General features: G+C 33.4%; 3 protein-coding genes across 3 annotated transcripts in view; 2 read left to right on the top strand and 1 right to left on the bottom strand.

Annotated features, from left to right (window-relative positions):
* Positions 1 to 6,118: 6,118 nt before the first annotated feature.
* LOC143054946 (KRAB-A domain-containing protein 2-like) lies at positions 6,119 to 10,739 on the top strand. Its single transcript, XM_076228044.1, has 4 exons — positions 6,119 to 7,371; positions 9,386 to 9,454; positions 9,821 to 9,934; positions 10,395 to 10,739. Exons 1-4 carry the CDS (start codon positions 6,919 to 6,921, stop codon positions 10,722 to 10,724), a joined length of 966 nt encoding a protein of 321 aa, XP_076084159.1. The 5' UTR covers positions 6,119 to 6,918; the 3' UTR covers positions 10,725 to 10,739.
* A 41,463-nt stretch (positions 10,740 to 52,202) lies between these two features.
* Positions 52,203 to 109,430, bottom strand: LOC143053773 (caspase-6-like). Its single transcript, XM_076226553.1, has 12 exons — positions 109,413 to 109,430; positions 108,674 to 108,697; positions 105,793 to 105,876; positions 103,126 to 103,224; positions 102,468 to 102,566; positions 101,744 to 101,848; positions 87,168 to 87,239; positions 68,908 to 69,001; positions 62,948 to 63,141; positions 61,079 to 61,163; positions 57,011 to 57,301; positions 52,203 to 52,426 (listed from the first exon to the last, which is right to left on the bottom strand). The coding sequence occupies exons 1-12, from the start codon at positions 109,428 to 109,430 to the stop codon at positions 52,203 to 52,205; spliced, it is 1,389 nt and encodes a 462-aa protein (XP_076082668.1).
* Positions 109,431 to 135,346: 25,916 nt separating this feature from the next.
* Positions 135,347 to 144,179, top strand: part of LOC143053772 (uncharacterized) — a 12,942-nt gene continuing 4,109 nt past the window's right edge. Inside the window, exons 1-6 of the mRNA XM_076226552.1 lie at positions 135,347 to 135,793; positions 136,747 to 136,829; positions 140,544 to 140,660; positions 141,209 to 141,265; positions 142,441 to 142,856; positions 143,996 to 144,179. The exon at positions 143,996 to 144,179 is cut by the window's right edge and continues 123 nt beyond it. Coding sequence (XP_076082667.1) covers positions 142,752 to 142,856; positions 143,996 to 144,179 — 289 coding nt within the window. The 5' untranslated portion in view covers positions 135,347 to 135,793; positions 136,747 to 136,829; positions 140,544 to 140,660; positions 141,209 to 141,265; positions 142,441 to 142,751. The remainder of the gene's footprint in view (positions 135,794 to 136,746; positions 136,830 to 140,543; positions 140,661 to 141,208; positions 141,266 to 142,440; positions 142,857 to 143,995) is intronic.

Raw genomic sequence — 144,179 nt, 5'->3', positions numbered from 1 at the left:
TATGGAAGTTATAATATTTATACTAGCAAACAACCTTATGGCATTACTATATCATAGTCCTAAACATACATGAAATATTTGCAACTGGATGTTAAGCAACAAACAATCAATAATTCATCGATGTATCAAGTCAAACCTTACAAGGTAGCATAGAAACTGACAAAAACAAATATGATAGTCAATGAACTATGGAAGTTATACTATTTATACTAGCAAACAACCTTATGTCATTAATATATCATAGTCATAAACATACATGAAATACTTGCCACTGGATGTTAAGCAACCAACAATCAATAATTCATCGATGTATCATGTCAAACCATAGAAGGTAGCATGGAAACTAACCACAACTAATATGATTGTCAATGAACTATGGAGGTTATACTATTATACTAGCAAACAACCTTATGTCATTAATATATATACCATAGTCCTAAACATAGTGAACTATTTGCCACTGAATGTTAACCAACCAACAATTAATAATTCATATCTATATCATGTCAAAACTTACAAGGTAGCATGGAAACTGACTAAAACAAATAGGACTATGGAAGTTAATAAAAAATACTATCATACTAGCAAACAACCTTTTGTCATTACTATATCATAGTCCTAAACATACATGAAATATCGGTAACAGGACGTTTAGCAACTAATATCGATAATAATAAGTATGTCAAGCCGTTTAAGGTTACATAGAAACTAATAACAAATAAATGTGGTTGTCAATGAACAACGAAAGTGATACTATTATACTAGCAACAGATCGTTGGCGTTTCAATGGGCAGAGTTGCCTCCCTGGAAATATCTGATATTGCTATATTTGACCATAATTATAGACATAAAACAGAGAGATATGCTACAAAAATAATATTAAATTCCACTTAAGAATGAGAATCGATAGATTTAATAAATTTAATGAAGAAGGTGAACAAAGTGAACAACTATTTGAAATAGTACATTGTTTTAATTCCCTCTGAAGGTACGAGAATTCTTAGAAACAATAGCAACATGTACTAATAAGAAAAAAGTAAAAATACGGTTTGAAGTATACATGTCTTGCACATGTCACCCTAAAGAAACAGTTAGACAAAGGTAGCATAGATAGTAACTTGAAAGAAACAGAGATAAGAAAACAAATGATAGAAATAATTTTGAATATCTTAACACGGTATTAACAAAATTTTGGTATATTATTCGGAAAGATCCGATTGCCAAACAAATAAATAAAAATAAATAAAAAAAATATCTAAATCCAACCCGGTTAGTGGTTTAAAAAAAATAATAATAAGAATATTGGCAACGTTATAATTAATCATTAAGCCGAAGACATTGATTCACAATACCCCACCACGGGAGGCTTAAGTATACAATCATTATGTATGTGAAACAGATGTAAAAAGACGTGATGCCGTTTTATTTCAAGAAATCACGTACAAGGGAAAACCGAATGGTTCCTGTTATATTCATGCATAGAACCGACATGGTATCTACACAAACCTCTTCAATTGTTAAACATGGAGACATTTGTATATTATCAAATAGGTGTTAAAACATATGACGACAGTCTACTGTGAATTCCACAGTCACTGGTATTAAAGAGATAATAGTAACTGCAATTACGATTATCCCAATATGGCGACGGCAGATATAGGTAAAATCTTTACAGTCATTTTACTCAAATGTAGCATGTTTTTGTCACTAGTTACTCAGCTGCAAGGTTTTTCTATACCATTACATCATATTTGAATCGTAACGGTGCACTGGAATTGTCTTAGCGCTTTGAAAATTGCCGTTGAAAAATTCGGGATGATAATCGTAACTCGGAAAAAAAGATAATCGTAATTATGGTATTAAAAAATGCGAAGATAATCGTAACTGGATAGTGTTTTATTGATATTGACACTAAAAACGTATATCTGATAGCACATGATGAAAATGTGGTGATGAATTAATCACGTTTCAACATCTTTTGACATATCTTTTTGTGCATATATTATTAATGGTTCTAATGAAAACAGCTACATTTACTATTATATCATAAAATTGGAAGGGTGAACAAGCTTTAAGAAATTTGGATATGGGAAAAACATGAACTATGTTAAAATACAGAAAACTCCCAAAAACTAGGAATGTCACAAACTATGGGAATGAGCGATGAGGCAATTTTATAGGAAGTTATGATATATGGCAATACTTGTCAGGGGAAACACATGTGTCACCCTACATAAGATTTGGGATTAATAAAATTGAGAATGGAAATGGGGAATGTATCACAGAGACAACAACCCGACCATACAAAAAACAACAACAGAAGGTCACCAATAGGTCTTCAGTGTCGCGAGAAATTCTCGCACCCGGAGGCGTCCTTCAGCTGGCCCTAAGACTGTTAAAGAACATTGATTTAATATCCTGAATAAAAACATAGTAAATATAATAATTATTGTTTTAAATCATTTAATGCAGATGGCTATGTGTGCTATTTCTTCCCCTGGGAAGCGACTGCTGGTTCAATTCTAGTTCATACCCGTTATGCCATAATGAAGTAGGAAAGACGTTTACCGGTAGTATTCGCCAGTTTGACGAAAAATCAAGAACAATAGTTATCAAAAGTACCAGGATTATAACAGTTTTGCACTTTGGGGATATGGGATATTGCTAAGCCCCCTCCATTTTCTCCCCCCCCCCAAAAAAAAAACCCCATCTTAAACGCGCACACAACATTGAAACTTTGAAAACAATTAGAATATCTACTTACCACAATACCTGACCCGACAGCTGCTTCATTGTGAATATATATTGAACAGGTACATAGATAGAGGGAGATGCGGTGTGAGTACTAATGAGACAACTCTCCATCCAAATAACAATTTCAAAAAAGTAAACCATTATAGGTTAATGTAGGACCTTCAACATGTATACATTAAAAGGTAATACATAGTGTTGTCTGTTATAAGGGAATTTTTCAATAAAAGTGTGAATTTCAGACCTAAAAAAAATAAAAATCAACTTGTCGAAATTTTTATTTCTAGAGTTATTTTGAATACCTCTATTGTAGACCTGTTTGTAAATAAAAACAAAAAGTTCAATCTTAAATACTCTTTAAAATGACATCATTTCCATAATGTATGTACTGTTTCGCAGGGGACATTTGTCCACTACAAAACTGCTTTTAAACGCACATCTTATTGCCTTTTAATGTCTCCTATAGACATCCTAGTTTGTTTTACTTTATAAACTAGAAAGATCTCATTTTTTTCTGAATGTGAGAACCATTTTTTATCGATAAATATTAGACAGTACTTCACATATAAACGTACAACTTATGTTACGTAGTGGACATTTTCATGAGTGTTGAGTGGACAAAACCGTTTGGATCGTAGTGGACAAAAACTTTCGTAGTTGACATATATACTATGTTGATAACATACTGAAAATTACATGAAACTAACCTTTGCTATTTGTTTTGCACGAATAGAATTGAAAAATATATAAAATCTCCAATACTTGTTTCGTAGGTGACCGTTTTGTAGTGGACATATTTACATGTTTTTTTTCCCACAATCTCCATATTGCAATAGTAACAAGAATGATTATATTCATCAAAACACGTATTTTAAAGCTGTACACTGATTTTGTTTCATGATTTTAGAACCAGATACTGAAGGAGATTTAAACCGTTTCGAAGTGGACATTAACAAAAATACGGTATCACCCTGGTCTATTTGATGTGCTCTTTTTTGTCAACAATTAAAGTGCCGTTATTAAAACATCATTTCTTTTGTAAGACCCTTATGTGTATATCTCTTGCAAACATTGAGCATGAATGTTGAATAGGGCGTCTAGGGAAATGCCCGGAATACATAGCTTATTAGTCCCTCTAAAAATATTATGTTTCTTCGCTTAAAAAATGTTAAATCTAATTCCATGTACTGACTGCACAAAAAAATACTTGTAAAGATCAAAAACATTTTTTTTAAAGTGACTGGGACAAGAAATCACGGTTTTGTAAATAAACGCCAATAAATCGAGAGATATATAAGTAAATTTGTCTTAAATATTAACCTGTAAGTTTCTTCATTTTTTGTCCGTTAATGTCATCAATTAAGGTGGTATGGGTGTCTTTCGCTATCTTGGATTGTAAAAAACAGAGAATCTTAGGTCCATATTTTCTATCAAGTTAGCAAAATTTGATGCAGGAATGCAGATATTTAATGTGAATTTTTATTTAAAAGAACAAATTTATAAGAATATAACTTAGAAATATTAATATTTTTTACAAGTGTAGATTATTTTTGGTTGTTTTTGAATATTTTCAAATTGGCAATTTAAGGGGAGGTCACTCTAAAACAGTGCATTTTCTGAAAGACTACATGAAATTTTCCCATTTTGTCTTTTAGACGGAAAAAACGTACGGTGACCCTATCTTTTCTTTTGATATTCTCAAAGCATTGTCTGAAAGCAATCTTTTCCTAATTTATTTTACAGTTCTATCCTTTTGTTTAGTTTCTATTCACAAAATGTAGTTTTTTCCTGTATAATCCATACAAAATTTGTCATTTTGTCACAACCTGTAGCTTGAGAAAATGCGCGGTGACCTATCATTTTTATTATATTTTTGAACATGTATCAATAGATACTACATATTGACAAAGTATATGAACAAATTCTATCATTTTTATTTTAGACTCCCATACCACCTTAACTGTACATTTGCATTTTAATACACACGATACCATTGAAATGCTGTAAGACACATTTAATTTTTCAGTTACTATTATCCGATAAAGAAATTACGATTATCAAACAAGAAAAATTCCATAGAGTTACGATTATCATCCCGAATTTTTCAACGGCAATTTTCAAAGCGCTTAGACAATTCCAGTGCACCGTTACCATTCAAATGTGATGTAATGGTATAGAAAAACCTTGCAGCTGAGTAACTAGTGACAAAAACATGCTACATTTAAGTAAATTGACTGTAAAGATTTTACCTATATCTGTCGTCGCCATATTGGGATAATCGTAATTGCAGTTACTATTATCTCTTTAATACCAGTGACAGTATAGCACTGATAACTACTATCTCTATTAGATCTCGTGTAGATTTATGATTAGATTAGATTACGAGAATAAAGATTTTTTTACATAAATAAGGCCGTTAGTTTTCTCGTTTGAATTGTTTTACATTGTCTTATCGGGGCCTATTATAGCTGACTATGCGGTATGGGCTTTGCTCATTGTTGAAGGCCGTACGGTGACCTATAGTTGTTAATGTCTGTGTCATTTTGGTCTTTTGTGGATAGTTGTCTCATTGGCAATCATACCAAATCTTCTTTTTTATACAATAAGTCCTTTCATTATGTTATGAATAATTAACAAAAGGTGCTGATCTACTTGGTCAGTTTCTGTAGTCTGTAAAAAGACTAGCTACAACCAAGAAAGTTATATTAGATAATATAACCTCCTTGCAACAAAGTAGACCTATATGCACGTGTAGTAAATTTGAAAAAAACTCTTATGAAACAGACACACATCTTTCTATGATACTAGATACGAAATAAATATATAAAGGTCGACCTCTGATGAGGGTTTACCTGGGATTATTCCCGAAAGAACCCGAAATATTGCATAAATTCTAAAGAATTAAGCAATAAAAAGTACGTAGTGTCAGGTCAGAAATATTGATACCATACCATGAATAAGTGGGTTTATGGTCAATTTATAAAACTGTCAGTGTAGCGATAAGTGAACACAACAGGCGTCCAGTTTATCTGGTTCACAGCTTTGTAGCGAACCGTCATTTTTATGGCGGTTGACAGAGTCTCTGTTTTCCTCCGTCAATGTGGCAGAATTCGCTGCATAGAATCTTAATTTTAACTATGATAGTTTAGGTTTTTGGATTATACAGACTACACTTGTGTATCCCACGGTGTTTTATAAATTTAAAGCACCCGTGTATCCCACGGTGCATCTTTACATTTGAATATATCTATCTATCTATCTGCAAGGTTGCCATATTATCTTCGGATAACCAACCATTTATCTATCTACATATACATCTATCTATCTATCTATATATACATCTATCTATCTATCTATCTATATATATATGTAACACTCCCAAACGTGTCCTTCCCCCCAAACGTGTCCGATTCCCACAAACGTGTCCGATCCCCCAAACGTGTCCGTAATTATTAAACGTTGCCCAAACGTGTCCGATTTCATAACCCCCAAATGTGTCCGATAATTGTTATTCGCCCAAACGTGTCTACTGTTTTAAAAACGCCAAAACGTCTCGCGTCTTTTAGCGCTAAAGTGTTTTTAATGACGTCAATAACGTTGACGGCAATTTCAAAATGGGGGACACAATTGAAGATGTCGGGTTTCGTTTAGACTCTAAAAAAAGATCAAAACCGTTATCGAAAGACATTAATGCAGAAGTATTTTGGACACAACTACCGGAAATTAAAACAGTGACTGAATTGAAAGAAGAAAATCCAAAATGGGGACCTAGGAAAATTTCTGAAATGGTTAAAGGTGTAACAGAACGAATGATGAAAAAATATATTCAATTGTATTTTTTTGACAAAGAAACCAAACAGGTTTATAGAAGAAGTGAATGTCTAAATGTTGGGCATAGAAGATGCGTAACCAAATCAGAGCTGATACAGATTATCAAGAAAAATCACGAAAAATCACGAAACAGATCACAGAAAAAATGATACCATATATGAGACGATAAGACATGCTGTTTTCCTTGTAGGAAGAGAGACTATAAAAATTTTATTCAAAAATGAAATTACCTGCACTAGCTGTAATGCAGCTGTTGAACTGCCTAAAACCACAAGGACTAGAAGGCCAATTCCAGCCACTTATCCAAATAGTAGATGGCAGATCGACTTGAAAAAAATGCCTTGTTACAAAGGATTTAATTACGTATGCAATATTCTAGACTACTATTCTAGGTTTGCGTTTGGATGTGCCACAAAAACCAAAACGGCAAAGGAAATTGCTGACGTTGTACTTAAATATATTTACTTGTATGGTGCACCGCGTATTTTACAATCAGATAATGGCAAAGAATTTACCAATAAGGATCTAGAAGGAGTAGTTGAGGAATTTAAGTCAAAACAAATACATGGCAGGCCGTACCATCCACAGAGTCAAGGGAGAGTTGAAAGATTTAACCGGACAATGACCACATTTTTTCGTGTAAAAATGAGCACTTTAAAAGATTGGGTTGAAGAACTTCCACATTTTTATTATACCTACAACAACAGAGTTAACTCAGTTACAAAGCCGCTAACTCCTTATCAAATGTACTTCAAAAGACCAAATTTTGCAACACCGGTGGAAGAACAGGTTTGTATAATTATGAAACTTTATGTTAATGTTTTCTTTTTTTTATTAAAACTTTAAAACAACTTTTATAAAAAAATATTTACATTTAAACACAATTTACATGTTTTAGTCCGAGTTTAAATAAATTATATATTGTAATAATGTAATACACTTTTTATTTCGTATTTAGTTTTAAACTTTTCTATATCTTAAAGAAACAAAAAAATATTTTATATATCTTACACTTTACTTTTTAAAGGTGCAATTTATTTATTTTATGGTAAACTATTCCTATAAAATCCATCGCTAGATAACAATTGATTGTTGGTTGCTCAACGTCCAGTGACAAATATTACATGCATGTCTAGGACGGAGGTTGGTAAACTATAACAGTTTCCGTCATCATAGAATGATAAACTATGATCATATATCCATATATCCATAACATAAATGAAAATAGTTATAAAGCTTAAGTATTATAATAAACTTGTGTATATTTCAGATACCATACCAAAATTCAACTGAAGAAGAAAGATTGTTTTTAAGAAACGCTCATCTTGATGTTGACGGCGAAGAAGAAAATGAGTGTGAAAGTAGTACAGAAAATAATGATCAAGAGAAAATTGTGGATACGGCAACTGACGGGTATGATGAACAGCTATCATTAGAAGGTATTCAACTTAATCCACTATTGCAATTAAATCTACTTGCTTAAATACTTTAAACTTCAAATGATGGGATAAAACAAAATTAAAAACTAAATTATCTTAAAATGTATTGATTTCCCTTTTAGTTGTCTTCGTAAAATAAATTTTCATCTGATGTGCACGTCTTTGCAAATTTGTGTTGGTACTACATTTAATAGCCGTAAAGTGAATCATTACTGGAAGCTGCTTAAAGGTAGCAAAGCATAATTATTTATATGCATACAAGTTCTTCTTGCGAAAAGGGGAACGAAACTAGTGTAAAGCGTTTAGACGGCGATTCTGTGATTTACTTTACTAAAGTATATAAATTGTTCTAACCAATACTGAACTAACTTAACCCTTATCTACGTTTACTTAACCCTTGTCTTTATTTAATTCTTATTTAAAAATACATCCTCACAAATTTTACGCGTAACACTTTAAAAAAAACTTCTTAAGTTAACACATACACAATAACTTCTTTTATCTTATCTATGTCAAAACTGTTAGAAAAAAAAACCCTACCAAACACAAACCGTATTATAAATTGCTGGAATCTTTAAAGGAAAAACATATTTATAAATGCCAACGATAATTAGTAAATTATAGAGTAAACTACTAGTATTATTGTCTGTAAAAGTAACATATAATTTTTAAATTTTAGAAACTTTACAACTACTAGAAGACATCGCATCGCCTACCAAGGATATAACTGAAGATCAAACCAATGAAGTTAACACGCAGCAAGACTGCATAATGAAAGATAAAACACCTGAAAAGAATGGTATGTATTTCCCCGAGTTTATAAACAGTAACATTTTTTTTTATAACCTAACTAATAATAATGTTGTTGTTTTTTTTTGCATTTTTACTTTATTTTTAATGATCTAATTATATCTTAACATGTATAAAGCATTTCAATATTTGAACATGTTTTGGCGTAGTATTATTAAAAATGAACACTGTTTTTGATCTATATCAGTATAAACTTCATGTATAATTTTAAATCACGCAAGAAGGAATAAAAAAAAACACAAAAATATACTGCGGTTGTACGCTTGCTTTTAGTTTTTAACTATTAAAAAGCTGATGCAGTATGCATATCAATGAAACACCTCTCCACAAGAGACCAAAATGACACAGACATTAACAACTATAGGTCATCGTACGGCCTTCAGCAATAAGCAAAGTCCATACCGCATAGTCAGCTATAAAAAGCCCCTTAATGACTCAAACGAGAAAACTAACGGCCTTATTCATAGAACCAAATTATAAAACTAATTTGTATAGGTATAATCAGTGCATAATGTTGATTTTAAACTAATAGGTTAATTACTGATATTTTTTAGGAAATAAATTTGACAAGTGAAAACGTGCAGAGCTGCCAAGTATTATTGATAGAAGAAAAAGAAAACGAGGTACATATACAAACTTACAGTTACCAATTTTTATTTTATGTTTAAAACATTTACTAGTTATTGTACCATTTATTATTTTAGACTAGACAGTAGACACCTTTTTCTTGTTATATAAATACATATCCAATAATTAAGGTGTAAATAAATTCGTACAGTTTGGAATGAAATGTTATTTACACGACCAAAATGCAAATTTCGGTCATGCTACTGAAAGGGTCTTTAAACAATTTTGATAATTTTTTTTATGTTTTGCAAGGTTAACTGCCCTTCATTTAGAATTTTATTTATAAAACAAATAGTTTATAAGATTTATTATAATATAGATTAATTTTGTATATTTAAAATATGTGTAATCTGTTTTTTAAGGTGGTACAAAATAACACAGCTTCCCCTTACTATAGTGAAATGTATAGAACAAGATTTGGAAGACCCCCATCTTTAATAAGCTCAGAAAGTCCAAGCAAAAGAATTCATTTACAGGTATTTTTTTACAAAAAATATTAACGATACATGTACTTAAAAAAAAAACACAACAGAAAATTGTTCAGTTGGTTTCAAATTACTCGTGTTGATATAAAAAAGAAGATGTGGTATGATTGCCAATGACACAACTATCCATAAAAGACCAAAATGACACAAACATTAACAATTAAATAGGTCACCGTACGGCTTTTAACAATGAGCAAAGCCCATACCGCATAGTCAGCTATAAAAGCTGACGATAAGACAATGTAAAACAATTCAAATTAAGTTTTAATGTAAGCTCGATTGTCTGCATTACTTCAAAAATAGTTTATAAAGAATAAGTTTTGTTTCAAGTAAAGTTTGCAAACACTTATTTATGATTCATTAAACAAACACTTTTTTGGTGTATATTTTTATTTTCTTAATTAATGCTAATGTTTTGTTTTATAACATGTATTTAATTTATTCTTAACAGGAAATCAACGGAAACCAGTCCACATTTATCAACGCTGGTATCACTCAGTACTTTGATAGTGAACAAATGTATCCTGTAGAATTGTTCAGTAAAAACTCTCTAGACGATATAACGAGCTACATTTACTACAATGAAGGTGATATCGTTGATTATAGAACTAGTCCTGCTATGAACAAAGGGACTGCGGTTTTCATTAGCGGTTTTTGGAGAAGAGGCTTAGTGATCAAAATAGACAAATGTCCTAGACGAGGCACGCTTTACACTGTAAAAGATGATATTAAAGACTTCTGTTTTCAGATAAATAGACACCAAATAAGAATCGCACAATAAAAATATATTTTACTAGCAATGGTTTCACAAATTCTTTTTTATTATCTTTTTTATTTACTTTTGATTGCGTATTGTCCAGTTGCAAGTATTTCATGCATATTTAGAGCAAACAAACAAGTTGTCATGTTTTTAAATTTGCTTTTTAAATCAACCCCAGACTGTGAATTGCGTATTGTGCAGTTGCAAGTATTTCATGCATATTCAGAGAGAACATACAAGTTTCAATGTTTTTACAGTTGTACTGGATAAATTACCGTTAAACTGTTGATTGCGTATTGTGCAGTTGCAAGTATTTCATGCATATTCAGAGAGAACATACAAGTTTCAATGTTTTTACAGTTGTACTGGATAAATTACCGTTAAACTGTTGATTGCGTATTGTTCAGTTGCAAGTATTTCATGCATATTCAGAGAGAACATACAAGTTTTAATGTTTTTACAGTTGTACTGGATAAATTACCGTTAAACTGTTGATTGCGTATTGTTCAGTTGCAAGTATTTCATGTATATTCACAGAGAACATACCAGTTTCAATGTTTTAACAGTTGTACTGGATAAATTACCGTTAAACTGTTGATTGCGTATTGTCCAGTTGCCAGTATTTCATGCATATTTAGAAAGAACATACCAGTTTTAATGTTTTAACATTTGTACGGAATAAATTAATTTTAGATTGTTGATTCCGTATTGTCCGATTGTCAGTATTTCATGCATTTTTAGATAATTAAAGAGAAAAGTTGCATGGCGCATAGACAAAGGGACATTTTTAACCAGGTATCTGTACAGTTTAACTAAACATAGATATAGGAAGATGTGGTGTGAGTGCCAATGAGACAACTCTCCATCCAAATAACAATTTAAAAATTAAACCATTATAGGTTAAAGTACGGCCTTCAACACGGAGCCTTGGCTCACACCGAACAACAAGCTATAAAGGGCCCCAAAATTACTTACAATTTTTAAGAATGAAACATAGCCGAAATTACGCTCATACTTTTACCCAGTTTATACTAGTGGCTTAAAAAAGAACAAAATACTTTATCTATATTTTTCAGTAATGAAATGGTAAAATTAGTATACGTTAATGAGATAGCAATAACCAAATAATGGACACGTTTAGGGAATTGGACACGTTTTAGCGGTATTTGAAAAATTGGACACGTTTGGGAGTCTACAAAAATGACATGCTTTGGCGCCCTTTAGCATCTAAACAAACAAGTTTTGTTGTTCAGTGACGTCATGTGGACACGTTTGGGGGAATCGGACACGTTTGGGGGGAAGGACACGTTTCTGAGTGTTACATATATATTTTATGAATCTATATTATGAATAAAAGCTGTGGCCAGATATCGCATATCCATATATGCATTGTGTTTTAATGGCACCATCTGAGATAATTAACTGTTTGTTTACATTTGTAATATCACCTGTTTTGTCATCCTCATTGGGGAATGTTGATTGAGTTTCAGTTTTCTGTTTCGCCTTCTTTTTATTTGGTTTCTTTTCGTCTAGATCGTATGTATCACTATTGTCACTTGTGTTACTTACGTTGCTTCTTTACTTTCTCTTGTTGGTAGTTGATGATATACAGTGTAGTAAAGCTTAATTAAGGAGCCCCTAAAGTGTCATGTAAATATAAATATTTTCGTTTGCCGGAGATTTAATCTGGTGCGCACTATTGAAAAAAATCGTGCACACGACTTGCAAAAATGTTCGCATGACTTTGATCTTGTGCGAATGACTTTCAGACTAGCGCGCTCGACTTTCGAAATGATGCGCACAACTTTCAAAATCGTACTCAAGACTTTCACAATAGTGCGCAAACTCGTGCTAGCACTAGTTTGAAAACCGTGCACACCAGTTTTTGAAAGTTGTGCGCACCAGTTTTCAAATGTCGTGTTTCACAAGATTAAAAGTCGTGCGCACGAGATTTAAAGTCGTGCGCACGATTTTGCAAGCTAGTGCGCACCAGATTAAATCTCCGGCAAACGAAAATATTTCTTTTCACTTGGCACTTCAGGGGATCCTTTCCGTGCATAATGACATAGAGTTTTTCCCAAGAAATACAAAAAAAAGTAAAAATAAATTCAAGGGTATACACAATGAAGCAACACTTTAAAAACGTCATGTGTCCGAATCGCATCTCTGAACATACCCACATAAGGAACGCCAAAAGGCAAAAACCTGAAAGCTGAATGCACATTTACCGAACCACGATCAAATGGAACATAATAGCACAAAGACAAATAAAGGTATACACTGTTAAGTAGATAAAATGCTTAGTCAGCACCTAGAATCTATAACTCAAGACCATCCTGTATTTTTTGTTAAGAAGACACTGCATATTATTTTATTAGGTCTTGGTACTAACGGAAACTTGAAGATCTAACAATGTTCGGCTAAATTTGAGACAAACACTATATATATTAAGATGTAAGCCCTGTATAACCAGTTGCTGTCCGATGGAGAATGCGGTCTGTCATTAAGTTGTCACATGTTAAGACGTGTATAATGAAATTAAAATTTGATGTGACGGCATGGTAAATCTTTATGATTGTGGCCTGTTATCTATTTCTTGCATGAAGATATATTTCTCGTATCACACTACACGGAGTGTGATACTAAATGGTGATACGGGAACTGCGTTAATTTGATTGGCTTAGTCCAGCATCAAGAGACGAATTTACGACATTTCCATTGGCTATTAACGACTTTCTATTTCACGTCGATGTACATTGCGTCCATGGCAGCGGACATATGTGATTTCTTCAATAATATACAGAACACTCACACTTTCCACCTAAAAATCCTCTTATTGTCAAATTTTATTAAATTCTGAAACGTACAAAAAGTCTTCAAATGTCTGATATTAGATTTGATTGCGAAACAGGACATATGATGCCATATTTTTTAATTTAACACAGTGAGAGTGTTTACCATGCTAGAAATAGGCTTAACAACTCTAGATAATTCGATATCGCTTGATATATACTCTCGTTATTTTATAATGATAAACTCGCCGAGGCTCGTTTATTATTATATTGAAATTAAATAACTCGAGTTGATATTAAGCGATATCGCAATTCTCTATGGTTATGAAACCTATGATTAGCATCCTTTACGATAGACAAAATAGCTGATCTAAAAGGTACATCATCTACTTGCCACTTTACATCATTTACTGTGTTACCTAGATAAAGCCGACGAGTAAAAGCATTACATCATTTACTTTCATGTTACAATCCTAGATAAACCTATAATTAGCATCCATTACGATAGACAAAATAGCTGATCTAAAAGGTACACCATCTACTTACCACTTTACATCATTTACTAGCATGTTACAATCCTAGATAAACCTATAATTAGCATCCTTTACGATAGACAAAATAGCTGATCTAAAAGGTACACCATCTACTTGCCACTTTACATCATTTACTATCATGTTACAATCCTAGATAAACCTATAATTAGCATCCATTACGATAGACAAAATAGCTGATCTAAAAGGTACACCATCTACTTACCACTTTACATCATTTACTATCATGTTACAATCCTAGATAAACCTATAATTAGCATCCTTTACGATAGACAAAATAGCTGATCTAAAAGGTACATCATCTACTTGCCACTTTACATCATTTACTGTGTTACCTAGATAAAGCCGACGAGTAAAAGCATTACATCATTTTCTTTCATGTTATGTTAAAAATAAAAAACAATCCTAGATAAACCTATAATTAACATCCATTACGATAGACAAAATAGCTGATCTAAAAGGTACACCATCTACTTGCCACTTTACATCATTTACTATCATGTTACAATCCTAGATAAACCTATAATTAGCATCCTTTACGATAGACAAAATAGCTGATCTAAAAGGTACATCATCTACTTACCACTTTACAACATTTACTATCATGTTACAATCCTAGATAAACCTATAATTAGCATCCTTTACGATAGACAAAATAGCTGATCTAAAAGGTGAATAATGAATAATGAACTATGAATAATGAACGTACTTCAGCGCGGTCTTTACGATAGACAAAATAGCTGATCTAAAAGGTACATCATCTACTTGCCACTTTACATGTTTACTGTGTTACCTAGATAAAGCCGACGAGTAAAAGCATTACATCATTTACTTTCATGTTACAATCCTAGATAAACCTATAATTAGCATCCATTACGATAGACAAAATAGCTGATCTAAAAGGTACACCATCTACTTACCACTTTACATCATTTACTATCATGTTACAATCCTAGATAAACCTATAATTAGCATCCTTTACGATAGACAAAATAGCTGATCTAAAAGGTGAATAATGAATAATGAACTATGAATAATGAACATACTTCAGCGCGGTCTTTACGATAGACAAAATAGCTGATCTAAAAGGTACATCATCTACTTACCACTTTACATCATTTACTATCATGTAACAATCCTAGATAAACCTATAATTAGCATCCTTTACGATAGACAAAATAGCTGATCTAAAAGGTACACCATCTACTTGCCACTTTACATCATTTACTATCATGTTACAATCCTAGATAAACCTATAATTAGCATCCTTTACGATAGACAAAATAGCTGATCTAAAAGGTACATCATCTACTTGCCACTTTACATCATTTACTATCATGTTACAATCCTAGATAAACCTATAATTAGCATCCTTTACGATAGACAAAATAGCTGATCTAAAAGGTACATCATCTACTTACCACTTTACATCATTTACTATCATGTTACAATCCTAGATAAACCTATAATTAGCATCCTTTACGATAGACAAAATAGCTGATCTAAAAGGTACATCATCTACTTGCCACTTTACATCATTTACTATCATGTTACAATCCTAGATAAACCTATAATTAGCATCCTTTACGATAGACAAAATAGCTGATCTAAAAGGTACATCATCTACTTACCACTTTACATCATTTACTATCATGTTACAATCCTAGATAAACCTATAATTAGCATCCTTTACGATAGACAAAATAGCTGATCTAAAAGGTACACCATCTACTTACCACTTTACATCATTTACTATCATGTTACAATCCTAGATAAACCTATAATTAACATCCATTACGATAGACAAAATAGCTGATCTAAAAGGTACATCATCTACTTACCACTTTACATCATTTACTATCATGTAACAATCCTAGATAAACCTATAATTAGCATCCTTTACGATAGACAAAATAGCTGATCTAAAAGGTACACCATCTACTTGCCACTTTACATCATTTACTATCATGTTACAATCCTAGATAAACCTATAATTAGTATCCTTTACGATAGACAAAATAGCTGATCTAAAAGGTACATCACCTACTTACCACTTTACAACATTTACTATCATGTTACAATCCTAGATAAACCTATAATTAGCATCCTTTACGATAGACAAAATAGCTGATCTAAAAGGTACACCATCTACTTGCCACTTTACATCATTTACTATCATGTTACAATCCTAGATAAACCTATAATTAACATCCTTTACGATAGACAAAATAGCTGATCTAAAAGGTACATCATCTACTTGCAACTTTACATCATTTACTATCATGTTACAATCCTAGATAAACCTATAATTAGCATCCTTTACGATAGACAAAATAGCTGATCTAAAAGGTACATCATCTACTTACCACTTTACATCATTTACTATCATGTTACAATCCTAGATAAACCTATAATTAGCATCCTTTACGATAGACAAAATAGCTGATCTAAAAGGTACACCATCTACTTGCCACTTTACATCATTTACTATCATGTTACAATCCTAGATAAACCTATAATTAGCATCCTTTACGATATACAAAATAGCTGATCTAAAAGGTACATCATCTACTTACCACTTTACATCATTTACTATCATGTTACAATCCTAGATAAACCTATAATTAGCATCCTTTACGATAGACAAAATAGCTGATCTAAAAGGTACACCATCTACTTGCCACTTTACATCATTTACTATCATGTTACAATCCTAGATAAACCTATAATTAGCATCCTTTACGATAGACAAAATAGCTGATCTAAAAGGTACACCATCTACTTGCCACTTTACATCATTTACTATCATGTTACAATCCTAGATAAACCTATAATAAGCATCCTTTACGATAGACAAAATAGCTGATCTAAAAGGTACATCATCTACTTACCACTTTACATCATTTACTATCATGTTACAATCCTAGATAAACCTATAATTAGCATCCTTTACGATAGACAAAATAGCTGATCTAAAAGGTACATCATCTACTTGCCACTTTACATCATTTACTATCATGTTACAATCCTAGATAAACCTATAATTAGCATCCTTTACGATAGACAAAATAGCTGATCTAAAAGGTACATCATCTACTTGCCACTTTACATCATTTACTATCATGTTACAATCCTAGATAAAGCCGACGAGTAAAAACATTACATCAACCACCGAAAGCTATATGATTATGTACCCTAGGTGGTCGAGTGGTCTCAGGCTCTGGTCACGCTGCAGGTGGTGTTGCCACGATGTCACAGAAGCAAGTGTTCGAAACCCGCTGAGGGAAGAACACAAATTTCCTAACGCAATTTTGAATATCTAGTACTGTTGGGCAAAATTTTAGACAAATTATAATATATATATATATATATCACCAAAACAATTAGAGCATTAATTTACGTTCTAAGTAAGTAATTACACGCTTCAACCAATTACAAGTAAATCAATTAGAAAACAAAATGCTGTTTTCTGATCATTAAGCCTTGTCTTTCACGCTTACAGTAATGCGTTAAATGATCTTTTACGATCAATTTTATTTAAAAATCCACAAACATATACTTTTCAAAAATAATATGAGTTGTTTCAAGAAATAACATACTTTTTAATTTACTTGACCATCTAACACCATAAAGATTAAATTTAAAATATATCATGATATATTGGAATGTGACCATTATAGATACAAAACGTGAGTTTTTGTCGCCTTTTGTGTTTTCTTAAAAAGTACTGCATTTTTTCTTTAATTTAGTGCACAGTATTATTAAGGAAGTTGAATCATTTTGACAGACATATTTTTTTTCTGATCTGTTCCATCTTTTGAAAATACTGCACAGATTTTGAAGGAGAATTGCACTTAATTGCGTTCACGGTCCGATCCCAGATCTTTCACGATCCAATCACAATGCTTGACAACCGTTACTTATTCTTTCACGATTTTTCTATCGATATACCGAATGACACCCGTGATGTATTGAATTCAAAGTAAAGCTTCCTTGTATTTACTTTATTTTTATTTATACTTCATATAGATAGCAGGTTTTTGTATTGTTTACTCGGACATTTGTCGCTTTAACGGAGGAACAGTGCAAAAAGTTCCATTTTAAATTTGGCCTTAAATTTCAACTTAAAAGTATCATCGAACATCCAAACGGCTACGCTTTGATTCTTAAATGAGTGTATTTAATAAACCTTAATGCTAAGTAAAATAAACATCTCCATCAGAGAACACTATACGCTACAAAGTCACCGTATTTTAGATTAAGTTGTCATTTGTTGCTTATCCGCTAAAAAAATTGACTTTTATGAGTAAGAGCAAAGAGTGGTCGGCTATGAATGATCAGGAATCGGAATAAAGTAACAGATGGGATGACATGTCTACTAGCAGACTGATGCCTTGTGAACTAGCACGTTTAAAGTATGCGTGTCGGTCTAGTACTAATCAGTATAATGTGTCCAGAGAGGATGACATGTCTACCAGTAGACTGTTACCTTGTGAACTAGCACGTTAATAGTCTGAGAGTCGGTCTAGTACTATTCAGTATCATGTGTCCAGATAGGATGACATGTCTACCAGTAGACTGTTACCTTGTGAACTAGCACGTTAATAGTCTGAGAGTCGGTCTAGTACTATTCAGTATCATGTGTCCAGATAGGATGACATGTCTACCAGTAGACTGTTACCTTGTGAACTAGCACGTTAAAGGTCTGCGTGTCGGTCTAGTACTATTCAGTATCATGTGTCCAGATAGGATGACATGTCTACCAGTAGACTGTAACCTTGTGAACTAGCACGTTAATAGTCTGAGAGTCGGTCTAGTACTATTCAGTATCATGTGTCCAGATAGGATGACATGTCTACCAGTAGACTGTTACCTTGTGAACTTGCACGTTACTAGTCTGAGAGTCGGTCTAGTACTAATCAGTATCATGTGTCCAGATAGGATGACATGTCTACCAGTAGACTGTTACCTTGTGAACTAGCACGTTAATAGTCTGAGAGTCGGTCTAGTACTAATCAGTATCATGTGTCCAGATAGGATGACATGTCTACCAGCAGACTGTTACCTTGTGAACTAGCACGTTAATAGTCTGCGTGTCGGTCTAGTACTAATGAGTATCATGTGTCCAGATAGGATGACAAGTCTTCCACCAGACTGTTACCTTGTGAACTAGCACGTTAATAGTCTGCGTCTCTGTCTAGTACTTATCAGTATCATGTGTCCAGATAGGATGAGAAGTCTACCAGCAGACTGTTACCTAGTGAACTAGCACGTTAAATGTCTGTACTTCGGTCAAGTACTCATCAGTATCATGTGTCCAGATAGGATGACATGTCTACCAGCAGATTGTTACCTTGTGAACTAGCACGTTAATAGTCTGTATGTCTGTCTAGTACTAATGAGTATCATGTGTCCAAATAGGATGACATGTCTACCAGCAGACTGTTACCTTGTGAACTTGCACGTTAAAGGTCTGTACTTCGGTCTAGTTCTTATCAGTATAATGTGTCAAGATAGGATGACATGTCTATACCAGCAGACTGTTACCTTGTGAACTTGCACGTTAAATGTCTGTGTGTCAGTCTAGTACTTATCAGTATCATGTGTCCAGATAGGATGAGATGTCTACCAGCAGACTGTTTTCTTTGTGAACTTGCACGTTAAATATCTGTGTGTCGGTCTAGTACTAATCAGTATAATATGTTCAGATAGGATGACATGTCTACCAGCAGACTGCTACCTTGTGAACTAACACGTTAAATGTCTGTACTTCGGTCTAGTACTAATCAGTATAATTTGTCCAGATAGTATGACATGTCTACCAGTAGACTGTTACCTTGTGAACTAGCACGTTAAAGGTCTGTACTTCGGTGTAGTACTAATCAGTATAATGTTACCTTGTGAACTAGCACGTTAAAGGTTTGTACTTCGGTGTAGTACTAATCAGTATAATGTGCCCAGATAGGATGACATATCTACCAGTAGACTGTTACCTTGTGAACTAGCACGTTAATAGTCTGCGTGTCGGTCTAGTACTAATGAGTATCATGTGTCCAGATAGGATGACATGTCTACCAGCAGATTGTTACCTTGTGAACTAGCACGTTAATAGTCTGTATGTCTGTCTAGTACTAATGAGTAGCATGTGTCCAAATAGGATGACATGTCTACCAGCAGACTGTTACCTTGTGAACTTGCACGTTTAAGGTCTGTACTTCGGTCTAGTACTTATCAGTATAATGTGTCAAGATATGATGACATGTCTATACCAGCAGACTGTTACCTTGTGAACTTGCACGTTAAATGTTTGTGTGTCAGTCTAGTACTTATCAGTATCATGTGTCCAGATAGGATGAGATGTCTACCAGCAGACTGTTTTCTTTGTGAACTTGCACGTCAAATGTCTGTGTGTCGGTCTATTACTAATCAGTATAATGTGTTCAGATAGGATGACATGTCTACCAGCAGACTGTTTTCTTTGTGAACTTGCACGTTAAATGTCTGTACTTCGGTCTATTACTAATCAGTATAATTTGTCCAGATAGTATGACATGTCTACCAGTAGACTGTTACCTTGTGAACTAGCACGTTAAAGGTCTGTACTTCGGTGTAGTACTAATCAGTATAATGTGCCCATATAGGATGACATATCTACCAGTAGACTGTTACCTTGTGAACTAGCACGTTAATAGTCTGCGTGTCGGTCTAGTACTAATTAGTATCATGTGTCCAGATAGGATGACATGTCTACCAGCAGATTATTACCTTGTGAACTAGCACGTTAATAGTCTGTATGTCTGTCTAGTACTAATGAGTAGCATGTGTCCAAATAGGATGACATGTCTACCAGCAGACTGTTACCTTGTGAACTTGCACGTTAAAGGTCTGTACTTCGGTCTAGTACTTATCAGTATAATGTGTCAAGATAGGATGACATGTCTATACCAGCAGACTGTTACCTTGTGAACTTGCACGTTAAATGTCTGTGTGTCAGTCTAGTACTTATCAGTATCATGTGTCCAGATAGGATGAGATGTCTACCAGCAGACTGTTTTCTTTGTGAACTTCCACGTTAAATGTCTGTGTGTCGGTCTATTACTAATCAGTATAATGTGTTCAGATAGGATGACATGTCTACCAGCAGACTGTTTTCTTTGTGAACTTGCACGTTAAATGTCTGTACTTCGGTCTAGTACTAATCAGTATAATTTGTCCAGATAGTATGACATGTCTACCAGTAGACTGTTACCTTGTAAACTAACACGTTAAATGTCTGTGTGTCGGTCTAGTACTAATCAGTATAATGTGTTCAGATAGGATGAGATGTCTACCAGCAGACTGTTACCTTGGGAACTAGCACTTTAAATGTCTGTACTTCGGTCCAGTACTAATCAGCAGCATGCGTCCAGATAGGATGACATGTCTACCAGCAGGCTTTTTTCTTTGTGAACTTGCACGTTAAAGGTCTGTACTTCGGTCTAGTACTAATCAGTATAATGTCTCCAGATAGGATGACATGTCTACCAGCAGACTGTTGTCACTTTGTGAACTAGCACGTTAAATGTCTGTGTGTTGGTCTAGTACTAATCATAATAATGTGTCCAGATAGGATTACATATCTACCAACAGACTGTTACCTTGTGAACTAACACGTTAAAAGTATTCATGTCGGTTTAGTAATAGAGGTCGGTCATTTACAAACGTATCAGCCGTATCGTATACGTTGACGTATCCGCATCTGCAGATATATCAAAAAATATTATGTGATCCCGAGCTTATTAATAAGACCATACTTCATTTAAAAAAAAACTAATTGGAATCTTTTCGAAACGATCAAACATACACTTTTAATATTTGTAATGGTGGTGTTTTGTAAAACAAAAATAAGAGGTTCTAAAACTACTTTTACATGCCCTTACAAAGGAGCCAATGTAGGGCTGGTACACGAATATCCTTTATTAATCTAGTTAAAAAATATTTCAAGATCGTAAATGAATAAACACAAAAAAGTCAAATGTACTACAGTAACTTATATAAATGTAAGGAACTTTGAATATTGTTCATTCGATATTTTATCATAAAAGGTAATAGAACGTACTGAGTATCACTTTATTTGTCAATTAACAATTTGGTTCTACGTGAGCACAAGTTCATATCGACACAAACAAACGATTTTACCGTATTCACTCTTATCATACCTGTAAACTGTTCCAACTATCCGGAATATCTTTAAAAGTAGGGTTACATATTCCACAAAAACTCTATATTTCCTTATTGTTTTGTAAATTTCTGCATTAGAAATTAATCAGTCGCCCATTTGAATTATTGAAAGTACATAAAAGCAAAGCTCGGGATCATGATATACTATTTTTTGGTAAATCTGCAGATGCGGATACGTCAACGTATATGATACGGTTGATACGTCTTTAAATGACCGACCTCTAATAATGAGTATAGTATGTCTAGATAGGAATACTTGTCTACCAGCAGACTGTTACCTTGTGAACTTGCACATTAAAAGTGTACGTGTCAGTCTAGTACTTATCAGTACAATGTGTCCAGATATGATGACATGTCTACCAGCAGACTGTGAACTAGCGCGTTAAAGGTCTGTGCGTGTCGGTCTTGCATTAATCAGTATGATGTACCAAGAAAGGATGACATGTCTGCCTGCAGACAGTAACCTTGGTAACTAACACGTTAACATTCTTTATCTTAGTTCAGTACTAAATAGTATAATGTGTTCAGATAGGATGAAATGTCTACCAGCAGACTGTTGCCTTGTGAACGAACACGTTAACATTCTTTATCTTAGTTCAGTACTAAATAGTATAATATGTCCAGATAGGATGTCATGTCTACCAGAAGACTGTTACTCTGTGAACTAGTACGTTTAAAGTCTGCATGTCGGTCTAGTACTAATCAGTATATAATGTTTCCAGACAGGATGACATGTCTACCAACAGACTGTTACCTTGTGAACTAACATGTTAAAAGTCTGTGTGTCGGTCTAGTACTTATCAGTACAATGAATCTAGATACTACATATCTATTCCTCATCATATCAAGAAAATAGACACTAAGTACAGATCTTAAAGTACTCGCATTACTGACAGCTAGTTCAAAGCCAATAGATTATTTAAAAAAAATCATACATCTAAGACTAAAATATTAATCAGTACACATCCAATACCCAACAGATTTATTTTATAGAGGTCATTGACAGACAGAGAAGAAGCATGACCTTGTGCAATGATAAGATATAGGTATTGACAGATCTTGTACCGTCAAAGTACACTTTTGTAATATTTAGTATGGTTTTAATTTACTGATAACAAATTCAATATTTATACCAATAAAAATAATTTTCAAAGGTTTAATTGCATTGTTGAAAAAGTAATCTTCTAGAATAAGTTTATTTAAAGGATTTATAACTTTACCGAGATCGTATCTTAAATTCCGGTCTCGGTTAACAACATGGCTGTAAAATTTAAGATGTGCTATCTGTTTGAAATAAGTTTTCTACAGGTACAGTCAGTTCTTCATTAAAACTTTCATAAGACGAAAACAAAATCATCTAAACGCAACAGAATACTTAGTTAGATATTAACTTTTAGAAATTCTTCAAGGTATGTAAAACTATACATTTGTTTTTTTAAATTATTTTTCGCCTTACCGTAACTGATTGTATCGACAAGTGTTACATGTACATTAATTGGCTGATTTGCATAAAACCACGTAAGTTAACATACGTAGTAATCGTAGTACTTATTTGTCGTCGGACATGTAGTAAATTCCCTCCGTTCGGAGCAAATCTTAACTTAAGCAGCTTTATGCATACGGGCCCAGATCTTTATAAATGGATGATTAAAGTATAATTATGGTCCAGTGGCAAATAGACTTACTATATATACATATACATGTGAATAAAAAGAGATGAACAATGAACACTGACACATTATCGGAATCATTCTCTACAATAGGACAAACTATGTAATAAAATTGAGAATGGAAATGGGGAATGTGTCAAAGAGACAACAACCCGATTATAGAGCAGACAACAGCGGAAGACCACCAAATGGTCTTCAATGCAATGAGAATGTTCGTTAGACTTTTTTAAAAGTAGGAATAACAACTTTTTTTTTAACTCTTTTACTGTAAAACTATAAAATTATCTTTTTGAAATTTAACGACCCCTTTGTTTTAGTTTACTAACGTGAAAAGTCTCAGAACGAATATTGTTAATTGTAAATGGCCATCGGTATGACGGGGCTTCTTACACTTAAACTTTAATTGTTTTTAATAATAAATAAAATTTTACATTTTAATTATAATAAGTGATTCTTGATATATTATCCGTAAAAAGGGACAGTAGGTATGACTTAGCGGGGAGTTGAAATTGAGCTCATCTCTAATATTGCCATTTTGTATATAAAAACTACAACTTCTTCAGTTCTTCATCAAAACTTTCATATTACGAAAAACAAAATCATCTAAATCGCAACAGAAGACTTAAAAGTGTATACTTAGTTAGAAAGTAAGTTTTAGAAATTCTTTAAGGTATGTAAAAGTTTAGAGTATTTATTTTAATTCATATTTCGCCTCAAATAAAGTTAAGCGAGGGGAGGTAGGGGGTCAGTGAAAATTAATGAATTAAGTTTTTATATCCTACATTACATCGGGTTGTTGTCTCTTTGACACATTCCCCATTTCCATTCTCAATTTTATTGAACTTTTGATGTGGTCCCTAACTGATAGTATCGAAACGTGTTAATTAATTTGCTTAAAAAGTTTAGATATCCAATCGTAGTACTTATTTATCGTAGGAAATATAGGAAAAAGTCCGTCCGTTCGGAACAAATCTTTAACAAAGCAGCTTTATGTGCATACAGGCCCAGATCTAAATGAATGGAAGATTAATGTTTATTTGTTGTCAAGTGGCAAATAGTTCATGCATATTCTGGGATAACTATGCATGTGACTGAAGAGATGAACGGGTAACATTAACACATTATCTGTAAAATTCTCTGCAATAGGACAAATTATGTAATATTAGTTAGATTTTTTTTAAATGTAGAAAAAACAACTTTTTTGTATCCTTTTACTGTAAAGCTTTAAAATTATCATTTTGAAATTTTACGAAGTTACTGTGTTTTCGTTTACTAACTTAAAAACATATTTTTAAAGATCTCTTAAGTTGTGAATGTTCATGATCAATATGACGGGGCTTCTTACATTTAAACTTTGATTGTTTATAAAATAAATATAATTATACATTTTAATTATAATAAGGGATACGTAGAATATTATAATTATCCGTAAAGGGGACAGTAGGTTAAACCACCTTCACCAAATATATCTTCCAGTATCAACCATATATTTGAATATAACACAGCACAATTCCCCTCTTTAATAGAAATATGTATTTTATATGTCTAGCTTGGCCTATTAATCATTGCTTTATGAGTTAGTCTGAATTATGGCTTCGTTTGGTCTTCAATTACAGAAATCCTGGCTTGGCCACTTCTATATATAACGTCTTAAATTTTATAATGACTTGTCATTTTATCAATGTGGCCCAACCTAATGTTTAAGTCTCGATTAATTTTTATTTCATTCCTAAATTCCATCCATCTTTTGAATAACATCCCTCCTAAAAGCTTATAATGATAATATAATACTCGCTGTAATTCCACATTTTTCTCGATAAAGTCCCCCCCCCCCCCAAAAAAAAAAAAAAAAAAAAATCAAACAAAAAACAAACAAACAAAAACCCATAAAAATGTTTACAATGATTGAATACATCTGAAACTCAGACAAATTCGTTTAATGCGAGTAGTATGTCTACTGACTGTGTGATTTATATCAAGGATTTTACTCAATCAGAATTTAGTTTTAACTCTGCTTTTATTTGTATGACCTTTTAAACATAAGATGTTAATAATAATTCATGTTAATATAAAAATTAAAAAAAACACAAGAATAACAGATCATAACATGTTGGAAAGAACTTTGTGATCAAACAAATATTTCGGTAGGGGAGATAAGTCACAATTTAACAAATATTAAGGTAGGGGAGACAATTTATTTTGTGTAGGTGTGAAACGAGTAAAAACCTAAAGTAATCCTCTTAAACGTCAATGATACTTACTTTGTTACTTATTACGCAGAGAAACAACAGGGAAATATATTATAACGCTATTAAGTAATACACTATAACACTTTACTGAAGTAACACAGAGATTTATTATTACGCCTATTAAATAAGTTAATAACCTATACAGTTCTAAGTGCTAAGTGGTATGACATTAATAAAACACGAACATGTATAGTGTGTCTTTTGAGCTAAAATATAAAGTTAAATCAGGACTTCAGTTTTCACGTTTGTTTTACGTTTTCTATTTCGGTGCCTTTTAAACCTTACCATGCGGTATGGGTTTTGCTCATTGTTGAAGGTCGTATGATAACCAATAGTTGCTAACTTCTTCATTATGTGGTATCTGGTGTATAGTTGTCTCATTTGCAATAATACCATAATTATGCTATCACCATATATCTTCTTTTATTCAATTACGACTATTATCTTGAGTAAATTTCACGTCGATATTAAGGCTACGAAAAATCTAAGCATACGAGAAATCTGTGTGCGTTCGTTAATGAAAATCAGTTAACACTGAGAGCTGTAAGGTCATTTGAATGTAAGAACTGATCAGAGCTGATTTTTATGCGCTTTTGTGCGAATTCATATTTACTGGGATATTCTGTAATATCTTATAATTTATTAGTTTTTACCTACAAGGATATGAGCAATTAGGTAATGCAATTATATATTTGTCGTCATCAATCACAAGTATATTAGTTTGTAGTTTAACTCTATGGCTTAAAATAACCCAACTTTTCTTGTGCATCACTTTGATTGATCGTTGTTGGTTAACTGATGTAGTTTCGTTGATTAGTTTGTTCGCTACAAGACGTGAAACAAGAGGGGTATGCACAATATGATTGCGAAAGTGATAGAAAGCAAATGATAGCGAAAGTGATATCTAGCAAATTAGGGACAAATCACAGCGACACTTACCTGTGACAAATCATACATTACTATTCACAGCGACACCTATCTAACCGTTTGTGTTGACGGCACTTTAATACAATGATGTTTAAGTGATTTGTTTTTGCAGCAGTAGATAAATGACATCCATATTGTCTAAATGCGACACATTTGCAGGATTTTATGTTTCGCCTGTTTAAAAAAAATGCTTTTCTGTATGCATTCAATGTTTACTATATATATATTTATAACAAATATAATTTTATAATTTCAGGATTTCGAATTGATAGATTCTTCTAAACGTGAGGCAGCTTTTCGCTCATCAGGATGAAGTTTCGTCAAATAAGTTTCAAGTCGTTCCAGAAGTCTAAAAGTAAAAAGAAAAAGACAAAGGAAGCTTCAATTGAGCAACAACCAACACCTATCGACGACAATGACAACCTCGTAATAGCCGCCGACAGCTGCAAGTATTTCTTCGCTGCTCTCTTCGTAGATACAAAACATCTGTTACTCCACGTAACAAATACATTATCACAAACCGGCGAACAGCCATTTCAGACGACGAGGAAGAAACCGACAATGGTGTGCTATATGAACTCGACGATATAGACAAAGTTTTGAATTCAGTCCGTAAGGAGCGCACACGCATCAAAACAAATCCTTGGATCCCTCCGCGTAAATCTGTGCACGAAGAAGACTTGATTGATCTTGTACCAGAAGGTGCCAACGCTCAGGATTATTTGAACGTTTGTATCCTAGCTGAAGAGGCGGGAAAATCTTATAATTCTACAGAATCCTACCTGACAGCAGCCGACAATCCAAGGATACCAACGCGTGTAAAAAGACAACTAAGTTTAACTGATCTGAACATTAATCGATGGTCCATTATCTCTGAAGGTGATGTTGATATAGAACTCAATTCTCCTACAATTGAAGAACTGAATGAACGATTTGCAAACATAGATTACGCCATTGATTTCAAATACGAGGAAAATATTGACAATATCCTGGACGACGAAATGGCAGTAAAACTTGCTAAAAGACTTTCCGTCAATGACTTATTGGAGGACTAAAGTGAGGCATCATCCGATACATCTAGCAGTAGCATGGAAATCTCAGACAATACCAGCTCTACTGGCTCATACAGCAGTGAAGGGTCCATAGAAAACCAACTTCCGGTTTTCTCGACAAAGTTTTCAGAACGACCTGACCGAATGGAAGAATCAATCGATGCTGGTTATTCAAGTCTCAGCCGCGACTCACGATTCCCTTCAACATCTGATTCCGATAATGCTGAACATTCCGATAGTGTCATTGAAGAAGAATCAAATATGACTCTTGTTGAAAGCGCATGTGCAAAATGTGATTCCGCTAGAACGATTCCAGACATCAGAAACAATCTACAAGACAAAGTGAGTCAACTAAGAGCTGAGAAAATGATCGTTGAGGAAAAAATCCGCGAAGCACAAGAAGACGATATAATTCGTTTTAAAGAAACTCAGCGATTGCGACGCCATCTACCTGGTTACAAGAAACAGATGTTGTTGAAAACATTGACCAGTCTGAAGGAAAGACTTGAAAATCAAAGCCAAAGATTACAGAAAAGTTATTCAACAGTATTATCAATGCAAAGAAGATTTGCTCAGAGACATAATCCGTTTTTCATTGTCCCAAACACAAACTTTAGTTGAGAAAAGTAGTACTATCGCGGATGAATAATTAGTGCTATATGTATGATTGTATGTAAATATGATGAATTATTATTTATTTATAATGCTCTATAGATGAGGAATTCAAAATACAGAACAAAGTGATCATAGAGCTAGGAAAACAACTCGTTGTAAACTTTTCATTTTCTGGACTATTTTCAATATAAATCATGTGTCGTCTGCAAAGACTGACTGTTGATAATTTGTTGTTACTTTTGAACTTAATCACAGTTCAAACATTGTTTATGTTGTGTGGTGCTTGTACAAAATTAATTATTTATTGAATCTCTATATATAAAATTTGAATGATACTGTATTTTCTGTTTAATACAGCCTCGCCATGATTAATGCCATTACAACTAAATTTCCAAAATTTGACATTCTCCCGCAATTCGCATAAACCTCTATTCCACAACCCTCTCAAATACACACAAAAATCGTTATACTATACACCGTTACAATACAATACACACAAAGCAAATATAGTATACCCCGCTCAAATACACACAAAACCGTTATACTTTACCCTGCTCCGACACACAAAACCGCTATACTATACACCATTACAATACAAAACACACAAAACCGCTATACTATACCCGGCTCCGATACCCAAAACTGCTATACTATACCAGGCTCCGATACCCAAAACCTCTATACTATACACCATTACAATACAATACACACAAAACCGCGTTACTATACCCGGCTCCGATACCCAATTCACACATCAAATAAAGTATACCTCGCTCCAATACACAAAACCTCTATACTTTACCCAGCTCAAATAAAAAACCTACTAAACTATACCCTGTTCTCATACAAAGAGCTGGTATACCCCGCTCTGATACACACACAACTACATTGTTCACTGATCCATGAAATGAGGTCGAGGTCAAGTGAAAACTGTCTGACGGGCATGAAGACCTTGCAAGGTACGCACAAACCAAATATAGTTATCCTATTACTTGTAATAAGAGAGAATTTAACATTACAAAAAATCTTAACTTTTTTTTGAAGTAGCCACTGAACCATGAAAATGAGGTCAAGGACATTGGATATGTGACTGACGGAAACTTCATTACATGAGGCATCCATATGCAAAGAATGAAGCATCCAGGTCCTCCACCTACTTAACTATAAATCTTTTAAGAAGTTAGCTAACGCCGCCGCCGCCGCCGGATCACTACCCCTATGTCGAGCTTTCTTTTTGTCGCAGGCTCGACAACAACTGATATACCCACTCCAATAAACAAAACAAATAAAGCCTTAGGCTATATTAAACCTCGCTCAAATACACACATACATACAGCATAAAAAAGAAAAGCAAGCACACAGAAAACAACCGGTACATATATGAATTCCGATGCACGAGTCAACGAATACGAGTAACAAATGTAGTTCAAAACTCTATGTTCGTTAAAAAGAGGGTTTGAATTGTTTTACATTGTCTTATCGGGACCTTTTATAGATGACTATGCGGTATGGGCTTTGTTCATTGTTGAAGGCCGTACGGTGACCTATAGTTGTAAATGTCTGTGTCATTTTGGTCTTTTGTGGATAGTTGTCTCATTGGCAATCATACCACATCTTCTTTTTTATATTCTCTTAAATCAATTTCTCCAAGGATAAAATGGTAGGTTTATTGAAAGAGGCCAATGTTTTCACTCTACAAATCAATAACACTAGCCACGTGCATATACTTTGTTTATAACAATTACAGTGTTCCAGCTAGGATTTCCAAAGGGCAGGATGCCAATCCTGAAAAGGGCATTTAACGCGCGTTATGATAATATGAAAAGGGCATATTTTGATAAAAGATGTTAATCAAATATTGTGTTTATTCGTTGAATCACAGGTTATACAAGAACAACATCATTAGCACATATAGAACTCTATCTTTCTACTTTTAAGGCTGAAAAACTTGTCAAGCAGCTTGTCACACAAGTTTTTTTTTATCATTGCTTGGCACAGTTGAACTTTATATGCATTATGTTTTGAAAGGTGACCTGTTTCATACTGTTTCTATGGTCTGCCACATTTTACCAGTTTCACCTTTCTACCCCTGCTGTGCTTAATGGCAATACAGCACAAAACAGCTGTGCTCAGTAAATTGCACAACTTTAGGATATATAGCAACAGTGAAAAATTGCATCAAAAATAAAGAATATAGAAAAAGATGACCAAGGCACCCTACCAACACTGCTACTAAGACCCTCTTTAACTTTTCCCATAACTCAAAATAAATACCTAAACATATATATTCTTAAACAAGAAGTATGTAGACATATTGTAGAATATGTAAATGCTAGGAAAAAAATCAGATTGAGTTATCTTTCTTTATAAGGGTGTGCTCCTTCTTTGGAGAATTATAAACAGCACGTAAATATGATGTAAATATGATCACAATATGGCGGCCGATTTTGTTATTTTCGTATCAAAAATGAAGGCAGTCAATGACAAATACGTTTTTTCATGGAAAACAAGTAAAACGATGTCTTCAACGAGTTTATTATGGTTTTCAACTTTCTGTCAATACGTTTCCTCCATGAAACTACGGCAAACATCGCAAAGTGTGCCCAAGTTGTTGTACGCACATTATTTCGCCGACTGACCGATTCTATTGAATGAATTAATGTTGATGATCACTAATGACCCATCCGATAAACGGATTACCTATAAGAACAGATTATGACACCAGTTGTAACCGTTGATTAGCTTGGGGTCGTAAACAAAGTCAAACTTTTCCCCAGGTAAAATTTAGTAATTAGCGTATCATATCATATTAGGGAGCTACCATTTCATTTTTATGGGGGGGCTAGGATGAAAAATGTTGTCCTGCATTTTATTTTAGTTGTAATCTCTGTCCTGCCTTTTTATTTTTCAATTTATCTGGTCCTGCTTTTTTTTTTTTTAGTTTATCCTGACTTTTTTTACATAAATTGTCATCCTGACTTTTTTTTTTGCAAGTGTCTCATCCTGCCTTTTTTTTTTACTCAAAACTCCTGTCCTTCCTATTTTTTCAAATTTCATCCTAGCCCCCCCCCATAAAAATCAAATGGTAGCTCCCTTATATACGAACAAATTAATATGCAATCGATCTCCAAAAAGGCAGGGCGCCCTGGAAACTGTAAAAAGGGCACAGGGCGCCACTCGGAAAAGGGCCTAGCTGGAACACTGAATTAGGAGATACATGTAACAGTATTGTATTTAAACTACGACGCGATCAATTGGTGATTTGATGGTTGCAAATTAAGCTTTCTGTCGACGTGGGTGATACCGTCAAATATAGTTATTTCCATTCTAATGACACATTAAAACATACATTAAAATATGTTATTCGTCGTCTGCGCTTGTGCGTTCGTTTTCATAGCATCGATTGTGAATTGATTTTATGAAAATTGGTGACATTAATCAATCAAAATGAATGTTACAAACGATGTTACATTAGGATCCATTATAGATGCCATTAGAAAGCAGCTGGATCACAAAACTGTTCAGTTTAAGATTAAAAGGAACACAAGAAAGACAAAAATGTGTCCATAGTACACAAATGCCCCACTCACACTATCGTTTTCTTTCAGTGTTCAGTGGACCGTAAAACTGTGGTCAACTGAACACTAACATTTGGCATTAAGATGAAAAATATCATATCGTAGGCAAAATCTATTTTAAGTTTCAAAAACTACATTGACAAAAATGTTTAACCCCAAAATTCAACCTGAAGTGTGACAGACGGAAGGACGGACGGACGATACGACGGACGAACGAACAGACGCAAATATCGAAAATCATAGTTAGGCATAAAAACAATACAATAAGTTTCAAACAATCAACGTTGAAGACGTCATATTAATTATCTAAAATTGGAGGTAAACCTATAAATTGCTGTTAAATACCACAGTAACACTAGGCCAGTATCTCACTACAATCTCTGAAAAAAAAATGTAAATTTTGACGATTGTAGAATCGAGTAAAAAAAATCCAATATTATGCTAACCCTGTAGTTGTCAAGTAAATGAAATAAACAACTTGGTGATCGTACATGACATAATATAATATCATTTATTACAGAGGGAGACCGTGAGGGCATTCCGGTGTTTTGCTTTTGCCTAGATTTCCATTACTTAATCGTTTTGGGTTTTAAACCGATCTATAAATAAAGGAAACAGTAGTATACCGCTGTTCAAAACTCATAAATCCATGGACAAAAAAATAGGTAACAAACTAAAACCGAGGGAAACGCATTAAATATAAGAGGAGAGCAACGACACAACACTGAAATGTAAAACACACAGAAACGGACCAAGCATCAGACAAAATCCCACGAGAACAACAAATATAACATCAAAACCAAATACATGAATTTGGGATAGACAAGTATACCGTGACACGTCTTATCGCAAAGTGAATTTTTACACTAAAAAATAAGAGAAAACAAACGACGCAACGTCCAAATATAACACACACAGAAACGAACAATGATATAACAATGGCCATCTTCCTTGCTTGATACAGGACATTTTTAAAAGGAAAAAAATGGTAGGTTGAACCTGGTTTTGTGACATGCCAAACCTCGCACTTTAATGGCAATGTAAAATATAACATTGAAATGACAATATAATATTACAGGACTATAAACATGATGAATACGTAGACATCATCAAGTGCAAACTAACATTCCTTGTCGCTTGTTATGAATTCATTTCTTCAATGGATATACTCATCAAATACTTTTACAAGATAAATTAATAATGTTACTGAAATGTTTTGTTATATGTATATACAAATAAGTAAAACAAATCATTGATATCTATGCACATGCAGGTGGAAGAATGTTTAAAGAACGTTTGTAATCTCAAGGAACGGAAACACTGCATGCATGATTAAACATGTTTGCGGGAAAATACGAATGTCTACTCAAATCCATCCACTTCTTTTACAAAAATCGAATTATTACAAATGAGTGACGTGTCCACCATGCACTTGCACTACACTACTATTAATATAGTAGAATAAGATGATCTACAAATGCATGAAACTAATATACACATGTAACTGTTATATACAAGTATCAATATAATATATAACAATAGACCAGAGTATACTGATTTGTATCACTACAATATGATAGTCATTACAGTGAGGATGAATTCCCTGTCATTAATTTATCACCCACACACAAAACGAACTTGTCCCAGAAAAAAATCTGTTCATTAGGTAGCAAAACACAGTTAGAGGTGTAGTTTCGCATTATGGCCATGGTGATTTTTTTAAAATATTTTTAGTACAATTACATTAATTTTTAGATAGTTGAAGAATACTATAGCCTTTCAAGTTGTTTTATATGAACAATTATATTGTTTTAGCATATTTTATATGCAATTTTCTTGTTTGATAGTCCGTTTTTCCTATCTGTACTGCCCATAGAGCTAGAAATTATGTATTTGTCGCCCGATCTTTTCAATTACATTATATGGAAAACAAGTAGAAATGATATAATTTGATTTTGAACCTCTTGATAGATATAGGGCTAAGATGTCAGGAAAGGTATCACGCTAATTGATTGAAATTTTTCTTTGGACCAAACTTTTGAGACTTTTGCGACATGTTCATCCCCCTTTTTGCAAATTTTTATATCAAATAATGAGGATTGTTGCCATGGTTACATCAAAAGAGGTTATATTTTACCATTATAGCTTTAAATCTATCGGTGGTTCACTTTCCATAAATATACACATGCATAACACAAATATTAAGCCTTATTTGTTTGAAAGGAAGGGAAATAAGAAAGAGAGTGCTTAACAATTATGAGCGTCAATTTTAAGGTTTTTTCCTAACTGTGTATTGCTACCTTAACATCACTTTCAGGTATAGAGTTGTGCTTTTTTCTTACACAAATGCCTGTCGCGCTATCTACAATAAGTTGTGACCATTCGATGTTCAGTACTTCAGTACTTTGATTTGTTCTGCTACGTCTCACTCATGCAGATCTTAACAGATCAATGTTTTTAACGTTACCAACATCAATGTCAGTTAATCCAGTACACTATTTAACATTATTTAACATGATATAAAATATAAAAGATAAAGCTTAAGTTCTGTACGTAATGTCGCTACCAACGTTTAAACTAATCAACTTAGGCAGAAAACGTGACAATTGCTGACGCCGTCGCCATTGCCGGACAATCAATCTTTAAGTCTAAGAAACTCCTGCTCAACATGTGGTACTAGCTCATGTAAAATAAGTAAAATGTTAATAGACGATGACACAACAGACGCCAAGTGATGAGAATAGCTGAAATGAGTTACCCTAACAGAACATACCCTGTACCCCTAGTGGCACTATATTATGTAAAATAAGTAAATGGTTAACATATGACACAACGGACGCCAAGTGATGAAAAAAGCTGAAATGAGTTGCCCTATCAGGACATACCCTGTACTACAAGTGGCACTATTTTATGTAAATAAGTAAATGGTTAACATATGACACAACGGACGCCAAGTGATGAGACTAGCTGAACTGAGGTGTCCTGGAAGAATGAGCAGCGCCTGATCCATTAGTGACACTATCTTGTGTAAAATAAGTAAAATGCTAACAGCCGACGACACAACGGACGCCAAGTGATGAGAATAGTGTAGTACACTGAGGTAATGAGAATAGCACAACTGAGGTCCCTATCAGGACGATCAGATCTTGTAAAACTAGTTGCACTACATTATGCAAATAAGTAAATGGTAAACAGGCGATGAAACAACGAATGAAAGTGGTAAGAACCCGGCGCCCTGGTATGATGAACATCTCCAGCTTCACTAGTGGCATCATATTAATATACGATGAGAATAGCACAACTGAGGTTCCATGGAAGGACTAGCAGTTCCTGTTCCACTAGTGGCACAACATTATGTAAAATAAGTAAAATGATAACAGACGACGACACAACGGACGCCAAGTGATGAGAATAGTACAATTAACTGAAGTACCCTATCACGACGAGCAGCTCCTACTCCACTAATGGCACTATCTTAATATAAAATAAGTAAAACGTTAACAGTCGAAGACACAATAGACGCACATTCATGATAATAGCTGTGTGTAGTACCTTTTCCACTAATGGTGCATGTAAATTAAGTAACATGTTAACAGACGACAACACAACGGACAACAAGTGATAAGAATATGTAAACTGTGGAGCCCTGGAAAGACAAGCAGTTCCCACTTCACTACCGGCAATATCATATATGAAATCAGTAAATTTTTAACAGACGACGACTCAATTGACGCCAAGTTATCGTCATAGATGAATTGAGGTTCCATGGAAGGTCAAGCAGATTCTTCTCCACCAGTGGCACTTTATTATGTAAAATAAGCAAATTGTCAACTTACGACGACACAAAGGATGCCAAGTTATTAGAATAGCTGAACATAGGTGCTCTGGAAGGACGAGCAGCTCCTGCTATACTAATGGCAACACTATCTTATGTAAAATGTTAGCAGACGACAACACAATGGACGCCAAGCTATGACAATAGCTGAACTGAGGTACCCAGGAAGGACGAGAAGCTCCTTCGCCGCAAGAAGCACCTCCTATGTAAAATAACTTAATAGTTAAAATGTTAACAGACGACGACACAACAATGCGTAGTGATGAAAATAGCTGATCTGTGGAGCCGTGGAAGGAAAAACAGGTCCTGCTCTACCAGTGGCACTTTATTATGTAAAATAAGTAAAAATTGTAACAGATGCCAAGTGATGAGAATATGTAAACTGTGGTGCCCAGAAAGGACTAGCAGCTCCTGTTCCAATTGTGGTACTATCTTATGTAAAATAAGTAAAATATTAACACACGACGACACAACGACGGCCAAGTGATGAGAATATGTAAACTGTGGTGCCCTGAAAGGACGAGCAGCTCCTATTTCACTAGTGGTACTATCTTATGTAAAATATTATCAGACGACGACACAACGAACGACAAGTGATGATAATATGTAAACTGTAGTGCCTTAGAAGGACAACCAGCTCCTGCTTCGCTAGTGGTACTATATAATGAAAACTATCTCAGTTAGCCATGGTTATATAGGTACTAGAATACGGTGCTGTCAACAGACTAGCTCAGTTAGCCATGGTTATATAGGTACTAGAATACGGTGTTAGCCATGGTTATATAGGTACTAGAATACGGTGCTGTCAACAAACTAGCTCAGTAAGCCATGGATATATAGGTACTAGAATACGGTACTAGCTCAGTTAGCAATGGTTATATAGGTACTAGCTCAGTTAGCCATGGTTATATAGGTACAAGAATACGGTGCTCAGTTAGCCATGGTTATATAGGTACTAGAATACGGTGCTCAGTTAGCCATGGTTATATAGGTACTAGAATACGGTGCTCAGTTAGCCATGGTTATATAGGTACTAGAATACGGTGCTCAGTTAGCCATGGTTATATAGGTACTAGAATACGGTGCTGTCAACAAACTAGCTCAGTTAGCCATGGTTATATAGGTACTAGAACAAACTAGCTCAGTTAGCCATGGTTATATAGGTACTAGAACAAACTAGCTCAGTTAGCCATGGTTATATAGGTACTAGAATACGGTGTTAGCCATGGTTATATAGGTACTAGAATACGGTGTTAGCCATGGTTATATATGTACTAGAATACGGTGCTGTCATTTGGAACCCATTCACCAGCAGGGAAATAGAAAGGATAGAAAGCATACAGAAAAGAGGCGCACATTCCATCCTGCACGACTACAAATCAAGAGAATGCGTTACAAATATGCTTTCAAAGCTGGAACTAACACCTCTCCAAGAACGGAGGAGGCTGACTATGTTCTAGAAAGTGGTTGAGGGATTGGAACCGGCTATTGAATAATCTAACTACCTACAAGAAATCAGAAACAAACACTAAGTAAAGGCAAGAACTTTCAATACACGAATATCGTAGAAAGACAAGAAACCAAACACATATCGCAGATCATTTAAATTTATAGGCTGCAAAACAGACATTCGAAAGAACTCAATTTTTCCTAAAACGTTAGTGCAATGGAGCCATCTGGAAGAGAATATTGCATGCCAAAAAGACAGTTGAGGATTTCACGGCGAGTCTGATTTTCTCTCAGAGCGCTATATATTTTGAATATCAAACTGACACTTTGAGCCCTCCGTAAACATAGACGTCAGGAAGTCTACCCAGATTCCTTTTAGTCACGTTTGTATCTACCCATTAATTAACTGTCTGCTTAATATTAGGTAGATTAGGCTCTCACCATTGCCCTGTGCCCTTTGACCTGAAATGTTGACAATTTTTAGCTGAAAAGTGACAATCTAAGCCCTCCGTAGATATCGAAGATGACATTATTCTGGGAAATTCTTTTGATACAACTTTTATATATACAGAGTCTATGATTTCCTTTAATAATATGGACATTGAAACACCAAGGGGGTCTCATCGTCGTTTTAGCGGTCTCCGGTAGGTTTTCACCATACATTTTATTTTGGGGGGAGGCGGCTTTCCATAAATATTTCTATTTATATTTGTAAATGTTTCTGGAGTGATCGGTTTTTGTTTTTGTATCATATATTATAAATAAAATTACATCTTTGATATCGTTTTATTCATAGAAATCTATATTACACAAAGACAAATATGCAACTTACTAAAGGGTTTATATTCGATTTCCTACGTAGCTTTTCACTCCTAACTCTGAAAATCATGCTTTGAATGTTATCAAATATTTGAATTTTCTATGATTTTAAACTACATTTGAATATCGAACCGACTGCTAGCAGCCGGTTGGATATTGAATATCGAATATCGAATAACAAACCGGCTGCTAACTTCACATATATCAAGTTGGCAGACCTTTATTCAGTGGGATTTTAACCTTTTTCATGAGTGGGGCGAGAAGCAAAAACAAATTCAAAGGGATGTTAAGTTTTAAGTGGGGAGAGTTGGTGAAAAAGTGAGGCGATTTTGCGTGGGGCGATTTGGCAGTGGGGCGAGTTGTCATGGATTCGTACTAGGATGTATCAATATCTAAGAATGTTATGCACTTTCAGACCTAGAAATGCCCAACATTTAAACTGTGTAGCAATCACCCCTTCAGCTGCACATAAAATCATAAGATTAGACTATATTAAACCTAGATAACATATGATTGATTCCAAAACAAATGTTCTGTATCTTGAAATTAGCCCCGCTCGTGCTGGTACACTCGACTCCAAACAAATGTTCTGTATCTTGACATTAGCCCCGCTCGTGCTGGTACACTCGACTCCAAACAAATGTTCTGTATCTTGAAATAAGCCCCGCCCGTGCTGGTGCACTCGACTTCAAACAAATGTTCTGTATCTTGACATTAGCCCCGCTCGTGCTGGTGCACTCGACTTCAAACAAATGTTCTGTATCTTGCCATTAGCCCCGCTCGTGCTGGTGCACTCGACTTCAAACAAATGTTCTGTATCTTGACATTAGCCCCGCTCGTGCTGGTGCACTCGACTCCAAACAAATGTTCTGTATCTTGAAATAAGCCTCGCTCGTGCTGGTGCACTCGACTCCAAACAAATGTTCTGTATCTTGAAATAAGCCCCGCTCGTGCTGGTGCACTCGACTCCAAACAAATGTTCTGTATCTTGCCATTAGCCCCGCTCGTGCTGGTGCACTCGACTTCAAACAAATGTTCTGTATCTTGACATTAGCCCCGCTCGTGCTGGTGCACTCGACTTCAAACAAATGTTCTGTATCTTGACATTAGCCCCGCTCGTGCTGGTGCACTCGACTCCAAACAAATGTTCTGTATCTTGAAATAAGCCTCGCTCGTGCTGGTGCACTCGACTCCAAACAAATGTTCTGTATCTTGAAATAAGCCCCGCTCGTGCTGGTGCACTCGACTCCAAACAAATGTTCTGTATCTTGCCATTAGCCCCGCTCGTGCTGGTGCACTCGACTTCAAACAAATGTTCTGTATCTTGCCATTAGCCCCGCTCGTGCTGGTGCACTCGACTTCAAACAAATGTTCTGTATCTTGACATTAGCCCCGCTCGTGCTGGTGCACTCGACTCCAAACAAATGTTCTGTATCTTGACATTAGCCCCGCTCATGCTGGTACACTCGACTCCAAACAAATGTTCTGTATCTTGAAATAAGCCCAGCTCGTGCTGGTGCACTCGACTTCAAACAAATGTTCTGTATCTTGACATTAGCCCCGCTCGTGCTGGTGCACTCGACTCCAAACAAATGTTCTGTATCTTTACATTAGCACCGCTCATGCTGGTGCACTCGACTCCAAACAAATGTTCTGTATCTTGAAATAAGCCCCGCTCGTGCTGGTGCACTCGACTCCAAACAAATGTTCTGTATCTTGCCATTAGCCCCGCTCGTGCTGGTGCACTCGACTTCAAACAAATGTTCTGTATCTTGCCATTAGCCCCGCTCGTGCTGGTGCACTCGACTTCAAACAAATGTTCTGTATCTTGACATTAGCCCCGCTCGTGCTGGTGCACTCGACTCCAAACAAATGTTCTGTATCTTGACATTAGCCCCGCTCATGCTGGTACACTCGACTCCAAACAAATGTTCTGTATCTTGAAATAAGCCCAGCTCGTGCTGGTGCACTCGACTTCAAACAAATGTTCTGTATCTTGACATTAGCCCCGCTCGTGCTGGTGCACTCGACTCCAAACAAATGTTCTGTATCTTTACATTAGCACCGCTCATGCTGGTGCACTCGACTTCAAACAAATGTTCTGTATCTTGACATTAGCCCCGCTCATGCTGGTGCACTCGACTCCAAACAAATGTTCTGTATCTTGAAATAAGCCCCGCCCGTGCTGGTGCACTCGACTCCAAACAAATGTTCTGTATCTTGAAATTAGCCCCGCTCGTGCTAGTGCACTCGACTCCAAACAAATGTTCTGTATCTTGCCATTAGCCCCGCTCGTGCTGGTACACTCGACTCCAAACAAATGTTCTGTATCTTGCCATTAGCCCCGCTCATGCTGGTGCACTCGACTTCAAACAAATGTTCTGTATCTTGCCATTAGCCCCGCTCATGCTGGTGCACTCGACTCCAAACAAATGTTCTGTATCTTGCCATTAGCCCCGCTCATGCTGGTGCACTCGACTCCAAACAAATGTTCTGTATCTTGCCATTAGCCCCGCTCATGCTGGTGCACTCGACTCCAAACAAATGTTCTGTATCTTGAAATTAGCCCAACCTGTGCTGGCTCACTCGACTCCAATTTTTATTGACTAGGATTGTCAGTAAATTAGTCCCGCTCGTGCTGGTGCACTCGACTCCGATCTTAATTGACTAGGATTGTCAGTTTTCCTATCAAAGGTCGGTGGTTTTTCCGGGCACTCTGGCTTCCCCTACCTATAAAAACTGACCGCCACGAAATAGCCCAAAAATGGCGCTTAAAAGTGGCGTTTAAACACCAAAAATCAAAATCAAATCTTGAAATTAGTTTCGTACAAACGGAAGGAGAAATAGGTTACATACAAATATGAAAAGAAACGGGGTGCATGATGTTGTGACAGAAATTCAACTTCACAGAAATCAAACCAATTTAGAAATCAAAACACGGCACTCAACATTACAAAGGTCTACAATACACCAAGACGGTAGTGTAAAGTACTTAATTGCCTCGTATTTGAGAAAACAATCTAACTTCTTTCTTTTCTTCATAAATTCCTCCGCAACGGAGCACCCGTGTCACACAGGAGTAAAAAGTAGTTCTTATATTTTTATATAAAAAGAGGAGTAGGTGAAGGGATATATTTACTGGCCATTATTTATCTTTTTATTAAAATTTAAAACACTAAAAAACAAAACATTTGCTATGTTAAATGAGTTTTAAATAGGATTTTGATAAGATAAAAGATTAAAAATAAGTACGATTGGTGCTCAAGAATTTACAGTGATAATGTTTACATCATTTTAAATAATTGCATTATTTCAATGTATATGGTAACTCATAAAATTTAAAGGTGATTTTATTTAATATCCTTAAAAATTGTTACGAATGGTTGTAAAAGATAAAAAATAAAAAAAAATAAAATAAATAATAATAAAAGCTTCCACAGGTTTGTTCTTGATATATGTAAGTGCCCTTAATCTGTGGTCCTTATCAAGCCTTATATTATCTGATTTAAAATTTTAATGCTTAAATTCATTAAAATTTCAAATATAAAATTTAAAACATCTAACAGAGCGGAAAAAGCAGAATCTACTCATAGACTATGCAAAAGGAAAAAATGGTCTTCCAATAGTTCTAACCGCCCATAATATCACATATCTTCATGAGTGTACTGTGATGTTCAAACGGCACTATATTGTATTCCTTGCCCACCAAGATTTTTTCGTGGCGAGTAAAAAAAATATATTCTGAACGTTTAACCATGGCTTTTTTTTTTTTTAACAGTCTTTAAAGAAATCGAGTGTGTAGACGCGACTGCGAAGAAAACACCAAAATGAACTGCGACTTTTAGAAATATTCGAATGTAACCGTTTTTTCACAACAGATTGAATTGTTTTGAAACAGAAGCAGGCTACCAGGAATATTTGAGTAAAATAGTAAAGGATCCTGTGTCAATGTTTCGCTTGCAAAACAAAGAGTGCAAACATGATCTGTACAAAATGAAGCGTGGAAAAATGATTTGTCAATCAGATTGGATACATATAGATTCTTCCACTGTATCGAGTGCGATATTTATCCACTCGAGACAGTTAACATTTTCAATTTAAAACTCGAGGCTCGCCGAGCGTTTCAAAAGTTTGAAATTTTGACTGTCGAGAGTGGATAAATATCGTATTGCACGATATTTGGTGGTGGAATCTGTTTCTCTAATGATTTTTAAACGATATGCAGATAATTTTAATCCTTCTTTTCGAGCGACCTGTCAAAATATGTGTTCTTTTTACGTGACGTCATCAGACATGGTCGCCTTTTTACCTGACGTCACAATGGGAATTTCAGAGGAAAACAAGAAAATTTGACGTCATAATCGAATGTTGACCAATGAAGAACTGAGATCATACGAACCACACGTTAATTAAATAAAAATAATCAGTAGGTCATGACAAGGATAATCGAGTAAGAATTAGAGAAAGGATCGCTTCGGTTATCTGTTCACCTGTATTTGTATAATATAGTATTTGTATTGTAGATACTATTGCTTCGGGTTATCTGTTCGCCTTTATTTGTTTAATATAGTATTTGTATTGTAGATACTATCACTTCAGGTTATCTTTTCGCCAGTATTTGTATAATATAGTATTTGTATTTTATATACTATCGCTTCGGGTTATCTGCTCGCCTGTAATTGTTTAATATAGTATTTGTATTGTAGATATTATCGCTTAGGGTTATCTGTTCGCCTGTATTTGTATAATATATTATTTTTATTGTATAAAATAAAAAGGCGTTAAAAAAAGTCAAAATTAACTTTAATTTGACATTAACAAAATAAATCAGACAATCGTATTACTAAAAAAACATTAAATCTATCAGGTGCAGAAACAATTCCGTCATTTCATAAATGTTTGTCAACCACTGTAACATTTTTTTGAAAACATGTATTGTCTAATATCCTAAGTTGATAGATGGTGTATGCATTTGATAAAGGGGTAAATGATTGAATATAAAGAAATAAGGGATACCATTCATATAAACAGAAACCTTACAATACCATATATATAAAAAGACAAAAAGAACTTCAACAAGGACAACTATCTGTCTCGACATTTAAAGGTTACCTAAGTTTCGACCTAAATACATGTGAAATATTGAACCCCTGTCAAGTCAGTTAGCAATAACAATGGTAAATTTATAATATTTATTGTATAAGATTCTTACTATGTACGTACGGCTGAGAAACTGGGGAAAGGCGATGTTTTACCGCGCCCTTCCTCAATTTTGTGCTGAATACAAAAAAGTTTATATTTTTATGACATTGACCTAATATTTTTTTTATACTGCAACATGAATTAACACATCGATAGCTGTTTACAATGCAACATGAATACATTGATAGCTGTTTTCATTGTTACACAAATTGTCCCTTAATGAACCCCTGATTGTGGAAAAGGTGTTCCATGATAAATTTGACATTGTACAAAATAAAGCTGTGTTACTATAATTAGGAAAAAGGCACAACTAGTTGCAGTATAAACTAGAGGCTCTCAAGATCCTAGCTGTATCGCTCACCTGAATCTACTTTGGTTTTTGTTATCATATAAAAAAAAAGATAAAATTTGGTTTAAAACATGTAATATGGCATTCCATTCTGTGGTTTTCTAAAAGAAGACATTTGTATGCATTTCTCATAGGGTCCTATGTTAAACTAAGTCCCTCGCTGGCTGGCGGCCATCTTGAATCTTGGATGGGCGACAAAGTAACAACACTTCGTCAGCATCTCATAAGGAACATGCATGCTATGTTTGGTTTCATTCCATTCAGTGGTTCTCTAATAGAAGTCATTTGTATGCATTTCCCATAGGGTGCTTATGTTAAACTAAGTCCCTGGCTGTCGGCCATCTTGGATGATGGATCGGCTACAAAGTAACAACACTTGGTCAGCACCTCATAAGGAACATTCATGCTATGTTTGGTTTCATTCCATTCAGTGGTTCTCTAAAAGAAGTCATTTGTATGCATTTCCCATTGTGTCCTATGTTAAACTAAGTCCCCCGCTGGAGGCCATCTTGGATGCTGGATAGGCAACAAAGTTACAACACTTGGTGAGCAGCTCATAAGGAACATTCATGCTAAGTTTGGTTTCATTCCATTCAGTGGTTCTCTAATAGAAGTCATTTGTATGCATTTCCGATAGGGTCCTATGTTTAACTGAGTCCCCCGCTGGCCGCCATCTTGGATGTTGAATCGGCGACAAAGTGTCAACACTTGATCTGCACCTCATAAGGAAAACTCATGCTATGTTTGGTTTCATTACACTCAGTGGTTCTCTAAAAGAAGTCATTTGTATGCATTTTCCTTAGGGTCCGATGTTAAACTTAGTCCCCGCTGGCGGCCATCTTGGATGATGGATCGGCTACAAAGTAACAACACTTGGTCAGCACCTCATAAGGAACATGTATGCCATGTTTGGTTTTCTTCCAATCAGTGGTTCTCTAGAAGAAGTTCAAAATATAAAAAAAGTTAACGACGACAGACGACAGACGACGGACGCCAAGTTATGAGAAAAGCTCACTTGGCCCTTCGAGGCAGGTGAGCTTAAAAGGATTGATGAAATTTTGAACATCGGTTTTAACAGCACAAACCAAACTGTTAAATATAGATTATTATTTTTATCAAAATCAATACACATAGGTATTTAAACCACAATTATTTAGATAAACCTCTCCGGCTCTCGTACACATAAAGAAAAATTCATCATAGACGATCTGTTTAACTGTAAAAATATTGATTTAGATATAAAACTTATTGTCAAAATTTCTACATGTATATTACAATTAAATAGATCTGTTGCAAATATCTTCTTTACACATCAATGGGTTTGGTTGTAATAAACAAATAACTGATAATCTAAACGAAATTCTAAAGTACAGAAAACAAATTTGAAGAGAGAAAAAAATAATACGTCATTCTGTTATGTTTTTAAATTTCTGTATTATTAGCTTGACATTGTCTAGAAGGAGGAACTAGTTTGAAAATATGTGTTATTGTTCCCTGGGTATATTTGGACATGTTGGGGTATATTGGGGTAACAAGTTGCACCCTAATTTGTTAACAAACAAATATCATAGTAAATATCTTCGTACTTTGGTCACTGGAGCATTGTATCATTGACAATCATACTCGATCTCCATATCACTGGAGCATTGTATCATTGGCAATAATACTTCATCTCCATATCACTGGAGCATTGTATCATTGGCAATCATACTTGATCTCCATATCACTGGAGCATTGTATCATTGGCAATCATACTCGATCTCCATATCATTGGATCATTGTATCATTGGCAATCATACTTGATCTCCATATCACTGGAGCATTGTATCATTGACAATCATACTTGATCTCCATATAACTGGAGCATTGTATCATTGACAATCATACTTGATCTCCATATCACTGGAGCATTGTATCATTGACAATCATACTTGATCTCCATATAACTGGAGCATTGTATCATTGACAATCATACTTGATCTCCATATCACTGGAGCATTGTATCATTGACAATCATACTTGATCTCCATACCACTGGAGCATTGTATCATACTTGATCTCCATATCACTGGAGCAATGTATCATAAGCAGTCATACTTGATCTCCATATTACTGAAGCATTGTATCATTGGCAATCATACTTGATCTCCATATCACTGGAGCATTGTATCATTGGTAATCATACTCGATCTGTATATCATTTGATCATTGTATCATTGGCAATCATACTTGATCTCCATATAACTGGAGCATTGTATCATTGACAATCATACTTGATCTCCATATCACTGGAGCATTGTATCAATGACAATCAAATTTGATCTCCATATCACTGGAGCATTGTATCATTGACAATCATACTTGATCTCCATATTACTGGCAATCATACTTGATCTCCATATCACTGGAGCATTGTATCATAAGCAGTCATACTTGATCTCCATATCATTTGATCATTGTATCATTGACAATCATACTCGATCTCCTCTTCACTGGAGCATTGTATCATTGACAATCATACTTGATCTCCATATCACTGGAGTATTGTATCATAAGCAGTCATACTTGATCTCCATATCATTTGATCATTGTATCATTGACAATCATACTCGATCTCCTCTTCACTGGAGCATTGTATCATTGACAATCATACTCGATCCCTATATCACTGGAGCATTGTATCAGTGGCAATCATACTTGATCTCCATATCACTGGAGCATTGTATCATTGACAATCATACTCGATCTCCTCTTCACTGGAGCATTGTATCATTGGTAATTATACTTGATCCCCATATCACTGGCAATCATACTTGATATCCATATCACTGGAGCATTGTATCATTGACAATCATACTTGATCTCCATATCACTGGAGCATTGTATCATTGGTAATCATACTTGATCCCCATATCACTGGAGCATTGTATCATTGACAATCATACTTGATCTCCATATCACTGGAGCATTGTATCATTGGTAATCATACTTGATCTCCATATCACTGGAGCATTGTATCATTGACAATCATACTCGATCTCCTCTTCACTGGAGCATTGTATCATTGGCAATAATACTTGATCCCCATATCATTGGCAATCATACTTGATCTCCATATCACTGGAGCATTGTATCATTGGTAATCATACTTGATCTCCTCTTCACTGGAGCATTGTATCATTGGTATTCATACTTGATCCCCATATCATTGGCAATCATACTTGATCTCCATATCACTGGAGCATTGTATCATTGGTAATCATACTTGATCTCCTCTTCACTGGAGCATTGTATCATTGGTAATCATACTTGATCCCCATATCATTGGCAATCATACTTGATCTCCATATCACTGGAGCATTGTATCATTGGTAATCATACTTGATCTCCTCTTCACTGGAGCATTGTATCATTGGTAATCATACTTGATCTCCATATAACTGGAGCATTGTATCATTGGCAATCATACTTGATCTCCATATAACTGGAACATTGTATCATTGGCAGTCATACTTGATCTCCTTATTTTTATATTGATTTCTGTAATGCACTATAAAAGTATGTTGGATAAGAATGTTTCTCGCAGTATTTTCATTTCAATATTGTTATAAATTGACAGTTTGATTTACGGTGTCTCTGAAAATCTAGTTACGGGAACCTTCTTGTGTCACCATGTCTATTATGACAGCTCTTAACTTTTGATAGGCTCTTGTATGTAGAAAGAAGAGACAAAATTTGTAATTACAGTAAATATCCTGGAAAGTTCTCGGGACATCGTTCAGAAGGAAGGCCGAGTTTGCAAAGGTGCTAGAGGGTCCAGAAGGAAGGCTTAATTAGCAAGGTGGTACAGTGTTCCCTGTTGCTTCTTATTTTCTTCCGGGTTCATTATTGTCGTAGATTTTGTTTTAACATGTTCTGAATTTGTCCCAATTTTTGGTAATTACATGTAAGAAAAGTAAAACAAAAATCATGTTGGATAGTCAGGAAAATATAATCAGGAATTTTTAATGCCAGACTATTAGGAAATATTCTGACTGTGGTTTAGTTGTATGAACAGAAGTATAACAACCAATGTATTACTGATTGCGTATCTAGAGATAAAATAAGAATATTATTTTTCTATACATTTATTTCTCAAGAAAGACTGCTAATGAATTTACACAAATGTTAACAAATAATAGTTAAGGTTGCTCGTGGGTACAAAAATTTTAGCAAAAAATTAAACCTTTATTTTTTCATTACAAATTTTAGTTATTACACTATTAGTTGTTACTTTATGATATGGTACAAAAAAACAACCCAAAAAATGATTTGGTTTGGCTCAAGATGACTTTAAAAATTGAAAAAACTCCAAATTATCTCCCTTTGATGCAAAAATGCCATTTTTTGGCCTTAAATTTGAAATATCTTTTTTAACTCATCGGTGACCTATATTTTTTATTACTTTTTTCAAATAAGCTCTACATAGTAAATAGTTGTAAAATTTAAGCGATTTCTTATATTAGGTTATTTTTTTATTTTGATATTTCCTCTTTTTCTCCTATTAGTTCAACAGAAAAAAAGGGCATTAACAAAAATGTATGCTTCTTCCAGAGGCAGATTTTAGCTTAAATGAACGGTGACCCCATTTTTTTATTTCATTTTTCTTTTAAGTATATGATAAAGATCATTTATGAAAAAATATAGCGAAATCCTATATTAGAAAAAAAAATCATTTATACCCATAAGCCCTAAACCAATCACATTAAGTCATTATACATATCATATAAGATAAACTAGTATTACACAATATATTTAAAAGATATATAAATTTAAAACAGAAGCCTGAATGATTTTAAAATATTGATTGTCTCAATAATGTCAGTGCTAAAATATGTCAATTATATGTACAATGATAATGATAAAATCTGTCAGTTATTATATGTACAATAAAACAATTTTGAAAATGCTTAATTCTATCAGTTATATTTACAATGATAGTGATAAAATCTGTCAGTTATATGTACAATCTGACATAGTGATAAAATATGTCAGTTATATGTACAATCTGACATAGTGATAAAATATGTCAGTTATCTGCACAAACATATAGCGATAAAATATGTCAGTTATATGTACAATCATAGTGATAAAATATGTCAGTTATCTGTACAATGATAGTCCTAAAATCTGTCAATCGACCATTTTCGAGTTTATGTATTTCCGTCAAAAATTTAGGTTTCAGTTGACATGATTCGTATCGCCACTTCATTCCCATATTGAGCGGTTGAAGAAATATGATCCTATATTTATTGCACAAATTATTCGGCAAATTAAATTCTTATAATTGGTTATCAGCACTGCTGTCATTATGGAATAGTGATTAAAAACCTTTGGAACAAACATTTTATTTAGTTTTAGCATTAAGACAATCCCAAAGATGCTTGATGAACTTGGCAGTGCAGGGATACAGGCGGTTTCCTCTATCTGGTAAATAAAGTTATAAAGGCAAGCAGAATTGAAGAACATTTGAAGTGAAGGACATAACTCGAAAGTAGTCTATTAACTGTATAATGATAAAAACTTTATACAAAAAGTTAGGACAAAAGGGTGATTTTTCTTTCCCTATAAATAATTTTCCTTTTTTTGACGGTGATTTCTTTTGGCAACTTCTTACAGTGTTTATATCTCCCAACTGGTTCGTTATGCCCATGTCAGTAGTGACGTTTTTGATTTCAATGTATTACTAATAAATTATGTCAGAGATTTCGTTACTAAGAATGACTTAAAACCTTTACTAAATTCTTCCATAGATACAAACATTTAGTTTGCAAGTTTAGCTGTACCTGTAGAATACTTAATTCAAACGGAATAGCCAATCGTAAAGTTTACAGTGATGTTGTAAACCGAGACAGGAAATTTAGATACGATCAATGTAAACTTATTAATCCTATTAATAACTAATTATAAAAGGTTACCAATTCCATATTTGAATTAAATCTTGGAATTTTGTTTTTATTGGTACAAATATTAATTTTTTTTAACAGGTAAAATAAAAACCATACTTAATATTATTGTTAAACATGCTTATTTCACGGTACAATCTGTTGATACCTACATTTTGGCATTGCACAAGATCATGTTTTTCTCTGACTCTTAATGTCATCTTTACACTAAATTCAGTGGATGTTGGGTGTGTACTGAATGATATTTCAATCTAAGTAACATGATTTTTTTATTCATTGCTATTGGCTTTGAACTAACTGTCAGTAACTGGGAGGACTATCAAATTTATAATCATAGAGTCTTATTTGTTGTTATGGATGAGGGAATGGATAAATACTCTGCCACGTCCGTTTTATGTTTTTGTTTTATTTTTTTCTGCTTTGTATCCATCTGATGAGTTAAGCCCTCTGATTATACACCATTGTCCAAGGTTAGGGGAGGGTTTAGCGCCCACAAACATGATTAACTGCACCACATTCTTTATGTGCCTGTCCCAAATCAGGAGCCTGTAGTTAAGTGGTTGTCGCAGGTCCATTGTCTGTTATATTTGTTTTTCGTAAATTGTTCTGCTATGAATAAGGCTGTTAGTTTTCTCAATTGAAGAGTTTCATATTTTTCATGTCAGGGTTAATAGCCGATTTTCTACGATATGGGTTTTCTCATTGTTGAAGGCCGTGGGGTTGGCTAAAATTGCTTACATCCACTTCATTTGAACTTTGGTGGACAGTTCGCAATTATACCACATCTCTTTATTTTTTATAGTGATAATGCTAATTTTTTAAAATTATTTGTAAATCTGTAAATTCTTTGTACAATAATATATCTAAAATTTGTCAATTATATGTACAATGACAGTGCCTTAAGTCTGTCAATAATATGTACAATGACATTGCTAAAATATGTCAATTATCTATACAATGAAAGTGCTTAAATCTATCATTTTATATGTACAATGAAAGTGCGAAAATATGTCCATTATATGTACAATGATAGTTTTAAAATATGTCAATTATATGTACTATGATAGTGCTTTAATATGTCAATTATATGTACGATGATAGTGCTTTAATATGTCAATTATATGTACGATGATAGTAATACATCTGTAAGTCATGTGTATAATGATAGTGCTAAATTCAGCTTATTATGTTTAACATGAACTCCTAAAATAGGTCAATGCTCTATATAATTATCATAAGAAATTGTCAATTATTTGTACAATGAAAGTGAACAAATTTGTAACCTATCTGAACAATAATAGTGCTACAATCTGTAAACTATCTTAACAATGATAGTGTTAGTGTATATAAAATATATCAATTTTTTGGTACAATGATAGTGCTAAAATATCTCAATGATATGTACAATAATAGTGCTAAAATATGTCAATTTATTGTACAACAATAGTGCTAAAATATATCAATTATATGTACAATGATAGTGCTAAAATATATCAATGTTATGTACAATGATAGTGCTAAACTATCTCAATGATATGTACAATGACAGTGCTAAACTATCTCAATGATATGTACAATGAGTCTGGTGTGATCTGAACGTCTCATTCATTTGTTAATGAAAAATTCTGTACAAACCAAAAACATGTATCAACAATAATGATCAATTCTTTAATGATGAAAATACTGTATATAAAAAAGATTTCAAAACAAGAATGTGTCCATAGTACACGGATCCCCCACTAGCACTATCATTTCCATGTTCAGTGGACTGTGAAATTGGGGTCAAAACTCTTATTTGGCATTAAAATTAGAAATATCATATAATAGGGAACATGTATACTAAGTTTCAAGTTGATTGGAATTCAACTTCATCAATAACTACATTGATTAAAAGCTTTAACCTGAAGCAGGACAGATGGATGAACGGACGGGCGGACTAACAAAAGAACATTTAATGCAGAACAAAACAAATAAATGAACTATTGCTCACAAGAGTTTTTTTTTCATAATACCACCACTAATGGCGAAAGAAAAGAAAATAAAACTGGACCTTATGAATAAATTTGAGACGCTATTTTCAATGTTTGTTGAATAAACGAAAAGGTTTTATCTAGTCATAAAAAAATGAGGACTTTAAATCAGTTGCATAAATCCTTGAACTTGGAAAATATATATTTAATTTATGATACTGGTCATAAATGGTTTGACAACAATTTTCCTCTCAAATAAGTTTTATTTAACTGTCATTACAAGAAAAATTTCTTCGTAGATGTAGTCTCTAACATTCCCATCTGACATTTTCCTGCCAAGCTTCCAGATTGTAGTGCATATTCTGGATTCATAGCTAATTCTCTTCTCACATTTCTTAATATCTCCTCGATATGTTCCTCATTGTATTTATTCTTGGCAACTGACAAGAAAGCTCTTATGAAAAATGCTCCTTCATATTTATTTCGAAATGATATGTATCCTGTAATTTAAAAGAAAAACTGTAACTTTTATAATTAACTAGTTGTTCCAATATTTTGTTAGATGATGAATTTTAATTTGTCATAGGGAAAATAGACCATTCAATCATACTGACTTAAAAGACTGCATCAAACAAATACTATGGAAGTAAACATGTATCACTTTACATAAATGAAGTATTTCCCACCGAAATAGAAATAAATGATGCATGCAAAATCTGCTTATTGAGTCAGTGATATCTACCGAAACAATTTGCAAAATTGTAACTCAGACAAGAGTGAACATGTTGAAATGTCTTGCCTTCTTTACTTACCATTGCTTATAATTATGTATATAGTCCTTAATATAAAGCTTTACGACAACTATCACATTAAATTAACATGATCCAAGAAAATGAGGTCAAGGTCAGATAAACCAAACGAGAAATACATGTACACTTAAAATCATTCACTTCACTATATATTAGGGATGTCAACGAGTACTCGATTATCGCTCGTTAGTACCGAGTATCGAATACCAAAATGATAATCGACTAATCAGTTTCTATTAGAATGTTGTTGCCTGATTAATGACGATACTTTCTATCAAGATTGCCTCCTGTGAAATTAAATATAATTCAATATTAAAATATGTTTTGAAAGTTTGCGATTAATTGTCATTTAAAATTCCCTCGAACAGAGGTAGCTAGCTATGAAGAAGAGGACATTTCTAATGCTTACACTTTTAGCTAATCGTGTCTTAGGAATTCCACCACCTCTGTATCGTTAGAACAAATATTTTTTATCAGCAATACTGTTACTTACGTTACAAAGTCGAGAAATCGAGAAATCGAAACGTCCAAGTAAAGTTGAAAAGATAAGATTTCTAAATAAAAATGTAAATAAAAAATAATTCGTTCAAAACTATGTCGACCCCAAGAGAATGGTTAAGGCCATTAGTAAGTCATAATTATAACACCTTTGTTGATCACATAATGTGTTTTTGTACGATTCACAAATACTGTTGTTTGAGTTTACAATTTTGTATAGATGTTTATTAATTAATTGATCAGATAATTGTCAGTTTACATAATTAGTGCATGTAGTAAATGAGCTAATTATGATATACAATTTCTGGGACTGTTTAATCTGGTCCTTCATTTATGTATCTAATAATGATGAGAGTTTTACGTTCATTAGACAACGAACAACAAACAATAGGTAAAATGGGTATATTTTTGTGTTTCCATTTTGTAAATATTTTACCGAGCGAATACTCGAGTATCACTCGGTAAATCAAACAAGTACTCGATTAATAAAACTTCACCGAGTTGACATCCCTGCTATATCTAGTTGACCTACTGCTTATAGTTTCTAAAAAATAGACTTAACCAAGTAAACTAAACATTCATGATTGACCAATTAACCATGATAAAAGTTCAAAGTCAGATGAACCATGCAAAGCAGACATGTACACCTTACAATTCTATATATGCATTTAATATAGTTGACCTATTGCGTATAGTATATACAAGAAACAAACGTAATCATGAAAACCTCACATTGACCATTGAACCCCACCAACATAAGGTCAAGGTCAGATGATACCTGCCAGACAGATATTAACAGCTTACAATCCTTCCGTACACCAAATATACCAGATCTATTGCTTATAGTTTAAGAAAAACAGACCAAAAACACAAAAGCTCAACAGTAAGTTACGAAACGTGAAAATGAGGACAAGGTTTGAATAAAACCTGCCAGACTGACATGTACATAATAAATAATGTCCATACACCAAATAAAGTTGCCTCATGCATTGCATAAAGTATTAGAAAAAAAGAACAAAACTCAACAAAAACTTAACTTTGACCATTGAACCATGAAAATTAGGTCAAAGTCATATGACACCTGGTAGTTGGACATGTATACCTTACAATCAATTCATGCACCAAATACATTGTATAGTATACCTATTGCATACAGTATAAGAAAAACCTGACCAAAACACAAAAACTTAACTATAACCACTGAACCATGAAAAAAGAGTCAAGGTCAAATGACACTTGCAGTCGGACATTTACACCTTACAACCCTTCCATACACCAACTATACTAGATCTACTGCATATAGTATCTGAGATACGGACTTGACCACTAAAACTTAACCTTGTTCACTGATCCATGAAATGAGGTCAAGGTCAAATGAAAACTGTCTGACGGAGATGATGACCTTGTAATGTACGAACATACTAAATATAGTTATCCTATTAATCATAATAAAAGAGAAATTAACATTACAAGAAATCATCACTTTTTTCCAAGTAGTCACTGAACCATGAAAATGAGGTCAAGCACAATATAAATGTGACAGACGGAAACTTTGTAACATAAGGCATATATATACAAAGTATGTAGCATCCAGGTCTTCCACCTTCTAAAATATAAAGCTTTTAAGAAGCTATTTAACGCCCTCACCGCCGGATCACTATCCCTATGTCGAGCTTTCTGCGACAAAAATCGCAGGTTCGACAAAAATCACATTAACTCTCAAGATATTTTGTATTTGTGTATTTAATTACACCTTGTAATGTCCTCTGTAAAATTTATAGTATATTTCACAAAACAAATATTTCCAATGTGGGTATTATATATCAGATCTGATATAATTCCGAGCGTTTGGCAATAACCTAAGGAATGTTTTGACATTATCCTAAAGCATGCACTAATCAACAAATATCTTGAAGAATAACAAAGACAAAGATCAGCATTGAAACACTGCACTTTTGGAAAATGACTGTTTTTGTACTAAGTCTTACCTTCAATATTGCAAAACATGATACAAAAAGTCCATATGTCAATGAAAACATCATTTATGTTCATACCGTCCAGTACTTAAAAAGAGTCTATACCCAGCTAACGGGTAGAATGAACATGAAATACAAATCAGTATTAACCCAGAATGCCCTAAACAACGATCATTTGCAAACTGTTTTTAACTATTTATGAAATGATAAGACAAATTGTTAACTCCGCTAGAGCATCTTACATAATGTTAACATTAAACACCATAAGTCTTATAGTCTAGAGGTTATCAGTGAGCAGATCACTGAATCAACAGAGTGTAGCCTAGAAGCTAATATTGGCAGATCACTGTATCAACAGATGTTCGCCTTGAAGCTTAAAGTGAGCAGATCACTGTATCAACAGATGGTAGCCTAGAAGCTAATATTGGCAGATCACTGTATCAACAGATGTTCGCCTTGAAGCTAAAACTGGGCAGATCACTGTATCAACAGATGGTAGCCTTGAAGCTAAAGTGGGCAGACCATTTTATCAACAGATGGTAACATTGAAGTTAAAAGTGGGCAGACCATTCTATCAACAGATGGTAGCCTTGAAGTTAAAGTGGGCAGACCACTCTTTCAACAGATGGTAACATTGAAGCTAAAACTTGGCAGACCAGTATCAACAGATGGTAGCCTTGAAGTTAAAAGTGGGCAGACCACTGTATCAACAGATGGTAGCCTTGAAGTTAAAAGTGGGCAGACCACTGTATCAGCAGATGGAAGCCTTGAAGTTAAAACTGGGCAGATCACTCTATCAATAGATGGTAACATTGAAGTTAAAAGTGAGAAGACCACTCTATCAACGGATGTTAACCTTGAAGCTAAAACTGGGCAGATCACTTTATCAACAGATAGAACCCTTGAAGCTAAAGTGGGCAGACCACTTTATCAACAGATGGTAACATTGAAGCTAAAACTGGGCAGACCACTTTATCAACAGATGTTAACCTTGAAGCTGAAACTGGGCAGATCACTCTATCAACAGATGGTAGCCTTGAAGTTAAAACTGGGCAGACCACTTTATCAACAGATGGAAGCCTTGAAATTAAAACTGGGCAGACCACTTTATCAACAGATGGTAACCTTAAAACTAAAAGTGATCAGACCACTGTATCAACAGATGGTAGCTTTGAAGTTAAAACTGGGCAGACCATTCTATCAACAGATGGTAGCCGTGAGGTTATCAGTGAGCAGATCACTGAATCAACAGAGTGTAGCCTAGAAGCTAAAAGTGTTCAGATCACTGTATCAACAGATGGTAGCCTTGAAGCTAATATTGGCAGATCACTGTATCAACAGATGGTAGCCTTGAAGTTAAAAGTGTTCAGACCACTGTATCAACAGATGGTAGCCTTGAAGTTAAAAGTGTTCAGACCATTCTATCAACAGATGGAAGCCTTGAAGCTAAAACTGGGCAGACCATTCTATCAACAGATGGTAGCCGTGAGGTTATCAGTGAGCAGATCACTGAATCAACAGAGTGTAGCCTAGAAGCTAATACTGGCAGATCACTGTATCAACAGATGGTAGCCTTGAAGTTAAAAGTGTTCAGACCACTGTATCAACAGATGGTAGCCTTGAAGTTAAAAGTGGGCAGACCATTCTATCAACAGATGGTAGCCGTGAAGTTAAAGTGGGCAGACCACTCTTTCAACAGATAGCAGCCTTGAAGCTAAAACTGGGCAGATAACTCTAGATCAAAATATAGAAAAGATATTAAGTCAACTTAAAAATAAACTAAATATTAAAGATAGTTTACCAGGTGTTGTTGCATGTGCTACTATAATGTCAGCATCTGTTGGAACATTTGTTGAAGAATAACTATGCGCATCAGTATAGAAAACTTCTGATGAGGCAGATGGCTGATCTAGAATTCCTGGTTTAATACCAGAGGTCTCAACAAAACTTCTTCTTTGCCTGTTTCCAGGAAATTCATCATACCTTCCAACATGACCAGTATGGATTTTAGTTCCAAAACAATCAGACACCACAACCTTTTCCTGCTCTTCTTTTCCACGACAGGCTTGAATGAGAAATAGTTTTGGTTTACCTGAAATTAAATTTAAAAGTTAATAATACTTTACCACCTATGTCCAGAAGTAAATCTGAAGAACAGCAAACAAAAGCAAAAATTCGTTCACATTATCCCAACCAGTTTCACTAATCATAGATGGATCATTCATTATACAATACTTCAATGAAACTTGTCACTAGTAATACTATTCCAACCAGTTTTACTCCACATACATGTAACCATTCGTGATACAATACTTCAATGAAACTTGTCACTAGTAATACTATTCCAACCAGTTTTACTCCTCATACATGTAACCATTTGTGATACATTTTGTACAACACTTTGATAAAGTTGTTACTTGTCATGTAACATGTGTAATGTGATGAACATACTTAGTATCTAAGGAAGTAACGTTGACAAAAAAATAAAATTAAATGTGTACCTAAAAATTTGTAAGGGTTCCGCGGAACCCAGTGTCTCGCCTACTTTTGCTGTAAGTAGCAGGCTCAACAGAAATGATAAAAAAATCAATAAAAATATTCCTCTTGATACTATCTTATGATTGTATTAAAGAAGCTTCTGTCCAAGTTTGGTAAAAATCTAGTATAGTTAAAGAATCTAATAAATGTTTTGAAAACTTTAACTGCAGACTGTATGTAATGTTAACTGGAAGAATATACAAGTCCATCTAAAAGTAAAATACAGAAAAAGTGGAGTTATCCTTTTACAAAATTTACTTCTGGATACTATCTTATGATCATAAATAAGCTTCTGTCCAAGTTTGGTACAAACCCACGATAGTTTAAGAAAGTTATTTAAATTTTAAAGACTTTAACCACAGAGTGAATGTAATATTTCCCCACAGAAAATCTAAGTCCATTTAAAAGTAAAATACAGAAAAAATGGATATATTTTTTTACAAAATTTACTTCTGGATACTATTTTATGATCATAAATAAGCTTCTGTCCAAGTTTGGTACAAACCTACGATAGTTTAAGAAAGTTATTTAAATTTTAAAGACTTTAACCACAGAGTGAATGTAATATTTCCCCACAGAAAATCTAAGTCCATTTAAAAGTAAAATACAGAAAAAATGGATATATTTTTTTACAAAATTTACTTCTGGATACTATTTTATGATCATAAATAAATTTAAAGCTTCTGTCCAAGTTTGGTACAAACCCACGATAGTTTAAGAAAGTTATTAAAATTTTAAAAACTTTTAACCACAGAGTGAATGTAATGTTTCCCCGCAGAAAAACTAAGTCCATTTAAAAGTAAAATACAGAAAAAATGGATTTATTTTTTTACAAAATTTACTTCTGGATACTATCTTATGATCATGAACAAGCTTCTGTCCAAGTTTGGTACAAACCCACGATAGTTTAAGAAAGTTATTAAAATTCTAAAAACTTTAACCACAGAGTGAATGTTATGTTTTCCCGCAGAAAAAACTAAGTCCATTTTAGAGTAAAATACGGAAAAAATGGAATTTTATTTTTACAAAATTTACTTCTGGATACTATCTTATGATCATAAACAAGCTTCTGTCCAAGTTTGGTACAAACCCAGGATAGTTTAAGAAAGTTATTAAAATTTAAAAAACTTTAACCACAGAGTGAATGTGTTGTTTTCCCTGTAGAAAAACTAAGTCCATTTATAAGCAAAATTTGGAAAAAATGGAATTTTATTTTTACAAAATTTACTTCTTGATACTATCTTATGATCATAAAGAAGCTTCTGTCCAAGTTTGGTAGAAATCCAGGATAGTTTAAGAAAGTTATTAAAATTTCAAAAACTTTAACCACAGAGTGAATATTTGTGGACGCCGCCGACGACGACACCGACAACGACGGAATGTAGGATCGCTTAGTCTCGCTTTTTCGACTAAAGTCGAAGGCTCGACAAAAAGGTCGTCTGAAAGGACGTAGGTTAAACCATAATTATCTGTTTAATTTTAATTGATTGTTTGAAAATAAAACGGCCTTTGTCAATGTTTTTCATTGTTCCTAAAGTATATTGACATAATCACATTATATAAAAATAATTGAATAAGTTTTGATACAATACACGCTTGCACTTCTATCTAAATGTTCACTTTGGTCGTATTTGTCTAATGTTCGGATCACAATTGTTTGGGCAGACTTAACTGCCATTTGTTGTCTGAGTGTTTTTCTAGTTTATTCAATGTAATCTTTACCACATTCGATACTTGCTCATGAATAACATTTTGAGAAGCACAGGTAAATAAGATTTTATTGTAAATTTTGACCTTGTTTACAGTGACTTGACAGTTAGTGTTGCTATCCAGCAATTGCAACTCATTCACAATTTTGACCAAATTGCAATTTGTTTTATTAAACCAAATTGTTCAACTGGTCAGAATATTGAACAAATTGTTCAGCCCAAATGTGAAAGTGCAAGGTGATTAAATAAAACATACTTACAATCCTATAAGACTTTTTTTTTTTCTTTATTATATCCTATAAGACTTTTTTTATTATCTTTATTATATCCTATAAGACTTTTTTATTATCTTTATTTTATCCTTTAAGACTTTTTTATAATCCTTATTCTATATCCTATGTAATTTTAACTCCACTTTAATGATGTAGTGACCAAATTAGTCCATCAGTTTGTATATGTATATTATAGTCATTTCCATGCTGAGAGGTACTTTTATTGTTTTTGAATTGCTATAAAAATGTCTAAGCTAAGCTTTCGTAAAGTTTTTCATTCTAAAAGTATTCTATATTCATACGAATCAGATATCATTTCAAATAAAACATCATATATACGGTAAAAAATGTGTGAAATAACAATATGCTATTGATAAGTTTCCATGGGGAGATAACCTAAAATATTATTCTTTTGAATAAAGACTTTTTGAAAGAAAAAATGATTATCTCCCCATGGACACTTCCTACAAAAATATTGCAATTTTACACATATTTTACTGAATATGAAATGTTTTAATTCACATAATGTCTGATTCTTATAAATATAGACTACTTTTAGAAAGAAAAACTATATGAAATCACAACAGTTCCTTCAGCATGGAAATGACTATAATATACCTATACAAACTGATTTTGTCATAACATCATAAAAGAGGAGTTAAAGTCTTATAGGATTGTAAGTATGTTTTATTTTATCACCTTGCACTTCCACTACTTGACTGTGGTTTTCTACAGCAGTTAGTTCAAATTTCTGACCAGTTTAAATGTTTGATTTTATAAAACAAATTGCAATTTGGTCAGAATTTTGAATAAGTTGCAATTGGTGGATAGCAACACTAACAGTCAAGTCACTGTAATATTATTCGAAAAGCCACACAACTTCAATAAGGAAGGTAGAAAATTCACAAAATTTTGATGATAACCTTTATGGAAAACTCTGTTGTCAAAGTCAACTATGTAAGTACATGTTCATAATACAGATATCCTATCTAGAACACCGTCTAATGCATTTATAACTGCAGAACAGAAATTAAGATGAATAAACATGATGGAGACAGATCATTGGTTAGGACATAGAAACTTCCGCCAATGATATGAAGGGTGTATATCAACCAATTGAGACATCACAACACCAGATATAATTGAGTTAACATAGGATAGATAACATTCAGTATCTCATAGACTGCAGACAGTTGAAGACATTTTCAAAAGTAAGCATCATATGACAAGCTTGTATCAACTGTGATATGATTTCAAAAATCAATTCCAGGATTAGGTGACACATTGATGTACAGGAATGATGACAAATGATCATTTTCAATTACATTGTAAATAGAGGTTAAAACTTACCATTAAATTTGCCCCCACTTTTGTTTTTGAATGGCTTTTTTATTTCTTCCACTGTGATTAATCCATTTGTTGTAAGAATTCCATCCTGAAATATTTTATTTTTAAATTGGAATGTGTATCTATAAATATATAAAGTAAAATTTCAGTAAAACAAAAAATAGTGAAAATGTAAATATCTCCTTGTATGAACTATTGTTTACAATATCCCAACTAATTCTGCTCCTAACGGAAAATATTCATTGTCAACCATAATAAAATAATATATGCTTATGGTTGTGAACTCTTTATACTCTTATGGTTGTGGACTGTTATCTATTTCTTGCATGTAAAGATATTTCTCGTATCACACTGCACGGGGGAGTGTGTTACGAAAACTGTGTTCATTTGATTGGCTAATCCAGCATCATGAGACAATATAATGACATTTCTATTTGCTATTCATTAGGTCATCAGCTAGTCATTGGTGGCAAGAACTTATATTGTAAACAATTGATAATAAACAGCTGCGCCATGAGCGCATGATATGCTCATCGCTTTTTCAAAGAATAAAATCACATAACTTCTCAATGTCAAATCAGAAATTCATGAAAAACTAAAGGGAGGTTATCTTAATAGATATAAACCAGTCACTAAAGATTCATGATAACTGCTCAAAGCATTGTCCGAAAACTGGAAAATCACCCCTTTTTTAAACGTAAAATCTAAAATTTATAAAAATTGCAAGGGAGCTTACATCAATAGATATAAACCATTCACCAAAGTTTCATGAAAACTGCAGAAAGCATTTTTGAGTTTAATTGTCCGATAACTTGAAAACCCCTCTTTGTTAATGAATATAACCCCCATAATTGGAAACGTAAAATCTAAAAATTATAAAACTCGAAAGGGAGCTCATGTCAATAGATATAAACAATTCACCAAAGTTTCTTGCAAATTGGTGAAAGTGTCCTTGAGTTATTGTCCGAATACTGGAAAATCCCCTTATTTTAATGAAAAAAAATCCAAAACTCGGAAACTTGAAATCTTTAAATGAAAGGGAGCTCAGGTCAAAAATAGATATATACAAATCACCAAAGTTGCATGGAAATTGGTTCAAGCGTTTTTGAGTAATTGTCCGACATGTTGACGACGGAAAGACGGACAACAGTATACCATAATACCTCCTGTAAAAGGGCATGTAAAAATAGACATAAAACTTCTTGTTATTCACCATAGTATATAACAAAATAAATAAATAAAAGTGCCGGTGAGATGGTGTGTTTGGACCTACTTTGTTGCATGCAATATATTGATGTACACATGTAACGTGATATGTGTAGTGAATGTTGAAAAATTTAAAGTTATAGTGACAGTTGCTGCACAGCAGATGAGCAATCTCACCATTACGAAAACATTCACAGGATTGTGTTTTAACAAGTGCGACACATATATGACATAGCTTCTAACCAAATCATGTGTTTGTCAACCTATAAAAGTAATGACTTAATTAATCATTGGTTCAACAACATGTTCTTAATATACAGAACACTTCATCAGGATAATCTAAAGCCCTGAACTATTGCATCATCTGGGTGCATTTATATGCAGGTACTGGTGCAGCTGGAATAAGGTTACACTGTAATGGAAAGATTTACAGTTGGAAAATTGAAAATGGTGGAGAAAAGCTCACACCAGCACTACATTTCTTGTTTTAGGTTTGCTGTGACTATGGATAACTGTCTTTTATTGGCGTATATCCATTATTGCTATCAATAAGATTTGGAAAAAAAAACATCTGTTTTGTCGTTGATTGGATCATGTCTGTATCGAAAAGACAAAATAGTACAATGGGAGCTATGGAGATAATTATTTATTATTCAAATTAAATACCTCATTTCCATGACTCATAATTACACAAATAAATGAATGATAATCCTTTGAGTTAACTTCCAAGTATAATCTGACAATTTCTTGGAAATACTTCATTAACTCCAACTTTGTCATATCTCTTGTTGTACATTCAACCTGATACTTTAGTTCTTCTTTAAAGAAATGTGTGAGATTCTTGCAATCCACATCAGAACCTTGAAAAAAATTGCAAATCATGATCAACATTAATAATGCAAAAAGACCATGATATCAATGGATAAACATGATAAAGAAATCAAAATGCATAATAACTTCTTGGGCGTGCTAGAGAAGTATGGGAAAAATAAAAATCGAAACCATTTGGGTTACACAGTACACATGGTACAACCAAAAACACCAAATATCATGGATATTTATATTGATTATTTAACAAAAATTTGAGGTCAAGATCAGTTGAATCCCATAAGACAGTCATGCACATCAAAAATACAATCATTATAATAAAATAATCGCTGGGAGCAGCTTGATAGACACAACATTTAAGGTTCAAATAGCTCTGAATTTGAATAGTGATTGAATATTTAACACAGCATACTAGGTTTGTGCAAAATGAATTTGGTCAAAGAAGTAAAACATTTGAAACTGGACATTTATGGTCCAGTATCCAAAATCTAAAAACACGGTTACAATCAGCATATCAAAGAACCGCAATAGTTCAATTTTTGAGGAAATCAAACAAAACTTTATTTTAAGACCCTTATTACATCAATGTGGACCAATTTGATAACGGAGCCCAAAATCCAAAATATAAATACACGGTTAGAGTCAGCAATTCATAGAACCCTATTTATTCATTTTTTTTTTAAATCAAACAAAGTTTAATTTTGGATCCCAATTTAGACCAACTTGAAAACTGGGCCCAAAAATCAAAAAATTAATACAAGTTTTGATATTTCTACCCTATACACCACTTTGCCTCGTAATCTTATTAAGAAAAAATTCTCACACCAAATTAAATAGGCATTTAAAAAGTCAGAATGCGAATATATATATTTTTATATATTGCCACTTGATTAGGATTTATATCTAGAAATTGACTATGAGGGTCGGTTGAAAGCAAAACTTTACAAGAAAGAGATGATTTCAGCTTCCCAATAGTGAAGATTTGCGAAGCTGAAATCATCACTTCGTAAATTGTACGGACGCCATCACGAGCTGGTTCACCATTATGGAATATCTGTTATATAGATGATATCTGATATGTTTCTTATGCCGTAACTACAATCCCGTTCCCTTTTCACGAATGTGACCTACCGAATTAGACTTTTTACCTTTATTTGTGACATTTTTACCGATTGTGTCTGTTTAATTTGTTTTGTTCACGCATCATTATCAATATTTTTAAATTTGATGCGACTGTCGGACAAGTGAGAGGTTTAGCGCTGTAAAACCAGGTTCAATCTACTATTTTCTACATTTGAAAATGCCTGTACCAAGTCAGGATTATGACAGTTGCTGTCCATTCATTTGATGTGTTTTATCCTTTGATTTTGCCATTTGATTAGGGACTCTCCGTTTTGAATTTTCCTTGGAGTTCAGTATTTTTGTGATTTTACTTTTTTAAAACACTTTTAGGTCATTGTCCTTGTGTTCATATATCTCAACTTGTTCGATTCGCTCGTGAATATAACAACGTATTTGATTTTAACGAAATAAATCTCTGTATTACTGAAAAAAATATTACACCATTGTTTTCGATATCACAAACTAGTCAAAACATTTACTAAATTTTATCATCGGTACAGGGACATCATTTGTAAATATAAATCAACATGCAGACACCTTATACGTTCAGGTATTTCACATCTATTTTTTATGGTAGTATTCTATACAAAGCACAAAAATGTCGACATTCACCTCAAAAGTTAACCAAACCTTTAAACAGACTTATTTAGACGGGATATAGTTATGATACTGTTGTCAGGTCATTAAAGATGGCATATTTTGGAATTAATATTGATTTACTCATAGGGTCTTTGCATCGGAAATAAACACATTTATTCTAAAACCAGTTGTTGGCATGATACGGGTTATGTTCTTCTCATATATTTTATGATGGTATAATACTAAACCCCTAACGGTAGGGATTGTGCTTGATTTTCATATGATGAAGACATAATCTTTCAATCAGTTTAATCAAGGTCTGGAGCTGGCATGTCAGTAACTGCTAGTAGTCCCTTGTTAATTTATGTATCATTGTTATTTTGCTTAGTTTCTTAAGTTTCCAATTCTGACATCGGACTCAGACTTCTTTTAAACTGAGTTTTAATGTGCATATTTCTGTGTGGTTGTTTATTCGACATTGGCTTGAGGTATAAGGGGAGGGTTGAGATCTCACAAAACATATTTAACACCGCCATATTTTTGTGCCTGTCCCAAGTCAGGAGCCTCTGGCCTTTGTTAGTCTTGTATGTTTTTTTAATTTTAGTTCATTTATATGTTTTAGAGTTTATCATGTTTATTTTCATTGAACTAGTACACATATTTTTTTAGGGGCCAGCTGGAGCCCGTCTAGGGTTCGGGATTTTCTCGCTGTATTGAAGACCCATTGGTGGCCGTCGGCTGTTTTCTGCTGTTTGGTCGGGTTATTGTTTCTTTGACACATTCCCCATTTCCATTCTCAATTTTATTAGATTCAGCTTTTCAAAAAAACCATATATATTTAATTTATGTTGAAATCAAACAAAATTTAAATTTGGACCCCGATTTGAACCAAATTGAAAACTGGGCCCAAAATCAAAAATTTAAATACATGATTATAAATAGACAATATAAGCGTTTTGAATGGATTTTGCTTCATAAAAAAACCCCAATATTTAGATATTTATATATAGCATTAGAATTAGTTTATACAAAATATTAAACAAACCTACCACAAAATTCTACAAACAATGTACAAAAAATAAAAGAAGAAAATAAAAGATCAGAGTTCCAATATCCCCCACGTTGCACATATTTTATCTATCCAAGGTACAAGGGCAATAACTTTTGTTTTGTTCTTTAAAACTTTTTATCAATATCTTAGAGAAATGAAGACTTCAGAACATTAATGCAATGTGATTTCCATTATAATTATAAAAATCTGGCCAGATTTGTACATGTGAGAGCGCTAACAAGACCGGACGGAAAAACAAACGGATTCCTGGTATTTATATGTCCTCCATTTGTCATTAAGACAATGTTCAATAAATTGGGAATGTGTTCATTAGACACAGATGATTGCATACATCATTATAATTGAACATAACTCAAGAAAGTTAAAGGTGCCTCAGCCCAAATTCTTACTAGATCTGAGTTTTATGGTAATTAGCATTGTGTATAAGTTTCAGAAGATTTGTTGAGGCATACTAAAGTAAGAGAACGGAAAAAAAAAATCCATTTGTAAAGGGGCATAACTCTAGAAAGTAAAGGTGATGCCACGCAAATTTAAACCTGATCTGTGTTTTGGAGTAATATTAAAGTATTGTGTATAACATTTGGATGGGGCAAACTATAGTTTGACAACAGAAACCAATTTTGGGACGTAAGGACGTAAAAACGAACAAGAGTAAAACTTAATGCTACGGCGGGGGCATAAATATCTATAAAATTTATCTGTAATTAATTTTAAACTATCGAATAATGATCGGGATTTCATTATAAACTTTCCTTCATTCTTTTTATAATGCAATCTCTATTAAACTGTTTTTAAGATGTTAGATATTATTCAAAATATCTCATAATGGAGAGTAAATTTCAAACTACATGTATATCTATAGATAATTTCTTCTCTTAAATTAGATGTGATGCTGTTTAATATTTTCATCTATGACTCAACTTAAAATTTTGATTAATTGCGCAGTACATTTCTAAATTTAGATTCTGATTAAATATTTGATATAGCATAGTGTCTAAGTACTTAAATAATTTAACAAGAGTGGACATGCTGAAATGTTTCGCCTTCTTTACTAACCATATTATGCTGGTCAATGTTGGTAGTCCTAAATATAAAGCTTTACTACAACTATCACATAAACATAACATTATCCAAGAAAATGAGGTCAAAGTCAGATAAAACCAAAAGAGGAATACATGTACACTTTACAGTCATTCAATACACTAAATATAGTTGACCTATTGCTTATAGTTTCTAAGAAAGACTTAACCATCACTAAACCATGGTTGACCAATGAACAATAAAATGAGGTCAAGGTCAGAAGAACCATGCAAAGCAGACATGTACAACTTACAATCAATCTATGCATTACATATAGTTGACCTATTGCTTATAGAATCTAAGAAACAAACTGAACCCTGAAAACTTAACATTGACTAATGAACCACCAAAATGAGGTCAAGATCAGATGATACCTGCCAGACAGACATATACAGCTTACAATCCTTCCATACTACAACTATAGTTGACCAATTGCTTATAGTTTAAGAAAAAACGGACCAAAACAAAAAACTGAACACTGAGTAATGGACTGTGAAAATGAGGTCAAGGTTAAATGAAACCTGTGAGACTGACATGTACATCATGAAATATTTCCATACACCAAATATAGTTGACCTATTGCATATAGTATTAGAAAAAAGACCAAAACTCAAAAACTTAACTTTGACCACTGAACCATGAATATGAGGTCAAGGTAAGAAGACACCTGACATTTGGACATGTACACCTTACTATCATTCCATACACCAAATATAGTATACCTATTGCATACAGTATAAGAAAAATAGACCAAAACACAAAAACTTAACTATAACCACTGAACCATGAAAATGAGGTCAAGGTCAGATGAAACCTGCCAGTTGGACATTTACACCTTACAACCCTTCCATACACCAAATATACAAGACTATTGCTTATAGTATCTGAGATATGGACTTGACCACCAAACCTTGTCCACTGATCCATGAAATGAAGTCGAGGTCAAGTGAAAATTGTGTGACGGGCATGAGGACCTTGCAAGGTACGCACATACCCAGTGATCCGGCGGTGGCGGCCTTAACTAACTTCTTAAAAAGCTTTATATTTTAAAAGGTGGAAGACCTGGATGCTTCATATTTTGTGTTATGAAGTTTCCGACTGTCACATGTCCAGTGTCCTTGACCTAATTTTCATGGTTCAGAGACTACTTGAAAAAAAGTTTTTTGTAATGTTTATTTCTCTCTTATTATGAGTAATAGTATAACTTTATTTGGTATGTAGCTTCTTTTCGTGTGTATTTAAGTCTTAACGTCATCTAATTAACTATCGAGTTGACCTCCGAAGACCTCAAATGGTCATATAAGCAATATAAACATAATATATATATATAAATAGAAATGGAAATTTTAATAATTTTCTTAAACTATAATGTATTTCTACCAAACTTGGACAGGAGCTTGCAAAAAAAATTCCTGTTTATCCGTATTTTACTTATAAATGGACTTAGTTTTTCTGCCAGTTCACTTAATATTCACTGTGGTTAAAATTTGAAAAAATTCAACAACTTTCTTAAACTATCCTGTATTTGTACCAAACTTGGACAGTAGCTTGTTTATGATCAAAAGCTAATATCTGGAAGGAAGTTTAATTCCTTTTTTTTTCGTATATTACTTACTAATGGACTAAGTTTTTATTCCAGTTAACATTGCATACAGTCTGCAGTAAAAGTTTTTAAAACATTTAAAATTTTATTAGATTTATAAACAGATAAAGTCGACGAGACACTGGGTTCCGCGAAACCCTGATGATTTTTTCTGTCTTTCAGACCATAATGAATGCAACCTGAACTCCTTTTCACAGAACATAAATATGAGAAATCAAAATTCATATTGTCCATGTTGTCAAAGAACAAATTTGATCATTCTTATGTTTCATTTTATTCCATCAATTTGACTTATTACTGACTGGAACATGATCCAATGAATAAATTTTGATTTTAAATTACCTTTTCTCTCAGATGTCTCACCATGGAACATGAAGTTAACAATCAGGGCAAGTCCTCTCTGTCCCGGTTTCTTCTCATACCTATCATGCCTATCCTGAAAGATGTCATTATTATATTTAGAGATGTTGACCATTTTTTGTTATTTATAGTTTCTCTTAAAAATGTTGTTTCCCTAACTTATTCATGTTATTTGTATCTCATGTATATCTTGTCCTTTTGATGATTTTTGTCTGAAGAGTAACTCTCTTGTCTACTATAGCTTTTGTATAAAAAACACAAATAAGGGGCAACAATTGTCTTTCAAGTTTAACAATCTTATAAGGAGACAAATGACAATATAGACAAGATGATACCCAAAATCAACCAAAATTGTTAAAGGGAAACTTCGCAAAAAAATCAAAAATTGATAAATTGTCAATTATCATGATTATGGGCAATAATGCGTAAAAGGAGTCATCTGACAGTTTGATTTAAAATCCCGTACAACATAATTAGTAGGATTCCATCTAGAAACTAGTAGGAATGTAGTAGGAATCTACCTATAATCAAAGATTCTATATAGAAAGTAGCTAGGCGGACAGGGAAAATTAACAAAATTCTGACTGGATTTTTTATTTTTTCACTAGCAAAATTCTACCATCTAGCAGGAATTTTAAAAGTCTGTATGGATTTTTTTCTGTTTTGAAAATCTTAAGTGGGAATTTGGACAGAAAAAAATATTAGATTATTCATTTTCCTACTACAAGATTCCTACCAGAATTAATTTATTCCTACTAGAAAATCTTTCTACGTGGAATCTTTTAAATTATCTTAAAACTGGATTCCTGTTTGCAAATGACACACATTTTGCTGTGTTGAATGCAACCAAGTTCCAGTTCACAAATTCAAAAGTTGGAGGGTAGAAGAATGACAAGATGTGTTGAAACACTGCTGCAAGGGTCAAACAACTACATTATTGAAATATGAGAAAATATGGCTCATGTAGATTGAAGGTAATTTTTATACTTTTAAGATAAAATTTTGTATCTATTTGCCAATATATTTAGTAATCAGTTAATTCGACAATAGTGCACAATTTTACTCATTATTTGTCCATTACTCTTTAATTTCATCTAATCATTGCTAATCAACATTTTTGACCATCAACATATATAGCACAATTTCTAGCTTGGATATATCACAGTTTCCTCATACATTTCAAAAGTCAACTATTTTTTAAATGAATCCATTTCATGCATTTCCTTTGTTCTTTTAGTACTGCAACTGACATCGAAAAAGACGCTTAGTTAACGAGTTTAATGGTCCGGAATAACACACGGCTGCAAATTGTTTTAAATGATAGAATAATATCTATATTTTAATTTCCGTCGGGTCGTAAAAAGTTTCTATGGTCACATTTTTGTATTTTATCCCTTTAATGGGGGTACCTCTCAATTTACGGTTTTGGGTAGTTACCTTAAAATCCAAAAATATAATTTTTGGTTAAATTTCCCGCTATTTTCGTAAATATTTTCCATGCACATATCATCAAGGATCATCGGAATGATGAAGACATAAATATAATACCATCTCCAAGTAAAATTTTCAAACTTAAAGTTGGCTGTTTTTTAGATAGAAATTTAAAGCGTTTTTCTTTGAAAACGAGGAAACATATGATTCAAAAACAGTATTTAACATTTGAGAGGACAAAACATATTATTGCGATACTGCATGCAAATTTTGTTGGGCAAATTCCAAACAATTTTGTCAAAAACTCAAAAATAAAAACATCATTTGTACCTTTTTTAATTACGGAAATTTCCTATCCGTCAATCAGCTTCACCATTTATTTTTTTCCTTCACAATCAATTTGATAATTTCGATGTGATAATGTAGATTTTGTAGGAGAGATTAATTTATTTTTGAGTAATTTCAGTATGTATAGAAGTTCTTTCGTGTATTTTCTGTAAATAAGTTATATTTTTGTTAATACAATTTTAACTTTTTATAAAAGTTAATCAAATCCTTCGGATAAGAGTTTTTTCCGGATAATGACTCTAGTTGATATTGTGTGAAAATACATTGTATGTCCATGTTTAACCTCAGAGCAATTAATATGCATGCAAGTTGTCGGGGGAAAAGTACTATTGAAGTTTCGCAGAGATTTGGTATGTGACAAGGTGATGCTAAAACCAACTTCTCTTGATATCCTGCTTTCCGTGAGCGAATCATCAGTGATGTTATGAGACTTGTACCAGAAGGCAAAATTGGCGCGTCTTTAAATAAGACTGATTGATTGATTGTTTTTTTATTAACGTCCAGTGGCAAATATTTCATGCATGTTCATAACGAGAACAAGATAACAATAAAGCCATAGGTAGGATTTGTCATAAAAGAGGTCATTCGGGATGATGTTCGGGAAAATTTAGACTGCCACTGGAAAATGATGGTATATTGGATTGGGACAGAATTTGCCATTGCAACAGGCCACCTACGGACTCCTCAAAGTGTTGTTGCAAGGGGTTTTAACGTGCAAAGAACGCGGCACTCCCTTTACACGAGGCATTGGATTTAAAAACCCTTGCAACAACACTTTGAATTTGATACATCCCGCACAGCCAAACGGACGTCCCACTTCGTTTTACTGCCGGTGGGGAGAAGACTAAGTGACCATATTTCGTTTCGCCAGTCACCCAGCTAGGGAACTTTAGATTAGAAACAACAGAAATCCATATATGTGATCAAACTGATCGACATGTATCCTCACAACCTGACACTTGTATACGATCTCGCGCTCAGTTTCTTCATTGTAGTTTGGATTAGAAAACAGTTTTTTTGTGTAAAAGAAAAACCTTTAAAAAAAAACAGAAAACTGCAAAAAACTGAGTCCTCTAAACGGGTTTTTAAGTCAGTGTGCTTATTAATGTGAGTAATCATTTATCCATGCTTAACAAAGTACTTATTGAAGTCAACACCTGTGCAATTAAGTAAAACAGTTACTGAAAAATTAGAATTTGAACTTGCTGTCAGTTCACTAATAACGTTAGTGAATTGATTTGTTCTTCCATAAGAAAAAGCCTTTCGCATGTAGCACGACCAAATACATATGTACCGATCATTTTACCCAAGATTGTCTCCGATGCTTACCAAACTACCAAACTCCAGAACTAACTAGATATTGTGACACCTTACAATTCAGACACAGTGGGGTCGAACTTGTTATATAAGAAAAGGGAAGTGTCTTGTAATGCTTATTATACACGTACTGAATCCGCATATGATGATTAAGAGATTGATTCATGTTTATGAATACTTGAGCTATTGTGTGTCGCTTTTAAAAGTTATTTAAGGATCATGACTGATTTTGAATTACAACATTAGAAAATTGGCATTGCATTGTATAATTTTTCATCCTTTCCTTAAAAAAATAATAAATTTTCTTTTGTACCAGGATTATCTTACTAAAAAAATATTCATGCACCAAACTGACTTTGTTTTACACTCGATTTTTTTAAACCTCGCATTCACCTCGGGTGACTTAAGTATAATTTGTTTTAAATACTGCTCTGTTTAGACTTTGCAAATACACAATATGGATTTATCTATATCTAGATACTATTTTTTACTAAATACACAACCTTTAAGATGCAAAATTAAAAACACTGTTTCAGCGCTTGAATTTTGTTTTTTCAAAGATAAAAAAAATATTGAAATAATTTGATAAACTGGTGTTTTATAGTTAAGAAAATAATTCTGTAATATACTATAGTGAAAAACTATACACAATATGAAAGTTTATGGATGTGAAAAGGACAAGGCCACTTCTTCTTTTGCTATGTCTTAAATGGAAAAAAATCAGAAGGTTCCAAATTAACGCCATTTTGTAATGGCAGCTCTTCATATAAGTAGTCAAATTTGTCGTTTTAACATCGTTAATAGCATATGCTTATGATTGAATTGTTTTTGTAGCTATCTATTGAATAAATATCACAATATTTCTCCTTTTTGTCCTTGTGGTTGAAATATTGATATTTTTAGGTCTGACCTTTGACCTCAATTTCACAAAATTGTGACCACTCTGGATTTTTACGACCCAACTTTTCTTATTGTACACGTTTTCCTCTTTCCATCGATATATAATTTAGGTGTGTGTTCTTCCGGACCATTAAAGTTTAAAAAAATGACCTCTGGTTGCAGTACTATTTGTTGTTGAGATTCAAACTTAAATGATTGACCCAGTTGTCTATTTGTGAATATACACTTACATTTTGTATATTTTTAGATTCCTACAGTACTAATGCTACTAGAAAATATTTTTTTCAATGTGGAATTTGGAAAAATTCCTACCAGGTTTTCAAGTAGGAATTTTATTTTCCCCCAAATTATTCCTGCTAATTTGAATATTCCTGGTAGGAATAAACAATATTCCTACTGAGAAATTTCTGCTAATTTAAATATATGGGCTATTTTCCGGATGGATTCCTACAACTGTCTTACTAGAATTATTGAATATCACTCTTTTTTGATAGGAATTTAATGCAATATTTTTTTCTGCCCTTGTCATTGATTAATGTTTAACTCAACTTTCAACACTACTTTGCTAATTCGTGGTAGTCAGTATTAAGTGGTGGAGAAGGCAGGAGCACCCTAAAAGAACCACCGACCCTAGTCTACCTCTGTTATATCATATATCTATTATGGTTTACCTAAACGGAAGTGTGATATAATCATTGATAACAGATTTATGATTTCAATTACTCAAACAGCCTTCTTTAACTTTATGGGACCCTGAACGTAGGAAAAAGATTCAGATTTGGTTTCAGGGTTAGGTAAGGGTTTCAGTAGGTTTGGAATAGGGCTAGTGTTAATGTTAGGTTTAGTTTAAGGATGATGATTAGTTTACAAAATGTAGTACAGACATATATGGTTCCCTAAAGTACAGCTACCAATGCTTATAAAAATAAATGTGACGATGGGACACAGATTTCCCTGCTTTTAAATATACAAATATCCGTAATTTTTAAATTTACAAAGGGACATAACTCAAGAAATGCAAAAGTGACTCTACCATTATTCAACTTTGATCTGTGCTTGGTGGTAATAAGCATTGTGTATAAGTTCTATAACATTCAGTTGAAGCAAAATAAAGTTAGATTGCAGAAACAGCAAATTTGAAAATTTGTCCACTGATAAAGGGACATAACTCGAGAACGATATATTAAAGTGACCCCATCCAAATTGAAACTTGATCTGTGTTTGGTGGAAATAAGCATTGTCTATAAACCTCATAACATTTCGTTGAAGCAAACAAAAGTAAGAGAGATAAACTAATTTTGGGACGTACAGACAGACGTATGAATAGACATACAGTCTTACAATGGTAAAACTTAATGCCTCCTCCACATACGCAGCAGCATTAAAATCGATATATGATGTGTGTAAACTGTCATATTCCTGACTTGGTACAGGCATTTTCTTACCTAAGAAAATGGTGGATAACACCTGGCTTATCTGTCCCCCAAAAAATTATACAATGCAGCAAGAGTATTTGTGTTGAATGGAAACCATGGACCAAAACCTGTCTTACTGATTATTTTGCCTTGACCAAGTTTAATAGTTTTAAAGATAACTAGAGGCTCTAAAGAGCCTGTGTCGCTCACCTTGGTCTATGTGCATATTAAACAAAGGACACAAATGGATTCATGACAAAATTGTATTTTGGTGATGGTGATGTGTTTGAAGTTCTTACTTTACTGAACGATTTTGCTTCTTACAATTATATCTATCATGAACTTTGCCCATTAGTAACAGAGAACTATATTTGGTAAAAATTTACATAAATTTACCAAATTAATGAAAATTGTTAAAAATTTACTATAAAGGGCAATAACTCCTTAAGGGGTCAATTGACCATTTAGGTCATGTTGACTTATTTGTAGATCTTACTTTGCTGAACATTATTGCTGTTTACAGTTTATCGCTATCTATAATAGTATTCAAGATAATAACCAAAAACAGCAAAATTTCCTCAAAATTACCAATTCAGGGGCAGCAACCCAACAACCGATTGACCGATTCATCTGAAAATTTCAGGGCAGATAGTTCTTGACCTGATAAACATTTTTATCCCATGTCAGATTTCCTCAAAATGCTTTGGTTTTTGAGTTATAAGCCAAAAACTGCATTTTACCCCTATGTTCTATTTTTAGCGGTGGCGGCCATCTTGATTGGTTGACCAGGTCACGCCACACATTTTTTAAACTAGATACCCCAAAGATGATTGTGGCCAAGTTTGGATTAATTTGGCCAAGTAGTTTCAGAGGAGAAGATTTTTGTAAAAGATTACTTTAATAAACGAAAAATGGTTAAAAATTGACTATAAAGGGCAATAACTCCTAAACGGGTCAACTGACCATTTTGGTCATGTTGACTTATTTGTAGATCTTACTTTGCTGAACATTATTGCTGTTTACAGTTTATCTCTAACTATAATAATATTCAAGATAATAACCAAAAACAGCAAAATTTCTTCAAAATTACCAATTCAGGGGCAGCAACCCAACAACCGATTGACCGATTCATCTGAAAATTTCAGGGCAGATAGATCTTGACCTGATAAACATTTTTATCCCATGTCAGATTTGCTCTTAATGCTTTGGTTTTTGAGTTCTAAGCCAAAAACTGCATTTTACCCCTCTGTTCTATTTTTAGCCGTGGCGGCCATCTTGGTTGGTTGACCAGGTCACGCCACAAATTTTTAAACTAGATACCCCAAAGATGATTGTGGCCAAGTTTGGATTAATTTGGCCCAGTAGTTTCAGAGGAGAAGATTTTTGTAAAAGATTACTCTAATTTACGAAAAATGGTTAAAAATTGACTATAAAGGGCAATAACTCCTAAACGGGTCAACTGCCCATTTTGGTCATGTTGACTTATTTGTAGATCTTACTTAACTGAACATTATTGCTGTTTACAGTTTATCTCTATCTATAATAATATTCAAGATAATAACCAAAAACAGCAAAATTTCCTCAAAATTACCAATTCAGGGGCAGCAACCCAACAACCGATTGACCGATTCATCTGAAAATTTCAGGGCAGATAGATCTTGACCTGATAAACATTTTTATCCCATGTCAGATTTCCTCAAAATGCTTTGGTTTTTGAGTTATAAGCCAAAAACTGCATTTTACCCCTTTGTTCTATTTTTAGCCATGGCGGCCATCTTGGTTGGTTGACCAGGTCACGCCACACATTTTTTTAGCTAGATACCCCAAAGATGATTGTGGCCAAGTTTGGATTAATTTGGCCAAGTAGTTTCAGAGGAGAAGATTTTTGTAAAAGATTACTTTAATTAACGAAAAATGGTTAAAAATTGACTATAGAGGGCAATAACTCCTAAACGGGTCAACTGACCATTTTGGTCATGTTGACTTATTTGTAGATCTTACTTTGCTGAACATTATTGCTGTGTACAGTTTATCTCTAACTATAATAATATTCAAGATAATAACCAAAAACAGCAAAATTTCTTCAAAATTACCAATTCAGGGGCAGCAACCCAACAACCGATTGACCGATTCATCTGAAAATTTCAGGGCAGATAGATCTTGACCTGATAAACATTTTTACCCCGTCAGATTTGCTCTTAATGCTTTGGTTTTTGAGTTATAAGCCAAAAACTGCATTTTACCCCTCTGTTCTATTTTTAGCCGTGGCGGCCATCTTGGTTGGTTGACCGGGTCACGCCACACATTTTTAAAACAAGATACCCCAATGATGATTGTGGCCAAGTTTGGTTTGATTTGGCCCAGTAGTTTCAGAGGAGAAGATTTTTGTAAAAGTTAACGACGACGGACGACGACGACGACGGATGACGGACGACGGACACCAAGTGATGAGAAAAGCTCACTTGGCCCTTCGGGCCAGGTGAGCTAAAAAGCAGAAATGAAAAACAAACAAGAGGCTCAAACAAACTTGTATCACTCACATTGGCATTTTTGCTAACACTAAATTGGATTGATTACTTAATTCAATGATCAAGTAATTGCTGGTGTTTAATGCTATTTCAGTATCATTGGCTATATTGTGAAAATCAGTTTTATTGGTGGAGGAAGCCTGAGTATCCTAAGCAAACCATGAACTTCGGCAGGTCAATTAAGATTGGAGTCAAATGCACCTCACAAGCTCAGTGTTGGATGCTATGCAACAAGATTATTTGGTGAAAATAGGAGGTAGGTAGATCTTGACCATCAACATTTCGCCCCCGACAGATTTTCTCCACCTATTGTGGTTTCAAGGATAAAGACAATTAATGCATTTTACCCTATGTACTATTTTTAGCCATGTCGGCCATCTTGGTTCAAGGGCCTGGTCATTGTACACATTTTTAAAACTAGATATCCTAATGATGATTGTTGACAAGTTTGGTTATTTGTCTTGGTAGTTTCAGAGGAGAAGATTTATGTAAAAGATTACAAAAATTGTAAAAAATTGACTATAAAAGGCAATAACTCCTTAAGGGTTGGTCATGTTGACTTATTTGTAGATCTTACTTTGCTGAACATTATTGCTGTTTACAGTTTATCTCTATCTATAATGATATTCAAGATAATAACCAAAAACGTAAAAATTTCCTTAAAATTACCAATTCAGGGGCAGCAACCCAACAATGGGTGTTCGCATTCATCTGAAAATTTCAGGAGAGATAGATCTTGACCTGATAAACATTTTTATCCCATGTCAGATTTACCCTAAATGCTTTGGTTTCACAAATATAAGCCAAAAAGTACATCTATGTTCTAATTTTAGCCATGGCGGCAATCTTGGTTGGTATGCCGGGTCAACGAACACATTTTTAAACTAGATACCCCAATGATGATGGTGGCCAAGTTTGGTTAAATTTGGCCCAGTAGTTTCAGAGGAGAAGATTTTTGTAAAATTTAACAACGGACGACTGACGCCAAGTGATGAGAAAAGCACACTAAGGGCCAGGTGAGCTTAAAAGTATTACAAGGTTAGAACCCCCAAAAATAAATGACTTAAAATTAATCCCATTGAACTTGGTTAAAAGATTTGTATTTATTTTCAATTGAAGAGTTTTTGCTATTGCGCAATATTATACTGTGCAATTGAAGATTCCTTGCTAGTGTGCAATACTATGTTGTTGCGCAATATTGTGCTATTGCGTAATACTGGCCAATTGAAGATTTCTTGCTATTGCGCAATACTATGCAATTGAATATTTCTTGTTATTGCGCAATACTGTGCAATTGAAGATTTCTTGCTATTGCGTAATACTATGTTGCTGCGCAATACTGGCCAATTGAAGGTTTCTTGCTATTGTGCAATACTGTTATATTGTGCAATACTGTGCTATTGCTATTTTGCAATACTGTGCTAATGCACAATACTGTGCAATTGAAGATTTCTTGCTATTGCATAATACTGTGCATTTCGAGATTTCTTGCTATTGTGCAATACTGTTATATTGTGCAATACTGTGCTATTGCTATTTTGCAATACTGTGTTAATGCACAATACTGTGCAATTGAAGATTTCTTGCTATTGCACAATACTGTGCATTTGGAGATTTCTTGCTATTGTGCAATACAGTGCAATAGAAGATTTTTTGCAATTATGCAATACTGTGCAATTGAAGATTTCCTGCTATTGCACAAGACAGTGCAATTGAAGATTTCTTGCTATTGCATAATACTGTGCAATTGAAGATTTCTTGCTATTGTGCAATTGAAGATTTCTTGCTATTGTGCAATACTGTTATATTGTGCAATACTGTGCTATTGCTATTTTGCAATACTGTGCTATTGCACAATACTGTGCAATTGAAGATTTCTTGCTATTGCACAATACTGTGCAATTGGAGATTTCTTGCTATTGTGCAATACAATGCAATAGAAGATTTCTTGCAATTATGCAATACTGTGCAATTGAAGATTTCCTGCTATTGCGCATACTGTGCAATTGAAGATTTCTTGCTATTGCGCAATACTGTGCAATTGAAGATTTCTTGCTTTTGCACAATACTGTGCAATGGAAGATTTCTTGCTATTGCACAATACTGTGCAATCATTTGAATTCAAACATTTTGAAGAAAAAAATATGAACGCCCCAAAAAATTGGAAAAAAAAATCCCCCCAAACTTTTTGAACCCCCTCCCTCTTGGAGTAATTACCCTGAACCGAAATTAATCCCAGCTTTCCCTTTGTGGTATGGAACCTTGTAGTGCAATTTTAGAAAGATCTATACTGTCTAGAAACAAGAAAAATACTTTTTTGTGACCCCTTTTTTGCCCTTAATTCCTGAACCTTTGAAGCAATTACCCCCAAACTCAATCCCAGCCTTCCCTTTGTGATATGGAACCTTGTGGTACATTTTCTAAGAGATCTATACACTAACACAAAAGTTATTGTCCAGAAACAACAGAAATGCTAGTTTTTGGTCCCTTTTTAGCCCCTTGTTCCTAAACTGTTGGTACCATAACCCCCAAAAACTTTCATTTTGTTGTATTGAACCTTCTGGTGAAATTTCTAAGAGATCCATTCACCGAAACTAAAGTTATTGTCTGGAAACCAAATGTGTCTTCGGAAAACGCCGACGAAGACACCATAGCATTATACGACGCAAATTTTTTGGCGGCCATATAAAGTATGGAAAACTGATTATTTGCATGAATTTTTCGACGTCCAAGGAACAAAACTCTGCACAAAATCATCAGACTGGAACCAAATCTGAACTGGATCTGTAATTTGTCATGGTGGAACTATATATGAATATAAATATGAATCCATATATCTTCATGATCTTCAAGCAAGATAAAAATAAATGCGAAAAAAGATGATTACTTGCTGGTCAAAGGACCATAACTTTGCACAAAATCATGAGACCGGAACAAAATCTAAAGTTGATATGTAATTTGTCTGACATGGTTAAACTATATACCAGATATCATATCAATATCTTCAAGCATGACGAAAATAAAAGTGGAAAACTGATTACTTGCATGAATTTTCAAAGGACCATAAGTTGCACAAAATCACGAGACAGGAACAAAATATGAACTAGATAAGTAATTTGTCATGGTTTAACTATATACCAGATATCTAAAAAAAAAACTGGAGGATCTAAAGAGCCTGTGTCGCTCACCTTGGTCTATGTGCATATTAAACAAAGGACACAGATGGGTTCATGAAAAAATTGTGTTTTGGTGATGGTGATGTGTTTGTAGATCTTACTTTACTCAAAATTCTTGCTACTTACAATTTCCTCTATCTATGTAGACTTGGCCCTTTAGATACAGAGGAAAACATTTACAAAAAATTACCAAATTAATGAAAATTGTTAAAATTGACTATAAAGGGCAATTATTCAATAAGGGGTCAACTGACCATTTTGGTCATGTTGACTTACTATTAGATCTTACTTTGCTGAACATTATTGCTGTTTACAGTTTATCTCTATCTATAATAGTACACTGGGGTAAAGCTGATGACCGTAACTGCATTCACGGTCATCCCAAGATGTCGGATGAAAAATTAGGTCAGTTTCTGTATTGTCTGTTAAAGTGTTTCTATATCATTTTCTTTACAAATCATACATTGAAAGGATGTAAATTTATAAAAGAATCACTCGGAAATCCCTTATTACTTCCGAGAAATGTGCATGAAACGGAAAAATTCGATTTGAAAAATTCGTTAAGATGACCGTAACATAAAACAAGGATGACCGTGATTGGTAAAAAGATGACCGTAACCTTTAAAGGATGACCGTAATTTGTAAAGACTGACTGTAATTTATATAGGACGACCGTAAATTTTATAGGATGACCATCAATTCTAAGAAATATCCGTATTGTATTCAAAGCTTTTTTGTTGAGTTTGTCGATCTCAATAGGGGCTCGATTAGCGGATATAAATATGTTTCATAAATTCTTTTTTTAAACTATAATATAATTGGCTGTATTTTGGATTTATGACAATGATAATAAATTGCATATTTCTCGTAAACGAATGAAATATTTATTGATAACGACATTATTTTTAATTTTAACACAAATTGACAGCGATACGACGAAAATTTTAAGAAACATGAATGTGTCATTAGTACACGGATGCCTCATGCACCTACACTGTCATTTTCTATGTTTAGTGGACTGGGATAAAACTGTAATTTGGCATTAGAATTAAAAAGATCATACCATAGGGAAAATGTGTACTAAGTTTCAATTTTATTTTACTTGAAGCTGGACAAACGGACAAACAAACGGACGAACAGACGAACGTACACACAGACCAGAAAAACAAAATGCCAATAAATGGAGCATTAAAAACATTTATAATACATACGAATATTTGGTAATCAAGCCCATGTGTATGGTTCCAGAGGACTTAGTTTGTCTTGATATATGCAGGCGGAAACACTTTTAAAATAGAACAAAAGAATCGAAGCTCTTTGTTTATCGAGAAAGCGATAAATGTTTACTGTAATGATTCAGTGGCGGATCCCCCCCTTTTTTTTGACGATCAGTGGATTTGAATAGGGACATGTGGTCGGAACCCCCTTTCTGGGTTGGGACCCCCTTTTTGAAATGGCTGGATCCGCTGTCATATGGTATTTTGAACCCATGATAAAATTACCCCGGGGTCAAAATACCGCTATGGTAAATTGAACCCCCCCTGTATGAAAAATTGAACCCCCCTGTTTTTTTCATTTTAGATGATTAATAAAACATTTAACATTATATAAAAGCTAATCAAATATTAAAAATCATTTATACAAGAAGGGGAGGTAAATTTTCAATGATTGGTTAAAAGAAAAATATTTGCTTGGTATAAGTGCTCTGAAGTCTTAACCAACAAAATTTCATTAAAAAAACTTCTTAAAGCATTGAAACTAGACCATGTAGCTTGGACACTATAATTCTTTGAAATTTAAAATGTTTAAATAGAATGGTAATAAGACTTTTAAGTTTTAATTCTCCATGGTAAAAAAGGGGGAGGGGGTCAAATTACCATGGCTCACTTGATTTTAAAAAGTAAAATTTTCAAAACATCTTTTCAAACTAATAAAATAAATACAAACTACTGATTGGAGTATAACAAATATGTTATGGAGTTACAGTAGCAAGATATTTTAACATGAAAGGTCTTTAGATGTATAGTAGGGGGTTCAATATACCATGGTACAATAACATGGCTAAGTAAAATTTTCAAAATATCTTTTCCAGCATGTTAAATACAAACAAACTACTTGTTGGAGTATTAAAACTATGTTAAGGAGTTAGAAAAACTTGGATTTTTGAAAATCAAGGTCTTTAGAAGGGGGTTCAATATACCGCAGGGGGTCAAAATACCATGGCTACGTAAAATTTTCAAAATATCTTTGCCAATTTGTTAAATACATACAAACTACTTATTGGAGTATTATAATTATGTTAAGGAGTTTTGAAATTCAAGGTCTATAGTAGGGGGTTCAATAAGAGATAAGATAAGATAAGATATTTTATTTTCCAATTATGGGCCCCAAAGGGCATAAACATTACAACATCAATAATTTTTTCATAATACAATACAAACAATGAGATAAAAAAAAAAAGTTAAACGAGAACTATTTAAGTTCTTAAAGAATACGTAGATAAAGAATCTATAGTATGTTTTTTTTTTAATACTAATGCATTTTATTGCAAGTGTGGTTGATATAGATAACAAACAAGTAGCCCAAAAAGAAAAAAAGAAAAATAGATATCCACATATGTATAGTACACAAAAAGTTGGATCAATTAAATATATAATAATTAGCCAAAAAGAAAGTAGAAATTAAACATGTCCATGACTCATCCTGTGTCAGCAGCAAATAGGAAAGCATTATGGTTTCCTAAAGGCAGCTGACACCAGGGGGCGATACCTTATGGGCCATAGGCATGTAAAATGTGTGTAAATGTCTCTTTCCTACCTGTATCAAAAGCAAACAAGGAAGCATCATAGGTAACTTGAATGCAGTTGATACCAGGGGACGATGCCTCAAGGATATAAGAGAACATTTGAATAAATAATATATCTTAACAATTTTTTATTTATATACCATGGTATGTATGTATTCAACATGCTGGAAAAGATATTTTGAAAATTTTACTTAGCCATGGTATTTTGACCCCCTGCGGTATATTGAACCCCCTTCTATAGGGTGTCAAAATACCATGAAATTTTTTTTTCTTTAAGATATCTTTTCCAGCATGTTAAATGCATACAAACTACTTATTGGAGTATTTTTACTATGTTAAGGATTAAGAATAGCTGGAATTTTTTAAATTGAATGTCTATGGTAGGGGGTTCAATATACCGCAGGGGGGTCAAAATACCATGGCTAAGTAAAATTTTCAAAATATCTTTTCCAGCATGTTATATACATACAAACAACTTATTGAAGTATTATTACTAAGTTAAGGAGTTAGAATAGCTTGAATTTTTGAAAATCAAGGTCTATAGAAGGGGGTTCAATATACTGCAGGGGGTCAAAATACCATGGCTAAGTAAAATTTTCAAAATATCTTTGCTAGTTTGTTAAATACATACAAACTACTTATTGAAGTATTATAATTATGTTAAGGAGTTAGAATAGCTTGGGTTTTTGAAATTCAAGGTCTATAGTAGGGGGTTCAATATACCATGGTAGGGGGGTCAAAATACCATGAAAATATTTTTTCTTCAAAATATCTTTTCCAGCATGTAATATACATACAAACAACTTATTGAAGTATTATTACTATGTTAAGGAGTTAGAATAGCTTGAATTTTTTTAATTGAATGTCTATGGTAGGGGGTTCAATATACCGCAGGGGGGTCAAAATACCATGGCTAAGTAAAATTTTGAAAATATCTTTTTCCAGCATGTTACATTCATACAAATAACTTATTGAAGTATTGAACCCCTACTATACCTTAAATTTAAAAAAAACTAGCTATTCAAACTCCTTAACATAGTTATAATACTCCAAGAAGTAGTTTGTATGTATTAAACATACTGGCTAAGATATTTTGAAAATTTTACTTAGCCATGGTATTTTGATCCCCCTGCGGTATATTGAACCCCCTAACATAGACCTTGAATTTCAAAAATTCAAGCTATTCTAACTCCTTAACATAGTAATAATACTCCAAATTGTAATTTGTATGTATTCAACATGCTGGAAAAGATATTTTGAAAATTATACTTAGCCATGGTAATTTGACCCCCCTGCGGTATATTGAACCCCCTACTATAGACCTTGAATTTCAAAAATCCAAGCTATTCTAACTCCTTAATATAGTTATAATACTCCAATAAGTAGTTTATATGTATTTAGCATACTGGAAAAGATATTTTGCAAAATCTTAAATAGCCATGGTATTTTGACCCCCCTGCGGTATATTGAACCCCCTACTCATAACCTCTAATTAAAAAAAAATAATAGCCAATAAATTGTAAATTAGATTATCTGCAATACTATTTCTCAAAAACAGGGGGGTCAATATACCACAGGGGGGTTCAAAATACCATATGTGAAAAATGACCACAGGGTCAAAAGACCATGTGGTATAATGACCCCGGGGTCATTTTACCGCATGGTATTTTGACCCCGGGTTCAATTTTTAGGGGGTTCAAAATACCATATGACACCGCCCCTGTGTTTGATATAGTAACAAAATTTTAAAAGTTAATAGAAACAACAAATAAAACGACAATTTTCTTCTCAATTACGAAGTGTTTTATTTTGAAAACACCATTTGCATAAGTTTTCAATGTATCTATTACATAGTAATGCAAAACAATAAGATATTAAGTCGACGACATGGGTATCTATAAGTAGGGTGTAGAAAATGCATAACCTCCGATTTATTTAATTTTTTTTTACCAAGGACGGAGAACATATCAATCTTTTAGTTCAGAAGTTTTTTTGTGTCTGCCCTTCCATTGTGTGAATCAAGAAAAAATTCCCCAAATAGGTAACGATTGTATCGAAAAAAGAAAATCGAGCGCACCTTTTTATGTTAGGGCATGTTTGAGGTGTATATTTTGTCTTTAATACGTACAAAACAAGAGTATTTGATATAAAATCTCGCTTCAGATTCTAACATCAAAACTACAGGTTGACGTTATAACGTAAAAAAATGACACTACGAAAAGATGAAATATATGGGTCAAGTGAAATACCTATCTAACAGGTCGAGAACTCTAGATTTTCTGACGTCAGAATATATTTGCATAGTAATTTTCAAAACACAAGGCAAATATGGCCTTGAAAAACTGACCAATCGACTCAATGAACTACAATGCATTGTGGGCTACTACGAGTAAACTACTACTTAAAACACGTGGAATTAGTGGGAAAACAGTCAACTAATATAGTCTGGGACTCTCATTACCAAAGTTTTTATTCTGCAAATATATTTAATGTAAAATATATAACGTAATCTTCAACTTGCATGCTCAGATTAAAAAATATTGTTTATTGGCTTCACGATTCGACTTTCTTTTTCGCCTTGCAAAAGTAGTTGAACCGGTTTTGTGCATTGTTATGAATTGAACCTGCATTTATTTCACGACATGACACAGTGAAATATTCAATTAAGTGACCATTGTCCAGTAAGAAAATCATTGAGCTCTTTTAAACCTGTATAATGTCATTCCAAAATCATTTCTGCCTAGAAAAACACGAAACCTTCTTTCTGTACTGAATGTGTATTTTTTTTAATCAGGACCTGAACTAATAGTAAGAACATCATAATATTCAGTATGCTAAGAATAAGTGTTATGAAAGCGGCAGGGGCGGATACAGCCATTTTAAAAAGTGGGTTCTAACCCTGGACAAAACTACATGTCCCCATCCAAATGCACTGATCGTCCAATAAGAAGGGGGTCCACCCCCCGGAACCTCCGCCCCCTGGATCCGCCACTGAGCGGGTACGGTATATAGCTCAATACATTTTTTATAGTTTCATCCATCGAGAATATCCGTTTGTTGCTAATTTTATCCCAAAATATACCTCAGAGGTTTTTTTTTATTGTTCGGCTGCTGTTCTGTTGACATATGTAAAATATCTCCAATATTAAAAGTCTCTGGATCATAGTGGGTGCCATATTACCTATTATTTTTTTCTAAAACGTGCTTTGTATATAGGAATAAGAAGATGAAGTATGAGTGCCAAATGAGATATCTTTCCAACAAAGACATAATTTAGTAAAGTTAGCAGTCATAGGTGCAATGCTGAGAAGTAAGCTATTAATGACCCTAAAATTACTTGTGTAAAACAATCCAAACAAAAAAAAACACAAAAAAAAACCCGGTCCAATTAAATATATAAAAGGACAAGAAATCTATCCCATAAAAAAAGATATATTGTATAGGAGCATGTATTTCAGTGGTTGTCGTTTGTTTATGTGTTACATATTTGTTTTGCGTTCATTTTTTTTTAATATATAATTAAGGCACAAAACATATCAAATTTTCCACCTTGTCGCACATACATACGGTTAAATCATTACAGCTTATTTCCTAATGCATGTAGAGCAAAACTTTGTTAGCTTGCTTGATTTGTTTGTTTATTGTACAAAATATAAAATATACAAGTTAAACTATGCCTATATATATATTGTTTAAAAATGTCAATCTTTTTTTCGAGGCTTGTATAAACAACTATACAAACAAAGCAAGCAAGCCAACCAAAGTTTTACTTTGCAGGTATAAGAAATCAGCTGTAATGATTTTATTCAGTTTGGCAAATTTCCGAGCCCGTTAAAAAACAAACAAACTGAAACTACAGTTGCTGACTTCACTACCTTCAAAACAAAGGGAACAGTATTAAGGCATTGCGAAAAACAACTATTTCATCAAATAAATTTAAGTTGGATATTCCTATGATATTCCTTTTTATATTGGATACAAACTTATTAAGTCAACTGCAGACACTTTGTAGTCAAAGTGTTTCAACTGAGGTACTACACAGGCGTCAAAAGGCGTCATTATGGAGTAAGGGGGGTGGCGTCAAAAGGCGTCATTATGGAGGAAAGGGTTAATAAACGACTGCGGGAGACCAAATTTTAAAAGAGCTTCATACATAAATGACCAAGACTTAAAGAATGTTTAATTTATAAGATATCTCTCCTGAAGTATCTTGGTTTTGTGGCTTTTAATTTCTTAGTTTTATATTTATTTATATTTGTTAACTTATTTTCTACTTGATTCATTCTAAGTGTAAGCATTTGTAATTTAACACCATATGTACCTGTAAGTATTCCATCACTTCTTTATACTGTCTCTGTTTACTCTCTGCTGCTAGATCGTATGGAGTCTTACCCTGAAATACAGACAAATCTTTATATTACTTTCATCTGATAACTACAAAGAAGACTTTTGTAACACATATCTTACAACTAGAAAGACCAGTAGCAGCTGAGTGTTTTATTTTATTTTTACATATGCTAACCATATCATTTTCGTTCATTAAATAAATCTCTTCAGACAACATTCAGATTATTTTTCACAATTTTTTGAAGACTTTAAATAGGCTTTTAACTTTTCTTTATAAAGCATGTGAATAAAGCTCCATCTGTCTTTGTTATTTTCTTAACATTATGCCGAGTTCTTTATATTTTAACACCCCGTTATTTTCTATTTTTTATATTTCTGCAACTCATTATTTTAATATAATTTTTTTTTTAATTTCTCTCTATTCTCAAAGATCTCATGTTTTTCTTCTTCCATTCATGTTTTTCTCATCTGTATACTTGATTGATCCACATCCTCCTATATCTGTATACCCCATCTATACCCTCCTATATCTGTATACCCCATCTATACCCTCCTATATCTGTATACCCCATCTATACCCTCCTATATCTGTATACCCCTTCTATACCCTCCTATATCTGTATACCCCATCTTTACCCTCCTATATCTGTATACCCCATCTATACCCTCCTATATCTGTATACCCCATCCACACCCTCTATATCTGTATACCCCATCCCCACCCTCCTATATCTGTATTCCCCATCTATACCTCCTATATCTGTATACCCCATCTATACCCTCCTATATCTGTATACCCCATCTATACCCTCCTATATCTGTATACCCCATCCACACCCTCTATATCTGTATACCCCATCCACACCCTCCTATATCTGTATTCCCCATCTATACCCTCCTATATCTGTATACCCCATCCACACCCTCCTATATCTGTATACCCCATCCCCACCCTCCTATATCTGTATACCCCATCCACACCCTCCTATATCTACCCCATCCCCACCCTCCTATATCTGTATACCCCATCTATAGTTCTATACCCTCCTATATCTGTATACCTCATCTATACCCTCCTATATCTGTATCCCCAATATATACCCTCTTAAATCTGTATACCCCATCTATACCCTCCTATAACTGTATACCCCATCCCCACCCTCCTCTATCTATATACCTCCTATATCTGTATACCCCATCCCCACCCTCCTATATCTGTTTACCCCATCCACACCCTCCTATATCTGTATACCCCATCTATACCCTCCTATATCTGTATACCCCATCTATACCCTCCTATATCTGTATACCCAATCTATACCCTCCTATATCTGTATAACACATCCCCACCCTCCTATATATGTATACCCCATCCAAACCCTTCTATATCTGTATACCCAATCAATAACCTTCTTTATCTGTATACCCTGTCCACACCCTCCTATATCTGTATACCCCATCCACACACTCCTATATCTGTATACCCCATCTATACCCTCCTATATCTGTATACCCCATCCACACCCTCCCATATCTGTATACCAAATCAATAACCTTCTATATCTGTATACCCCGTCCACACCCTCCTATATCTGTATACCCCATCCACACCCTCCTATATCTGTATACCCCCTCCAAACCCTTCTATATCTGTATACCCAATCAATAACCTTCTATATCTGTATACCCCATCCACACCCTCCTATATCTGTATACCCCCTTCAAACCCTTTTGTATCTGTATACCCAATCTATAACCTTCTATATCTATATACCCCATCCACACGCTCCTATATCTAGATACCCCATCCACACCCTCCTATATCTGTATACCCCATCCACACCCTCCTATATCTGTATACCCCATCCACACCCTCCTATATGGTCTAAATAGTCTTTTGACAGGAGATAATGGGGCAGATATTGCTTGACCAGAACATGGAAGTATTATACTTCCATGATCAGAAGATGTGTTGATAGTAAATGGAATTTGTTCCTATTAACTTGCCAATGCATTAAGGGTATTTTGACATCTCAAAAATGAATTCATTTAAATTAAACCTTACATAAATAAATAAATTATATATAAATTAAACAAGTGAAACTGCGAGCTACTGCTCACTGATGATACCCCCGCCGCAAGTGGATAATATTAATAGTGTAAAAATATGCAAGTGTTCGGTAAACAGGAAGTTGTCGAGTGATGAATCTGAAAACGCATCACACAGTATAGCTGACCTTATATAAATTCTGAAACCAAATTTCAGAAATCCTTGTATTGTAGTTCCTGAGAAAAATGTGACGAAAATTTTCAACTTGGATATCATGTTTAAAATCATACAAGTTTTTTTCGGTAAACAGGAAGTTGTCAAGTGATGAATCTGAAAACGCATCACACGGTATGGCTGACATATATAAATGTTGATACCAAATTACGAAAAAGGGTGGATGTGTAGTTCCTGAGAAAAATGTGACGAAAGTTTCATGGGACGGACTGACTGACGGACAGTCTGACGGACGTACTGACAGGCAGAGGTAAAACAGTATACCCCCCTTTTTTTAAAGCAGGGGTATAAATATCTTTTTTTTTAATTAGATATATATAGATTCTTACACTGCAACAAGTGTATTACGATATTTCTCCACTCGAGACAGTTAAATTTTATTATTTAAAGCGCGAGGCTTGCCGAGCCCTTTAAATAATAAAATTTAACTGTCGAGAGTGGAGAAATATCGTAATACACGAGTTATAGTGTTGGAATCTGTTTCTCTAATGCTTTTTATCGTTCTTTTTCAAAGATTTTCAGAAAATTGTGCTCTTTATATGCGACGTCATCAGGCAAGGTCGCCTTTTTTCATGACGTCACAATAGGAAAATTGAGAAGAAAACAAAACATTTTGACGTCATAATCAAATTTCGACTAATCATTTGCCGAGAACAGATTTTTCACTAGTGAGGAGAAATATTTTTCTCACACCGGTCAGGAAATGTGAAAATAGCACAAAAATTAGAGAAAATAAAGTATGCTTATCACAATATTGAATATTTTTTAGTATAAACAATGTATATAATGTCCAAATATTAGCAATATTTTACTAATTAGATAAAATACATGTAATAGAGCCTTTGTCCCTGGGCATTTGAATCTGATTAATTGCTGTTTGTTTTTACAGCTGTTAATTTTTATTTCTATAATCCTTTTGTGTATAGCAATTTAACAAAATGATTGTATGCAGTGATTTTAAATTCTAAATGATCAAAGAAAGATTTTTCACACATTTTTTTGATTTTGTTTAACAAGGTGATTGATTACTTATCAATCCATTTAGTTAAATATCCTTCTTTAAAACTAAACAACACTAATATAATATGATTCTCACATTTTTTTTTCAAATTATAAAACTATTCAGATTTTTTTTCTCTATGTCAAATAAATAATATAAAAAATTCAGAATATATTACAGATTTCATACATTAAAAAAGTTTGTGATATTAATATTTGAAAAATAAATATAATTTTACAATTTATATCATTAAACATAAATCCTTATCATTAACACCATAAAAGTGCATGTAATTGAAATGCAATTCAAAAGTAATTGAGCATTACATGCTTTTTTCATTGTAATTAATTAAATTACCATTACATGTAATTAAAAAATGCTCAATTACACATTGCATTCAATTACATGGAAAATTGTAATGCATTACACTTAATTACCATTACATTTTCAATTACCCCATCCCTGATCTGTTTACCCCATTCACACTTTTCTATATCTGTATACCCCATTCAGAACCTCCTATATCTGTATACCTCATCCACACCCTCCTATATCTGGGTATACATTTACAATTAATTCTTCATAGGCGGTAATGGTAACGTTTTCCTCCGTTGCTCAGTCCATATCGTTTACTTGAACATGTATGATGGCTCAAATTGAAGCTGATACATTTATACATGTCTGGTTAAATTTTCGGGGTGGCAAGTCAGATTACTTTTTTCGCAAATTGCTGGACCCTGGAAGATGGTGAAAAATGTCACTCTCCTCTGACATGAAATGATCCCAAAATTCTTATCATAAAATTCAATTAAAAAATTGTCCTTTCTAACAATTTATTTCAGGTCAAATCTACATATTTCTTTTCTCATCCCATCAGCTCTATAAAACAGTTCTTTAAAATCTTTTAAAATCACAGCATCCACAGTTGTATGGCGGACTTATATTTTTTCTTTATTACGTCATCTGAGTTCCTCATCTCAAGGTCTATTAGGAATCCTGACCCATCTGTATACCCCATCCACATCCTCCTATATCTGTATACCCCATCCATACCCTCCTATATCTGTATATACCCAACAATACCCTCCTATATCTGTATACCCAATCCACATCCTCCTATATCTGTTTACCTCATCTACATCCTCCTATATCTGTAAACCCCATCCACACCCTTCTATATCTGAATACCCCGTCCACATCCTCCTATATCTGTATACCCCATCCATACCCTCCTATATCTGTATACCTCATCCACATCCTCCTATATCTGTATACCCTATCCACAACCTCCTATATCTGTATAGCCCATCCACACCCTCCTATATATGTATCCCCCATCCACACCCTCCTATATATGTATACCCCATCCACACTCTCCCATATCTGTATACCCCATCCACATCCTTCTATATCTGGGTCAAAATCTTTAATTGTTTTTACATAGGCGGTAATGGTAACGTTTTTTCCTGTAGCTCAGTCCATATCGTTAACTTGGATATGTATGATAGCTTGTTTCGAAGCTGTGACATTTTCACATATGTGGTTAAATTTTCGGGGTACGAAGTGAGATTACTTTTTCCGTAAATTAGCAAACCCCGAACATCCTGTTGTGATGCGGCTCCTTGTGGTAAAATATCCCCTTTTTAACACAATAAGTTCTTTGAAAATTTAATACTTTGAACACATTCAATAGCTCCATAGTTTTTACACATTTATTCTATGTTCCTCTACTTTCCTAATCACCACAAATAATTAAGTTCAGTCATTTGCTAAAAATAGAAACATGTCCAATATCACTACACAGAGATTTTTTCTTTACACGTGACTTTTGAGTTCCTCATTTCAAGGCGCATTAGGGATGTTGTCCCATATTGTAATCCATACTTCTGATTTTTCCAAATATTTTTATGTGATCTTCATCGGTATAATATTCTGAATAAATCTTTGTATTTTTGTCCATTTCTGAAAAAAAATAAAGTTGTTTTAGCACTATAAGACAATGACACTTTCGTCGCTATATTCATTTATTTTGAATACAATGAGTATGTATAAGTAATTTCTTCCAGATTACCTCCACTAGTCAAATCAAGGACAAAACTTCTGATTATAACCTTTAACTACAATACACAGACCCTGATAAAGCATTCTATAAAATTTTCTTGTGCCTTAAAGTGCATTTTGACAGAGAAATTATGCAAAACTGAAGGTTTTATAAAAAAAACAACACCAAAATAATTATTCTTACTAGTGGTAATCTTGTATTTAATACTGTTGAAACCGCTCTAAACTACTGGGAAAGTCATCCGTATCATATAATTAGAGTGCAATATAGTGCAAATTTTCAAAACTTGTCCTTTCACATAATTCCATTTGAGAAAAAATGTTTTTTACATGTTTTTCAGTGAAAACCTTTTATCAGTGAGAAATCCACATAGTCCGATCGATTTGTGAAACAATTGCTCAGAAGGTGATAAAAGCATCAAACTTTGCAGAGTTTTAGTTTATGTCATAATAAACATTTATAGCTATGGACCCATTTCTAAAAATCAAAATGGCGGCTTTGGGCGGCCATTTTAAAATGGCTACCTGAAAATTTATGATAAAATAAGAATAAAATTTGTAAAAATCAATTGACTTTACCTTTTGGTATGAAACTTGGTATATTTATCACTTATGATCAGGACTATAATCTGAGGACATCAGGTATTGAATTAATGGTGGCCATTTTGAATGGTGGCCATTTTGAAAACAAAAATTTCAAATATTTTTTTTTTTTTGCTGTTGTATTTTATTTTATCATTTGCATTTAAACTAATGAACTGATATATATTTAAATTTAGCTTATCAAATCATTTTTATATTGCTATTTGTATTTGGTATTCACCATGTGGTCAAATAAGCACTATTTGACCATAAACGAAATGAAGGTATCTAATGCATAATTTCTTGTAATTACAGATTTGCCTAAATACCATTGACAACAGAATATAGCATATAGATATATGACCACACTATGTCGAAAAAGATAAAACTTGTAGATATTGAAAACGCTGGAAACACTGTAAAACCTAGTAGTGAACATATAGACTGGAATGAATGTATTATCTGTCAAGAGAGAACACACGAGGACCTACAATGCCCAGCAGATAACAAAAGAATTAACATTGACATCGGAGCTGGTTATAAATCCTTTGATGCTATCATACACAGATGCTGTGCATTGAATTGGTTTCCCTCATCAATCAACTTGGAACAGTTAAATGAAGGCGACGGAATTGCACGAACACTTCAAAATCATAAGGCCAAATGGCACAAATCGTGTCGGAACAAATATTCAGACCTAAAAATATCTTGTAAAGAAAAACGAAAGCAAACGCCTGAAACTGAAAATACAACGAATGATTTTGCCAGTAAAGTCACAAGACAGAGTTGTGGTGATTTAACAAGAGCATCACCTGAAGGGTGTTTTTTCTGTGGAGATATATCCGATGATCTGCACGATGCCTCGACATTCATGATCGACAAAAGAGTACGAGAATGTGCCCTTGAACTACAGGACACTGTTCTTCTAGCCAAATTAAGTATTGGGGACTTGATATCACAGGAGGCCAAGTATCATGCCAAATGTTTGATAAAACTTTACAACAAGGCAAAAAGACAGACTCCAAAGACTTAAAAAGAAAACCAAGAATCTGTAATTCATGGAATTGTGCTTGCCGAATTGATTGAATATATTGACGGTTCACGATCTGAAACAGATATTTTACCAATCTTCAAACTTGCCGATCTGGCTAAATTGTATAGTAAACGCATTGAGCAACTCGGAATTGTGATTGCAGGAAAGATCAATACGACACATCTGAAAAATCGGATACTAGCTGCCATACCAGATCTGCAGGCGCACAAGCATGGTAGAGACGTTCTCTTAATTTTCAACGATGACGTAGGTGAAGCTCTGAAACAAGCAACTTCTTATAGTTGCGACGATGAAGGACTCATTATAGCCAAAGCGGCCAAAATAGTTCGAAGAGATATGTTTGATACTCGATATAGCTTTAAAGGGACATTCACTGAGAGCTGCAAACACGAATCAGTTCCTCAGACATTAGTATCTTTAGTGAGAATGATTCTAGGTGGGCCAAATATCGAGACACAGTCTAGTAATGTTGTTGAGTCACAGACAACACTTACCATATCTCAGTTGTTACAGTTTAATTCTGCAGTTCGTCGACGAAAGAGTACAGCTGCAACATATCACACCTCAGATAGAGAGCCTCCGCTACCCATATATTTGGGTATGGTCATTCATGCAGAAACGAGAAAAAGAGACCTTGTAGATAAACTATACAATTTAGGACTCAGTATCTCGTATGACAGAGTGATGAATATATCAACAGCTATGGGGAATTCTATTTGCGAGATGTTCAAAGACGATGATGTAGTCTGTCCTGCTAAACTACGTTGCGATGTATTCACGACAGCAGCAGTTGATAACATTGATCATAATCCTAGTTCCACTTCGGCTAAGGGTTCTTTGCATGGAACTGCCATTTCTCTTTTCCAACACCCGAGTCAGGACAATTATGGTACAGTTAGAGCAATGACATCTATAAGTGAAAATGTGAAACGAGACACTATAAAACCGTTACCAGAAAGATATTCAGTAGTTCCACCAGTTGTACTGCCTAAAGAACCAACAGCTATTCCATCTGTAGATAGCCTGCTGTTCAGTGTATGTGGTTTCTTCTCTGGTGCACAGCAATTAGAGTATAGGTATTTCATATACAAAGATCATAATCATAAGTATCATAATTAAATAGTAACTACTTGTATATCAAAACACGACGAGAGCAATGCTTGTACATATATTCATATAATAATAACTTTAAACAACAAGTATGTATATATATGTTATATTTCGATTACAGCTACTGCTACGCTTCAACTTCTTGCACAGCATTTACTCATTCACTAACCTTCCATTATAATCATCTCCTATTGATTACAAACATATGTAGTCAAAACCATAATAACCACTTGAAGGGAACAACCATTTGTTTTTTATTGACTAGATGCCAATTTAAATAATTTATACAGGACTAACCCTCTATTTTGATTATTTAAAGTTTACAATTTTTTAGACTGAACATAATAGGATAAGATAATTGGTCATATAGCCCCCACAAAAATACAAATGGTTGCTCCCATCGATCTGCTTATATTTACCGTTCACGCCTATGCTATAGACATGCAGAACACATTCTAAATATTTATATTATCATACATGATGGCAACATTTTGCAGCCTACAAGACACATATTGAAATCTTCGAAGGATTAAAAATAAGCATGTATTTAATATTTCTGATTTGCAGATGGCTTAATCATGTACGTCAGGAGATAGAAGATGATGACACAGATAACAAGAATGTGACATGGTCTGCATTTCATGCAAATCTTTCTCAGACTCATGCAGTTGAATTACCACCTTTAGACATTAGTTCAGTTTTGCCATTGTTTCAGGAGGAAGCCAAGTCCACTGCAATGATTCGCCACTCGATGACAATTATTAAAGAGTGTGTGTCTTTCTTGAACCCAGGACAAATACCAGTCATGGCATGTGATCAACCTCTGTATGCCCTTGCTAAAAACATTCAGTGGAATTGGCCTGCAAGATATGGGGAAAATCATATTGTGATAATGTTTGGTGGTCTACATATTGAAATTGCTGCTTTGAGAACAATTGGAGATTGGCTACAAAATAGTGGATGGGTGAATGCTTTGAGCCAGTCAAACGTTGCATCTGCTGGAACAGCAGAATCATTCCTCAAAGCATCCCATGTGACCCGAACTTGACATGCACATCAAGTGACTGCTTGTTCCTTACATATGCTAATGCATAAAGCCTACAGACAATATTTAAACACAGTTGATGATCAAGCGGAAAACACTATCAGCTTCGAAGAGTGGAAAGAAAGGAGAGAAATTGAGAGCCCTTTGTTTCATTTCTGGTCACTTACATTGAAGCTGGAACTGATCATTCTTATATTTGTTCGATCTCTCCGTGAAGGGAATTTCACCCTGTACAAAGACTCTCTCACTATGTTGATACCTTGGTTTTTCGCGTTAGATCACCCTAATTACGCTCGATGGCTTCCTATTCATGTTCGGGATATGTTTGCATTGGAAACAATAGCACCCAGTATTGCTACAGAATTTGAGAGCGGACATTTCGTTGTTCACAAAACGCACAGCACATTCTCTGCCATAGCCATTGATCATGCTCATGAACAGAACAACAAGCTAGTAAAGGGTGAAGGTGGAGTTATTGGACTAACAGAGAATGCATCTCAACTTATTCGATGGATGGTGTGTGGTCCAGAAATGGCTCGTGCGGTCAATGAATTCGAGTTATCACAAGAACTGATTAAGCATGTACAAAGTAAAGGTCCAAATGTTAGACACCATGAACAGGTTGAAAGTAAGCAGAAGGCTTTTGTGAAACAAGTTATAGCATTGACAGCTACAATAGAGGAAATGGGAAATCCGTTTTTGGAGGAATCAGAAGATCTTTTAGTGTTGGACACACGTGACATAGTAGATCCAAAAGTTGCAAATACAGTTAGAAATATTGAACAAATAGGGAATGATAAGAACCATGAGTACGTGAGGGAACGTCTTGACAAGAGGACAACACCACTATCAGATCCAATTAAACAAAATAAATTATACCTCTTCAGTCGCCAGGAATTGAGAAGTGAATCAAAGGAAAAAAGACAAATTAGCTCCTTAAAGCAGAATTGCTCTTTATTTTCCCAGTTGTATGTGTCTTGCCAGGTTCGTGATGGTGATCTGGATGAGTTTTTTCGTCATGAGAACCAAGCTTACCCACCTTCACTGTCCCAGTTTGGTCAGTTGAGACTTGGTTCCAAGTCTGATTTGTTAGTGCCATTAGAGAAAATGTGCGTAATTGTTACTGAGATTCCTGATGTAGATGCCATTATTTTAGACGGAGCTGTTATTGTTAATATACTGAAGCCTAGGTTTTGCAAAACCTTTGAGGATTACTCTAAGCAAGTTTTCCTTCCTCATATTAATAATTATTTGAAGTCATGCAGTCGGATAGATGTTATATGGGATGAATACCGTCAGGACAGCTTGAAGGCATCAACTCGTGGCAAGCGAGGAAAGGGTATCAGAAGACGTGTGCAGGCAGATTCTACTATTCCTGGTAATTGGGAGTCATTTCTAAGAATTGACGACAACAAGACAGAGTTATTTGCCTATCTAGCGGAACAGCTATTGACGCTTACTCCAAGTGTTCAGACGACAGTAGTTTCAACAAAGGGAAGCGAAGTTGTTTGCAACAAACCAGATACGAATAAAGGCAACCTATCACCGTGCAATCATGAAGAGGCGGACACTCGTATATTGTTACATGTTGCAGATGCGGTAAAAAGTGGAATTCAGAAAATTATGATTAGAACCGTTGACACCGACGTTGTTGTAATTGCAGTGTCAGCAGTGCACAAGTTGAACATAACGTCCTTATTGATGGCATTTGGAGTTGGAAAAAACTTCAGGTACATCCCTGTTCATGAAATAGCTCTATTTATGGGGCCTTCTAAGTCCAATGCACTTCTGTTCTTCCACGCATTTAGTGGTTGTGACCAAGTTTCATCATTTTCGAATCGTGGAAAGAAAACTGCATGGGACACATGGTTATCCTTTAATGCAGTGACAGAAGATTTCAAACTATTGAGTGATAAACCAAATGAAGACTGTGTTAACGAAGCTGTTTTAAACATTGAGCGTTTTGTCGTTTTAATGTATGACAGGACTAGCGAGTGCTTGGGTGTAGATGCGACAAGAAAAGATCTATTCACGAGAAAAGGACGATCTATAGAAAACATTCCTCCAAGCTCTGCCGCATTACACCAACACATAAAGAGAGCTGCTTACCAAGCAGGATTTTGTTGGGGACAAGCTCTTGTTAAACTCCAAGAATCACCATCGCCTTCCATCTGGGGTTGGAAGCGAAACAAAGAAGGGCTATGGGAACAATTCTGGACATCGCTACAACAAGCGTCAGAGTCCTGTGCTGAACTTATAAAATGTGGATGTAAAAGTGAAAACGGTTGCAGAGGACGATGTAAATGTGTAAAGGCATCATTAAGTTGTACTGCTCTATGTAAATGTGGCGGACAATGTGATAGGGATTGAAACACAGGGATTGCTATTATATCAATTGACAAAACTTTTTCTACTCATTTATTTTGTGATTTTTATGATGTCATTGAGAACATATGAGCAATTGAGTTCGTTATGACATTCATTATTGTATGATATTACACAAATTATAATGACATTATGCCAATGGAGGTTTATTAAAGTTTTTTTCAGATTAACAATACTAAACAAATGTTTATTTTCATCGACCTCGATTTTGAAGGTCAACCTATTTTGGCTTAAAAAAATCAGATTTTTTTCAAATCGAACACATCCCTTTAGGTGTATAACTAATTTTTATCAACAAAATTGAATGTTGTTCTACTCAAATACGTATTATCACTTTATTTTCCAAGTTTCAAGACAATAACTTGAGTAATAAAATTTTCATGAATTTTTTAAGTATTTTTTTCAAATTCAACGTCCGCCATTTTTAAAATGGCCGCCACTCCCGCAAATGTCAATTTCCAGAGTGGGTCAATAGCTGAAAATGTTCTCCATCACCTTTACTACAACTATGCAAAATTTCATGCTTTTACCACATTGTGAGCAATTTTGCTTAAAATCTGCACTAATCGACTGGACTAACATGAGGTCTTAACGGAAACATTGTGACATCACATGTATTATGGCATCATTAAATAACGACAGATCAAAATAGCGCTAAATATAGTTTGCAGTGTTACGTGAGAAACAGTTGCCGCAAGATTTAACTCGAAATATTGATTCCAAACGATCTGTAACTAAGCCTTTTCATTTAATACCAAGACCATAGCAACAGTTTTCATATAAGCATATTTTTAACATTCCGACTGTAATTTCAATTGCATAAATACCAGAAATAAACAATTAGAGCTTGATTAATAAAACAAAATGCTTACCAGTTATTCAGGACTTTTTAAAACCTCTAGTTTGCCATCTCAGGTTGAAAAATAATGATATGTCTGGAACTGAAATAAGACCAAAAAAAATACTCAGGCTGTGTTATCATTTGATTTAAATACATAAGTATTATTGAGAGAGAAAAATCTATTCTTGAAAGTTTAATCACAAAGAAAGACAAATGCTTCTCCCTTGTGGCTTAGCCACCTTCATTTAAACCTTTTGTATTAGAACCATGGGTAGTAGCTAACTAGCGTAATAGTTGAATAGGTGCAGAAACATTGTTTTCAAGAAGGTTTGACCCTCCCCCTTTTTCACTGAGAAATGACAATAGCCTTTGTTTTGCTCATGTGCATTAAAATAATAATTCATGATTTTCTAAAAACATGTAACTGTTTTTGTCTGTGTTTTTGTGCATATGATATCTACTGACCAGGGGTCAAATTATTGGATAAAGGCACATGCGATATTGAATCTCCCATTACTCGTATGAAGTGTGTTATCTCCCTTGATTATCAGGTATTCCTGTAGAGCAGAGTGATATTACATAACAAAGACTATATTGTGTCATGTTTACTTTCAATTTAATAATATTTAAAAGTTATTTCTTGCCTTTTCAATGTAGTAAACACGGTTCGGATCTGTCGGAAGTAAACAAATTTATGATTGTGCCTAAAACAAGTGTTCAGCCCCGTGCTAGTAATGCATTTTAAAAGCGAAAATTTTCTTGAGTTTTTGCTGATCTTTATCAATAACATTTATCTTAAACAATTTATAATATCTAGGTATAAATAAAAAACTACTTACCATCATTTTCAGTGGTGTACAAGGTGAAATCATCCATAAATCAGTCTGACAACCTCTGGAATTGAGCTTCTAATTTGGGTCAAAATCTTTAATTGTTTTTACATAGGCGGTAATGGTAACGTTTTTTCCTGTAGCTCAGTCCATATCGTTAACTTGGATATGTATGATAGCTTGTTCCGAAGCTGTGACATTTTCACATATGTGGTTAAATTTTCGGGGTACGAAGTGAGATTACTTTTTCCGTAAATTAGCAAACCCCGAACATCCTGTTGTGATGCGGCTCCTTGTGGTAAAATATCCCCTTTTTAACACAATAAGTTCTTTGAAAATTTAATACTTTGAACACATTCAATAGCTCCATAGTTTTTACACATTTATTCTATGTTCCTCTACTTTCCTAATCACCACAAATAATTAAGTTCAGTCATTTGCTAAAAATAGAAACATGTCCAATATCACTACACAGAGATTTTTTCTTTACACGTGACTTTTGAGTTCCTCATTTCAAGGCGCATTAGGGATGTTGTCCCATCTGTATACCTCAACCACATCCTCCTATATCTGTATACCCTATCCACACCCTCCTATATCTGTTTACCCAATCTACACCCTCCTATGTCTGTATAGCCTATCCACACCCTCCTATATCTGTATACCCAATCCACACCCTCCTATATATGTATCCCCCATCCACACCCTCCTATATCTGTATACCCTATCCACACCCATTTATATCTGTATACCCTGGCCTTACCCTTCTATATCTGTATACCCCATCCACACCCTCCTATATATGTATCCCCCATCCACACCCTCCTATATCTGTATACCCTATCCACACCCTCCTATATCTGTATACCCCATCCACACCCTCCTATATCTGTATACCCTATCCACACCCTCCTATATCTGTATACCCCATCCACACCCTCCTATATCTGTATACCCCATCTACACCCTCCTATATCTGTATACCCCATCCACACCCTCCTATATCTGTATACCCAATCCACACCCTCCTATATATGTATCCCCCATCCACACCCTCCTATATCTGTATACCCTGTCCTTACCCTTCTATATCTGTATACCCTATCCACACCCTCCTATATCTGTATACCTCATCCACACCTTCCTATATCTGTATACCTATCCACAACCTCCTATATCTGTATACCCCATCCACACCCTCCTTTAAAACTTTTTCATATTTTAAGTTCAATTCAATTGATCATATGACTTACACTATAGTCTTGAAAAAAATCCATTTGACCAACCATATCTTATACATCATTTTAGTGATTCATTACATAATAGTTGAACACGGGGCATATACTATAAAATATTACCTGACGTGTTGTAACTAAGGGACTGGCACCTCGTTCTACCAGACATCTTGTGATCTGTAGATGTCCCCTCCTAGCAGCCCAATGTAAAGCTGTGTCTCCACTGTCCTATAATATAACCAAATAACATGTAACTATAATGTACAATACTTTGTAATCAATATCAATACTATACAACATATCCTACAACTGACATCAAAACTTGTCTGATAAACTGGACAATGTTGTGTAATAAATATAAACAAAATATATATCACATGAATCAGTGGTCAAAACTGAATAAAATGACCAGTCCCACTAGTATTTATATTGTATATAAACAATAAATAAACATGTTTTGTTGTGAGATGTCAAAACTTCCATAAAACCTGATATTTTTTAAAAAATATTTTTTTCAAGAAATGTTTAAAATAATTATATCAATGGATTCAGTAGAACAAAACAAGCAAAATGAGACCCCACTTTATATGATTCTTACAAATATTTGTTCATTAAAACTGTTTAATTAACATCAGGAATTAGTGTATCATTGTCCATTTTCATAAAATAATTTTTTTTGCGAAATATGAAAAAAAGTTATATTTTCTGATTCAGAACAATAATACGAGTAAAATGAGACCCCACTTTATATAATTATAACAAATATTTGTTCATTAAAACTGTCTTATTAACAACAGGATTTAGTGTAGATTAATAGTAATGTGATCAGACTAAGTAGATAACATACTAATGCGATGTCGATCTTACATCCTGCATCAATGAGGAGTCTACAGATCTCCAGGTGTCCTCCCATGACAGCATTCATAAATGCTGTCCCTCCATACTCCTGGAATAATACAACTGACATCAAAACTTGTCTGATAAACTGGACAATGTTGTGTAATAAATATAAACAAAATATATATCACATGAATCAGTGGTCAAAACTGAATAAAATGACCAGTCACACTTGTATTTATATTCTATATAAACAATAAATGAACATGTTTTGTTGTGAAATGTCAAAACTTCCATTAAACCTGATATCTCAAAAAAAATTAAATTCAAGAAATGTGTAAAATAATTATATCAATGGATTCAGTAGAACAAAACAAGTAAAATGAGACCCCACTTTATATGATTATTACAAATATTTGTTCATTAAAACTGTCTAATTAACAACAGGAATTAGTGTAGATTCAGTATAATCATTCATTTTAATAAAATATTTTTTTTTAATAAACTTGTAAAAAAGTTATATTTTTTGATTCAGAACAATAATACGAGTAAAATGAGATCCCACTTGATATAATTATTACAAATATTTGTTCATTAAACCTGTCTAATTAACAACATGATTTAGTGTAGATTAATAGTAATGTGATCAGACTAAGTAGATAACATACATCTGTGATGTCGATCTTACATCCTGTATCAATGAGGAGTCTAGAGATCTCCAGCTGTCCAAACATGGCAGCATTCATTAATGCTGTCACTCCTCTACCCTGGAATAATACAACTGACATCAAAACTTGTCTGATAAACTGGACAATGTTGTGTAATAAATATAAACTAAATATATATCACATAAATCAGTGGTCAAAACTGAATAAAATGACCAGTCACACTTGTATTTATATTGTACATAAACAATAAATGAACATGTTTTGTTGTGAAATGTAAAAACTTCCATTAAACCTGATATCTTAAAAAAATATTTTTTTCAAGAAATGTGTAAAATAATTATATCAATGGATTCAGTAGAACAAAACAAGTAAAATGAGACCCCACTTTATATGATTCTTACAAATATTTGTTCATTAAAACTGTTTAATTAACAACAGGAATTAAGTGTAGATTCAGTATAATTGATCATTTTAATAAAATATTTTTTTAAGAAACATGAAAAGGAGTAATATTTTCTGATTCAGAACAATAATACGAGTAAAATGAGACCCCACTTTATATAATTATTACAAATATTTGTTCATTAAACCTGTCTTATTAACAACATGATTTTGTATAGATTAATAGTAATGTGATTAGACTAAGTAGATAACATACCATTGTGATGTCGATATTACATCCTCTATCAATGAGGAGACGACAGATCTCCAGGTGTCTTCCCCTGGCAGCCTTCATTAATGCTGTCTCTCCATACCACTGGAATAATACAACTGACATCAAAACTTGTCTGATAAACTGGACAATGTTGTGTAATAAATATAAACTAAATATATATCACATGAATCAGTGGTCAAAACTGAATACAATGAGCAGTCACACTTGTATTTATATTGTATATAAACAATAAATAAACATGTTTTGTTGTGAAATGTCAAAATTTCCATTAAACCTGATATCTTAAAAAAATATTTTTTTCAAGAAATGTGTGAAATAATTATATCAATGGATTTAGTAGAACAAAACAAGTAAAATGAGACCCCACTTTATATAATTATTACAAATATTTGTTCGTTAAACTGTCTAATTAACAACATGATTCAAGTGTAGATTCAGTATAATTATTCAACTGTCATGTTAATTTTTTTTTTAAGAAATGAATAAAATATTTATATCAATGGATTCATTAAAATTCTCTGAGTAAAATGACATCTCACTTTATATAATTCTAACAAGTATTTGTTAATATAATGATTAAATCTGTCTGATTAACATGATTCAGAATAATGATCAATTTTTTAAAAAGTAACTTTTTCAAAGAAATATGAAAAATAGTTACATTTCCTGATTTAGTACAAGGAGACAAACAAAATGAGACCCCACTTTATATGATTCTTGTCTAATTAACAATATAATTTTGTATATATTAAGGAATGTGGTCAAAGTGAAGCAATAACATACATGTGTGATATTTGTTTTACTTCCGCTGTTAAACCTTGGTGTAAAAAATGGTCTTGTAAAGAACTTTATCAACTATAATTCAAAACAAACAAAAACAATTAACGAGAGAAAAAAAATACCTTTATGCATTTTTTCTCTCTCATTAAAACTGTTAAATTAAAAACAGATTTTGATTTAATATCGAATTCAGTATAATGATATAAATATCAGTTTCCATACAGATTTATAGATTATCGTTGGTTATCTCAACAAGATTAATTTTCTCGCTTGAGCCAGTCACGGCGAAAGCGAGAAAAGCAATCGAGTTGAGATGACCAATGATAATCTGTTTATCGCTATTTAACCTATGACAACGTTGTCAATTTCATGTCAATTTCATTAGCAACGCCACGTGGCTCCTTAGTTTCTAGCAATACATTTCCATCTCAAGTGAGTAGCATGGTATGAAAATTATCACAAAAAAATATCAAAGGAAAAATGCACAAAATAGCGATAAATATTATTATATTATTTCAGAAGTAACTTGTAGTTATGTGTTTTATACTGCTAATGTACAATCTGTTATGTTCTGGAGTAACATGTAGTTGTGTGTTTTATACTGCTAATGTACATCTGTTATGTTCTGAAGTAACTTGTTGTTATGTGTTTTATACTGCTTGTGTACAATCTGTTATGTTCTAAGGTAACTTGCAGTTGTATATTTTATACTGCTGATGTACAATCTGTTATGTTCTGAAGTAACCTGTGGTTGAGTGTTTTATACTGCTTATGTACAATCTGTTATGTTCTGATGTAACTTGTTATGTGTTTTATACCGCTAATGTACAATCTGTTATGTTCTGAAGTAATTTATAGTTGTGTGTTTTATATTTCTTATGTACAATTTGTTCTGTTCTGAAGTAATTTTTAGAATTTTGTTTGTTTTATACTGCTTATGTACAATCTGTTATGTTCTGAAGCAACTTGTTTTTTATTTTTTATACTTCTGTAATTATAGTTCTAAAGTAAATTGTTGTCGTGTGTTTATGTACAATATTCAACATTTTGAAGTTACTTGTAGTTTTCACTGTTTCACTGTGCTTTAATTTTAAGTTACATGTAGTTTTGTGTCTTTTTTTGGTTCATGTACCATAAAATGCTGTATCTTCAAATGATTTTTCTATGAATTATTAAAATAAGGTAGTTTTGAATGTGACTATTTTACTTACATCTCGATAATCAATGTCTGCACCATTCTGTAGGCTTAATTTTAAGGCTTCTATATCTCCATACCTAGCAGCTGTAGTTAGTTTCTGTAAGTATAACATAGAAATTACATTTAATCTTGATAATCAATGTCTGCACCATTCTGTAGACATAATTTTAAGGCTTCTATATCTCTATTCCCAGCAGCTGTAGTAAGTTTCTGTCAAAAAACAGACAGAGAGGAATTCTTTAAATATCATATAATTGTTTGGAATTTGCATTTTATATTATCAAGACAAACACCAAGAGTGCACACACTGAAATGTCTCGCCTTCTTTACTAATCATTGATATTATGTTGATAGTCCTAAATAAAAAGCTTTATCACAACTGTCACATAAACTTAACATTAACCAAGAAAACTAAACATTGACCAATGAACCATGAAAATGAGGTCAAGGCATGTACAGCTAACAATTCTTCCAAACAACAGATATAGTTGACCTATTGGTTATAGTCTAAGAAAACCAGACCAAAACACAAAAACTTAACACTAAGCAATGAACCGTGAAAATGAGGTCAAGGTCAAATAAAACCTGTGCGATTGACATATACATCAAAGAATATTTCCATACAGCAAATATAGTTGACATATATTGCATAAATATTAAATAAAAAGACCAAAACTCAAAAACTGAACTTTGACCACTGAACCATGAAAATGAGGTCACGGTCAGATGACACCTGCCAGCTAGACATGTACACCTTACAATCATTCATACACCAAATATGGTAGACCTATTGCATACAGTATAAGAAAAACAGACCAAAACACAAAAACCTTACTGTAACCACTGAACCATGAGGTCAGATAACACCTGTCAGTTGGAAATATACACTTTACAGTCCTTCCATACACTGAATATATACTAGATCTATTGCTTATAGTATCTGAGATATGGACCTGACCACCAAAACTTAACCTTGTTCACTGATTCATGAAATGAGGTCGAGGTCAAGTGAAAACTGTCTAACGGGCATGAAGACCTTGTAAGGTACACACATACCAAATATAGTAATCCTAATAATTCTAATAAGAGAGAATTTAACATTACAAAAAACATTTTTTTCAAGTAGTCACTGAACCATGGAAATGAGGTCAAGGACATTGGACATGTGACTGACGGAAACTTCATAACATTAGGCATCTATATACAAAGTATGAAGCATCCAGGTCTTCAACCTTCTAAAATATGAAGCTTTTAAGACATTAGCCGCCGTCGGATCACTATCCCTATGTCGAGCTTTCTGCGAATTAAGTCGCAGGCTCGACAAAAATTGCTAACCTTCAAAAAATTATTTTTTTATAGAATCATGAACTAGATTTGGCATATCCTTGATTTTTCTTTCTTGTAGTGTTTTCTGGACTTTGACCTTTGTCCTTTTAAAGACATGTAATACACTTAGTCCTTTAGTTGCCCCTACTTTTGTCCTTTTGGAGACATGTAGTTGTGTTTCATTCACTTAGTCCTTTAATTGCCTTTTAAAGACATGTAATTGTGTTTCATTCACTTAGTCCTTTGATTGCCTTTTGAAGACATGTAATTGTGTTTCATTCACTTAGTCCTTTAATTGCCTTTTGAAGACATGTAATTGTGTTTCATTCACTTAGTCCTTTAATTGCCTTTTGAAGACATGTAATTGTGTTTCATTCACTTAGTCCTTTAATTGCCTTTTGAAGACATGTAATTGTGTTTCATTCACTTAGTCCTTTAATTGCCTTTTGAAGACATGTAATTGTGTTTCATTCACTTAGTCCTTTAATTGCCTTTTGAAGACATGTAATTGTGTTTCATTCACTTAGTCCTTTAATTGCCTTTTGAAGACATGTAGTTGTGTTTCATTCACTTAGTCCTTTAATTGCCCCTTGGTACTTTCTCATCCTTTTTTATATCAACTAGTAGAAATCTCTCTATTAACTTACATAAAGAGATACATATATAAATGTATGTAGACTGAATAAATGTAGATGTGGGATATAATAAAGCAATGAGAATGTAACCCAACAAGAAAAAAAGTGTGTTGTATCAGTCGGCTCTTTATACCATAAAATAGATTGGTCTTATTCAACTCACATGAACTTAACAATGGCAAGGGGAGATAACTTCTGTATTATTTTTTTTTATGTAGAAAAATAGTCCCAATATTTTTTTCAAATAACTCTACAGACCTACTTAGAGTTACAAATAAACAAGGATTCTGAAGGTACTACATAAATAATACACTATCTCCCACCATCCTTTAAAAATCTTTCCCCCCCCCTCCCACCTCCCTCAAAAGCTGTCCATCCCCTCCTACATCATGTACATTCATACTTGAAAAATATTCGCTAAATTTCTTAAACTGCATTTTTGTTTGTTTTGTTTAGTTACTGAATACTGATTCAAATGCTGTTTGTGTCACCAGTGTAATTAGTAGAAATGTATTTGAGTGCACCTTGCTTTGTCCCAGTTTTGTATTTTTTGTTTGTTTTTGGAATAAGTAGTTTGGTAGTTCACTTAGAATTCTACTAGTTTTTATCTCAAGTTATCACATACTTGTATCTAATTGTACACTACGGCCAAATAAAAAAGTATGTGTGGTTCCAGTTACATCTGAAAATAAGTTAGGGTAGGTAGGCAGGGATTTTTTTTTATTTTATGTTTTTTTTTTTACATTGAGTATGGGAGCAACATTCTGACTTTAACAGTGCTTAATGAAAAATGACAATAAAATCTTTAGGGTAGGCTATTTTTAAGCCGAAAAAGTAGGGACGGTAGGGTTACTGGAACCACACATATATTTTTATTTGGCCTAATGGGGAACAAAACTACAAATGACAAGGAGACTATTAAGTAAATCTTACGTCATTCCAACTTTCCATTATAGCCTAAAAATAGAAAAGAAGAATTATAGTCAATATATACTGTTGATTTTTAATTGAGGTATTTGTGTTATTGCCAATTGAAACATGATCACTATGAGTGGTAAAATACTGACCTAATATTTTTATCTTCTTACTATTCAAATAATACATTATAGCATTGAAACAGTCATTTATCTCAACTTTTCTGCACTGTTCGAAGTTAATGAACTGAACTCAAAACCTTAACAAGAGGCTGTCACAACGACAGCAAACCGGATTTATTAATATTTATTTGTGTCCTGGCAATATCACAAGAACCATTACTGATGAATGGTGAAAGTGAAAATCGTAATATCAAATTTGACCTCCATTTTGTCATCAGTATCAACATCTTAAAATTTGAAAAGCTTAGATTAAATGGTTCATGAGTAAATGCAACAACGTTAATGGAAACACCATTTCACAATCTTTCAAGAACCATAACTCTACAGACCTACTTAGAGTTTCAAATAAACAAGGATTCTGATGGTACTACATAAATAATACACTATCTCCCACCACTCACTTATAGAATCTTTTTTTCACCTTGCACCTTGCTTTGTCCAAGTTTATTTTTTTGTTTTTGGAATAAGTAGTTTGGTAGTTCACTTAGAATTCTACTAGTTTTTACTTGTATCCAATTCTACACTAATGGGGAACAAGACTACAAATGACAAGAAGACTATTAAGTAAATCTTACCTTATTCCAACTTGCCATTATAGCCTAAAAATAGAAAAGAAAAGTTATATTTAATATATACTGTTGAGTTTTAATTGAGTGTTATTGCCCATTGAAAATACATGATCACTATGGGTGGTAAAATACTGACCTAATATTTTCATCTTCTTATTTTATTCAAATAATATATAATAGCATTGAAACAGTAATTTATCTCAACTTTTCTGCACTATTTAAAGTTAATGAACGGAACTCAAAACCTTAAAAATTTGTAAGGGTTCCGCGGAACCCAGTGTCTCGCCTACTTTTGCTGTAAATCGCAGGCTCAACAAAAATGAGGCAAAAAATCAATATCAATATTCCTCTTGATACTATCCTATGATTGTAAGAAGGTTCTGTCCAAGTTTGGTAAAAATCTAGGACAGTTAATGAATCTAATAAATGTGTTGAAAACTTTAACTGCAGACTGTATGTAATGTTAACTGGAAGAAAATCTAAGTCAATTTAAAAGTAAAATACAGAAAAAATGGAGTTAGCTTTATACAAAATTTACTAACTTGTGAACATAAATAAGCTTCTGTCCAAGTTTGGTAGAAACCCAGGATAGTTTAAGAAAGTTATTCAAATTTAAAAAACTTTTACCACAGAGTAAATGTAATGTTTCCCTGCAGAAAAACTAAGTTCATTTAAAGGTAAAAAACGGATTAAATGGATTTATTATTTTATAAATTTTGCATCTGGATACTATCTTATGATCATAAACAAGCCTCTGTCCAAATTTGGTGCAAACCAAGGATAGTTTAAGAAAGTTATTAAAATTCTAAAAACTTTAACCACAGAGTGAATGTAATTGCCCACGCAGAAAAAACTAAGTCCATTTATGGAATTTTATTTTTACAAAATTACTTCTGGATACTATCTTATGATCATAAACAAGCTTCTGTCCAAGTTAGGTAGAAATCCAGTATAGTTTAAGAAAGTTATTAAAATTCTAAAAACTTTAACCACAGAGTGAATGTAATTGCCCACGCAGAAAAAACTAAGTCCATTTATGGAATTTTATTTTTACAAAATTACTTCTGGATACTATCTTATGATCATAAACAAGCTTCTGTCCAAGTTAGGTAGAAATCCAGTATAGTTTAAGAAAGTTATTAAAATTCTAAAAACTTTAACCACAGAGTGAATGTTATGTTTCCCCGCAGAAAAAACTAAGTCCATTTATAAGTAAAATGCGAAAAAAGTGGAATTTTATTTTTACAAAATTTACTTCTGGATACTATCTTATGATCATAAACAAGCTTCTGTCCAAGTTTGGTAGAAATCCAGTATTGTTTAAGAAAGTTATTAAAATTTCAAAAACTTTAACCACAGAGTGAATATTTGTTGACGACGCCGACGACGCCGACGGAATGTAGGATCGCTTAGTCTCGCTTTTTCGACTAAAGTCGAAGGCTCGACAAAAATCTAATCACATACCTAAATGAGGTACAAATGTATTCTACAAGCAGGATGTGACTCTTTCCATTAAACACCAGAGCATCTATTGCACTTTCCCAGATCTAAAAATTTCAAGTTTTATTTACCAGCATTAAGACACACATAAACAAGAATGTGTCCATAGTACACGGATGCCCCACTTGCACTATAATTTTCCATGTTCAGTGGACCGTGAAATTGGGGTCAAAACTTTAATTTGGAATTTAAATTAGAAAGATCATATCATAGGGAACATGTCTACTAAGTTTCAAGTAGATGTGACTTTAACTTCATCAAAAAGTACATTGACCAAAAACTTGAACCTGAACTTCACACTTTCATTTTCTATGTTCAGTTGACCATGAAATTGGGGTCAACACTATAATTTGGCATTAAAATTAGGAATATATCATGGGGAACATGTGTACTAAGTTTCAAGTTGATTGGACTTCAACTTCATCAAAAACTACCTTTAACCTGAATAGGGAAAAGCGAACGGACGAACGAACGAACGAATGGAGGCACAGACCAGAAAACATAAGGCCTCTCTACTATCGTAGGTGGGGCATAAAAACAATATTAAATATCATATTGCAGCTTCTCAAAACACTGTCTATGATCAACTAGACCAGTCACATTAAATTCAATCATTTTATATTCTGTATGTGCCTGTCGAAAGACAGGACCTATAAGGTAGTGGATGTAGTTAGAACCTGTGTACCATATTTGCTTTTCCTTCATTGTTGTAGTACAAAGTAGGCTGGGTTTTTTTTCTTTTGAAATGTTTCACATTTTATCATACCAAGTCTTTTTATAGATGATTATATGGTATTGGTTTTTGCTTTTGCTCATTGTTGAAGGCTGTTGGACGACCTGTAATTGTTTATATCTGTGTCCTATGGTCTAGGAATAATTGTATCATTGTTAATCATACCACACCTCCTTAAGGTAACTTTGAACTAGACAAATAGACGCTGCATGAAATTGATAGGACATTTCTGGAATCATGTCTTTCACCGGAAAATATCCTCAATTTCTCACGCCTTTATGACGTCATTTACCAGATAGAAGGTGCGCCTGTATCCCTACTCTATCAAAGTTTCAAGCACTTTCAGAATCGGCATTCTGCAGGGTAGTTTAGAAATAATTTATGTTCAGTAAGTACGTAATCTTAATTCCCATACCACTTAAGGGAGGGTAACCAACTTATTAAATTTTAATTTTCCAAATATTTTGTGCAATATACGATCAAACTTTTTCACCCGTTCGCTCAATATGTGTTGGAAGTGACGATGTCTACATTGTAGTCATGTGGTGATGGAAGTCATATGACAGTTTCAACTAACTACCATATCCCAGAACTGGCCTATTGAGGTAACATATTCACTGAGGCATAAATGATCATTCCCTAAAATTATTAAAGCCAAGAAAACTTTCATGAAAATTTTCTTTGTACAATGCACAACAGAAAATCCAAGAATGTGTCCATAGTACATGGATGCCTCACTCGCACTATCATTTTCTATGTTCAGTGGACCTGGAAATTGGGGTCAAAACTCTTAAAATTAGAAAGATCATATCATAGGGAACATATGTACGAAGTTTCAAGTTGATTGGACTTCAACTTCATCAAAAACTACCTTGACCAAAAACTTTAACCTGAAGTGGGACAGACGCATTTTCTATGTTCAGTGGACCGTGAAATTGGGGTCAAAACTCTTAAAATTAGAAAGATCATATCATAGGGAACATGTTTGATTGGACTTTATCAAAAACTACATTGACCAAAAACTTTAACCGGAAGCGGGACAGACGGACGAACGGACAGATGAACAAACAGACGCACAGACCGAAAAACATAATGCATAAAAACTGCTAAAAAGCTACAACTCAACATTATCAAGCTGTTCATCAAATATAAAATCATTCCCTTCCATAGAAGCCAAGAAAAAGAAATTGTAATTGTACAATGAGTGTTGTATAATTCTATTGGTAAACAGGAAGTGGATGTACGGCAGAGGAAAACTGCTTACAGAGTGTATTGTTTAAACTCACCACCTCCCACACTAAAGGTGAACACAATACCACAACACCCTGAAAGATTAACGAGGCCGTTTTTATGAATTGATCTTTTTTTTGTAATCTTAAAAAACATATATTATACATACTAATTAGATAAATACTGATGAATGTACCTCTGAGGTCAGCCTATTTTATAAGTAAGGTTGTGTCGTCATCTCAAGTATCTGTGAAAAATAACTATAAATTACATTTACTTGTTAAAGCCTGATATATGTAAATACATATCAATTGTCGTCATCTCAAGTATCTGTGAAAAATAACTATAAATTACATTTACTTGTTAAAGCCTGATATATGTAAATACATATCAACTGTCGTCATCTCAAGTATCTGTGAAAAATAACTATAAATCATATTAAATTGTTTAAGCCTGATATATGTAAAATATATGTATCATTTAAAAATACTTCATTGGTACTTCTTTTTATAATTAACTGTTATGAATGTTCCTTCTAAATATAACAATGTTTGTGTGTTATCTCCCTGTTTCTTATAAACAAATCAATGTTTGTGTGTTATCTCCCTGTTTCTTATAAACAAATCAATGTTTGTGAGTTATCTCCCTGTATAAACATATCAATGTTTGTGTGTTATCTCCCTGTAAATGCTGTATAAACATGTCAATGCTTGTGGGTTATCTCCCTGTTTCTTATAAACTTATCAATGTTTGTGGGTTATCTCCCTGTTTCCATTAAACATATCAATGTTTGTGTGTTATCTCCCTGTATGAACATATCAATGTTTGAGTGTTATCTCCTGTTTCTTATAAACATATCAATGTTTGTGGGTTATCTCCCTGTTTCTTATAAACATATAAATGTTTGTGTGTTATCTTCCTAAATTTTATGGCCCGGTTCATTAAAATGAGGACCTTGTCATATGAGGTTATTTTTGATTTGTTGACTATATATTGACCTGTATACATCACCATACTTGCTTTGTTGGGTTGCTGTCTCATTGACATATATCTCACATTTTACGTTTGAAACAAATTTCAAAAGTAAATGATCCCATTTAGTTCACATGCAATGTACATTTACCTATAATAACTTGACTGGACAAGGATCACATTGACTGGACAAGGATCTAAAAAATACAAATAATAGATATTCAAACTAAAGACGAGGCTAAACAAGTGAAACTGTGAGCTACTGCTCACTGATGATACCCCCGCCGCAAGTGGATAATATTAATAGTGTAAAAATATGCAAGTGTTCGGTATAGCTGACTTATATAAATCCTGAAACCAAATTTCAGAAATCCTTGTATTGTAGTTCCTGAGAAAAATGTGACGAAAATTTTCAAATTGGCTATCATACATGACTGAAGGTACATGGCTAAACAATCTCCAATGCTAATACAACTGCATACCAAATACCATTGACTTATCATAAGTATTAAGTAGTTACCTTTAAACAAACCTTAACACAAACTAATACATGTAAACTAAGCAAAAGTTTCAAAGTCAATAATCCATAACTGAGGGGGCGGGTTCAAATAATCTCTATGGTAATAGGATGTGCCAATGCTAATACAACTGCATACCTAATTTCATTGACCTACCACTAGTTGTTCCCCATATATCGATCTATTCACAAACTGATACATGAAAACTAAGCAAAAATTTCGAAGTCAATAGACCGTGACTGAGGGGGGGGGGGGCAAATATTCTCCAAGGAAATACGATATACCAATGCTTATACAACTGCATACCAATTATCATTAACTAACCACTATTGGTTCCCCATAAACTGACCTAATCACAAACTAATAAATGAAAATTAAGCAAAAATTTCAAAGTCAATTGACCATTACTGAGGGGGCGGGGCCAAATTATCTCCATGGAAATGAGATATGCTAATGCTTAAACAACTGCATACCAATTATCATTAACTTACCACTAGTGGTACCCCATACACTGACCTAATCACAAACTAATACATGAAAACAAAGCAAAAGTTTCAAAGTCAATAGACCATAACTGAAGGGGCGGGGACAAATAATAATTTGACTCCGTCAAGCGAGACAAAAACCTACCACTTCATTCTTCAAACAATTTACTAAAGAAAAGGAAAAATACAAAATGTCATTTATCTTTATACAATGTCTTTTAAAAAATGAGTTATTTCCCTTTGAACAGAAATTTAGTAAATAATAAGTACATTGTATTTCATCAAAAATTTAATTCTAGAGAAAGGGCTTCACCTGAACATGGAGAAAAGCTAAAATCGTGAAAATCGAACTTGACCTGTAACTTGCCATGATAAAACAATACACCAAATATCAAATCAATATCTTCAAGCATGAAGAAAAAAAGTTTGGAAAACTGATTTGCCGGACTGACAGATGGACAGACAGACGGACAGAGCGCAAACCTGAAGTCGCCTTCGACTTCGTCTGTAGGGGACTAATAAACAGCTGCGCCACAAGCGCATGATACGCCCGTCGTCTTGTGGAAAAAACATCAAAAACTGTTTTTGGAATAACACAGGGTTGTTCAGGAAGTCATGCTAAGTATATCCTGGCTCATCCTTATTCCTGCTCAATAGGAAGTTTATATAAGAGACAGAAAAAAAATGCTCACAACATGTTTTATAGGTTTTTTACCAAAAAGCTCAATAAAAATTCAATTTATATAACTCAAAAATAAAATAAAGAATCATCACGAAAAAGTATACAGATCTTCAGATTAATATAACTAACAAGTGTGTGAAGTTTTATGCAATAATCATAAATAGTTTCTGAGATCTATACGGTGCGACATGTAACCCCCCCCCCCCCCCCCCACAATAGCCCGTCAAAATTTTGACGGGCGTATAAAAACTGGTAAACTGATTTGCTGGACTGATGGATGGACAGACAGACTGACTTAGTGCAAACCTAAAGTCCCTTTCCACTTTGTCGGTAGAGAAATAAAAACCTTAAGACTGAGCAACACAAACCCCACCAAACGATGGGGGTGATCTCAGGTGCTCCGTAACGGTAATCAGATGGCACTTGTGTTGCTCATGAATGTAAGTACAAACCCACTTCTAGGTCTATAATTTAAAAATGCTTGTCAATGGTTGAATACAATTTTGACCTCTTTCATTGAATGGTTGCTGTCTCATTAACATAAATATCCCAAGTTCACTTCATAGTCGAAAACTCTTATTTTTTTAAGCAATTTACATTGTAATGATTGCAATGTTTTGTTAGACATGTTAGTTTGGTAATCATATAGTTGTGTCACATATTTTTTTGTTTTCCATATAAATACATGTATAACAAAAGTAGATGAGTGCAAAATGTTAATCCTGTTAGCTCTTTATTATCTCCCCTTTAAGCATTTTAACATTGTAATGAAACGTCTTGAAAAATTGGTTTATTTATACAATTATACATTTTAACATTGTTAATTGAATTTCATTTGATAAAATAAATAACATAACGATTCTATACAATTTGACTATAATATTCACTTACCTTTACTAAACGTGTATTAAATCGACTGGATTTGAATCAAATAAAAACGAACAGTAGATCTTTAAACTGAAAATATAAAATAGCTCAATTACAGTTTCAGATGAATATCGGTTGAACCATTTCTGAATATATTATGTATATACTTTTTTAGCTTGTATCAAGTAACTTGTCTGTGTCATGAATGAAAGAGATATGACCTTCTGTATATAGTACCATACATAGCTCGGTGTAGGAGTTTTTAGGACAAATTCATAATAGCATGAAGGCCTGTTATTAGCAAGGCTGTCTAATGGGAGTTATTTTTGTGTCATGTCACTGCATTATTAGCCAGGCTGTCTAAATGTCTAATGGGAGTTATTTTTGTGTCATGTCACTGTATTATTAGCAAGGCTGTCTAATTGGAGTTATTTTTGTGTCATGTCACTGCATTATTAGCCAGGCTGTCTAAATGTCTAATGGGAGTTATTTTTGTGTCACATCACTGTATTGTAAGCCAGGCTGTCTAATGGGAGTTATTTTTGTGTCATGTCACTGTATTATTAGCCAGGCTGTCCAATATGAGTTATTTATGTGTCATGTCACTGTATTATTAACAAGGCTGTCTAATTGGAGTTATTTTTGTGTCACGTCACTGTATTATTAGCAAGGCTGTCTAATGGGAGTTATTTTTGTGTCATGTCACTGTATTATTAGCCAGGCTGTCTAATATGAGTTATTTTTGTGTCATGTCACTGTATTATTAGCATGGCTGTCTAATGGGAGTTATTTTTGTGTCACATCACTGTATTGTAAGCCAGGCTGTCTAATGGGAGTTATTTTTGTGTCATGTCACTGTATTATTAGCCAGGCTGTCCAATATGAGTTATTTATGTGTCATGTCACTGTATTATTAACAAGGCTGTCTAATTGGAGTTATTTCTGTGTCACGTCACTGTATTATTAGCAAGGCTGTCTAATGGGAGTTATTTTTGTGTCACTTCACTGTATTATTAGCCAGGCTGTCTAATTGGAGTTATGTTTGTGTCATGTCACTGTATTATTAGCCAGGCTGTCTAAAGGGAGTTATTTTTGTGTCATGTCACTGTATTATTAGCCAGGCTGTCTAATGGGAGTTATGTTTGTGTCATGTCACTGCATTATTAGCCAGGCTGTCTAATGGGAGTTACAATGTATTTTTGTGTCATGTCACTGTATCATTAGCCAGGCTGTCTAATGGGAGTTATGTTTGTGTCATGTCATTGCCTTATTAGCAAGGCTGTCTAATGGGAGTTATTTTTGTGTCATGTCACTGTATTATGAGCAAGACTGTCTAATGGGAGTTATGTTTGTGTCATGTCACTGTATTATTAGCCAGGCTGTCTAATGGGAGTTATGTTTGTGTCATGTCATTGCATTATTAGCAAGGCTGTCTAATGGGAGTTATTTTTGTGTCATGTCACTGAATTATTAGCCAGGCTGTCTAATTGGAGTTATTTTTGTGTCATGTCACTGTATCATTAGCCAGGCTGTCTAATGGGAGTTATTTTTGTGTCATGTCACTGTATTATTAGCCAGGCTGTTTAATGGGAGTTATTTTTGTGTCATGTCACTGTATCATTAGCCAGGCTGTCTAATGGGAGTTATTTTTGTGTCATGTCACTTTGTTATTAGCCAGGCTATCTAATGGGAGTTATTTTTGTGCCATGTCACTGTATCTATAAATCAGGCTCATATAACCAGCTGATAATTCTTTTACACAAAAGTGATGATGTATCTGATGATGGGGTCCATCCATATGTTCTGATGGTTTGCACCCAAAACACATTCGCACCCCCACACGTTCGCCCCTTGGCTACGTTCGCCCCTTGGCTACGTTCGCACCCTTTTTTATTCAAATGCTGGTTGAATTAGATTTTTTTTAGATACATATATATCAAAATATTTATATATTTTAATGAATAAAAATTAGTGATTTTTTTTAAGGAAATATATTTTTTGACTGTGATTAGATGATTAATAGTCAGAGGTACTACTTATAAAGTAATTTTTATTTACTTGAGGAAGTTAAAATAAATATACACATATACAATAATTTGTAGGATACTTGTACAAGTGAATTTTAGTTACTTGTACATGTATATGTAAAGGTTAAAAAAAAAATGGCTTAGTTATGTCCCTTAGACATTCAGAATTTTTTACTTGTATACAAATACAAATATATAAATACAAATATTTTATTGGCACAAACACAATTACAATGAATACAGCATTAGTAGTTCAATATGTTATAATTAAGAAGCTAAAATCTATACACCAGACATTTATATATGGACCATAATTTGCTATTGGGCTCCGTTTCCTATAACTATAGAAAAGTGATAAAATGTGAATTACTGTAAGAAAAGTTGTAACTACATCTAAAGATGCCATTATTTTTATCAACATACAAGTGTATGTTTCTCTTCCCTAGAAAAAAAATTGAAATATACGAATTTCAAAGATTCTACAACCGTATTTTTGTGTCGTTTCACACGTTACTTTTTGCTTCCGAAGAGCATTACGCTGACTGATTTATAGATAATCGTCACCGGCAAATTCGTAACTTTTGCTTTCAAATAACAAAGAACATCGACCAATAAGATTAGTGAGAAGAAAATGCCGAGAACTTATTTATGTATTTATGTAGCAGATGTAAGAACAGTGGCGTGACTTTTGTGTCCGATTTCGTAACGCAAATTTTAGATGATGTAATCAGCTTTGTTGTAATAGAATTCTTAAAAACAATATGCAAATATGAACTCTCGCGAGATGTTCAAACAGGTAAATCAGAAATGATTTACATTCTTGTTTTGATCTTCGTAATAACTAGATATCATTGAGATGGAAGCCATCTCTGTGGGCCCCGCTGTCAATAACGTGGGGTAAATAAGTTGTATGGATAATCTGATATGAAGCATTATTTGAAGTTATTACATAGTCTCATGTGTGATTTCAATCTAAGATTTTAAGTTAAAACTGATAAATATTCTCATCTTTCTTTCATAGTATAATAGTGATATGACTGCATGATGTGAACTAATTGTTGACTACTCTAAGGTGACTTCTGGATATATGGATTGATGTTTGAACAATATGTTTAAAGGTGCTGCCCAATTGATATTTGTCACATATTTTTAGAATTATGCCTTCAATATATTATGACCAACCAAGTATAAAGTATGAAATATTAACGGTTCTCGAGAGGTAGAGCGGACACAATTTGTTAAGAACAACGAACGGATGGACAGACCGACAGACTGACCTTAGACCTAGGATGCATACATTATGACACATTCTCTGGTGTTGGTTTATATATATGTTAAGTTGAAAATTTTTGTCAGGTATAAAGTATGAAATAATAACAGCTGTCCACTCAAAATATAGTGTGGATCAAATTTGTTAGCGATGGACAGACCAACAGACAGACAGACCTTTGACTTAGGTGTTGGTTAAAATGGATGTCAAGTATAATATTTGAAATCATAATGGTTCTCAAGATATAGAGCGGACACAATCTTCAACACAGGACACAGGATTGTCAACTGAAACCAAAGTTTTTTTGACGTTGACCTTTGACCCAAGAAGTTGTACATACATCATGACACGCCCTCTGGTGGTGGTTAAAATGGATGTCAAGTATAAACTTTGAAATCATAACGGTTATCTAGATATGGAGCGGACACGATCTTCACCACAGGACACGGGGTTGTCAACCAAAGTTTTTGACCTTGACCTTTGACCTAGGAAGTTGTACATACATCATGACACACCCTCTGGTGTTGGTTAAAATGGATGTCAAGTATAATATTTGAAATCATAATGGTTATCTAGATATGGAGCGGACACGATCTTCACCACAGGACACGGGGTTGTCAACTAAAACCAAAGTTTTTGACCTTGACCTTTGACCTAGAAAGTTGTACATACAACATGACACACCCTCTGGTGTTGGTTGATAATCATGTTAAGTATTAAGTATGAAATCATAATGGTTCTCTAGATATGGAGCGGACACGAAAGTGATACGGACGGAGGGACAGACGGACGGACGGACGGACGGACGGACAGACTGATCACTATAGGGCGACCCGACTTTTAGTCGGGGCCCTAATTAAGTAAGAAAATGACGTTATCGTTATGCGTTACATTTCACACGAAACAGAAGTCCAGTTATTTATTAAAACTGTTTTTGTCCTTAAGTTCTAATCATTTCTGTATGGAAAGCCAACGGGGTCAAAATTCCTACTTCGTAACTTGTCAATTTGTAACTTGTAACTGTGTGATTTGTCAATTTGTATATATATTGCTGTTTTGTAACTTGTCGATTTGTTAAATGTCGATTTGTATATTGTCTATTTGTATATTGATGTTTTGTAACTTGTCGATTCGTTAATTGTCAATTTGTATATTGCTGTTTTGTAACTTGTCGATTTGTTTAATGTCGATTTGTTTAATGTCGATTTGTATATTGTCTATTTGTATATTAATGTTTTGTAACTTGTTGATTCGTAAATTGTCAATTTGTATATTGATGTTTTGTAACTTGTCGATTCGTTAAATGCCAATGTGTGAAATGTCAATGTGTGAAATGTCATCGTTGTATTATGCTAACGATCATTATGACGACAGATGGCGCTCGGTTTCTTCTACGGTGTATAAGCCTCATGTAAGTAGGAGCACCGGCATATGGAATATATACCAATGTAATTTAAATCAATTATGTAAAGCACATTTATATAAAAGAAAACAAATAGATAAATACATTGTTTGTTTCATATAGCATGTTTATCAGGGTCTTCAAACCTGGGATGGGATCCTGTATTAAGATATCATAGATGTGTCGCTGGAACGGGCTTCCTTATCAACTTCGCAAATATATTACCGTCACTTGGCAGAAAATTTATACTTAATATTTAAGCGTGTCAAAATAAGACTAAATACATGGAATATAAGACGGTGCTTGAAAATTTATACTAATAGTGTCCTGGGCCGCGAATTTTGAACTAAATGTATCATGAATGGGAGAAATGGTCTGACACTTATTATTCCTTAATATTATAATCTCAATATAAAAATTTCAGAAAAGAATGCAATTCTCTAATGATGTTTTAATACAAGAAGCAAATAGACGAACATTCTTTATTTATTTGGCTCCTGAGTAATGAAGATAAAAGATGTCACAGTTTATTAAATCATATTTGAACTTTGCAAAGACAAACTCTCGTCCAAAAAAGGACAATCAATTGCTGCCAAGGGCCCGATTGAACAATTATCAGTCAAGAAATGTATTGAAAAAAATGCATATCAAGAACTTCAAAAAGTGTTTTGAGATCTCAACGAGCAAAATACCACAATATTCCAACTTATTTTTCGTAAAAACAGTATTCGAGTGGAACCACCTTGAAGAAACTGTAGTGCGCAAACCGCGAGCGTTGACAATCGTCCAGGAACTGCTCTCGTGCATCGTCAATACATCGACGGCGCTCTGTCTATCGTTGTATTAAAGCCGTAGTTTTTATCCATAACGTTTTCCTACAGCTGATACAGATACAAATCTAGATAATCATGGTACTAGATCGAAATATATTAGGAGGTTTTCCCTCTGGATAGTTTGTTAATGATCATGATCGTAAAACTATGAAACTGTTTAATTTTTACTACACGCGTCACCTACTTAACATTGACAATGGAAATGGGGAATGTGTCAAAGGGACAACAACCCGACCTGGGATCATGGTTGACTGCTCGACAGAAGAGCCAGGCGGAATACAGCATTGTTTGTCAATTAAGTTAGGATTATATTGTTACGAATTCATTGCAAATGATTTTTTTTATTTTACATGACATGCACATTTATTTTTTTTAGCTTTATTGATTAACATCGTGAATCATTTCGGTTAATTAACGATCCGATCGACAAAATATAAGATTTGGTAAGGTTGCCGGGCTATAAGGAGGTGTGTCACCGGGTGGGGATCATATCGGGAATACTAGGCGTTAATAAGCACCTGTTGCGATCGAGGGACTCGTGCATATTTTGATCTTTTTGGTTGTAAATTTTTATAGAACGGGAATCTGGTAGCGGCAATTTTTAAGCTTCTTGACCAGAAAAATGCAGTAGGCATGTGTATCAATATATACATGTCAGCCCTTTCCCCTCCTGTCAGAATAAAATGAACCGATAATAGCATTTTAGGATTAATAGATACGTTTATTACTAGAACCTGGGTTTTCCAGTAATGATGTAGCCTTTTATAGGCGACTATTTGGTATTATGTTTTCTCATTGTTGAAGGCCGTAGGTTGCCTATACTTACTTACATCGACTTTATTTGAACTTCGCTTTGGTTTATAGTTGTCATTGGCAATCATACGGTTTATTACCACATCTCCTTTTTGTATTTACCTGAATAATCCAGTCGTTATATTCCACGGACCAACGACTATTTCTCGCAATTAGGAGAGATCGATTACGTCGAGGGACTTGACTAGTCAGGATGTTTTTTTTATAGTTTCCGTTCTCGAACGAAAGTCCACGCGAGTAAATAAAATAAAACTGGGATCCTGTAAAATGCAATTTTTGTTTTGCTTTCTTTTAGACGCATTTGCTGTAATTGATTGATTAAAATTAATTAGGTATATATATTCCATATGGAGGTGATCCTTTTTACAGAAGGCTTATACACCGAAGAAGAAACCGAGCGCCATCTGTCGTCATAATGATCGTTAGCATAATACAACGATGACATTTCACACATTGACAAATCACGCATTGACATTTAACGAATCGACAAGTTACAAAACATCAATATACAAATTGACAATTTACGAATCGACAAGTTTCAAAACATTAATACACAAGTTGACGATTTACAAATGAACATTTAACGAATCGACAAGTTACCAAACAGCAATATACAAATTGACAAATCACACAGTTACAAGTTACAAATTGACAAGTTACGAAGTAAGAATTTTGACCCCGTTGGCTTTCCATATTTCTGGTCATACGTGAAACATGTGACTAACATGTGATCACGCCATTACGGCCGGATGTACGAAATACTAGGTCTAAACATTGTTTTTGTTTCCAACGGGATGTTAGCAAACATAATCTGTCGACGTGTTTCGTCTTGTTAAAAAGAGGAAAATACAATTTTTAAAGAGATTGCGCCGGGGGTCTATTATTTTTTCTATGTGCATAATGTTACATACGATCTTGTGTGAAAATAAATGCCCAATGACTTGACAAAATCGATTTCAAATTTGACCGACGTTTAAACACAGTACGTTTCCCAATAACAATGTAAAGGGTCCTTGGAAAATTCAATCAAAATTACGTCTCTTATCATGGTGCCGATGTTCGTTGGATTGATTTTGCTTCAGCAGTAAATATTACTGGATATTTTAGGTGAATAAAGATAATTAAATGAAAAATGCATGTTAATATACCGTTACACTTGGAATGTACAAAGTTGGTAACTTTGTCACAATTTATAATTATTTTTTTCTATTCATGTTCTGCAAACACTTTTCAGAAACGCAATAAATTTGTCAAAGGTAGTAAACTTTTACCAGGCATGACTTGAAAGGAAGTACTTTATTGATTTTAGCCCACTAAAGTAGGTTAAAATGTGGAAACCATGTAGATTGTGTACAGGTCACAAATATCACATGGTGCCTATTTTAAAGATTTTAATTCAAAGTTAAAAGTTTCTTTACTGGATTTAAAGAATTTTACATTGCCAATGATTTGGAATAAATTTTATATAACTGGAATTTCAAAACCAAATATAAATATATTTTTTTGGCCAAAACATCAAGATACAACGATTATGGTATCCTGTATCAATGAAGAAAATATGGAAAATTCTGAATAAATTGTACTAATTGTTTTCAAAACAAGCACATATTTAGGAGTTTTATAATACTGTTACATTTAAGATGGATTTTAAGAAAAAGTATACTGTTCAGATTATTTTAAGCAGATTTTGCAATAAAATAAAACTAAAACAAGAGGCTCTCAAGAGCCTGAATCGCTCACCTTAATTTTTTTGGTTAGATCTCTCATCAATGATTATTTTGGCTTTTCAATTTATTTAAATGTTCTTTGAATCGTCCTATTTTCTTCAAAAGCAAAAAAAAAAATCATTTTCTCCTATGTTCTATTTTAGCCATAGGAGCTATGTTTCTTGACATACAATGTACAAGGAAATGAAATATAAAATTTATACTAGATACTCTGAAACTCATTTAGCCTAAGTTTGGCTGAAATTGATACAGCAGTTTCAAAGGAGAAGATTTTTTAAAGTAAGTCAACATGATGAACAAATTGTGAAAAAAGTCTTTAAAGGGCAATAACTCCTTAAGGGGTCAATTGACAATTTTGGTCAAATTGACTTATTTGTAGATCTTACTTTGCTTAACATTTTTGCTATAAACAGTTTATCTGTATCTATAATAGTATTCAAGATAATAACCAAAAACTGCAAAATTTCTTTAAAATCATCAATGCAGGGGCATTATACCTGAAAAACCAGTTACCCAATTCAGCTGAAAATTTCAGGACAGGTAGACCTTGACCTAATAAATACTTAAACATCTTGTCTTATTTGCTCTAAATGCTGGAGTTTTTGAGATGTAAGCCAAAAACTGCATTTTACCCTGTGATCTATTTTTAGCCATGACGGCCATGTTTTTGACGAAATAACAAAATAAAGCACAAACTTTATTTTATACACCCTACTGATCATTCAGTTGAAGTTTTGTTGAATTTAGTTGAGTAGTTTTAGAGAAGATTTTTTAAAGTTAGCAAATATGAAGCACAATTAAAAATTGTCATTAAAGGACAATAACCCCTTAAGGGGTCAATTGACAATTTTGGTCATTTTAACTTATTTGTAGATCTTACTTTGCTGATCATTTTTGCTGTTTACAGTTTATCTTTATCTATCATAATATTCAAGATAATGACCAAAAACTGCAAAATTTCCTAAAAATTACCAATTAAGTGGCAGCAACCCAACAATTGGTGTTTGATTCATCTGAAAATTTCAGGGTTGATAGATATTGACCTAATGAACATTTTTACTCCATGTCAGATTTGCTGTAAATGCTTTCGTTTTTGAGATATAAGCCAAAAACTGCATTTGACCCCTATGTTCTATTTTAAGTAACGGCGGCCATGTTTTTTGAAGGATCAAAAATCAAAGCACACACTTTGTGCAGGATAATCTAAGGACCAATCATGCTAAGTTTTAACCAAATCCATTCAGTAGTTTCAGAGGAGAAGATTTTTTAAAGTTAGCAAATATGATGAAAAAATTGTGAAAAATTTTCATTAAAGGACAATAACCCCTTAAGGGGTCAATTGACAATTTTGGTCATATTAACTTATTTGTAGATCTTACTTTGCTGATCATTTTTGCTGTTTACAGTTTATCTTTATCTATTATAATATTCAAGATAATGACCAAAAACTGCAAAATTTCCTTAAAATTTCCAATTAAGTGGCAGCAACCCAACAATGGTTTGTTTGATTCATCTGAAAATTTCAGGGCTGATAGATCTTGACCTAATGAACATTTTTACCCCATGTCAGATTTGCTCTAAATGCTTTCGTTTTTGAGATATAAGCCAAAAACTGCATTTGACCCCTATGTTCTATTTTAAGTAACGGCGGCCATGTTTTTTGACGGATCAAAAATCGAAGCACACATTTTGTGCAGGATATACTAAGGAACAATCATGTTAAGTTTCATTAAAATCCATTCAGTAGTTTCAGAGGAGAAGATGTTTGAAAAATTGTTAACGACGACAGACGACGACGACGGACGCCAAGTGATGAGAAAAGCTCACATGGCCTTTTAGGCCAGGTGAGCTAAAAATGCTTTCGGTTTCTTATGGTTTCCTGTCACTTTTAAAAAAAACTTTAATATAACATTGAAAATAGATTTTAAATATTAACATGAAGCAAGTAACACTAGTAATGGTGTTTATTTATGCCTTTTGAATTATATTTTGCAAAATAAAGAAAATAAAGATTGGTTTCCTGTTAGGTTTCCTGTCGTGAAACTGTGAATCAAAATGTATTAATTTTTTCTCGAAAAACTCAATTATTCCATTCATACTATTCTAACACCAACACAACCCACAAAATAAAAGTTAAAATTTTAGAACTTATAAAAAAGAATACAAAAAGAAACCAAAGGCCGAATACCAAATTATGGTCCATACAGACCTGCCAACTTTTGAAAATCTCCATGGGGGATTTAGTGCGCGACCAGATTGGCGTTTCTGTGTGCACTGTTTCTTACTCTTAAAATAGTCTCATGTCTCTTCTTATTTCTTTTGGTATACTGATGATGATCTTATAAGCCTTGATTTCTTTTATTTGCATGATTCTTGTACTTATTTTAAAATTGACAAAATAACTTAAGAATAGAGAAAAATGGCATTAAAAAATAAAGGATACTTAGTGAAAACCCCCTTTTCCCCCTCCAAAAACCTTCTTATCTTTGGGCCATGCCTCAAAAGACCTAAACCTATATGTCCAAAAGTTAGAAGGATAAAATTAATACAGATTTTGATTAAGTCTATCAGTATTAATGAGAAAATGGATAAAAGTTGAGTTATCTTTTTTTGTGTTTGGAGGTGGTCTTACCAGCGGAGGTTTATTCACAGTAGAAGAATACAAAATGGCGTCGATTTTAAATCAACAGACACATGTCTGATTTCAAAAGTTAAATGAATTTCAAGATAAATGATGTTTTTTTAAGAGTTCATTACAGTTCTCATCTTTAAGTTTATTACGATTTCGTTATGGAACTACGGTAAACGTTGCAAATTGTGCTCATATGATAAATTGATTAAAAATGAAAGGCCAACTGACCGACTTTCTGTTTACAAATAATAATATTAATTAATTTTGAGGATTGTAATTACCCATCAGGTAATCCGATTACTTGCAACAACAAATTATGACACCTGTTGTGACTGTTGATTAGCGTAGTATTGTAAACTTGTCATAATATGACCCTGGGTAAAATTATAGATAATCAGAAAAACTTCAAAATCGGAAACCAAATATTTTTTTCGGGTATATTTTGCCAAAAATCGGGATTTTGACTTGTTTTAGAATCCTGATAAAGGGATTCGGGTTGAGGGATGAAAATCGGGATGATACCGCGAAAATCAGGATACAAAGTCGTTCATCGGTGGGTAAACCTAAATATCGCCCCTTTTCAATAGCAAGATTGTGTGCACTCAATCTAATTTTACACAGAGATGACCTTTCTAATCTATTACTTAGAACATCAACATAAGAACTACGCTGCTTTGAACAGGGGTGTGGAAATGCTATGCCCGACTCGTACATTTGAACAACCGGACAAGTAATTATTTTTGTCTAGGTTGCCCGTGGACAAGTAAAAAAATATACAAAACAAAGTTCAAATCCAACAAAAACATAAAATTAATTTCAAAATGTATAAAGATGTTTAATTTATGTAAAAGAAACCAATGTTCAGCAAGTAAAAACATCAATGTTCATGATAATATTACATGATACCGGAAATAGATCGATTACCAAAATAAATAAAAATAAGTATGCGAACCCGAGTCGCGTAACATATTGCATTGGCTTTGTCCATTGACCCGGGATCGTCGATTAGGTTTTATCCATCATTTACCGGAAGTGCCATTTCTTTAAATTTTGTATCGAGATTCAGATTGATAAATACTTAATAAAAAGGTGGGCGAACAAGACAAAAAGAGTCATGAGTCGAGTAGAAAACCACAAATGCAAATGGAGGACACAGAGTATTTAAAAAATACGGAAGCTAGAATTTCAGACATCGTGGATATCAGATTGCCCCTGGCTATCTATGGAAATTCGGAAAATAAATTAAGTTTTTGTCTTATTTATAGATGAAAGGTCAACATTATTTGTTGTCAAAGTGGAAAATAGAAGGGACGCTTTAATTGCCCATCAAGACAATAATAAATAATCAAGAAAAAAAACAAGTGTGTCAGTTAAGAGAAACACCACAAAATCAATAGTTTATCTATTATTTAGTTTACATTTCTTCAATCACTGTCCTCAAATTTAGTATATGTACCTACTGGCTACAATTTTTATTCAAAAACTGCTGCAAAATTATCCTTTAGGTTTCTGTCCCATTGATGTTAACCCGTTTCCTACTTTCCTATTTTTTTACACATATAAACAAACAAATTTCATTTGTTTGTGATCCACAACAGTGCTAAGTAAGAATCATATATTAGCTAACAAGAAATACTTCAATATTTATTGGGATCATCAGGGCAAGTAAATTTTTTTCCGGACAAGTAAAATTTTAGGTTTCACTTGCCCGGGGACAAGTGCTCACAACAAATATTTCCACACCCCTGTTGAATTATGAAATTGTTGGTAAAATTTTAGTTTTGATGAATCATGAATTTTTGATGATTGATCCTGTGTGCACTGATCAATCAATCGTTGTTTAAATTAATACTTGGTAGATATTGTTTGATGATTGATCCTGTGTGCACTGATCAATCAATCGTTGTTTAAATTAATACTTGGTAGATATTGTTTGATAGAAAAGTTTCACCCAGCTAGGTTTGAAAATCATAGATTGTTAAAAAAAAGAATAAATTTTCTTTGTCCAGGGGTTATTTTTTTCAGTTGCCAGAAAAACTTTGGATTTAAGTGTGTTTTCAGACCTTAAAATATGATCATAAAACTTAATACAAGTAAATGATATTTTTGAGCATAACGGTAGCCTGCAAAGTTCAGCTCTACCAGCAGCATTAATTGCTTTACAATGAACACCTAGAATTTCTTTTATGAATTTCATATGAAATTTTTCCAAAATGGAATTGTCTCCCGAATTATCAAAAACACCCCAAATCTCGCTACAATACAGCAATATGGGGCTAACTAATGAATCAAATAATGTTTCTAAAAGTTTACAAGGATTATCCAATCCAATTGTTTTCTTAATCTTAAAACATGCTTTCCTAGCTTTTTCCATTAGTAAGGATACAGCTAAGTTAAAAAAGTCATCCTATCTCCTTTCTTGAATTCTAAGAATTTCTTTACTCTAATAGAATTTTAAATTGTCTGCCCTTTGCAGATGTCTTTACTAATCATTAAGGTGTAATTTCATGGACAATGAAAATCCCATTTGTCCGTTATCTTCAGAACACTGCTCATTTACAAGTCCCCAAGGAGCAATTTTTGAAGGCCTTGAGCAAATACTTCAGATCTTTGCGCAAACAGTTTCTTTGTTGAATTAATGAGATGAAACATTGAACTCTAATAAAAAATTATGAGCTAACCTGGGAAAAATCATTAAAGGCATGATTTTACATCGCAAAACTTAAGAATGTTTGTGGGATTGTAAGAAAAATTTACTTAATATACCAGTGAATTTTTCAGAAAATTAAGGGGAGATTATTTAAACATTATAATTAACTTAAATGTGTAAATTTTTTTTACTTCTTCAAGTAAATAAAAATGACTTTTACAAGTAGTACCCCTGACTGATATATTAGTTATGATTTATTTAAGATTACTGTTCTAAATTGATATTAACAAAGATAATTTGGTATTATTGTTATGTGTCTGGTGTTAAGTAAAATACAAGTAGTTAGTTTGGTACAAGTAAAGTTAAACAATGAAGACTTTTAATGAATAAAATGAAAGATAACTATTTTTACCAGTTTGTGACGAGTTTGATAGCCATTTGGATTTTTCTGCCCTACTTTAACAAGTCTAATAGACAAATGACTTAGTTTTTGACAGAGGCTGATTTATAAATTAAACTGAAACATTTTTTTTTTTATTTAGAGGGTTTTCAAGGGCTTTTTGTGGGAAAAATTTGGTTGATTATTTAGGGAATCACTGAAGCATGACTGGAGCTGGTCCCCTCTTGGTCAGTCAGTGCCCCTCCCCCCCCCTTTATGAAAACTTCTGGATCCGCCATTTTTTTTATCATGACAATATTTATTATCAATTCTGTCCAAATAATTCACAAAAGAAAACCTGTTTACGTTTTTAGAATGTCACTATTTTATTTTAAACTATAAAAAAACAAATTTTCTTTATTTAATAAAAAAACACTATCAAACGATTAAAATAAAGCTTTCGAACTTATTCAGCACAAATCCTTTGATGCGAACGTGTGGGGTGTGAACGAGAATGGAGCGAACGTGAATTTAGGTAGCAATACACAGTTAGGAGTTTAGTTTCGCATTATGGCCCCTGTGGATTTTTCAAATAGGAAAGTTATTGTGTAATAAAATTCATTTTTAGACAGATGAGTGCTAATATAGCCTTCAAAGATGGTTTATAAGAGCATCAAGATTATTTTTTACCTGTTTTATGGGCCGTTTTCTGTTTGACAGTCCGTATTTTCATAGCTAGACCGGCCATCGGTCCAGAAATTAATGTACTGTTTACAAACACTCTTTTACTACACGAAATTTTTGACGCAATTTTACAAAAAAATGAGACGAAAGACATATGATTTTCATTGGATTTGCTGAATGATATAGGTACACAGTTTCAGAAAAGGTATTACTTCAAGCGATTGAAATTCTACTTTTAGTCAAATTTTGGGGAAATATGTGACATCTTTCCCCCCCTTTTTGCAATATTTTATAACAAATAAATGCAGATTGTTGCCATGGATACACCAAAAAGAAATTATATTTTACCATTTTATATACTGGAAATAAAATCTAAGGAAGATTCTGATTACATTCATATGCCCATATATGACACAAAACAGTAAGCTTGATATTACAAGAAAGCAATGAAAAGGGGATGGTAAAATTCATAAGGGCAAATTTCAGTATTAAACTATTTTTTCCTAACTGTTTATTGCTACCTTAGGCTAACGGACCCGGATTGGAACCAAGACAACATGGACGTCCGTCTTATATCTTAATTGAATTATCTGTTTTCTCACAATACCTCTGTATATCTTTGAGTAGGTTTTACTAAAATCGTATGTTTTACCCTTTCTTTCTCACAGGAAACATATTTTTGTCAGGGGCGCGAAACGGGTGCGTATAATATACAACTCGTTTCAGGAGTTGTTTCTGGGTTACACTAATGACTGGACCGAATGACAGGACCGAATGACAGGACCAAATGAAAAATGATAATAACTCTTTTTTATTATTCATAGGATTGATCTCAAATTTGAAATATAATAAGATGTCGCCATTTGAAATTTAAAATTAAAAAAAAAATATATAAAATTTTATCAGAAACTTGAAAAAAACGTGACCTGACCATCGATGACAATGACAGGACCAATATCGAGAATGACAGGACCAAATGATAATGCTAATAACTTTTTCATTTCTCGAAGATTTTGTTTCAAATTTGAAATTTAATTAGATTTCAACATTTAATACATGAATTTTAAAAGAAAATAAATATTTTTCCCCAAAAGCTTGGGAAAACGTGACCTGACCTACACCGACAATGTCAGGATCAACATCGACAATGACAGGATCGAAAAAAATGCTGACAACTTTTTTATTTCAAAAATATTTTATCTCAAATTTGAAATATAATAAGACTTTAGCATGTTTTACAAAAATATAATTAAAAAATGAGAGCTTGCGAAAATGTGACCTGACCATGTTGACAATGACCTGACAAACCTCGGCAATGACTGGACCTAATGAAAATGCTAGATTTTTATATATAAATTTCATATAATATTTATTTTTTATTTCTCAAATGATTTATCTCAAATTAAAGATAGAATATAAATATACGAGAATAATAAAATAATTTTTGATAACCAAAAATTGATATAACCAACGTTGACTACCAACGGTGTCCTGATCGTTGTACATAAAAAAAAAAAAAACTAATTATTGTGTATTGTTGCAGTAAGGATTTACATAAAATTCATAAATCAGTACTGTTTATAATCAAATAAAAACAATACACCGTGGAAAAAAGTTGAGGTAATAAAACGTGAGCTGGCCAATGCACACGTTGTCCATACTAATCTAATTATCAGCTTAATTAGATTAGATCTGATTTGATTACTGGCTTGTTAATCTAATTAATATCAATAAACATTCAATGTATTCAATTACTGATCAGATGGATAATTGGTGATCATTGTCTCAATAAAAGAAGAAAGGAAACTTGGTCAGCTTTTAAAATTTGAGTGAACTTAATTAAAAGAACTCATCTAGTTATAAATATGTGGCCTTTTTTTCCCCTTTCATAAATTTTCATAGTGCTATACAACCAGTGCTTTTTATAGTTTCGGATTACTATATTGTTTTATATCAAATATTTTTGTATTACTTTAAAATATTTATTATTTTTGTATTTAATTGAGAAAAGACAAACATAGAATATAATATTTAGTGTTAATAATTTGAGACAAAGCAAAGTGTTAGGATATTTTTTGTTTGTTTTTTCATATTGTTCATTTCTAATCATGTCTTCATTTCCAGTGATTATTGATGGCCATTCCCAGGCCAAGGGAAGCCGAAAGCCAACGAGGTCTATTTAATAAGATATGAAAACTCCGATGATTTGAAATGTGACCAATATCCGTGGATACAATATGGGTTAAAAAAAGTGACAATTGGTAGTGCTGCGTAGAAAAGAAATATTTCAAGATAAAACAACCAGGTTCTATAAGTCAACAATCAGGTAAGAGGAGTAGACCAGTTGGTTCACTTGAATTCAGAAGAACAGCGTTTTACTTCGAAGACAAGAAGAATTTAGTGCTAGTGCATTATGAAGGTGACGAGAATGTGTATACTCCTTTAATTCATGGAAACCGAAAAGAAAAAGAAAATGCACCGGAATATGTTCGAACCGCCCCCTCAGTGTTAAAAGCCATAGAAAAAGTTGTACAAAAAGGTGACAAAACCGCTATGGATGTGTATAGAGACAATATTTCAAACAGTGATATTCCTGGTGTACAACAAGGTGTAATGAACGCAAGAAACGTTAAACAAGTTGAAAACATTGTGCGAAAAGTGAACGAACAGAAGAGAATAAGTAAAGATGACATTTATAATCTGATATTGTTAGCTTACCACATGGAAGGTTATATTATTGGCTTATGAATTGAATTAAGATGAATAAATTTGAATTATTTACTTTTACGTCTAGATATGTAATTAGTCAGGCTTTCATTGTCACGATAACGGTTAATTATGACACTGAGAGTCAACGTACGTTGGTCAAGTTTATTATCTTAAAAAATTGAAATAATCTATTTTTTGTAGTAATTTCTTATTTTTTAATTATCAAAAATTAATAATTTTCTAATTTTGTTATTTAGATAATAACATAAGGAAGTTTCATCGGTCGGGTTATGTCGATATTGGTCAGGTAAATGTCAACGATGGTCAAGTCACATTTTCGCGAGCTTTTTTATTTTTTTTTCATTTTTTTTTTCTAATGTAACGTGTACACAGGGTAATCGTGTCTATTTTGATTTAGAATGTGTCCGTTACCAGTTTGATACTGGATCCAAAATTGCTCTATTTACAAAATGTATAACAAATAATCTATATTCAAATATATACGCCAATGAACCAAAATATATACAACTGCTCTTTGCAATCTTTAATAAACTATCTATAAACTATTCTACTCAAATTATATACACCGGTACAAATTTGTACTCTTACAAATTTGTCCTGGGTCAGGAACAAACTTGTCCTCCTGGTACAATAATGTACCCTACAAGTTTACGCACTTGTCTTTGTTCCTCTTGTACTATTATGTACTTTACAAGGTGGTCACACAGACTCACACTTGTTCTATACGGTACAATACGGTTCCGCTTGTAAAAGTACAAGTCCGTATTTCTAACAGGCACCGACCTGTTCTTTATTACTCCTAGTAATAATATTTAAATATATACGAGCGAGCGATCTCGAATATCAACGTACCGTGGTCGTATGTCTCCAACGACTTCTAAAACAATCGACCCTGAGCTAGGATTCTCTCCAGCTTATATACCCCAATGGTAGCCGTACCACTATTGAAGGAGGGGTGTTCTACTGAAGTGCCTCGTTACTCATATCCGAGTTTCCTAAGGAACACCCCTTTACATTGAACCTGACCCAAAGTTTACCCGCGAAACATCTTACTCTTTTCTATGTTTATTAAAGTATTATACAAATATATACAATGAGGCTTCTACCGAACTGTAACCAATATAAACAATCTAGCCTTAGATACAAAATCATCATACTAATATTAAAGTATTTTAATAGACCAGTTCTATGTAACCACCAAAAAAACCATGCCAGGGTATAACAGCAAAATGCGTAAAAATTTGCAGGAATAATTTATGAACCATTAAATCACTTTTTTTTTTTTTTTGTTCTTGTTATGTTTTGTTGCTATGGCTACCAATCATTATATATGTGCGTACCTGAAAAGTACAGGTACAATAAAATTAATATTTTTCTGTTATTGTGGAATATTTTTTTTCTATTAAATTGCCTTGCATATTGATTGAAAAAAGTAATAAGATTTTCAAAAGATTTGTCTGCATGAAAGGAATAAAAGACAATTTATATCAGTATATGTCATGTTGCCATCTTGAAATATGAAAGTATATTTAAAAAAGCAGAGGGCATTTGCCTATATCAGTTATATGAAATTGTTCTCTAAAAATATGGTTTTATTTCTGTAAAAAAATTAGAATGGGATCATCAAAACATTTCGAGAAAACTGGTTTTAAATAACCAGTTTTCTTTCAAATTTGCTCTAAAATTATGTTTGAGTTGTCTCCCTTTGACAATTTTGGAACTCTCCTGTTGGAAGTACAAATAGGCGGGAAAACATAAACAAAGTTCCAGCAGGATAGATCCAGTTAATTTAGTTTTACAGAGAAAACTGTTGATGGTGATTGTCATGTAGTATTTAAAAACTGTGGTTTAACTTATAACAACCCTTGTATGATTTGCCATGCATGATGGCAGGGTTGAATGAGTGCAGAACTTGTAATTTTTCTAAATCTTCCCTGCCAGATTTTCCCCATTTGGAATGTTCGTCTGAACTGTATACCATTGACACTTTCAATACCGAGGATCAATCTATTTTTTTGACTTCATGTGGTATTTCACCAGGAACTGGGTTTCTATTGTTTAAGAACATTTGTTCTTCACACGTACATGAATTTCGAAATGCATACAAGAAACGATGTATGAAAAGACTCTGCAGTGTACCAAGTGTTGTATGTTACCATTCAGGCCAGAACTGCAAAACAGAAAGATATATATCATCTCCTCAAGTGAAAACTATATTTAACAACACTGGAATTGTTTTACCTGTTGGAACTGGTAAGTACGAAATTTATTTAATGCAGGTTTTCATGGGGTGACCATTAAAAAGGGGGTCATGATCATAACACTTTCTCTTACCTGCAAATTCCTAGAAAAACAAAATTCAATGAAACTTGCATAAAATCTTTCATGTTTTAAGCATACAATTGTCATTGTGCACCTCCTTTCTATCACAATGATTTTTATGGTGGTCCCATATGCCATGATATTGCATTGGACATCACTCCTAAGCAAAACATTTGTGATCGGACGACACAATAGCCTTTTTCTTTACTAGAAATACAAATTTTATAAACCAACAGCCATTTGCTAATACCATATATATATGTTACTTATTTGGAGTAAACTTTCAAATTATAAAATCTGTCTCAGTGTGTCAATGCCTACAATGTCTACAGTAGGTCTTTATATAGATATAGAAAGATGTGGTGTGAGTGCCAATGAGACAACTCTCCATCCAAATAAAAAAAAAAATTAAAAGTAAACCATTATAGGTCAATGTATGGCCTATTCATGCATTGTTTATCATCATTACAAATGTATGTATTATGTATTCATCCTGTATGCATTTAGCTTGCCTTCCATCTAACCCAAAGTATTTTTCACTATATATACTTCAGTATAAAGTCACAATGCCATATATGAAAAAAAAAAATCAATGAAAGGAAGTTAAATTATTTCAGCATGTTACATTAACAACATATTTTATATTGGCCTTCTTCATCACTTACAAAACTTAATAAACTTGATTAAGTCTAAAGGAATAATTATATATCATACAATATTATGTACTCGTGCATCTATTTTTTTTACACATACATGTATGTACCAGGGTATGTGTTTAGGAGTCTCGGATTACATGTAAATTCAAAAATACACAATCATGACAATATTTTCATCTATGATTTTGTTGAGGCAACTTCAATGATATTATTTTTTTTTAAATTCAGGTCTTTGTACAAAGTGCAGAAAAAGTCTATTGAAACAAGCTCAGTGTGAGGAATTATCTTTAGATGTTTCTAAAATAGTGCAGGTACAGTACAGTTCAAGAGTACCAACTCTCCCACACCCTACACCGAGGAAAATGTCGGAGCCACTCCGACAAACTCCGATATTCCTCCCAAAATGTTGGGAGGAATTTGGGAGTAATCTCTCCCAAAATCAGGTAAATGTTTATTGTGATAACGAGCTCACTCTCTACACCGAGGAATTAATTGCCCTTACCCTACTTTGATCTATACCGGCACAAGACTGAATGGGTAATTGGATTACCTGACAGGTAAAGGTTGAAGTAATAAAGAGTTATATTTCCGGTCTACTGTACCAGTTTAAGTGTCAAACAGGTGTATAATTTTAAATGTCTTTTATACTAATTAAATTTCATTTGTGGTAATAAAAACTAAAGTCAAAATATTTTCGTATTTTTTGTTAGCCCATCTAAAAATATCTTAACCTTAATGTACTTGCTTTAAAAAAAAAACGATTATAAAATATAGCGGAATATGTGAAAAACAAAATATTCTACTTCAAAGTTAAAGTCTTTATTTAAAATTATAAGTCTAAAAGTTTTATAAATGCAAGTAAAAAGGAAAATTTATTCACCATTCATTAGACAAAATGATTGCCCCGTATTAATTGTGTAAATCTACGGCATTTTCTTTTTACGATTATCTAATTGCTGGAATGAATAAAAGATTTAAAAGCAAAATGTTGTTGTTAATTCTTTCAATTATAAAAAATGAAAACTACTTAATTTTGACCTCGATGTCTTCACCAGTAAATTAATATTTTATTTACGAAATGAGCATACTTGTGTAAAAATAACCGGAAACTTTCGCTAAATTAATCTGAGCAGTTAAATAAAATTACGTGTTTGAAAGTTTTGTATATTCAAGTAAAAAGGAAAATATTATTCACCATTCGTTATGCTTAACAATTACGGCATTTTCGTTTTACGATTTGTTGGCAGTACAGCAGAATAATAATACATTTCCGTTACAACAGGAATACTTCCAGCTGCATTAATTCGTCTTTGTTTAATATTAACTTTCGCACAATGAATGTAAATTTGTGTATTTTCAACAAAAGATTTTAAAAACAATTATTTGCCGTGCGAAGACAATTCCACGATACACATCTCAGTTATCAACAGTTTGGGTTGAACTTGAACTTGACTTACTTAACAATGTTAAATGCTAAAAATAGTTAACATCAATGTTATCCACAGCACGAGTTTTTTAAAGGGCGGGAAAAAATATCGCGTACTAGTAAACTCAGGTGACCTTTCTGGCCGACCGTGGGAAAGTCCATTCAAGGTTTCTTAAGTTGCAGAACGACATTTTTGTGCAATCGTATTGAGGCTCCAGAAGGTCCTTTTACAATTGATTTATCGGGAAAATATAATTTTTATCCGAATAAACGTGAACACATTTTTAACTATTTGAATTTTAATGTTTTATCTTTCAAAAAAGAAAGTACATTAGTTATATGTCCATGGTCAATAATATAGATTTACAGTTGGTGATGTATTAATTGAAATTATGATGGAAATTGTCCGGGGTGACTGATTGTATTCAAATGACAATAATCATGATAATACGATAAAGAAATGCCAGTTGTAGGCGGTTGGGAAATTTTGAAAATAAAATGATGACTGATTTAACTGGGATAGAATATTATGATGGGCAATTATGAGGTTTGATAAATTTTATTAATAATTAAAGGATTAGTGACCTATCGGATAGCGATAAGCGGATTACTTATCATCACAACTTTTAACATCTTTTGTAAACGTAAAATGATTGAGCGTCATAAATTTGTCAAACACCGGTAGAATTATAGTACATTTATAATATAATTAATGTGAAAATATTTTTCACTTTCCAAATTCAAATGACGAAATTGATATAAATACTTTCGTCAATTTGAAAACTGTTCCGTAAAATGCGAAAATGACGAGCACTATCAATATCACTTGAAATTATTTCCTTTGTCAACAGAGTTGTCATTTAACAGTTTCTGTTCGTAATTTGAATTATTCAAGTCTGTATAAATGTACCGAGGTGGTGAAACATCATATTTTACATTGCTCAATAAATTAAGTTTACTTGATGATCCGATGAATCGGGTTACCGAAAAAAAAACATGATTTTATTAGCCAGTTGATTTTTTAATAATGAACAATTAATGCGCTGATATTGCTTATTGAATAAGTTACAAAAGAAACTAATTGTGGCAAAATCGTCCTTGCTGAAAGAACACAATGTATGACCTGACCGGACTGTAATAGAAACACAAAATAACAATTTTCTTCATACTTTTTCGTATGTACGTTCTATTTTAAAGATAACGGCATAAGACACAAATATAAAAGATAATAATTATCTTATTCTAAATGATATTGTCACATCTTTATCTGTCAAAGAAAGGAAAACATTTGTTCAATTTATAATACCGTGATTTTAAAGCACACCTGTGCAACCAAGATCGATTAAATGTTCAAAGGTAAATTATCTGGGTAATCCAATTATGTTGTCACGCGTCGTTAATTTGAAGTACATCCGATGGGCAATAAACCAATTAACACCCACGCGGTGTTGGGAGAGAATCTTTGGAGGATTTTAGGAGTGAAATCCGCGGTACTCGGTGTGATTCCGAGAAACACGGAAATCGGAGAAAAAAGTTATCGAATCGATATTTTTGAAGAGTACTGTAAGATCAAATATAATTATGTTTTCAAGGAAAATCTTGTAAAAGTAAACAACAATTGAGTATTGTCTGCGGTATACAAAATAAAATTGAGAATGGAAATGGGGAATGTGTCAAAGAGACAACAACCCAAACAAAATAAAAAAAAACAAAACACAACAGCAGAAGGTCACCACCAGGTCTTCAATGTAGCGAGAAATTCCCGCACCCGGAGGCGTCCTTCAGCTGGCCCCTAACAAATATATACTAGTTCAGTGATAATGAACGCCATACTAATTTCCAAATTGTACACAAGAAACTAAAATTTAGATAATACAAGACTAACAAAGGCCAGAGGCTCCTGACTTGGGACAGGTGCAAAAATGCGGCTTGGTTAAACATGTTTGTGATATCTCAACCCTCCCCCTATACCTCTAACCAGTGTAGAAAAGTAAAAGCATAACAATACGCACATTAAAATTCAGTTCAAGAGAGGTCCTAGTCTGATGTCAGAAGATGTAACCAAAGAAAATAAACAAAATGACAATAATATACTGCACTTTTAATTCAAGGAATTTTAATATGCTAGTAGTACTGTTTATGTTGAAACACCTACTTCAAGTTAACTTTTTATAAATCACTTTTATTCATATTAGTATCAGATGGCAGATCCAGAACTTTTCATAATCCCTTGAACTGACCTAATGGGGAGGGGCTCTGCAGTCATGCTTCAGTGATTCCCCACATAATCAACCAAATCCCCCCTTTTCCTGATACACCTATGCATATTAAGTACATCTTTGTACATTAATATATATATATATATATATAGACTGCATGTCAGAAAAAATATGAAATTTAGGCAGAAAATGATACAATTCCAAATTTATAAAATATGGCCACCAGAGACAGTACATGATTCTAATTTCTGAGTTTTTCTATGAAACTTCATGCCAGGTATACAATTATAAAACTTTACAAAATTGATGTCAAACTGCAATGATATACATGTTTAAAAATAGCTAGAGGGAAGTCATTTAAAATATACACATTTTTCCAGGGTGATCAGCATTCCTATTGGAGACAAGAGACACATATATCTGACTATGAAATGACAGATTATGTACCAGAATTTAGCAGCAGAACTACAGTAGATAGCTATAGTCAACCTGACCATGTATGTTTACAATTGTATACTTTCAAATCCAAATACTATAACTGTGACACATCCAATTTCTGACAAACAAAAGCTTTACAGCTAATTTTCTAATGCATGTAGGGTAAGACTTTCAGTTTGGTTTGCTTGCTGGCTTTGTTTGGATAGTGACAATTTTAATTGAATTACTTGCAATCAAATTTAAATTTGATATGTACTGCTTTGATAATGCAGGCCTATATTGTTTGCAGATGTCAATCTTAATTACAATGCTTGAGCTAACATTTATACAAACAAAGCAAACAGGCTAGCCAAAGTTGTACTCTACAGGCATTTGGAAATTAGCTGTAATTCTTGCATATACATATACATGTACATGATGGTCAAACAAACTTTACACTAGATAATGGAAGAGTGCCCGTCACTGCCAATGAGACAACTCTCCATCCAAGTCACAATTTGTAAAACTAAACCATCATAGGTCAAAGTAAGGCCTTCAACAACAACACAATTTGCAAGTTTGAGCCTGATATTAAAAGTAAATGCATTTCTTTATTGAATGTTTGCAGGTTGAAGCAGATGAAGAGCATACATGTATGTCTATTACTAACAGGAGAAAAAGAAAGGTAAATACCATGAAATGTTTTTGATAGATATGATTAATATTGTATATCAGATCAAACAATAATTTTGTCATACTTTTCCATATTTAGCATTACAAATAAGCTATTATTTAAAAACAACTAGCCCCACCATCCTTAAATTTTTCAAGCTACATGTAACATGCAGTTAAATCAGTAAAATCTGTGATTATCTACAAAGTTATATAAAAAAAATGTTCATCTTGTAACAGTATTAAGCAAAAATATATGTTAAAAATAAAAAAAGAAGATGTTGTATGATTGCCAATGAGACAACTCTGCACAAGATACCAAAATAACCCAGCAATTAAAAACTATAGGCCACTGTATGGCCTTCAACAATGAGCAAAGACCATACCGCATAGACAGCTATAAAAGGCCCTGAAATGACAATGTAAAACAATTCAAACGAGAAAATTAACGGCCTAATTTATGTACAAATAGGTCAAGTTCAATGTTGTTGAATGCATTACTGTTTTAGATTATAGCGAAAGTTTAAAAATATGTCAAGTTACTTGAAGATAAAATACTCTTGAATTTAGGAACATGGAGTATAAAAAAATTACAGTGGCGGATCCAGGAATTTTCATAAGTGGGGGCCCGCTCCAGTCACGCTTCAATGATTCCCTATATAAGCAATCAAATTTTTTCCCAAAAAGGGGGGGGCCTGGGCCCTCTGGCCCCCTCCCCCCCCCCCCTAAATCCACCTCTGAGTTAAAAAAACCATGATGACATGTACATGTGTAACATACAACTGAACGTGTAAAACAATAATTATGCCCCATTAATGTGCATTATGATTCCTGGTCTGTGTGTCCGTTCGTCTGTCATGTCTGACTGTCCCACTTCAGGTTAAATATTTTGTTCCAGATACATGAAGATATTTTGATGAAGTTGAAGTCCAATCAACTTGAAACTCATTACTCATGTTCCCTATGATATGATCATTATAATTTTTGTGCCAAATTGGAGTTTTTATGATATTTTCACTGTCCATTAAACATAGAAAATGACAGTGCAAAAGGGGCGGGGCATCAGTGTACTATGGATACATTCTTGTTGGGATTTGTTTTTTCATAAAAATATCAGTTTATTAGTCACTCAACCTTATTTTCACACTACAGTGATCAATGTCAATTAATATACAATGTAAATTACAGGCGGAAGAGTGTTTAGATGATTTAGTCCTCAGTCAGGAAACAGACCAGTCACTTGCAGGGGGAAGTCAGGTTTCAGAGGCGTCAGTTTGTGTGATTGAAAAATTAGATAAACTTAATGAATTTTTAAGCCTGTCTGGAATTAGTCCAGTAAAGAAGATCCAGGACCTTTGGAGAGTGCTAGTGCAAGAACCATTCAGAGATATAAACTCAAGGCTAGGCAGTGCCTTAACTCTGTTTTTGAAACAATTTGTCCAGGTGAGGCACCATTTCTAGAAGCTGAACTTTATCCAGAATCATTGAAAGACAATACCATGAAGACTCTTCTAGAAATATACACTAAGGCTGATACATGGATGTTCAGACGACAGGTCTTATCTATCCTCACTGAGCAACTTAACTATGATGGATTAAGAAAGGTAAGGATTATTCTTAGATAGAATTACATGTACTATATTTTTTGTGAAGGTTAATTTAAGACTAAATGTCTTATATTTAATATCATCTGTCCTTGACCTCGTTTTTATATTTCATTATTCATTCAATCATTGTTAGGTTTTTGTGTTTTGGTCGGTTTTCCAAATACTTAAAGCAATAGGTCAGCTATGTTTAGTGTATGGAACAATTAATATAATTGTAAAGTGTACATACATGTCTGTCTTTAAAGTATTATCTGACTTGAAGTCATTTTCATGGTTAATGGGTCATTGAATTTTTTTGTTAAATTTGTCAGTTTGTTAGATTATATTTGATACTTTAAGCAACAGGTCAATTGTATTTAGTGTTTGGAAAGATTGTTAGGGGCAAATGTCTGTCAGGCCGGCTTCATTTGACTATATATATATCATACAACATTGATTTTGTTTATAAAAAAAGATGTGGTAGGGCTACCAGTGAGACAACTCTCCACAAGAGACCAAATGACACAGAAATTAACAACTTTTGTTCATTGTATGGCCTTCAACAATGAGCAAAGCTCATGCTTCAAAGTTATAAAAGACACCAAAATGACAAATGTAAAATAATTCAAAGGAGAAAACAAACAGTCTAGTTTATATACAAAAACTTAGTTATTTGTTACAGTCAACATCTAAGAACCCCAAGAATTCAAGAATAAAATCCCATTGCAACGACAAAATGTTACCAATACATAATAATTACGAGAAAAACATTATAATTGTATAAAAATCAGTTGAAAAAGTCTTTTCAGATGGATACAAATAACATACATCTATTAAACAAAAACAGAGTGCACATCTTATATCCCATCAACAAAATGTCCTAATTACTGATCTGCGAGTACTTAAAATCATCAACAGCTAGTTCAAACCCACTAGTTCAACTAATAATAAAAAAATCATGCATCTAAGAGTACATTATTTTTAGTTTAGTTAATGTGATAGTTGCAAAACCTTCATGTTACAGACTTTTAAAATAAATTCAATGATAAGGCAAGGGAAATATGCAAAACTTCTAAGTGAGTGCTCTGCTCTTTGTGATTTCAAATACAAAAGTATCTAAAAAGAAAAAACTCATGTTTTTATTTTCTTTTTTACAGATGATTCCCAATATTACACAATGGAGGTACTATGAGGCTAAAAGACACACAGACAAGTCAGGTGCAGGACAGCGAGTTCAGCCCTCAAAACAACAGAGAGAGAAGTTTGATGCCAAATGTTTAGAACATTTTATAGATTTTATAACATCTAATCAAATCATTAAGGACCTACCATTTGGGGATA

The sequence above is a fragment of the Mytilus galloprovincialis genome, chromosome 12 (assembly GCF_965363235.1).
Source record: "Mytilus galloprovincialis chromosome 12, xbMytGall1.hap1.1, whole genome shotgun sequence".
Taxonomy (NCBI): Eukaryota; Metazoa; Mollusca; class Bivalvia; order Mytilida; family Mytilidae; genus Mytilus; species Mytilus galloprovincialis.
This window is presented reverse-complemented; position numbering and strand designations above follow the sequence as displayed.

Coding starts and splice junctions, on each gene's coding strand:
- LOC143053773 (XM_076226553.1), bottom strand. Junction 101,849..102,467: donor GTAAGATCGACATCGCATTA/GTATGTTATCTA, acceptor GTTATATTATAG/GACAGTGGAGACACAGCTTT. Junction 61,164..62,947: donor TTATGAGTCATGGAAATGAG/GTATTTAATTTG, acceptor AAAATATTTCAG/GATGGAATTCTTACAACAAA.
- LOC143054946 (XM_076228044.1), top strand. CDS start 6,919: ATGCCTTGTTACAAAGGATTTAATTACGTATGCAATATTCTAGACTAC. Junction 9,455..9,820: donor TAGAAGAAAAAGAAAACGAG/GTACATATACAA, acceptor CTGTTTTTTAAG/GTGGTACAAAATAACACAGC. Junction 9,935..10,394: donor GCAAAAGAATTCATTTACAG/GTATTTTTTTAC, acceptor TATTCTTAACAG/GAAATCAACGGAAACCAGTC.